The following is a 144,179-nucleotide window of genomic DNA, read 5'->3' as shown; positions in this document are numbered from 1 at the left end:
GCGGATTCCTCCAAACATTGCGAACCATTGAAAAATGTATATTCTTGACAAATTGGAACTGTATAGAAAAATCTATGCTGCAGAATTACCAATGGGATACCAAATCTGAAATATAATACCACCAGGATCCACAAGGGCCTTTATTTCAACTCAAGGAGTGAAGGGAGGGGGCTTGGTTAGCCTATCCATTCCAGAAAGCCTTTGTGCTTTAGGGCGTGGAATGTAGCGCCACATATGGGTAATGGTGGGACAGTTGTGGTTTGGTAATTACCCTTGGTCTATACTTTCAAAAAAGCTCGACCAGAGAATACCCCCCGCTCTCAGGGTACCGAGCTTCAGCTCAGTCATGATGCTGGGATGAATGTAGGCCTATATGTAGAGACCAGGGAGACAGACACACCGGCCAGCTGCCCTGATGGGTCCGTGGTAGATCATTAATGCGGGTTGTATCCTACAACGCTCGTGGCCTCCGAGTAGGACATACTGCTGCTGATAGATCAAGACGTTTGGTGGTGGACACATTGCTGGACGAGAGTGACATTGTCTGCCTTCAAGAAACCTGGATGACCAAGCAAGATCTGGACAAATTGAACTCCCTACACAAGAACTTTCATGGTGCTGGAGAGTCCACTACCGATCTCAGCATGAGAATGGTTTGTGGGAGGATAGCTGGTGGTGTAGCTATACTGTGGAACATAAAATATGACCCAACGGTAAAGGTGGTGTGGCTTAACGTTGACTGGGCTATTGGGTTGGAGTTTAATCACAATTAAAATAAATGTACTATTGTAAATGTGTACACACCATATGAATCCTATGACCATGAGGATGAATTTCAGAACAGGTTAGCTTTTATTCAGTCCTTCATAGAGGACAATAGTTCATGTTGTGTCTATGTCATGGGTGATTTTAATGCTGACATGTCAGATAAGCGTTTATTCGCACAACATCTGCAGCAGTTCTGTAATGAAACTAAATTAATTATATCAAGCGTTATTGCCTGATACAAGTTTTACCTATATAAGTGAAACGTGGCACACAACTTCCTGGCTAGACCATATTGTAACCACAGCCGATGCTCATGACTCACTGGAAAGTATAGAGATGTGTTATGGGCTGGCCACCACTGATCACATACCAGTTGCTATGCTGCTAAATGTTGAGAGTGTACCCTTGTTGCTGGCCCCCCAAGAAAACTGGACTGGTCAAAATTGACCAAAGAGGTTATGCACAGATATTCTCTATTAACTGACAGCTTACATAGTGATGTTGCATTTTCTAGGGATGCCCTAATGTGCACGGATATGAACTGCAAGGATAAACATCATGCTGAAAAGCTCTGTGCCATGTATGATGATATTGTCAAATGTCTTTATGCTTTCAGTGAAGGTTTTATTAATCACAAGAGTAAGGTCCCTAACGCACGGCCTGTCTGGAATGAGTTTGTGTCTGAGCAACATGCTGCTGCTAGAGAAGCCTTTAGAGTCTGGTCAGAGGCAGGCAGACCCAGACAGAGAGTGCTGCTTGATAACAAAAACCTCACAAATGCTAGATTTAAATATGCACTCGTTTCATTAAGAGAAATGAAAACACAATGAGAGCAGACTCGCTGGCCAGAAAGATGCAGAATAACAATCTTACTGACTTCTGGAAGGAGGTCAAGATCATAAATAATAACAGAACTCCCCTCCCTTCTGATATCAAAGGGGTTAGTTGTCCAGAGAAGATTGCTGATCTATGGCATGAGCACTACAGTAAACTATTTAATTGTGTTCAAAGTAACACAGTGAGAATTGATAATCAATATAAAGGTATCTCTGCAGACTTGATAGTTAGATCAGTAGATATTTATGATGCCATCCACATGCTAGACAACAACAAAGCTTGTGGTATGGATTCCATTTCTGCAGAGCATCTAAAAAATGCCAGTTATAGACTCAGTCCATTTCTAGCCATGTGTCTCACTGGAATTATGGTTCATGGTGTTCTACCGAACTCTATTATGTCAGTACTGTTAGTGCCTGTTGTTAAAGATAAGGCTGGTAAACTGAACAGCATAGACAACTGTAGCGCCTCTCTAGTTTGGTGGATTTGTAATGAGAGGTGGCTAACCTGAGTTCGTTAGTAATTGTTACTAACTTAAACCAATTTAACATATGAAAAAAACAATACAACCAACTGTTAAACAAAAACAGGAAAGATTTACTTCAGACAAAAAATCAGTTCTTCAGTTATTGGTTCAACATTTACATGACATCGTAATGCACATGGACACACAATACAAACTAGCCGGCAATGCTAACTACACGAATACCTTAATTCAGTACAGTTCTACGGTGCAGGCCTGAGTGTAGCTCGTGTGCGTTGTAGCCGTAAACAAAATGGCTGTTTCGCCAGGATGGCACAAAATAACAAGGAGCTGGTACCTCGGATCAGCAGTGCGGTAGCACACGCACTGCGGCAGAAGGGCGGCAGCAGGTGAAGGAGAGACCGACCAAATACTCTCGTGGATTTACGAGACGAACCAACTCAGGAAGAAGACTGAGGACGACGACAATCCCGACCTCCACCGGCTCCAACCTGGCACTCGCTGTCGCTAGTCTGGCGGCAAAGCCCGTGCTTAATCCAAAACCGCCAACAGCCAAACTCCTCTTTCTGGGTTATTGTTGTTGGTTGAGATATTCACCCAACAATATAAACATAACACCACTAATGATAATATAAAATCTTCACTCTTGGTATTTTACCGTACGCTACAATTTTCTTCTCCCTCCAACTCCTCCGCTCGCTCTGTCTTTTTCTACTCCAACCTCATCTACCCCAACTTCCCGTGTTACCCTGCCCTTTGACCTCAAACCGGATTGGCTTAACATCATAATCAAAATTAAAGCAACAACATAGATTCACAAAACATTCATCTTACTCTCTTCATATTTGTAACCGGTACATTTTAACATGCGTTTTTTAAACAACAGATATACATTTCCAAATGCTGTATTCAGTAAAACATGAACAATATGCATTTCTCATCAAATCAAAATCATAGTCTCAAACCTTAAAGTCTATTTATTAAACTATGAACTTAAGTATTATGTATTCAAACTTTTATATTTATGTAATAGGATTGTTTCAACAGAAATGTTTACCACCCGGGCTACACAACTATCGACCCATTGCATTGGCCAGTATCTTGTCTAAAGTGTTTGAGAGAATTATTTGATTGAAATTGGAAATGTATATTCTGACTGCAGAAAATCAGTTTGGTTTTAAAAGAAAACATGGTACTGATCTCTGTATCTATGCTCTGAAGGAGATTGTCTCAGGTACACAAGTCTTAATTCATCTGTATTTTTATGCTTTATTGATGCTTACAAAGCTTTCGATCGAATTTGTCATGAAAAACTGTTTATGAAGCTAATAGCGAGAGGTGTCCCTAAACCTCTTGTGAGGATTTTGGTGTTCTGGTATGCCAATCAAACTTTTCATGTTAAATGGGACAATGTTGTATCAGCTGCTTTCCATGTTGGTAACGGAGTTCGACAAGGAGGAATTTGATTTCCCTTTTTGTTTAATATGGATATGGACGACTTATCAAGCCAGCTGAATAAGACAAATACAGGCTGTCTTGTTGGTGAATCTATTGTCAATCATCTGATGTACGCAGATGATCTGGTTCCACTCAGCCTGTTGCAACAGATGCTATGGGTGTGCTCTCAGTATGGCTTAGATCATGATATAAAATATAATGCAAAGAAAAGCCACATAATGATAGTCAGAAGTAATCAGGACAGGAAATTAACCTTCCCTACCTTTTATTTATCTGGCAGTCCCCTTGGTGTTTGTGAGGAAATAAAATATCTGCCATGTCATTTCTGATGATTGGACAGATGACAACGATATGTATCAACAGCGCTGTCAAATATATTCTCAGGCCAGTATGTTATTAAGGACGTTTTCTATGTGCTCAGATTCAGTTAAATGTTCCCTGTTTAGAACCTACATAACACCATTGTACACTGCTCATTTGTGGTCTATGTACAGGTAAAGGAGTATACAGATACTGAAAGTAGCCTACAATGATGCTTTTAGATTGCTACTTAATGTGCCAAGGTGGCATAGTGCTAGTCAGTTGTTTGTGTCTAAGCACGTACCAACCTGTAAGGCAATCCTGAGACAACTGATGTATGGTTTCAATGATGCTTTTAGATTGCTACTTAATGTGCCTAGGTGGCATAGTGCTGGTCAGTTGTTTCTGTCTAAGCACGTACCAACCTGTAAGGCACTCCTGAGACAACTGATGTATGGTTTCATGTGTCGACTGGACAAGTCTGAGAACTGAATAGTAGAGGCCCTGGTCAACCCTCTAAAGAGCTGCTATCGATTACTTGGAACTTAAGACTACATTGGCACAAAAGTCTTCATACTTTTTATGCACTGTATTATCTATGTTTTATGTTTTCGTTTTACTCTCTTTTTTATAGCTCTATGTCTGTTATTTTATGTGGAACTTGGCGTCTGAAATAAAGATTTATATATATATAAATACATATATATATATCAATGTTTCAGGATTTGTATAACTTTTTACCATTGCATACAAAATCGGAAATGCAATACTAAAAAGATCAGCTTTTGTTAAGAGATCCAAGATTACAAGATCCACAAGGCCTTGGCTAGAAACCAAGGAATGAGTGGGGGCTTGGTCAGCCCACACTCTCCTGAAATGTTGCGTGTGCGTCTTGCCAAGCCCGCGCGTGTGTAAGTTAAGGCTGAGTGTGTGAGGATGTGGAGCACGCGCGGGCAGGAGGAGGGGAGACATTCATTGGAAATTTGGCTAGAAATTAGCCAAGCAAGCATGTTTCAAATATTCACCAAAAATCGACCTTTGATCTTACAGTCAACTTTTTCACAGATTTGTGTTATAAACATTCTCAAGAGTCTTCATATGAACTTGTGATTGAATCAGAGTATCAGTTTTTGACTGGCTGATGTGTAAAGCATTATTTTAGCGTTAGCGATAAGTTCAATTTGCTTTATATCAATCATTTTTGGAGATATGAAGTTGCCTTTGCACACGGTAACATGTTGTAGTGTCTTCCATCGATATACCAAGTTTCGTGTTGATATCTCAAAGATTTGCTGAGACAGGACTTCACATCCTGTTTGGCGGCTTTTCTGATGAATTTGATTGGCTGTACCGGACAAACGGTTGTGAGGATCAAAATTCTTTTCGATAACTTTTGTGACGCTTGGTCTGAAGATCATCTCTGGTAACTTTGAAGAAGATATGACAAAAATTGTAGGAGGAGTAGGCTTTCAAAGGTTTTTGATAAAACCGGAAGTAGCGGAAAATCTATATAACCGGAAATTGACGCCATGGGGTGCGTTGAACTCGGCTTGAACCAGGGAATCCAATGGTACCTCATTTTTGAAAATGGGTCATACGGTTCAAAAGTTGCGTGTGTAAACACAAGTCCAACTTTGACCCATTGGTGGCGCTGGAGTGGTCTAATGGGAGACATGAAACTTGGTGTAGGTATAGAATCAACTGTCCTTAATGAGTGTGCCAAATTTCACAAAAAGTTGTCGAAGTGTTCTAGGGGCTGCCATTGACTTCCATGGAACAAGAATAATAATAATAATAAAACTAACAATAACAATAGGTTTCCTCCTGACGGAGGAATCCTAATAATAATAAAACTAACAATAACAATAGGTTTCCTCCTGACGGAGGAATCCTAATAAAACTAACAATAACAATAGGTTTCCTCCTGACGGAGGAATCCTAATAACTGCAAGCAGTAATGGCGGATTCCTCCAAACATTGCGAACCATTGAAAAATGTATATTCTTGACAAATTGGAACTGTATAGAAAAATCTATGCTGCAGAATTACCAATGGGATACCAAATCTGAAATATAATACCATCAAGATCCACAAGGGCCTTTATTTCAACCCAAGGAGTGAAGGGCGGGGGCTTGGTTAGCCTATCCATTCCAGAAAGCCTTTGTGCTTTAGGGCGTGGAATGTAGCGCCACCTATGGGTAATGGTGGGACAGTTGTGGTGTGGTAATTACCCTTGGTCTATACTTTCAAAAAAGCTCGACCAGAGCATACCCCCCGCTCTCAGGTTACCGAGCTTCAGCTCAGTCATGATGCTGGGATGAATGTAGGCCTATATGTAGAGACCAGGGAGACAGACACACCGGCCAGCTGCCCTGATGGGTCCGTGGTAGATCATTAATGCGGATTGTATCCTACAACGCTCGTGGCCTCCGAGTAGGACATACTGCTGCTGATAGATCAAGACGTTTGGTGGTGGACACATTGCTGGACGAGAGTGACATTGTCTGCCTTCAAGAAACCTGGATGGCCAAGCAAGATCTGGACAAATTGAACTCCCTACACAAGAACTTTCATGGTGCTGGAGAGTCCACTACCGATCTCAGCATGAGAATGGTTTGTGGGAGGATAGCTGGTGGTGTAGCTATACTGTGGAACATAAAATATGACCCAACGGTAAAGGTGGTGTGGCTTAACGTTGACTGGGCTATTGGGTTGGAGTTTAATCACAATGAAAATAAATTGACTATTGTAAATGTGTACACACCATATGAATCCTCTGACCATGAGGATGAATTTCAGAACAGGTTAGCTTTTATTCAGTCCTTCATAGAGGACAATAGTTCATGTTGTGTCTATGTCATGGGTGATTTTAATGCTGACATGTCAGATAAGCGTTTATTCGCACAACATCTGCAGCAGTTCTGTAATGAAACTAAATTAATTATATCAAGCGTTATTGCCTGATACAAGTTTTACCTATATAAGTGAAACGTGGCACACAACTTCCTGGCTAGACCATATTGTAACCACAGCCGATGCTCATGACTCACTGGAAAGTATAGAGATGTGTTATGGGCCGGCCACCACTGATCACATACCAGTTGCTATGCTGCTAAATGTTGAGAGTGTACCCTTGTTGCTGGCCCCCCAAGAAAACTGGACTGGTCAAAATTGACCAAAGAGGTTATGCACAGATATTCTCTATTAACTGACAGCTTACATAGTGATGTTGCATTTTCTAGGGATGCCCTAATGTGCACGAATATGAACTGCAAGGATAAACATCATGCTGAAAAGCTCTGTGCCATGTATGATGATATTGTCAAATGTCTTTATGCTTCCAGTGAACCTTTTATTAATCACAAGAGTAAGGTCCCTAACGCACGGCCTGTCTGGAATGAGTTTGTGTCTGAGCAACATGCTGCTGCTAGAGAAGCCTTTAGAGTCTGGTCAGAGGCAGGCAGACCCAGACAGGGAGTGCTGCTTGATAACAAAAACCTCACAAATGCTAGATTTAAATATGCACTCGTTTCATTTAGAGAAATGAAAACACAATGAGAGCAGACTCGCTGGCCAGAAAGATGCAGAATAACAATCTTACTGACTTCTGGAAGGAGGTCAAGATCATAAATAATAACAGAACTCCCCTCCCTTCTGTTATCAAAGGGGTTAGTTGTCCAGAGAAGATTGCTGATATATGGCATGAGCACTACAGTAAACTATATAATTGTGTTCAAAGTAACACAGTGAGAATTGATAATCAATATAAAGGTATCTCTGCAGACTTGATAGTTAGACCAGTAGATATTTATGATGCCATCCACATGCTAGACAACAACAAAGCTTGTGGTATGGATTATATTTCTGCAGAGCATCTAAAAAATGCCAGTTATAGACTCAGTCCATTTCTAGCCATGTGTCTCACTGGAATTATGGTTCATGGTGTTCTACCGAACTCTATTATGTCAGTACTGTTAGTGCCTGTTGTTAAAGATAAGGCTGGTAAACTGAACAGCATAGACAACTATCGACCCATTGCATTGGCCAGTATCTTGTCTAAAGTGTTTGAGAGAATTATTTGATTGAAATTGGAAATGTATATTCTGACTGCAGAAAATCAGTTTGGTTTTAAAAGAAAACATGGTACTGATCTCTGTATCTATGCTCTGAAGGAGATTGTCTCAGGTACACAAGTCTTAATTTATCTGTATTTTTATGCTTTATTGATGCTTACAAAGCTTTCGATCGAATTTGTCATGAAAACCGTTTATGAAGCTAATAGCGAGAGGTGTCCCTAAACCTCTTGTGAGGATTTTGGTGTTCTCGTATGCCAATCAAACTTTTCATGTTAAATGGGACAATGTTGTATCAGCTCCTTTCCATGTTGGTAACGAAGTTCGACAAGGAGGAATTTGATTTCCCTTTTTGTTTAATATGGATATGGACGACTTATCAAGTCAGCTGAATAAGACAAATACAGGCTGTCTTGTTGGTGAATCTATTGTCAATCATCTGATGTACGCAGATTATCTGGTTCCACTCAGCCTGTTGCAACAGATGCTATGGGTGTGCTCTCAGTATGGCTTAGATCATGATATAAAATATAATGCAAAGAAAAGCCACATAATGATAGTCAGAAGTAATCAGGACAGGAAATTAACCTTCCCTACCTTTTATTTATCTGGCAGTCCCCTTGGTGTTTGTGAGGAAATAAAATATCTGCCATGTCATTTCTGATGATTGGACAGATGACAACGGTATGTATCAACAGCGCTGTCAAATATATTCTCAGGCCAGTATGTTATTAAGGACGTTTTCTATGTGCTCAGATTCAGTTAAATGTTCCCTGTTTAGAACCTACATAACACCATTGTACACTGCTCATTTGTGGTCTATGTACAGGAAAAGGAGTATACAGATACTGAAAGTAGCCTACAATGATGCTTTTAGATTGCTACTTAATGTGCCAAGGTGGCATAGTGCTAGTCAGTTGTTTGTGTCTAAGCACGTACCAACCTGTAAGGCAATCCTGAGACAACTGATGTATGGTTTCAATGATGCTTTTAGATTGCTACTTAATGTGCCTAGGTGGCATAGTGCTGGTCAGTTGTTTCTGTCTAAGCACGTACCAACCTGTAAGGCACTCCTGACACAACTGATGTATGGTTTCATGTGTCGACTGGACAAGTCTGAGAACTGAATAGTAGGGGCTCTGGTCAACCCTCTAAAGAGCTGCTATCGATTACTTGGAACTTAAGACTACATTGGCACAAAAGTCTTCATACTTTTTATGCACTGTATTATCTATGTTTTATGTTTTTGTTTTACTCCCTTTTTTATAGCTCTATGTCTGTTATTTTATGTGGAACTTGGCGTCTGAAATAAAGATTTATATATATATAAACACATATATATATATATATATATCAATGTTTCAGGATTTGTATAACTTTTTACCATTGCATACAAATTGGAAATGCAATACCAAAAAGATCAGCTTTTGTTAAGAGATCCAAGATTACAAGATCCACAAGGCCTTTGCTAGAGACTACGGAATGAGTGGGGGCTTGGTCAGCCCACACTCTCCTGAAATGTTGCGTGTGCGTCTTGCCAAGCCCGCGCGTGTGTAAGTTAAGGCTGAGTGTGTGAGGATGTGGAGCACGCGCGGGCAGGAGGAGGGGAGACATTCATTGGAAATTTGGCTAGAAATTAGCCAAGCAAGCATGTTTCAAATATTCACCAAAAATCGACCTTTGATCTTACAGTCAACTTTTTCACAGATTTGTGTTATAAACATTCTCAAGAGTCTTCATATGAACTTGTGATTGAATCAGAGTATCAGTTTTTGACTGGCTGATGTGTAAAGCATTATTTTAGCGTTAGCGATAAGTTCAATTTGCTTTATATCAATCATTTTTGGAGATATGAAGTTGCCTTTGCACACGGTAACATGTTGTAGTGTCTTCCATCGATATACCAAGTTTCGTGTTGATATCTCAAAGATTTGCTGAGACATGACTTCACATCCTGTTTGGCGGCTTTTCTGATGAATTTGATTGGCTGTACCGGACAAACGGTTGTGAGGATCAAAATTCTTTTCGATAACTTTTGTGAGGCTTGGTCTGAAGATCATCTCTGGTAACTTTGAAGAAGATATGACAAAAATTGTAGGAGGAGTAGGCTTTCAAAGGTTTTTTATAAAACCGGAAATAGCGGAAAATCTATATAACCGGAAATTGACGCCATGGGGTGCGTTGAACTCGGCTTGATCCAGGGAATCCAATGGTGCCTCATTTTTGAAAATCGGTCATACGGTTCAAAAGTTGTGTGTGTAAACACAAGTCCAACTTTGACCCGTTGGTGGCGCTGGAGTGGTCTAATGGGAGACATGAAACTTGGTGTAGGTATAGAATCAACTGTCCTTAATGAGTGTGCCAAATTTCACAAAAAGTTGTCGAAGGGTTCTAGGGGCTGCCATTGACTTCCATGGAACAAGAATAATAATAATAATAAAACTAACAATAACAATAGGTTTCCTCCTGACGGAGGAATCCTAATAAAACTAACAATAACAATAGGTTTCCTCCTGACGGAGGAATCCTAATAATAAAACTAACAATAACAATAGGTTTCCTCCTGACGGAGGAATCCTAAATATAACTGCAAGCAGTAATGGCGGATTCCTCCAAACATTGCGAACCATTGAAAAATGGATATTCTTGACAAATTGGAATCGTATAGAAAAATCTATGCTGCAGAATTACCAATGGGATACCAAATCTGAAATATAATACCATCAAGATCCACAAGGGCCTTTATTTCAACCCAAGGAGTGAAGGGAGGGGGTTTGGTTAGCCTATCCATTCCAGAAAGCCTTTGTGCTTTAGGGCGTGGAATGTAGCGCCACCTATGGGTTATGGTGGGACAGTTGTGGTGTGGTAATTACCCTTGGTCTATACTTTCAAAAAAGCTCGACCAGAGCATACCCCCGCTCTCAGGGTACCGAGCTTCAGCTCAGTCATGATGCTGGGATGAATGTAGGCCTATATGTAGAGACCAGGGAGACAGACACACTGGCCAGCTGCCCTGATGGGTCCGTGGTAAATCATTAATGCGGGTTGTATCCTACAACGCTCGTGGCCTCCGAGTAGGACATACTGCTGCTGATAGATCAAGATGTTTGGTGGTGGACACATTGCTGGACGAGAGTGACATTGTCTGCCTTCAAGAAACCTGGATGGCCAAGCAAGATCTGGACAAATTGAACTCCCTACACAAGATGTTTCATGGTGCTGGAGAGTCCACTACCAATCTCAGCATGAGAATGGTTTGTGGGAGGATAGCTGGTGGTGTAGCTATACTGTGGAACATAAAATATGACCCAACGGTAAAGGTGGTGTGGCTTAACGTTGACTGGGCTATTGGGTTGGAGTTTAATCACAATGAAAATAAATTTACTATTGTAAATGTGTACACACCATATGAATCCTATGACCATGAGGATGAATTTCAGAACAGGTTAGCTTTTATTCAGTCCTTCATAGAGGACAATAGTTCATGTTGTGTCTATGTCATGGGTGATTTTAATGCTGACATGTCAGATAAGCGTTTATTCGCACAACATCTGCAGCAGTTCTGTAATGAAACTAAATTAATGATATCAAGCGTTATTGCCTGATACAAGTTTTACCTATATAAGTGAAACGTGGCACACAACTTCCTGGCTAGACCATATTGTAACCACAGCCGATGCTCATGACTCACTGGAAAGTATAGAGATGTGTTATGGGCTGGCCACCACTGATCACATACCAGTTGCTATGCTGCTAAATGTTGAGAGTGTACCCTTGTTGCTGGCCCCCCAAGAAAACTGGACTGGTCAAAATTGACCAAAGAGGTTCGGCACAGATATTCTCTATTAACTGACAGCTTACATAGTGATGTTGCATTTTCTAGGGATGCCCTAATGTGCACGGATATGAACTGCAAGGATAAACATCATGCTGAAAAGCTCTGTGCCATGTATGATGATATTGTCAAATGTCTTTATGCTTCCAGTGAACCTTTTATTAATCACAAGAGTAAACGCACGGCCTGTCTGGAATGAGTTTGTGTCTGAGCAACATGCTGCTGCTAGAGAAGCCTTTAGAGTCTGGTCAGAGGCAGGCAGACCCAGACAGGGAGTGCTGCTTGATAACAAAAACCTCACAAATGCTAGATTTAAATATGCACTCATTTCATTAAGAGAAATGAAAACACAATGAGAGCAGACTCGCTGGCCAGAAAGATGCAGAATAACAATCTTACTGACTTCTGGAAGGAGGTCAAGATCATAAATAATAACAGAACTCCCCTCCCTTCTGATATCAAAGGGGTTAGTTGTCCAGAGAAGATTGCTGATCTATGGCATGAGCACTACAGTCAACTATTTAATTGTGTTAAAAGTAACACAGTGAGCATTGATAATGAATATAAAGTACTGTTAGTGCCTGTTGTTAAAGATAAGGCTGGTAAACTGAACAGCATAGACAACTATCGACCCATTGCATTGGCCAGTATCTTGTCTAAAGTGTTTGAGAGAATTATTTGATTGAAATTGGAAATGTATATTCTGACTGCAGAAAATCAGTTTGGTTTTACTGAAAGTAGCCTACAATGATGCTTTTAGATTGCTACTTAATGTGCCAAGGTGGCATAGTGCTAGTCAGTTGTTTGTGTCTAAGCACGTACCAACCTGTAAGGCAATCCTGAGACAACTGATGTATGGTTTCATGTGTCGACTGGACAAGTCTGAGAACTGAATAGTAGAGGCTCTGGTCAACCCTCTAAAGAGCTGCTATCGATTACTTGGAACTTAAGACTACATTGGCACAAAAGTCTTCATACTTTTTATGCACTGTATTATCTATGTTTTATGTTTTTTTTTTTTTTTTATAGCTCTATGTCTGTTATTTTATGTGGAACTTGGCGTCTTAAATAAAGATTTATAAATATATAAATACATATATATATATATATCAATGTTTCAGGATTTGTATAACTTTTTACCATTGCATACAAAATCAGAAATGCAATACCAAAAAGATCAGCTTTTGTTAAGAGATCCAAGATTACAAGATCCACAAGGCCTTTGCTAGAGACTAAGGAATGAGTGGGGGCTTGGTCAGCCCACACTCTCCTGAAATGTTGCGTGTGCGTCTTGCCAAGCCCGCGCGTGTGTAAGTTAAGGCTGAGTGTGTGAGGATGTGGAGCACGCGCGGGCAGGAGGAGGGGAGACATTCATTGGAAATTTGGCTAGAAATTAGCCAAGCAAGCATGTTTCAAATATTCACCAAAAATCGACCTTTGATCTTACAGTCAACTTTTTCACAGATTTGTGTTATAAACATTCTCAAGAGTCTTCATATGAACTTGTGATTGAATCAGAGTATCAGTTGTTGACTGGCTGATGTGTAAACCATTATTTTAGCGTTAGCGATAAGTTCAATTTGCTTTATATCAATCATTTTTGGAGATATGAAGTTGCCTTTGCACACGGTAACATGTTGTAGTGTCTTCCATCGATATACCAAGTTTCGTGTTGATATCTCAAAGATTTGCTGAGACATGACTTCACATCCTGTTTGGCGGCTTTTCTGATGAATTTGATTGGCTGTACCGGACAAACGGTTGTGAGGATCAAAATTCTTTTCGATAACTTTTGTGAGGCTTGGTCGGAAGATCATCTCTGGTAACTTTGAAGAAGATATGACAAAAATTGTAGGAGGAGTAGGCTTTCAAAGGTTTTTGATAAAACCAGAAATAGCGGAAAATCTATATAACCGGAAATTGACGCCATGGGGTGCGTTGAACTCGGCTTGATCCAGGGAATCCAATGGTACCTCATTTTTGAAAATGGGTCATACGGTTCAAAAGTTGCGTGTCTAAACACAAGTCCAACTTTGACACGTTGGTGGCGCTGGACTGGTCTAATGGGAGACATGAAACTTGGTGTAGGTATAGAATCAACTGTCCTTAATGAGTGTGCCAAATTTCACAAAAAGTTGTCGAAGGGTTCTAGGGGCTGCCATTGACTTCCATGGAACAAGAATAATAATAATAATAAAACTAACAATAACAATAGGTTTCCTCCTGACGGAGGAATCCTAATAAGAAAAGGTAGAATCACTTATGTGGCTTCGCCGCTTCGCGGCTTGGCCACCAAATATAGCTGCAAGCAGCAATGTGGTGACCAAGCAGTCAAATGACCCATAAAACACTTTAGAAATCCTCAGAACAGGGTTCCGAGTGCATGCGGCAAGTTTGGTGTGAATCCATCAAAGATTTGCTGAGATACGACCCAACTTCCTGTTTGATGGCTTAATTGCACATTTTGATTGCCTGTACCGGGCAAACGGTTGTGAAAATCAAACAATCATGTGATGGCCTTTGTGAAGCTTTGTCTGAAGATAATCTCTGCGAAATTTGGTGAAGATTGGACAACATGTGTAGGAGGAGTAGAGATTAAACGTTTTTCAATGAATTCAAAATGGCGGCCGCATCAATTCGGCTATTATCACAAATGATGATGGGTCACACACGGGACGTCCCAAGATATCATGAAACAAAGGAATCACTTAATAAAGGCAAACAAATCAACAGTTATTGGCCAAAACACATTTTTGCTTCCCGCGGCCACGCCCAGTAATGACATGACACCAAATTCATTGGACAGCCTCAGAAGAGGGTTCCGAGTCATCACACCAGGTTTGGGGTTGATTTCTTAAAGATTAGCCGAGATATGATCCAACTTCCTGTTTGGTTGCTTTGTTGCCAATTTTGATTGGCTGTACCGGACAAACGGTTTTGAAAATCAAATATCCTTTGATAACTTCTGTTAGGGTTGGTCTGATGATGATGTGTGCCAATTCTGGGGAAGATTTGACAAAAATTGAGGGAGGAGAAGCAAAAAAATTTTTTTTCACAAAATTCAAAATGGCAGAAAATCTATGTAACCGGAAATTGACGCCATGGTGTGCGTTGAACTCGTCTCGATCCAGGGAATCCAACGGTACCTCATTTTTGAAAATCGGTCATACGGTTCAAAAGTTACGTGTGTAAACACAAGTCCAAATTTGACCAGTTGGTGGCGCTAGAGTGCTCCAATGGGAGACATAAAACTTGGTGAATATAAAGAGGGGGCTGTGCTTAATGAGTGCGCCAAATTTCACAACTTTTTACCATACGGTTCTAGGGGCTGCCATAGACTCCAATGACAGAAGAAGTGTAATAATAATAATAAGAAGAAAAGGTAGAATCACTTATGTGGCTTCGCCGCTTCGCGGCTTGGCCGCCAATAAGAAAAGGTAGAATCACTTATGTGGCTTCGCCGCTTCGCGGCTTGGCCACCAAATATAGCTGCAAGCAGCAATGGAGGGGCCAAGCAGTCCAGAGCAGGACAAGGCCTCCATAGCACTTGCGCAACAATTAAGTCACAACAACCTGTTGCACTCATGCAACACGCCAAGTTTGGTTGAAATATCTGTTTGCGTTCCAAAGTAGTGATTGTTTACAGTGTTTTTTTCTGGTATAACACCGCAGGCCTCCTCTGCTCCTCGTGGGAACAATGGAACCCAAGTTTGGTGACAATCGCACAAATGGTTGCTGAGTTACGCTCTCACGTGTCTTTTGCGGCTTCGCCGCCGCCTTTGATCGTCTCTACCAAACAAACGGTTTTGAAAATGTAAAATCCATTCCGACACCTTTGTGAAGCTTGGTCTGAAGATCATCTGTGCCAAATTTTGTAAACATTGGACAACATTTGGGGCGTGTAAAAGGTTTTTACACTTTTCCATGAAATCCAAAATGGCGGCCGCATCAATTCGGTTATTATGAAAAGTTATCAATGGCCAGGCTTGATATCTCACAAGACATCACCAGACAAAGAAATTACTTTATTAAGTTAAACACTTCAACGGTTATTAGCCAAAACACGTTTATGCTTCCGGCCACGCCCCCTTTTAGTCACATGACACCATTTTTGGAGGACATCCTTAGAATAAGGTTCCGAGTAGGCGTACCAACTTTGGTGTCACTGCTTCAAAGAACTGCTGAGATATGGCTTCACTTCCTGTTTGGCGGCTTTTCTGCAGAATTTGATTGGCTGTACCGGACAAACGGTTTTGAAAATCAAATATCCTTCGATAACTTTTGTGAGGCTTGGTCTGAAGATCATATCTGGTAATTGTGAAGAACATTTGACAAAATTTGTAGGAGGAGTAGGCTTTTAAAGGTTTTTGATAAAACCGGAAATAGCGGAAAATCTATATAACCGGAAATTGACGCCATGGTGTGCATTGCACTCGGCTTGATCCAGGGAGTCCAATGGTACCTCACTTTTGAAAATGGGACATACGGTTCAAAAGTTGCGTGTGTAAACACAACTCCAACTTTGACCCGTTGGTGGCGCTAGAGTGCCAAAGTATGGGACATGAAACTTTGTGACTTGAACCAGGGGACTGTCCCTAATGAGTGTACCAAATTTCACAACTTTCGACCAAGCGCTTCTAGGGGCTGCCATAGACACCCAGTCTTAAGAATAATAATAATAATAATAATAATACTACCAATTACAATAGGTGCCTCGCAGCTTCGCTGCTTGGCCCCTAATGATAAATATAGCTGCAAGCAGCAATGTGGTGACCAAGCAGTCAAATGACCCATAAAACACTTTAGAAATCCTCAGAACAGGGTTCCGAGTGCATGCGGCAAGTTTGGTGTGAATCCATCAAAGATTTGCTGAGATACGACCCAACTTCCTGTTTGATGGCTTAATTGCACATTTTGATTGGCTGTACCGGGCAAACGGTTGTGAAAATCAAACAATCATGTGATGGCCTTTGTGAGGCTTGGTCTGAAGATAATCTCTGCGAAATTTCGTGAAGATTGGACAACATGTGTAGGAGGAGTAGAGATTAAACGTTTTTCAATGAATTAAAAATGGCGGCCGCATCAATTCGGCTATTATCACAAATGATGATGGGTCACACACGGGACGTCCCAAGATATCATGAAACAAAGGAATCACTTAATAAAGGCAAACAAATCAACAGTTATTGGCCAAAACACATTTTTGCTTCCCGCGGCCACGCCCAGTAATGACATGACACCAAATTCATTGGACAGCCTCAGAAGAGGGTTCCGAGTCATCACACCAGGTTTGGGGTTGATTTCTTAAAGATTAGCCGAGATATGATCCAACTTCCTGTTTGGTTGCTTTGTTGCCAATTTTGATTGGCTGTACCGGACAAACGGTTTTGAAAATCAAATATCCTTTGATAACTTCTGTGAGGGTTGGTCTGATGATGATGTGTGCCAATTCTGGGGAAGATTTGACAAAAATTGAGGGAGGAGAAGCAAACAAATTTTTTTTCACAAAATTCAAAATGGCAGAAAATCTATATAACCGGAAATTGACACCATGGTGTGCGTTGAATTGTCTCGATCCAGGGAATCCAACGGTACCTCATTTTTGAAAATGGGACATACGGTTCAAAAGTTGCGTGTGTAAACACAACTCCAACTTTGACCCGTTGGTGGCGCTAGAGTGCCAAAGTATGGGACATGAAACTTTGTGACTTGAACCAGGGGACTGTCCCTAATGAGTGTACCAAATTTCACAACTTTCGACCAAGCGCTTCTAGGGGCTGCCATAGACACCCAGTCTTAAGAATAATAATAATAATAATAATAATACTACCAATTACAATAGGTGCCTCGCAGCTTCGCTGCTTGGCCCCTAATGATAAATATAGCTGCAAGCAGCAATGTGGTGACCAAGCAGTCAAATGACCCATAAAACACTTTAGAAATCCTCAGAACAGGGTTCCGAGTGCATGCGGCAAGTTTGGTGTGAATCCATCAAAGATTTGCTGAGATACGACCCAACTTCCTGTTTGATGGCTTAATTGCACATTTTGATTGGCTGTACCGGGCAAACGGTTGTGAAAATCAAACAATCATGTGATGGCCTTTGTGAGGCTTGGTCTGAAGATAATCTCTGCGAAATTTCGTGAAGATTGGACAACATGTGTAGGAGGAGTAGAGATTAAACGTTTTTCAATGAATTAAAAATGGCGGCCGCATCAATTCGGCTATTATCACAAATGATGATGGGTCACACACGGGACGTCCCAAGATATCATGAAACAAAGGAATCACTTAATAAAGGCAAACAAATCAACAGTTATTGGCCAAAACACATTTTTGCTTCCCGCGGCCACGCCCAGTAATGACATGACACCAAATTCATTGGACAGCCTCAGAAGAGGGTTCCGAGTCATCACACCAGGTTTGGGGTTGATTTCTTAAAGATTAGCCGAGATATGATCCAACTTCCTGTTTGGTTGCTTTGTTGCCAATTTTGATTGGCTGTACCGGACAAACGGTTTTGAAAATCAAATATCCTTTGATAACTTCTGTGAGGGTTGGTCTGATGATGATGTGTGCCAATTCTGGGGAAGATTTGACAAAAATTGAGGGAGGAGAAGCAAAAAAAATTTTTTTCACAAAATTCAAAATGGCAGAAAATCTATGTAACCGGAAATTGACGCCATGGTGTGCGTTGAACTCGTCTCAATCCAGGGAATCCAACAGTACCTCATTTTTGAATATCGGTCATACGGTTCAAAAGTTACGTGGGTAAACACAAGTCCAACTTTGACCAGTTGGTGGCGCTAGAGTGCTCCAATGGGAGACATGAAACTTGGTGAATATAAAGAGGGGACTGTGCTTAATGAGTGTGCCAAATTTCACAACTTTTTACCATACGGTTCTAGGGGCTGCCATAGACTCCAATGACAGAAGAAGTGTAATAATAAATATAGCTGCAAGCAGCAATGTGGTGGCCAAGCAGTCAAATGACCCAAAAAACACTTTAGAAATCCTCAGAACAGGGTTCCGAGTTTATGCAGCAAGTTTGGTGTGAATCCATCAAAGATTTGCTGATATATGACCCAACTTCCTGTTTGATGGCTTAATTGCACATTTTGATTGCCTGTACCGGGCAAACGGTTGTGAAAATCAAACAATCATGTGATGGCCTTTGCGAGGCTTGGTCTGAAGATAATCTCTGCGAAATTTGGTGAAGATTGGACAACATGTGTAGGAGGAGTAGAGAAAAAACATTTTTCAATGAATTCAAAATGGCGGCCGCATCAATTCGGCTATTATCACAAATGATGATGGGTCACACACGGGACGTCCCAAGATATCATGAAACAAAGGAATCACTTAATAAAGGCAAACAAATCAACAGTTATTGGCCAAAACACATTTTTGCTTCCTGCGGCCACGCCCAGTAATGACATGACACCAAATTCATTGGACAGCCTCAGAAGAGGGTTCCGAGTCATCACACCAGGTTTGGGGTTGATTTCTTAAAGATTAGCTGAGATATGATCCAACTTCCTGTTTGGTTGCTTTGTTGCCAATTTTGATTGGCTGTACCGGACAAACGGTTTTGAAAATCAAATATCCTTTGATAACTTCTGTGAGGGTTGGTCTGATGATGATGTGTGCCAATTCTGGGGAAGATTTTACCAAAATTGAGGGAGGAGAAGCAAAAAAACGTTTTTTCACAAAATTCAAAATGGCAGAAAATCTATATAACCGGAAATTGACACCATGGTGTGCGTTGAACTCGTCTCGATCCAGGGAATCCAACGGTACCTCATTTTTGAAAATCGGTCATACGGTTCAAAAGTTGCGTGTGTAAACACAACTCCAACTTTGACCCGTTGGTGGCGCTAGAGTGCCAAAGTATGGGACATGAAACTTTGTGACTTGAACCAGGGGACTGTCCCTAATGAGTGTACCAAATTTCACAACTTTCGACCAAGCGCTTCTTGGGGCTGCCATAGACACCCAGTCTTAAGAATAATAATAATAATAATAATAATACTACCAATTACAATAGGTGCCTCGCAGCTTCGCTGCTTGGCCCCTAATAATAAATATAGCTGCAAGCAGCAATGTGGTGGCCAAGCAGTCAAATGACCCATAAAACACTTTAGAAATCCTCAGAACAGGGTTCCGAGTGCATGCGGCAAGTTTGGTGTGAATCCATCAAAGATTTGCTGAGATACGACCCAACTTCCTGTTTGATGGCTTAATTGCACATTTTGATTGGCTGTACCGGGCAAACGGTTGTGAAAATCAAACAATCATGTGATGGCCTTTGTGAGGCTTGGTCTGAAGATAATCTCTGCGAAATTTGGTGAAGATTGGACAACATGTGTAGGAGGAGTAGAGATTAAACGTTTTTCAATGAATTAAAAATGGCGGCCGCATCAATTCGGCTATTATCACAAATGATGATGGGTCACACACGGGACGTCCCAAGATATCATGAAACAAAGGAATCACTTAATAAAGGCAAACAAATCAACAGTTATTGGCCAAAACACATTTTTGCTTCCCGCGGCCACGCCCAGTAATGACATGACACCAAATTCATTGGACAGCCTCAGAAGAGGGTTCCGAGTCATCACACCAGGTTTGGGGTTGATTTCTTAAAGATTAGCCGAGATATGATCCAACTTCCTGTTTGGTTGCTTTGTTGCCAATTTTGATTGGCTGTACCGGACAAACGGTTTTGAAAATCAAATATCCTTTGATAACTTCTGTGAGGGTTGGTCTGATGATGATGTGTGCCAATTCTGGGGAAGATTTAACCAAAATTGAGGGAGGAGAAGCAAAAAAACGTTTTTTCACAAAATTCAAAATGGCAGAAAATCTATAAAACCGTAAATTGACGCCATGGTGTGCGTTGAACTCGTCTCGATCTGTATAGTTCTGAAGAAGAAGACCTTCTGTTTATTTTAACAGTAAAATTAGCTGTGGCCAAACTAACCACACAATGCCTACTAGTCTAAAATGGCTACTAGACTAAGGAGTGAAGGTGGGAGCTTGGTACTGTTGGGGCCATGTACTGTTATGGTTTTTGAGTCAAACAACTTGCTAAATGATTAAATGTCTGTTAAATGTCAAATCCAACTTTAAATGTATAAAAGAGATAATTAAACCTAGAGGTTTAAAAGGCTACGTTTGTTTAAACAAATTACAGATAGGATTTGGGGAAAAAGCATTAGAAATTAGCCAAGCATACATATTTTAAATATTCACAATGAATCTCATTTTCATCTTACATTGAACTATTTTTCAGATTTGTGTGGGTGCCGTTATAGGTTCTAGAGGCTTTTTGTTCCTCATGAGAAATAAAGCATATGTAATGAATTTCAGAATTTTGGGACAAATGGGATGCAAATGGCAGCACTTTGAAAATGGACAATTGGGGGGTGGCCATAGCGCCACCTATGGATAATGTTGGGCCATTTGTGGTGTGGTAGTTACTCTTGGTCTATACTATCAATGTTTCAGGATTTATATAACTTTTTACCATTGCATACAAAATCGGAAATGCAATACCAACAAGATCCACATGGGCTTTTGTTAAAGTGTTTCTTGGCCTATACTATCTATGTTTCAGGATTTTGAGACCTTTTTACCATTGCATACAAAATCGGAAATGCAATACCATCAAGATCCACATGGGCCTTTATTTCAAGCCAAAAAGTGAAGGGAGGGGGCTTGGTGAGCCTATCCATTCCAAAAAGCCTTGTATCTTGTGCTTTAGGGCGTAACCTGTAGCGCCACCTATGGGTAATGGTGGGCCATTTGTGGTGTGGTAGTTAGTCTTGGTCTCTACTATCAATGTTTCAGGATTTTTATAACTTTTTACCATTGCATACAAAATCGGAAATGCAATACCAACAAGATCCACATGGGCTTTTGTTAAAGTGTTTCTTGGCCTATACTATCAATGTTTCAGGATTTTGAGACCTTTTTACCATTGCATACAAAATCGGAAATGCAATACCATCAAGATCCACATGGGCCTTTATTTCAAGCCAAGAAGTGAAGGGAGGGGGCTTGGTGAGCCTATCCATTCCAGAAAGCCTTGTATCTTTGTGCTTTAGGGCGTGGCATGTAGCGCCACCTATGGGTAATGTTGGGCCATTTGTGGTGTGGTAGTTACTCTTGGTCTATACTATCAACGTTTCAGGATTTTTATAACTTTTTACCATTGCATACAAAATCGGAAATGCAATACCAACAAGATCCACATGGGCTTTTGTTAAAGTGTTTCTCGGCCTTTACTATTAATGTTTCAGGATTTGAGACCTTTTTACCATTGCATACAAAATCGGAAATACCAAACCATCAAGATCCACATGGGCCTTTATTTCAAGCCAAGAAGTGAAGTAAGGGGGCTTGGTGAGCCTATCCATTCCAGAAAGCCTTGTATCTTGTGCTTTAGGGCGTGACCTGTAGTGCCACCTATGGGTAATGTTAGGCCATTTGTGGTGTGGTAGTTACTCTTGGTCTCTACTATCAATGTTTCAGGATTTTTATAACTTTTTACCATTGCATACAAAATCGGAAATGCAATACCAACAAGATCCACATGGGCTTTTCTTAAAGTGTTTCTTGGCCTATACTATCTATGTTTCTGGATTTTGAGACCTTTTTACCATTGCATACAAAATCGGAAATGCAATACCATCAAGATCCACATGGGCCTTTATTTCAAGCCAAGAAGTGAAGGGAGGGGGCTTGGTGAGCCTATCCATTCCAGAAAGCCTTGTATCTTTGTGCTTTAGGGCGTGGCCTGTAGCGCCACCTATGGGTAATGTTGGGCCATTTGTGGTGTGGTAGTTACTCTTGGTCTATACTATCAATGTTTCAGGATTTATATAACTTTTTACCATTGCATACAAAATCGGAAATGCAATACCAAGAAGATCCACATGGGCTTTTGTTAAAGTGTTTCTCGGCCTTTACTATCAATGTTTCAGGATTTGAGACCTTTTTACCATTGCATACAAAATCGGAAATGCCAAACCATCAAGATCCACATGGGCCTTTGCTAAAGACCAAGGAATGAGTGGGGGCTTGGTCAGCCCACACTCTCCTGAAATGTTGCGTGTGCGTCTTTGCCGCGCGTGTGTCAAGGGAAGGCTGAGTGTGTGAGGATTTGGAGCACGCGCGGGCAGGAGGAGGGGAGAGAGGATTTAGCCCCAAAAACTCTGAAATTAGCCTAGCATGCATGTTTCAAATATTCACCAAAAATCGACTTTTCATCTTACATTCAACTTTTTTTCAGATTTGAATACTAAACATTCTCAAGAGTCTTCATATGAACTAGTGATAGTATCAGAGTATCCGCTTTAGACCGGTGGATGTGTAAAGCATTATTTTAGCGTTAGCGATAATTTTGATTTGCTTTATATCAGTCATTTTTTAAGATATTAAGTCAATTTTTCACATGGGAACATGTTGTAGTGTCTTCCACTGATATACCAAGTTTGGTCTTGATATCTCAAAGATTTTTTGAGATTTGACCCAACTTCCTGTTTTGATCCTTTGTTGATGATTTTGATTGGCTGTACCGGACAAACGGTTTTGAAAATCAAATATCCTTCGATAACTTTTGTGAGGCTTGGTCTGAAGATCATATCTGGTAATTGTGAAGAACATTTGACAAAATTTGTAGGAGGAGTAGGCTTTTAAAGGTTTTTGATAAAACCGGAAATAGCGGAAAATCTATATAACCGTAAATTGACACCATGGTGTGCGTTGAACTCGTCTCGATCCAGGGAATCCAACGGTACCTCATTTTTGAAAATCGGTCATACGGTTCAAAAGTTACGTGTGTAAACACAAGTCCAACTTTGACCAGTTAGTGGCGCTAGAGTGCTCCAATGGGAGACATGAAACTTGGTGAATATAAAGAGGGGACTGTGCTTAATGAGTGTGCCAAATTTCACAACTTTTTACCATACGGTTCTAGGGGCTGCCATAGACTCCAATGACAGAAGAAGTGTAATAATAATAAGAAGAAGAAAAGGTAGAATCACTTATGTGGCTTCGCCGCTTCGCGGCTTGGCCACCAAATATAGCTGCAAGCAGCAATGTGGTGGCCAAGCAGTCAAATAACCCAAAAAACACTTTAGAAATCCTCAGAACAGGGTTCCGAGTTTATGCAGCAAGTTTGGTGTGAATCCATCAAAGATTTGCTGAGATATGACCCAACTTCCTGTTTGATGGCTTAATTGCACATTTTGATTGCCTGTACCGGGCAAACGGTTGTGAAAATCAAACAATCATGTGATGGCCTTTGCGAGGCTTGGTCTGAAGATAATCTCTGCGAAATTTGGTGAAGATTGGACAACATGTGTAGGAGGAGTAGAGAAAAAACATTTTTCAATGAATTCAAAATGGCGGCCGCATCAATTCGGCTATTATCACAAATGATGATGGGTCACACACGGGACGTCCCAAGATATCATGAAACAAAGGAATCACTTAATAAAGGCAAACAAATCAACAGTTATTGGCCAAAACACATTTTTGCTTCCCGCGGCCACGCCCAGTAATGACATGACACCAAATTCATTGGACAGCCTCAGAAGAGGGTTCCGAGTCATCACACCAGGTTTGGGGTTGATTTCTTAAAGATTAGCTGAGATATGATCCAACTTCCTGTTTGGTTGCTTTGTTGCCAATTTTGATTGGCTGTACCGGACAAACGGTTTTGAAAATCAAATATCCTTTGATAACTTCTGTGAGGGTTGGTCTGATGATGATGTGTGCCAATTCTGGGGAAGATTTTACCAAAATTGAGGGAGGAGAAGCAAAAAAACGTTTTTTCACAAAATTCAAAATGGCAGAAAATCTATATAACCGGAAATTGACACCATGGTGTGCGTTGAACTCGTCTCGATCCAGGGAATCCAACGGTACCTCATTTTTGAAAATCGGTCATACGGTTCAAAAGTTGCGTGTGTAAACACAACTCCAACTTTGACCCGTTGGTGGCGCTAGAGTGCCAAAGTATGGGACATGAAACTTTGTGACTTGAACCAGGGGACTGTCCCTAATGAGTGTACCAAATTTCACAACTTTCGACCAAGCGCTTCTTGGGGCTGCCATAGACACCCAGTCTTAAGAATAATAATAATAATAATACTACCAATTACAATAGGTGCCTCGCAGCTTCGCTGCTTGGCCCCTAATAATAAATATAGCTGCAAGCAGCAATGTGGTGGCCAAGCAGTCAAATGACCCATAAAACACTTTAGAAATCCTCAGAACAGGGTTCCGAGTGCATGCGGCAAGTTTGGTGTGAATCCATCAAAGATTTGCTGAGATACGACCCAACTTCCTGTTTGATGGCTTAATTGCACATTTTGATTGGCTGTACCGGGCAAACGGTTGTGAAAATCAAACAATCATGTGATGGCCTTTGTGAGGCTTGGTCTGAAGATAATCTCTGCGAAATTTGGTGAAGATTGGACAACATGTGTAGGAGGAGTAGAGATTAAACGTTTTTCAATGAATTAAAAATGGCGGCCGCATCAATTCGGCTATTATCACAAATGATGATGGGTCACACACGGGACGTCCCAAGATATCATGAAACAAAGGAATCACTTAATAAAGGCAAACAAATCAACAGTTATTGGCCAAAACACATTTTTGCTTCCCGCGGCCACGCCCAGTAATGACATGACACCAAATTCATTGGACAGCCTCAGAAGAGGGTTCCGAGTCATCACACCAGGTTTGGGGTTGATTTCTTAAAGATTAGCCGAGATATGATCCAACTTCCTGTTTGGTTGCTTTGTTGCCAATTTTGATTGGCTGTACCGGACAAACGGTTTTGAAAATCAAATATCCTTTGATAACTTCTGTGAGGGTTGGTCTGATGATGATGTGTGCCAATTCTGGGGAAGATTTAACCAAAATTGAGGGAGGAGAAGCAAAAAAACGTTTTTTCACAAAATTCAAAATGGCAGAAAATCTATAAAACCGTAAATTGACGCCATGGTGTGCGTTGAACTCGTCTCGATCTGTATAGTTCTGAAGAAGAAGACCTTCTGTTTATTTTAACAGTAAAATTAGCTGTGGCCAAACTAACCACACAATGCCTACTAGTCTAAAATGGCTACTAGACTAAGGAGTGAAGGTGGGAGCTTGGTACTGTTGGGGCCATGTACTGTTATTGTTTTTGAGTCAAACAACTTGCTAAATGATTAAATGTCTGTTAAATGTCAAATCCAACTTTAAATGTATAAAAGAGATAATTAAACCTAGAGGTTTAAAAGGCTACGTTTGTTTAAACAAATTACAGATAGGATTTGGGGAAAAAGCATTAGAAATTAGCCAAGCATACATATTTTAAATATTCACAATGAATCTCATTTTCATCTTACATTGAACTATTTTTCAGATTTGTGTGGGTGCCGTTATAGGTTCTAGAGGCTTTTTGTTCCTCATGAGAAATAAAGCATATGTAATGAATTTCAGAATTTTGGGACAAATGGGATGCAAATGGCAGCACTTTGAAAATGGACAATTGGGGGGTGGCCATAGCGCCACCTATGGATAATGTTGGGCCATTTGTGGTGTGGTAGTTACTCTTGGTCTATACTATCAATGTTTCAGGATTTATATAACTTTTTACCATTGCATACAAAATCGGAAATGCAATACCAACAAGATCCACATGGGCTTTTGTTAAAGTGTTTCTTGGCCTATACTATCTATGTTTCAGGATTTTGAGACCTTTTTACCATTGCATACAAAATCGGAAATGCAATACCATCAAGATCCACATGGGCCTTTATTTCAAGCCAAAAAGTGAAGGGAGGGGGCTTGGTGAGCCTATCCATTCCAAAAAGCCTTGTATCTTGTGCTTTAGGGCGTAACCTGTAGCGCCACCTATGGGTAATGGTGGGCCATTTGTGGTGTGGTAGTTAGTCTTGGTCTCTACTATCAATGTTTCAGGATTTTTATAACTTTTTACCATTGCATACAAAATCGGAAATGCAATACCAACAAGATCCACATGGGCTTTTGTTAAAGTGTTTCTTGGCCTATACTATCTATGTTTCAGGATTTTGAGACCTTTTTACCATTGCATACAAAATCGGAAATGCAATACCATCAAGATCCACATGGGCCTTTATTTCAAGCCAAGAAGTGAAGGGAGGGGGCTTGGTGAGCCTATCCATTCCAGAAAGCCTTGTATCTTTGTGCTTTAGGGCGTGGCATGTAGCGCCACCTATGGGTAATGTTGGGCCATTTGTGGTGTGGTAGTTACTCTTGGTCTATACTATCAACGTTTCAGGATTTTTATAACTTTTTACCATTGCATACAAAATCGGAAATGCAATACCAACAAGATCCACATGGGCTTTTGTTAAAGTGTTTCTCGGCCTTTACTATTAATGTTTCAGGATTTGAGACCTTTTTACCATTGCATACAAAATCGGAAATACCAAACCATCAAGATCCACATGGGCCTTTATTTCAAGCCAAGAAGTGAAGGAAGGGGGCTTGGTGAGCCTATCCATTCCAGAAAGCCTTGTATCTTGTGCTTTAGGGCGTGACCTGTAGCGCCACCTATGGGTAATGTTAGGCCATTTGTGGTGTGGTAGTTACTCTTGGTCTCTACTATCAATGTTTCAGGATTTTTATAACTTTTTACCATTGCATACAAAATCGGAAATGCAATACCAACAAGATCCACATGGGCTTTTCTTAAAGTGTTTCTTGGCCTATACTATCTATGTTTCTGGATTTTGAGACCTTTTTACCATTGCATACAAAATCGGAAATGCAATACCATCAAGATCCACATGGGCCTTTATTTCAAGCCAAGAAGTGAAGGGAGGGGGCTTGGTGAGCCTATCCATTCCAGAAAGCCTTGTATCTTTGTGCTTTAGGGCGTGGCCTGTAGCGCCACCTATGGGTAATGTTGGGCCATTTGTGGTGTGGTAGTTACTCTTGGTCTATACTATCAATGTTTCAGGATTTATATAACTTTTTACCATTGCATACAAAATCGGAAATGCAATACCAAGAAGATCCACATGGGCTTTTGTTGAAGTGTTTCTCGGCCTTTACTATCAATGTTTCAGGATTTGAGACCTTTTTACCATTGCATACAAAATCGGAAATGCCAAACCATCAAGATCCACATGGGCCTTTGCTAAAGACCAAGGAATGAGTGGGGGCTTGGTCAGCCCACACTCTCCTGAAATGTTGCGTGTGCGTCTTTGCCGCGCGTGTGTCAAGGGAAGGCTGAGTGTGTGAGGATTTGGAGCACGCGCGGGCAGGAGGAGGGGAGAGAGGATTTAGCCCCAAAAACTCTGAAATTAGCCTAGCATGCATGTTTCAAATATTCACCAAAAATCGACTTTTCATCTTACATTCAACTTTTTTTCAGATTTGAATACTAAACATTCTCAAGAGTCTTCATATGAACTAGTGATAGTATCAGAGTATCCGCTTTAGACCGGTGGATGTGTAAAGCATTATTTTAGCGTTAGCGATAATTTTGATTTGCTTTATATCAGTCATTTTTTAAGATATTAAGTCAATTTTTCACATGGGAACATGTTGTAGTGTCTTCCACTGATATACCAAGTTTGGTCTTGATATCTCAAAGATTTTTTGAGATTTGACCCAACTTCCTGTTTTGATCCTTTGTTGATGATTTTGATTGGCTGTACCGGACAAACGGTTTTGAAAATCAAATATCCTTCGATAACTTTTGTGAGGCTTGGTCTGAAGATCATATCTGGTAATTGTGAAGAACATTTGACAAAATTTGTAGGAGGAGTAGGCTTTTAAAGGTTTTTGATAAAACCGGAAATAGCGGAAAATCTATATAACCGTAAATTGACACCATGGTGTGCGTTGAACTCGTCTCGATCCAGGGAATCCAACGGTACCTCATTTTTGAAAATCGGTCATACGGTTCAAAAGTTACGTGTGTAAACACAAGTCCAACTTTGACCAGTTGGTGGCGCTAGAGTGCTCCAATGGGAGACATGAAACTTGGTGAATATAAAGAGGGGACTGTGCTTAATGAGTGTGCCAAATTTCACAACTTTTTACCATACGGTTCTAGGGGCTGCCATAGACTCCAATGACAGAAGAAGTGTAATAATAATAATAAGAAGAAAAGGTAGAATCACTTATGTGGCTTCGCCGCTTCGCGGCTTGGCCACCAAATATAGCTGCAAGCAGCAATGTGGTGGCCAAGCAGTCAAATGACCCAAAAAACACTTTAGAAATCCTCAGAACAGGGTTCCGAGTTTATGCAGCAAGTTTGGTGTGAATCCATCAAAGATTTGCTGATATATGACCCAACTTCCTGTTTGATGGCTTAATTGCACATTTTGATTGCCTGTACCGGGCAAACGGTTGTGAAAATCAAACAATCATGTGATGGCCTTTGCGAGGCTTGGTCTGAAGATAATCTCTGCGAAATTTGGTGAAGATTGGACAACATGTGTAGGAGGAGTAGAGAAAAAACATTTTTCAATGAATTCAAAATGGCGGCCGCATCAATTCGGCTATTATCACAAATGATGATGGGTCACACACGGGACGTCCCAAGATATCATGAAACAAAGGAATCACTTAATAAAGGCAAACAAATCAACAGTTATTGGCCAAAACACATTTTTGCTTCCTGCGGCCACGCCCAGTAATGACATGACACCAAATTCATTGGACAGCCTCAGAAGAGGGTTCCGAGTCATCACACCAGGTTTGGGGTTGATTTCTTAAAGATTAGCTGAGATATGATCCAACTTCCTGTTTGGTTGCTTTGTTGCCAATTTTGATTGGCTGTACCGGACAAACGGTTTTGAAAATCAAATATCCTTTGATAACTTCTGTGAGGGTTGGTCTGATGATGATGTGTGCCAATTCTGGGGAAGATTTTACCAAAATTGAGGGAGGAGAAGCAAAAAAACGTTTTTTCACAAAATTCAAAATGGCAGAAAATCTATATAACCGGAAATTGACACCATGGTGTGCGTTGAACTCGTCTCGATCCAGGGAATCCAACGGTACCTCATTTTTGAAAATCGGTCATACGGTTCAAAAGTTACGTGTGTAAACACAAGTCCAACTTTGACCAGTTGGTGGCGCTAGAGTGCTCCAATGGGAGACATGAAACTTGGTGAATATAAAGAGGGGACTGTGCTTAATGAGTGTGCCAAATTTCACAACTTTTTACCATACGGTTCTAGGGGCTGCCATAGACTCCAATGACAGAAGAAGTGTAATAATAATAATAAGAAGAAAAGGTAGAATCACTTATGTGGCTTCGCCGCTTCGCGGCTTGGCCACCAAATATAGCTGCAAGCAGCAATGTGGTGGCCAAGCAGTCAAATAACCCAAAAAACACTTTAGAAATCCTCAGAACAGGGTTCCGAGTTTATGCAGCAAGTTTGGTGTGAATCCATCAAAGATTTGCTGAGATATGACCCAACTTCCTGTTTGATGGCTTAATTGCACATTTTGATTGCCTGTACCGGGCAAACGGTTGTGAAAATCAAACAATCATGTGATGGCCTTTGCGAGGCTTGGTCTGAAGATAATCTCTGCGAAATTTGGTGAAGATTGGACAACATGTGTAGGAGGAGTAGAGAAAAAACATTTTTCAATGAATTCAAAATGGCGGCCGCATCAATTCGGCTATTATCACAAATGATGATGGGTCACACACGGGACGTCCCAAGATATCATGAAACAAAGGAATCACTTAATAAAGGCAAACAAATCAACAGTTATTGGCCAAAACACATTTTTGCTTCCCGCGGCCACGCCCAGTAATGACATGACACCAAATTCATTGGACAGCCTCAGAAGAGGGTTCCGAGTCATCACACCAGGTTTGGGGTTGATTTCTTAAAGATTAGCTGAGATATGATCCAACTTCCTGTTTGGTTGCTTTGTTGCCAATTTTGATTGGCTGTACCGGACAAACGGTTTTGAAAATCAAATATCCTTTGATAACTTCTGTGAGGGTTGGTCTGATGATGATGTGTGCCAATTCTGGGGAAGATTTTACCAAAATTGAGGGAGGAGAAGCAAAAAAAAGTTTTTTCACAAAATTCAAAATGGCAGAAAATCTATATAACCGGAAATTGACACCATGGTGTGCGTTGAACTCGTCTCGATCCAGGGAATCCAACGGTACCTCATTTTTGAAAATCGGTCATACGGTTCAAAAGTTACGTGTGTAAACACAAGTCCAACTTTGACCAGTTGGTGGCGCTAGAGAGCTCCAATGGGAGACATGAATCTTGGTGAATATAAAGAGGGGACTGTGCTTAATGAGTGTGCCAAATTTCACAACTTTTTACCATACGGTTCTAGGGGCTGCCATAGACTCCAATGACAGAAGAAGTGTAATAATAATAAATATAACTGCAAGCAGTAATGGCGGATTCCTCCAAACATTGCGAACCATTGAAAAATGTATATTCTTGACAAATTGGAACTGTATAGAAAAATCTATGCTGCAGAATTACCAATGGGATACCAAATCTGAAATATAATACCATCAAGATCCACAAAGGCCTTTATTTCAACCCAAGGAGTGAAGGGAGGGGGCTTGGTTAGCCTATCCATTCCAGAAAGCCTTTGTGCTTTAGGGCGTGGAATGTAGCGCCACCTATGGGTAATGGTGGGACAGTTGTGGTTTGGTAATTACCCTTGGTCTATACTTTCAAAAAAGCTCGACCAGAGCATACCCCCCGCTCTCAGGGTACCGAGCTTCAGCTCAGTCATGATGCTGGGATGAATGTAGGCCTATATGTAGAGACCAGGGAGACAGACACACCGGCCAGCTGCCCTGATGGGTCCGTGGTAGATCATTAATGCGGGTTGTATCCTACAACGCTCGTGGCCTCCGAGTAGGACATACTGCTGCTGATAGATCAAGACGTTTGGTGGTGGACACATTGCTGGGCGAGAGTGACATTGTCTCTCTTCAAGAAACCTGGATGGCCAAGCAAGATCTGGACAAATTGAACTCCCTACACAAGAACTTTCATGGTGCTGGAGAGTCCACTACCAATCTCAGCATGAGAATGGTTTGTGGGAGGATAGCTGGTGGTGTAGCTATACTGTGGAACATTAAATATGACCCAACGGTAAAGGTGGTGTGGCTTAACGTTGACTGGGCTATTGGGTTGGAGTTTAATCACAATGAAAATAAATGTACTATTGTAAATGTGTACACACCATATGAATCCTATGACCATGAGGATGAATTTCAGAACAGGTTAGCTTTTATTCAGTCCTTCATAGAGGACAATAGTTCATGTTGTGTCTATGTCATGGGTGATTTTAATGCTGACATGTCAGATAAGCGTTTTTTTTCGCACAACATCTGCAGCAGTTCTGTAATGAAACTAAATTAATGATATCAAGCGTTATTGCCTGATACAAGTTTTACCTATATAAGTGAAACGTGGCACACAACTTCCTGGCTAGACCATATTGTAACCACAGCCGATGCTCATGACTCACTGGAAAGTATAGAGATGTGTTATGGGCTGGCCACCACTGATCACATACCAGTTGCTATGCTGCTAAATGTTGAGAGTGTACCCTTGTTGCTGGCCCCCCAAGAAAACTGGACTGGTCAAAATTGACCAAAGAGGTTATGCACAGATATTCTCTATTAACTGACAGCTTACATAGTGATGTTGCATTTTCTAGGGATGCCCTAATGTGCACGGATATGAACTGCAAGGATAAACATCATGCTGAAAAGCACTGTGCCATGTATGATGATATTGTCAAATGTCTTTATGCTTCCAGTGAACCTTTTATTAATCACAAGAGTAAGGTCCCTAACGCACGGCCTGTCTGGAATGAGTTTGTGTCTGAGCAACATGCTGCTGCTAGAGAAGCCTTTAGAGTCTGGTCAGAGGCAGGCAGACCCAGACAGGGAGTGCTGCTTGATAACAAAAACCTCACAAATGCTAGATTTAAATATGCACTCGTTTCATTAAGAGAAATGAAAACACAATGAGAGCAGACTCGCTGGCCAGAAAGATGCAGAATAACAATCTTACTGACTTCTGGAAGGAGGTCAAGATCATCAATAATAACAGAACTCCCCTCCCTTCTGATATCAAAGGGGTTAGTTGTCCAGAGAAGATTGCTGATCTATGGCATGAGCACTACAGTAAACTATTTAATTGTGTTAAAAGTAACACAGTGAGAATTGATAATGAATATAAAGGTATCTCTGCAGACTTGTTAGTTAGATCAGTGGATATTTATGATGCCATCCACATGCTAGACAACAACAAAGCTTGTGGTATGGATTGCATTTCTGCAGAGCATCTAAAAAATGCCAGTTATAGACTCAGTCCATTTCTAGCCATGTGTCTCACTGGAATTATGGTTCATGGTGTTCTACCGAACTCTATTATGTCAGTACTGTTAGTGCCTGTTGTTAAAGATAAGGCTGGTAAACTGAACATCTAAGACAACTATCGACCCATTGCATTGGCCAGTATCTTGTCTAAAGTGTTTGAGAGAATTATTTGATTGAAATTGGAAATGTATATTCTGACTGCAGAAAATCAGTTTGGTTTTAAAAGAAAACATGGTACTGATCTCTGTATCTATGCTCTGAAGGAGATTGTCTCAGGTACACAAGTCTTAATTTATCTGTATTTTTATGCTTTATTGATGCTTACAAAGCTTTCGATCGAATTTGTCATGAAAAACTGTTTATGAAGCTAATAGCGAGAGGTGTCCCTAAACCTCTTGTGAGGATTTTGGTGTTCTGGTATGCCAATCAAACTTTTCATGTTAAATGGGACAATGTTGTATCAGCTCCTTTCCATGTTGGTAACGGAGTTCGACAAGGAGGAATTTGTTTTCCCTTTTTGTTTAATATGGATATGGACGACTTATCAAGCCAGCTGAATAAGACAAATACAGGCTGTCTTGTTGGTGAATCTATTGTCAATCATCTGATGTACGCAGATGATCTGGTTCCACTCAGCCTGTTGCAACAGATGCTATGGGTGTGCTCTCAGTATGGCTTAGATCATGATATAAAATATAATGCAAAGAAAAGCCACATAATGATAGTCAGAAGTAATCAGGACAGGAAATTAACCTTCCCTACCTTTTATTTATCTGGCAGTCCCCTTGGTGTTTGTGAGGAAATAAAATATCTGCCATGTCATTTCTGATGATTGGACAGATGACAACGATATGTATCAACAGCGCTGTAAAATATATTCTCAGGCCAGTATGTTATTAAGGACGTTTTCTATGTGCTCAGATTCAGTTTAATGTTCCCTGTTTAGAACCTACATAACACCATTGTACACTGCTCATTTGTGGTCTATGTACAGGTAAAGGAGTATACAGATACTGAAAGTAGCCTACAATGGTGCTTTTAGATTGCTACTTAATGTGCCAAGGTGGCATAGTGCTAGTCAGTTGTTTGTGTCTAAGCACGTACCAACCTGTAAGGCAATCCTGAGACAACTGATGTATGGTTTCAATGATGCTTTTAGATTGCTACTTAATGTGCCTAGGTGGCATAGTGCTGGTCAGTTGTTTCTGTCTAAGCACGTACCAACCTGTAAGGCACTCCTGAGACAACTGATGTATGGTTTCATGTGTCGACTGGACAAGTCTGAGAACTGAATAGTAGAGGCTCTGGTCAACCCTCTAAAGAGCTGCTATCGATTACTTGGAACTTAAGACTACATTGGCACAAAAGTCTTCATACTTTTTATGCACTGTATTATCTATGTTTTATGTTTTCGTTTTACTCTCTTTTTTATAGCTCTATGTCTGTTATTTTATGTGGAACTTGGCGTCTGAAATAAAGATTTATATATATATAAATACATATATATATATATCAATGTTTCAGGATTTGTATAACTTTTTACCATTGCATACAAAATCGGAAATGCAATACTAAAAAGATCAGCTTTTGTTAAGAGATCCAAGATTACAAGATCCACAAGGCCTTTGCTAGAAACCAAGGAGTGAGTGGGGGCTTGGTCAGCCCACACTCTCCTGAAATGTTGCGTGTGCGTCTTGCCAAGCCCGCGCGTGTGTAAGTTAAGGCTGAGTGTGTGAGGATGTGGAGCACGCGCGGGCAGGAGGAGGGGAGACATTCATTGGAAATTTGGCTAGAAATTAGCCAAGCAAGCATGTTTCAAATATTCACCAAAAATCGACCTTTGATCTTACAGTCAACTTTTTCACAGATTTGTGTTATAAACATTCTCAAGAGTCTTCATATGAACTTGTGATTGAATCAGAGTATCAGTTTTTGACTGGCTGATGTGTAAAGCATTATTTTAGCGTTAGCGATAAGTTCAATTTGCTTTATATCAATCATTTTTGGAGATATGAAGTTGCCTTTGCACACGGTAACATGTTGTAGTGTCTTCCATCGATATACCAAGTTTCGTGTTGATATCTCAAAGATTTGCTGAGACATGACTTCACATCCTGTTTGGCGGCTTTTCTGATGAATTTGATTGGCTGTACCGGACAAACGGTTGTGAGGATCAAAATTCTTTTCGATAACTTTTGTGAGGCTTGGTCTGAAGATCATCTCTGGTAACTTTGAAGAAGATATGACAAAAATTGTAGGAGGAGTAGGCTTTCAAAGGTTTTTGATAAAACCGGAAATAGCGGAAAATCTATATAACCGGAAATTGACTCCATGGGGTGCGTTGAACTCGGCTTGATCCAGGGAATCCAATGGTGCCTCATTTTTGAAAATCGGTCATACGGTTCAAAAGTTGCGTGTGTAAACACAAGTCCAACTTTGACCCGTTGGTGGCGCTGGAGTGGTCTAATGGGAGACATGAAACTTGGTGTAGGTATAGAATCAACTGTCCTTAATGAGTGTGCCAAATTTCACAAAAAGTTGTCGAAGGGTTCTAGGGGCTGCCATTGACTTCCATGGAACAAGAATAATAATAATAAATATAACTGCAAGCAGTAATGGCGGATTCCTCCAAACATTGCGAACCATTGAAAAATGTATATTCTTGACAAATTGGAACTGTATAGAAAAATCTATGCTGCAGAATTACCAATGGGATACCAAATCTGAAATATAATACCATCAAGATCCACAAGGGCCTTTATTTCAACCCAAGGAGTGAAGGGAGGGGGCTTGGTTAGCCTATCCATTCCAGAAAGCCTTTGTGCTTTAGGGCGTGGAATGTAGCGCCACCTATGGGTAATGGTGGGACAGTTGTGGTGTGGTAATTACCCTTGGTCTATACTTTCAAAAAAGCTCGACCAGAGCATACCCCCCACTCTCAGGGTACCGAGCTTCAGCTCAGTCATGATGCTGGGATGAATGTAGGCCTATATGTAGAGACCAGGGAGACAGACACACCGGCCAGCTGCCCTGATGGGTCCGTGGTAGATCATTAATGCGGGTTGTATCCTACAACGCTCGTGGCCTCCGAGTAGGACATACTGCTGCTGATAGATCAAGACGTTTGGTGGTGGACACATTGCTGGACGAGAGTGACATTGTCTGCCTTCAAGAAACCTGGATGGCCAAGCAAGATCTGGACAAATTGAACTCCCTACACAAGATGTTTCATAGTGCTGGAGAGTCCACTACCAATCTCAGCATGAGAATGGTTTGTGGGAGGATAGCTGGTGGTGTAGCTATACTGTGGAACATAAAATATGACCCAACGGTAAAGGTGGTGTGGCTTAACGTTGACTGGGCTATTGGGTTGGAGTTTAATCACAATGAAAATAAATTTACTATTGTAAATGTGTACACACCATATGAATCCTATGACCATGAGGATGAATTTCAGAACAGGTTAGCTTTTATTCAGTCCTTCATAGAGGACAATAGTTCATGTTGTGTCTATGTCATGGGTGATTTTAATGCTGAAATGTCAGATAAGCGTTTATTCGCACAACATCTGCAGCAGTTCTGTAATGAAACTAAATTAATTATATCAAGCGTTATTGCCTGATACAAGTTTTACCTATATAAGTGAAACGTGGCACACAACTTCCTGGCTAGACCATATTGTAACCACAGCCGATGCTCATGACTCACTGGAAAGTATAGAGATGTGTTATGGGCTGGCCACCACTGATCACATACCAGTTGCTATGCTGCTAAATGTTGAGATTGTACCCTTGTTGCTGGCCCCCCAAGAAAACTGGACTGGTCAAAATTGACCAAAGAGGTTCGGCACAGATATTCTCTATTAACTGACAGCTTACATAGTGATGTTGCATTTTCTAGGGATGCCCTAATGTGCACGGATATGAACTGCAAGGATAAACATCATGCTGAAAAGCTCTGTGCCATGTATGATGATATTGTCAAATGTCTTTATGCTTCCAGTGAACCTTTTATTAATCACAAGAGTAAGGTCCCTAACGCACGGCCTGTCTGGAATGAGTTTGTGTCTGAGCAACATGCTGCTGCTAGAGAAGCCTTTAGAGTCTGGTCAGAGGCAGGCAGACCCAGACAGGGAGTGCTGCTTGATAACAAAAACCTCACAAATGCTAGATTTAAATATGCACTCGTTTCATTAAGAGAAATGAAAACACAATGAGAGTAGACTCGCTGGCCAGAAAGATGCAGAATAACAATCTTACTGACTTCTGGAAGGAGGTCAAGATCATAAATAATAACAGAACTCCCCTCCCTTCTGATATCAAAGGGGTTAGTTGTCCAGAGAAGATTGCTGATCTATGGCATGAGCACTACAGTAAACTATTTAATTGTGTTCAAAGTAACACAGTGAGAATTGATAATCAATATAAAGGTATCTCTGCAGACTTGATAGTTAGATCAGTAGATATTTATGATGCCATCCACATGCTAGACAACAACAAAGCTTGTGGTATGGATTCCATTTCTGCAGAGCATCTAAAAAATGCCAGTTATAGACTCAGTCCATTTCTAGCCATGTGTCTCACTGGAATTATGGTTCATGGTGTTCTACCGAACTCTATTATGTCAGTACTGTTAGTGCCTGTTGTTAAAGATAAGGCTGGTAAACTGAACAGCATAGACAACTGTAGCGCCTCTCTAGTTTGGTGGATTTGTAATGAGAGGTGGCTAACCTGAGTTCGTTAGTAATTGTTACTAACTTAAACCAATTTAACATATGAAAAAAACAATACAACCAACTGTTAAACAAAAACAGGAAAGATTTACTTCAGACAAAAAATCAGTTCTTCAGTTATTGGTTCAACATTTACATGACATCGTAATGCACATGGACACACAATACAAACTAGCCGGCAATGCTAACTACACGAATACCTTAATTCAGTACAGTTCTACGGTGCAGGCCTGAGTGTAGCTCGTGTGCGTTGTAGCCGTAAACAAAATGGCTGTTTCGCCAGGATGGCACAAAATAACAAGGAGCTGGTACCTCGGATCAGCAGTGCGGTAGCACACGCACTGCGGCAGAAGGGCGGCAGCAGGTGAAGGAGAGACCGACCAAATACTCTCGTGGATTTACGAGACGAACCAACTCAGGAAGAAGACTGAGGACGACGACAATCCCGACCTCCACCGGCTCCAACCTGGCACTCGCTGTCGCTAGTCTGGCGGCAAAGCCCGTGCTTTATCCAAAACCGCCAACAGCCAAACTCCTCTTTCTGGGTTATTGTTGTTGGTTGAGATATTCACCCAACAATATAAACATAACACCACTAATGATAATATAAAATCTTCACTCTTGGTATTTTACCGTACGCTACAATTTTCTTCTCCCTCCAACTCCTCCGCTCGCTCTGTCTTTTTCTACTCCAACCTCATCTACCCCAACTTCCCGTGTTACCCTGCCCTTTGACCTCAAACCGGATTGGCTTAACATCATAATCAAAATTAAAGCAACAACATAGATTCACAAAACATTCATCTTACTCTCTTCATATTTGTAACCGGTACATTTTAACATGCGTTTTTTAAACAACAGATATACATTTCCAAATGCTGTATTCAGTAAAACATGAACAATATGCATTTCTCATCAAATCAAAATCATACTCTCAAACCTTAAAGTCTATTTATTAAACTATGAACTTAAGTATTATGTATTCAAACTTTTATATTTATGTAATAGGATTGTTTCAACAGAAATGTTTACCACCCGGGCTACACAACTATCGACCCATTGCATTGGCCAGTATCTTGTCTAAAGTGTTTGAGAGAATTATTTGATTGAAATTGGAAATGTATATTCTGACTGCAGAAAATCAGTTTGGTTTTAAAAGAAAACATGGTACTGATCTCTGTATCTATGCTCTGAAGGAGATTGTCTCAGGTACACAAGTCTTAATTCATCTGTATTTTTATGCTTTATTGATGCTTACAAAGCTTTCGATCGAATTTGTCATGAAAAACTGTTTATGAAGCTAATAGCGAGAGGTTTCCCTAAACCTCTTGTGAGGATTTTGGTGTTCTGGTATGCAAATCAAACTTTTCATGTTAAATGGGACAATGTTGTATCAGCTGCTTTCCATGTTGGTAACGGAGTTCGACAAGGAGGAATTTGATTTCCCTTTTTGTTTAATATGGATATGGACGACTTATCAAGCCAGCTGAATAAGACAAATACAGGCTGTCTTGTTGGTGAATCTATTGTCAATCATCTGATGTACGCAGATTATCTGGTTCCACTCAGCCTGTTGCAACAGATGCTATGGGTGTGCTCTCAGTATGGCTTAGATCATGATATAAAATATAATGCAAAGAAAAGCCACATAATGATAGTCAGAAGTAATCAGGACAGGAAATTAACCTTCCCTACCTTTTATTTATCTGGCAGTCCCCTTGGTGTTTGTGAGGAAATAAAATATCTGCCATGTCATTTCTGATGATTGGACAGATGACAACGATATGTATCAACAGCGCTGTCAAATATATTCTCAGGCCAGTATGTTATTAAGGACGTTTTCTATGTGCTCAGATTCAGTTAAATGTTCCCTGTTTAGAACCTACATAACACCATTGTACACTGCTCATTTGTGGTCTATGTACAGGTAAAGGAGTATACAGATACTGAAAGTAGCCTACAATGATGCTTTTAGATTGCTACTTAATGTGCCAAGGTGGCATAGTGCTAGTCAGTTGTTTGTGTCTAAGCACGTACCAACCTGTAAGGCAATCCTGAGACAACTGATGTATGGTTTCAATGATGCTTTTAGATTGCTACTTAATGTGCCTAGGTGGCATAGTGCTGGTCAGTTGTTTCTGTCTAAGCACGTACCAACCTGTAAGGCACTCCTGAGACAACTGATGTATGGTTTCATGTGTCGACTGGACAAGTCTGAGAACTGAATAGTAGAGGCCCTGGTCAACCCTCTAAAGAGCTGCTATCGATTACTTGGAACTTAAGACTACATTGGCACAAAAGTCTTCATACTTTTTATGCACTGTATTATCTATGTTTTATGTTTTCGTTTTACTCTCTTTTTTATAGCTCTATGTCTGTTATTTTATGTGGAACTTGGCGTCTGAAATAAAGATTTATATATATATAAATACATATATATATATCAATGTTTCAGGATTTGTATAACTTTTTACCATTGCATACAAAATCGGAAATGCAATACTAAAAAGATCAGCTTTTGTTAAGAGATCCAAGATTACAAGATCCACAAGGCCTTGGCTAGAAACCAAGGAATGAGTGGGGGCTTGGTCAGCCCACACTCTCCTGAAATGTTGCGTGTGCGTCTTGCCAAGCCCGCGCGTGTGTAAGTTAAGGCTGAGTGTGTGAGGATGTGGAGCACGCGCGGGCAGGAGGAGGGGAGACATTCATTGGAAATTTGGCTAGAAATTAGCCAAGCAAGCATGTTTCAAATATTCACCAAAAATCGACCTTTGATCTTACAGTCAACTTTTTCACAGATTTGTGTTATAAACATTCTCAAGAGTCTTCATATGAACTTGTGATTGAATCAGAGTATCAGTTTTTGACTGGCTGATGTGTAAAGCATTATTTTAGCGTTAGCGATAAGTTCAATTTGCTTTATATCAATCATTTTTGGAGATATGAAGTTGCCTTTGCACACGGTAACATGTTGTAGTGTCTTCCATCGATATACCAAGTTTCGTGTTGATATCTCAAAGATTTGCTGAGACAGGACTTCACATCCTGTTTGGCGGCTTTTCTGATGAATTTGATTGGCTGTACCGGACAAACGGTTGTGAGGATCAAAATTCTTTTAGATAACTTTTGTGACGCTTGGTCTGAAGATCATCTCTGGTAACTTTGAAGAAGATATGACAAAAATTGTAGGAGGAGTAGGCTTTCAAAGGTTTTTGATAAAACCGGAAGTAGCGGAAAATCTATATAACCGGAAATTGACGCCATGGGGTGCGTTGAACTCGGCTTGAACCAGGGAATCCAATGGTACCTCATTTTTGAAAATGGGTCATACGGTTCAAAAGTTGCGTGTGTAAACACAAGTCCAACTTTGACCCATTGGTGGCGCTGGAGTGGTCTAATGGGAGACATGAAACTTGGTGTAGGTATAGAATCAACTGTCCTTAATGAGTGTGCCAAATTTCACAAAAAGTTGTCGAAGTGTTCTAGGGGCTGCCATTGACTTCCATGGAACAAGAATAATAATAATAATAAAACTAACAATAACAATAGGTTTCCTCCTGACGGAGGAATCCTAAATATAACTGCAAGCAGTAATGGCGGATTCCTCCAAACATTGCGAACCATTGAAAAATGTATATTCTTGACAAATTGGAACTGTATAGAAAAATCTATGCTGCAGAATTACCAATGGGATACCAAATCTGAAATATAATACCACCAGGATCCACAAGGGCCTTTATTTCAACTCAAGGAGTGAAGGGAGGGGGCTTGGTTAGCCTATCCATTCCAGAAAGCCTTTGTGCTTTAGGGCGTGGAATGTAGCGCCACATATGGGTAATGGTGGGACAGTTGTGGTTTGGTAATTACCCTTGGTCTATACTTTCAAAAAAGCTCGACCAGAGAATACCCCCAGCTCTCAGGGTACCGAGCTTCAGCTCAGTCATGATGCTGGGATTAATGTAGGCCTATATGTAGAGACCAGGGAGACAGACACACCGGCCAGCTGCCCTGATGGGTCCGTGGTAGATCATTAATGCGGGTTGTATCCTACAACGCTCGTGGCCACCGAGTAGGACATACTGCTGCTGATAGATCAAGACGTTTGGTGGTGGACACATTGCTGGACGAGAGTGACATTGTCTGCCTTCAAGAAACCTGGATGACCAAGCAAGATCTGGACAAATTGAACTCCCTACACAAGAACTTTCATGGTGCTGGAGAGTCCACTACCGATCTCAGCATGAGAATGGTTTGTGGGAGGATAGCTGGTGGTGTAGCTATACTGTGGAACATAAAATATGACCCAACGGTAAAGGTGGTGTGGCTTAACGTTGACTGGGCTATTGGGTTGGAGTTTAATCACAATGAAAATAAATGTACTATTGTAAATGTGTACACACCATATGAATCCTATGACCATGAGGATGAATTTCAGAACAGGTTAGCTTTTATTCAGTCCTTCATAGAGGACAATAGTTCATGTTGTGTCTATGTCATGGGTGATTTTAATGCTGACATGTCAGATAAGTGTTTATTCGCACAACATCTGCAGCAGTTCTGTAATGAAACTAAATTAATTATATCAAGCGTTATTGCCTGATACAAGTTTTACCTATATAAGTGAAACGTGGCACACAACTTCCTGGCTAGACCATATTGTAACCACAGCCGATGCTCATGACTCACTGGAAAGTATAGAGATGTGTTATGGGCTGGCCACCACTGATCACATACCAGTTGCTATGCTGCTAAATGTTGAGAGTGTACCCTTGTTGCTGGCCCCCCAAGAAAACTGGACTGGTCAAAATTGACCAAAGAGGTTATGCACAGATATTCTCTATTAACTGACAGCTTACATAGTGATGTTGCATTTTCTAGGGATGCCCTAATGTGCACGGATATGAACTGCAAGGATAAACATCATGCTGAAAAGCTCTGTGCCATGTATGATGATATTGTCAAATGTCTTTATGCTTTCAGTGAAGGTTTTATTAATCACAAGAGTAAGGTCCCTAACGCACGGCCTGTCTGGAATGAGTTTGTGTCTGAGCAACATGCTGCTGCTAGAGAAGCCTTTAGAGTCTGGTCAGAGGCAGGCAGACCCAGACAGAGAGTGCTGCTTGATAACAAAAACCTCACAAATGCTAGATTTAAATATGCACTCGTTTCATTAAGAGAAATGAAAACACAATGAGAGCAGACTCGCTGGCCAGAAAGATGCAGAATAACAATCTTACTGACTTCTGGAAGGAGGTCAAGATCATAAATAATAACAGAACTCCCCTCCCTTCTGATATCAAAGGGGTTAGTTGTCCAGAGAAGATTGCTGATCTATGGCATGAGCACTACAGTAAACTATTTAATTGTGTTAAAAGTAACACAGTGAGAATTGATAATCAATATAAAGGTATCTCTGCAGACTTGATAGTTAGATCAGTAGATATTTATGATGCCATCCACATGCTAGACAACAACAAAGCTTGTGGTATGGATTGCATTTCTGCAGAGCATCTAAAAAATGCCAGTTATAGACTCAGTCCATTTCTAGCCATGTGTCTCACTGGAATTATGGTTCATGGTGTTCTACCGAACTCTATTATGTCAGTACTGTTAGTGCCTGTTGTTAAAGATAAGGCTGGTAAACTGAACAGCATAGACAACTATCGACCCATTGCATTGGCCAGTATCTTGTCTAAAGTGTTTGAGAGAATTATTTGATTGAAATTGCAAATGTATATTCTGACTGCAGAAAATCAGTTTGGTTTTAAAAGAAAACATGGTACTGATCTCTGTATCTATGCTCTGAAGGAGATTGTCTCAGGTACACAAGTCTTAATTCATCTGTATTTTTATGCTTTATTGATGCTTACAAAGCTTTGGATCGAATTTGTCATGAAAAACTGTTTATGAAGCTAATAGCGAGAGGTTTCCCTAAACCTCTTGTGAGGATTTTGGTGTTCTGGTATGCCAATCAAACTTTTCATTTCAAATGGGACAATGTTGTATCAGCTCCTTTCCATGTTGGTAACGGAGTTCGACAAGGAGGAATTTGATTTCCCTTTTTGTTTAATATGGATATAGACGACTTATCAAGCCAGCTGAATAAGACAAATACAGGCTGTCTTGTTGGTGAATCTATTGTCAATCATCTGATGTACGCAGATAATCTGGTTCCACTCAGCCTGTTGCAACAGATGCTATGGGTGTGCTCTCAGTATGGCTTAGATCATGATATAAAATATAATGCAAAGAAAAGCCACATAATGATAGTCAGAAGTAATCAGGACAGGAAATTAACCTTCCCTACCTTTTATTTATCTGGCAGTCCCCTTGGTGTTTGTGAGGAAATAAAATATCTGGGACATGTCATTTGTGATGATTGGACAGATGACAACGATATGTATCAACAGCGCTGTCAAATATATTCTCAGGCCAGTATGTTATTAAGGACGTTTTCTATGTGCTCAGATTCAGTTAAATGTTCCCTGTTTAGAACCTACATAACACCATTGTACACTGCTCATTTGTGGTCTATGTACAGGTAAAGGAGTATACAGATACTGAAAGTAGCCTACAATGATGCTTTTAGATTGCTACTTAATGTGCCAAGGTGGCATAGTGCTAGTCAGTTGTTTGTGTCTAAGCACGTACCAACCTGTAAGGCAATCCTGAGACAACTGATGTATGGTTTCAATGATGCTTTTAGATTGCTACTTAATGTGCCTAGGTGGCATAGTGCTGGTCAGTTGTTTCTGTCTAAGCACGTACCAACCTGTAAGGCACTCCTGAGACAACTGATGTATGGTTTCATGTGTCGACTGGACAAGTCTGAGAACTGAATAGTAGAGGCCCTGGTCAACCCTCTAAAGAGCTGCTATCGATTACTTGGAACTTAAGACTACATTGGCACAAAAGTCTTCATACTTTTTATGCACTGTATTATCTATGTTTTATGTTTTCGTTTTACTCTCTTTTTTATAGCTCTATGTCTGTTATTTTATGTGGAACTTGGCGTCTGAAATAAAGATTTATATATATATAAATACATATATATATATCAATGTTTCAGGATTTGTATAACTTTTTACCATTGCATACAAAATCGGAAATGCAATACTAAAAAGATCAGCTTTTGTTAAGAGATCCAAGATTACAAGATCCACAAGGCCTTGGCTAGAAACCAAGGAATGAGTGGGGGCTTGGTCAGCCCACACTCTCCTGAAATGTTGCGTGTGCGTCTTGCCAAGCCCGCGCGTGTGTAAGTTAAGGCTGAGTGTGTGAGGATGTGGAGCACGCGCGGGCAGGAGGAGGGGAGACATTCATTGGAAATTTGGCTAGAAATTAGCCAAGCAAGCATGTTTCAAATATTCACCAAAAATCGACCTTTGATCTTACAGTCAACTTTTTCACAGATTTGTGTTATAAACATTCTCAAGAGTCTTCATATGAACTTGTGATTGAATCAGAGTATCAGTTTTTGACTGGCTGATGTGTAAAGCATTATTTTAGCGTTAGCGATAAGTTCAATTTGCTTTATATCAATCATCTTTGGAGATATGAAGTTGCCTTTACACACGGTAACATGTTGTAGTGTCTTCCATCGATATACCAAGTTTCGTGTTGATATCTCAAAGATTTGCTGAGACATGACTTCACATCCTGTTTGGCGGCTTTTCTGATGAATTTGATTGGCTGTACCGGACAAACGGTTGTGAGGATCAAAATTCTTTTCGATAACTTTTGTGACGCTTGGTCTGAAGATCATCTCTGGTAACTTTGAAGAAGATATGACAAAAATTGTAGGAGGAGTAGGCTTTCAAAGGTTTTTGATAAAACCGGAAGTAGCGGAAAATCTATATAACCGGAAATTGACGCCATGGGGTGCGTTGAACTCGGCTTGAACCAGGGAATCCAATGGTACCTCATTTTTGAAAATGGGTCATACGGTTCAAAAGTTGCGTGTGTAAACACAAGTCCAACTTTGACCCGTTGGTGGCGCTGGAGTGGTCTAATGGGAGACATGAAACTTGGTGTAGGTATAGAATCAACTGTCCTTAATGAGTGTGCCAAATTTCACAAAAAGTTGTCGAAGTGTTCTAGGGGCTGCCATTGACTTCCATGGAACAAGAATAATAATAATAATAAAACTAACAATAACAATAGGTTTCCTCCTGACGGAGGAATCCTAATAAAACTAACAATAACAATAGGTTTCCTCCTGACGGAGGAATCCTAATAAGAAGAAAAGGTAGAATCACTTATGTGGCTTCGCCGCTTCGCGGCTTGGCCACCAAATATAGCTGCAAGCAGCAATGGAGGGGCCAAGCAGTCCAGAGCAGGACAAGGCCTCCATAGCACTTGCGCAACAATTGAGTCACAACAACCTGTTGCACTCATGCAACACGCCAAGTTTGGTTGAAATATCTGTTTGCGTTCCAAAGTAGTGATTGTTTACAGTGTTTTTTTCTGGTATAACACCGCAGGCCTCCTCTGCTCCTCGTGGGAACAATGGAACCCAAGTTTGGTGACAATCGCACAAATGGTTGCTGAGTTACGCTCTCACGTGTCTTTTGCGGCTTCGCCGCCGCCTTTGATCGTCTCTACCAAACAAACGGTTTTTAAAATGTAAAATCCATCCCGACACCTTTGTGAAGCTTGGTCTGAAGATCATCTGTGCCAAATTTTGTAAACATTGGACAACATTTGGGGCGTGTAAAAGGTTTTTACACTTTTCCATGAAATCCAAAATGGCGGCCGCATCAATTCGGTTATTATGAAAAGTTATCAATGGCCAGGCTTGATATCTCACAAGACATCAACAGACAAAGAAATTACTTTATTAAGTTAAACACTTCAACGGTTATTAGCCAAAACACGTTTATGCTTCCGGCCACGCCCCCTTTTAGTCACATGACACCATTTTTGGAGGACATCCTTAGAGTAAGGTTCCGAGTAGGCGTACCAACTTTGGTGTCACTGCTTCAAAGAACTGCTGAGATATGGCTTCACTTCCTGTTTGGCGGCTTTTCTGCAGAATTTGATTGGCTGTACCGGACAAACGGTTTTGAAAATCAAATATCCTTCGATAACTTTTGTGAGGCTTGGTCTGAAGATCATATCTGGTAATTGTGAAGAACATTTGACAAAATTTGTAGGAGGAGTAGGCTTTTAAAGGTTTTTGATAAAACCGGAAATAGCGGAAAATCTATATAACCGGAAATTGACGCCATGGTGTGCATTGCACTCGGCTTGATCCAGGGAGTCCAATGGTACCTCACTTTTGAAAATGGGACATACGGTTCAAAAGTTGCGTGTGTAAACACAACTCCAACTTTGACCCGTTGGTGGCACTAGAGTGCCAAAGTATGGGACATGAAACTTTGTGACTTGAACCAGGGGACTGTCCCTAATGAGTGTACCAAATTTCACAACTTTCGACCAAGCGCTTCTAGGGGCTGCCATAGACACCCAGTCTTAAGAATAATAATAATAATAATAATAATACTACCAATTACAATAGGTGCCTCGCAGCTTCGCTGCTTGGCCCCTAATAATAAATATAGCTGCAAGCAGCAATGTGGTGGCCAAGCAGTCAAATGACCCATAAAACACTTTAGAAATCCTCAGAACAGGGTTCCGAGTGCATGCAGCAAGTTTGGTGTGAATCCATCAAAGATTTGCTGAGATACGACCCAACTTCCTGTTTGATGGCTTAATTGCACATTTTGATTGGCTGTACCGGGCAAACGGTTGTGAAAATCAAACAATCATGTGATGGCCTTTGTGAGGCTTGGTCTGAAGATAATCTCTGCGAAATTTCGTGAAGATTGGACAACATGTGTAGGAGGAGTAGAGATTAAACGTTTTTCAATGAATTAAAAATGGCGGCCGCATCAATTCGGCTATTATCACAAATGATGATGGGTCACACACGGGACGTCCCAAGATATCATGAAACAAAGGAATCACTTAATAAAGGCAAACAAATCAACAGTTATTGGCCAAAACACATTTTTGCTTCCCGCGGCCACGCCCAGTAATGACATGACACCAAATTCATTGGACAGCCTCAGAAGAGGGTTCCGAGTCATCACACCAGATTTGGGGTTGATTTCTTAAAGATTAGCCGAGATATGATCCAACTTCCTGTTTGGTTGCTTTGTTGCCAATTTTGATTGGCTGTACCGGACAAACGGTTTTGAAAATCAAATATCCTTTGATAACTTCTGTGAGGGTTGGTCTGATGATGATGTGTGCCAATTCTGGGGAAGATTTAACCAAAATTGAGGGAGGAGAAGCAAAAAAACGTTTTTTCACAAAATTCAAAATGGCAGAAAATCTATAAAACCGTAAATTGACGCCATGGTGTGCGTTGAACTCGTCTCGATCTGTATAGTTCTGAAGAAGAAGACCTTCTGTTTATTTTAACAGTAAAATTAGCTGTGGCCAAACTAACCACACAATGCCTACTAGTCTAAAATGGCTACTAGACTAAGGAGTGAAGGTGGGAGCTTGGTACTGTTGGGGCCATGTACTGTTATGGTTTTTGAGTCAAACAACTTGCTAAATGATTAAATGTCTGTTAAATGTCAAATCCAACTTTAAATGTATAAAAGAGATAATTAAACCTAGAGGTTTAAAAGGCTACGTTTGTTTAAACAAATTACAGATAGGATTTGGGGAAAAAGCATTAGAAATTAGCCAAGCATACATATTTTAAATATTCACAATGAATCTCATTTTCATCTTACATTGAACTATTTTTCAGATTTGTGTGGGTGCCGTTATAGGTTCTAGAGGCTTTTTGTTCCTCATGAGAAATAAAGCATATGTAATGAATTTCAGAATTTTGGGACAAATGGGATGCAAATGGCAGCACTTTGAAAATGGACAATTGGGGGATGGCCATAGCGCCACCTATGGATAATGTTGGGCCATTTGTGGTGTGGTAGTTACTCTTGGTCTATACTATCAATGTTTCAGGATTTATATAACTTTTTACCATTGCATACAAAATCGGAAATGCAATACCAACAAGATCCACATGGGCTTTTGTTAAAGTGTTTCTTGGCCTATACTATCTATGTTTCAGGATTTTGAGACCTTTTTACCATTGCATACAAAATCGGAAATGCAATACCATCAAGATCCACATGGGCCTTTATTTCAAGCCAAAAAGTGAAGGGAGGGGGCTTGGTGAGCCTATCCATTCCAAAAAGCCTTGTATCTTGTGCTTTAGGGCGTAACCTGTAGCGCCACCTATGGGTAATGGTGGGCCATTTGTGGTGTGGTAGTTAGTCTTGGTCTCTACTATCAATGTTTCAGGATTTTTATAACTTTTTACCATTGCATACAAAATCGGAAATGCAATACCATTTTTTTCAATGCAAGGCCCATGTGGATCTTGATGGTATTGCATTTCCGATTTTGTATGCAATGGTAAAAAGGTCTAAAAATCCTGAAACATAGATAGTATAGGCCAAGAAACACTTTAACAAAAGCCCATGTGGATCTTCTTGGTATTGCATTTCCGATTTTGTATGCAATGGTAAAAGGTTATATAAATCCTGAAACATTGATAGTATAGACCAAGAGTAACTACCACACAGCAAATGGACCAACATTACCCATAGGTGGCGCTACAGGCCACGCCCTAAAGCACAAAGATACAAGGCTTTCTGGAATGGATAGGCTCACCAAGCCCCCTCCCTTCACTTCTTGGCTTGAAATAAAGGCCCATGTGGATCTTGAAGGTATTGCATTTCCGATTTTGTATGCAATGGTAAAAAGGTCTCAAAATCCTGAAACATAGATAGTATAGGCCAAGAAACACTTTAACAAAAGCCCATGTGGATCTTGTTGGTATTGCATTTCCGATTTTGTATGCAATGGTAAAGAGTTATAAAAATCCTGAAACATTGATAGTATAGACCAAGAGTAACTACCACACCACAAATGGCCCACCATTACCCATAGGTGGCGCTACAGGTCACGCCCTAAAGCACAAGATACAAGGCTTTCTAGAATGGATAGGCTCACCAAGCCCCCTCCCTTCACTTCTTGGCTTGAAATAAAGGCCCATGTGGATCTTGATGGTATTGCATTTCCGATTTTGTATGCAATGGTAAAAAGGTCTCAAAATCCTGAAACATAGATAGTATAGGCCAAGAAACACTTTAACAAAAGCCCATGTGGATCTTGTTGGTATTGCATTTCCGATTTTGTATGCAATGGTAAAAAGTTATAGAAATCCTGAAACATTGATAGTAGAGACCAAGAGTAACTACCACACCACAAATGGCCCACCATTACCCATAGGTGGCGCTACAGGTTACGCCCCTAAAGCACAAGATACAAGGCTTTCTGGAATGGATAGGCTCACCAAGCCCCCTCCCTTCACTTCTTGGCTTGAAATAAAGGCCCATGTGGATCTTGATGGTATTGCATTTCCGATTTTGTATGCAATGGTAAAAAGGTCTCAAAATCCTGAAACATAGATAGTATAGGCCAAAAAACACTTTAACAAAAGCCCATGTGGATCTTGTTGGTATTGCATTTCCGATTTTGTATGCAATGGTAAACAGTTCTCCAAATCCTGAAACATTGATAGTATAGGCCATGAGTAACTACCACACCACAAAAGACCCACCATTATCCATAGGTGGCGCTATGGCCACCCCCCAATTGTCCATTTTCAAAGTGCTGCCATTTGCATCCCATTTGTCCCAAAATTCTGAAATTCATTACATATGCTTTATTTCTCATGAGGAACAAAAACGCCTCTAGAACCTATGACCCATCAAGGCAGCTGGCCGGTGTTTCTGTCTCCCTGGTCTCTACATATAGGCCAACATTCATCCCAGCATCATGACTGAGCTGAAGCTTGGTACCCTGAGAGCGGGGGTATGCTCTGGTCGAGCTTTTTTGAAAGTATAGACCAAGGGTAATTACCACACCACAACTGTCCCACCATTACCCATAGGTGGCGCTACATTCCACGCCCTAAAGCACAAAGGCTTTCTGGAATGGATAGGCTAACCAAGCCCCCTCCCTTCACTCCTTGGGTTGAAATAAAGGCCCTTGTGGATCTTGATGGTATTATATTTCAGATTTGGTATCCCATTGGTAATTCTGCAGCATTGATTTTTCTATACAGTTCCAATTTGTCAAGAATATACATTTTTCAATGGTTCGCAATGTTTGGAGGAATCCGCCATTACTGCTTGCAGTTATATTTATTATTATTATTATTATGTTTTACCCATGGGAGTCAATGGCAGCCCCTAGAGCACAACGGTAAAAAGTTGTGAAATTTGGTATGTTGAAACTGCAGACCATTAGTAACTACCATACCAAACATGGGCCATGTAATACAATAGGTGGCGCTACAGGCCATGCCCCAATATGTCAATTTTCAAAGCGATGCCATTTGCAGGCCATAAGTCCCAAAACTCTGAAATTCATTACATATTCCTTATTTCTGATGAGGAACAAAAAAGCCTCTAGAACCTATAACGGCCGCCATATTGGATTTTTCTGTACAATAAAGATTAAGGAAACACGTTTTTTCGCTACTCCTCCTACCTTTTTGGTCAAATCTTTTTCACAATTGCCAGACAGGATCTCCAGATTGAGCCTCACAAAAGTTATCACTGGAATTTTTATTTTCGAAATCGTTTGTCCGGTACAGCCAATCAAAATCATCAACAAAGGATCAAAACAGGAAGTTGGGTCAAATCTCAAAAAATCTTTGAGATATCAACACCAAACTTGGTATATCGGTGGAAGACATTACAACATGTTCCCATGTGAAAAATTGACTTAATATCTTAAAAAATGACTGATATAAAGCAAATCAAAATTATCGCTAACGCTAAAATAATGCTTTACACATCCACCGGTCTAAGGCGGATACTAAAGCACAAGATACAAGGCTTTCTGGAATGGATAGGCTCACCAAGCCCCCTCCCTTCACTTCTTGGCTTGAAATAAAGGCCCATGTGGATCTTGATGGTATTGCATTTCCGATTTTGTTTGCAATGGTAAACAGTTCTCCAAATCCTGAAACATTGATAGTATAGACCAAGAGTAACTACCACACCACAAATGGCCCAACATTACCCATAGGTGGCGCTACAGGCCACGCCCTAAAGCACAAAGATACAAGGCTTTCTGGAATGGATAGGCTCACCAAGCCCCCTCCCTTCACTTCTTGGCTTGAAATAAAGGCCCATGTGGATCTTGATGGTATTGCATTTCCGATTTTGTTTGCAATGGTAAACAGTTCTCCAAATCCTGAAACATTGATAGTATAGACCAAGAGTAACTACCACACCACAAATGGCCCAACATTACCCATAGGTGGCGCTACAGGCCACGCCCTAAAGCACAAGATACAAGGCTTTCTGGAATGGATAGGCTCACCAAGCCCCCTCCCTTCACTTCTTGGCTTGAAATAAAGGCCCATGTGGATCTTGATGGTATTGCATTTCCGATTTTGTTTGCAATGGTAAACAGTTCTCCAAATCCTGAAACATTGATAGTATAGACCAAGAGTAACTACCACACCACAAATGGCCCAACATTACCCATAGGTGGCGCTACAGGCCACGCCCTAAAGCACAAAGATACAAGGCTTTCTGGAATGGATAGGCTCACCAAGCCCCCTCCCTTCACTTCTTGGCTTGAAATAAAGGCCCATGTGGATCTTGATGGTATTGCATTTCCGATTTTGTATGCAATGGTAAAAAGGTCTCAAAATCCTGAAACATAGATAGTATAGGCCAAGAAACACTTTAACAAAAGCCCATGTGGATCTTGTTGGTATTGCATTTCCGATTTTGTATGCAATGGTAAAAAGTTATAAAAATCCTGAAACATTGATAGTATAGACCAAGAGTAACTACCACACCACAAATGGCCCACCATTACCCATAGGTGGCGCTACAGGTCACGCCCTAAAGCACAAGATACAAGGCTTTCTGGAATGGATAGGCTCACCAAGCCCCCTCCCTTCACTTCTTGGCTTGAAATAAAGGCCCATGTGGATCTTGATGGTATTGCATTTCCGATTTTGTATGCAATGGTAAAAAGGTCTCAAAATCCTGAAACATAGATAGTATAGGCCAAGAAACACTTTAACAAAAGCCCATGTGGATCTTGTTGGTATTGCATTTCCGATTTTGTATGCAATGGTAAAAAGTTATAAAAATCCTGAAACATTGATAGTATAGGCCATGAGTAACTACCACACCACAAAAGACCCACCATTATCCATAGGTGGCGCTATGGCCACCCCCCAATTGTCCATTTTCAAAGTGCTGCCATTTGCATCCCATTTGTCCCAAAATTCTGAAATTCATTACATATGCTTTATTTCTCATGAGGAACAAAAACGCCTCTAGAACCTATGACCCATCAGGGCAGCTGGCCGGTGTTTCTGTCTCCCTGGTCTCTACATATAGGCCAACATTCATCCCAGCATCATGACTGAGCTGAAGCTCGGTACCCTGAGAGCGGGGGTATGCTCTGGTCGAGCTTTTTTGAAAGTATAGACCAAGGGTAATTACCACACCACAACTGTCCCACCATTACCCATAGGTGGCGCTACATTCCACGCCCTAAAGCACAAAGGCTTTCTGGAATGGATAGGCTAACCAAGCCCCCTCCCTTCACTCCTTGGGTTGAAATAAAGGCCCTTGTGGATCTTGATGGTATTATATTTCAGATTTGGTATCCCATTGGTAATTCTGCAGCATTGATTTTTCTATACAGTTCCAATTTGTCAAGAATATACATTTTTCAATGGTTCGCAATGTTTGGAGGAATCCGCCATTACTGCTTGCAGTTATATTTATTATTATTATTATTATGTTTTACCCATGGGAGTCAATGGCAGCCCCTAGAGCACAACGGTAAAAAGTTGTGAAATTTGGTATGTTGAAACTGCAGACCATTAGTAACTACCATACCAAACATGGGCCATGTAATACAATAGGTGGCGCTACAGGCCATGCCCCAATATGTCAATTTTCAAAGCGATGCCATTTGCAGGCCATAAGTCCCAAAACTCTGAAATTCATTACATATGCCTTATTTCTGATGAGGAACAAAAAAGCCTCTAGAACCTATAACGGCCGCCATATTGGATTTTTCTGTACAATAAAGATTAAGGAAACACGTTTTTTCGCTACTCCTCCTACATTTTTGGTCAAATCTTTTTCACAATTGCCAGACAGGATCTCCAGATTGAGCCTCACAAAAGTTATCACTGGAATTTTTATTTTCGAAATCGTTTGTCCGGTACAGCCAATCAAAATCATCAACAAAGGATCAAAACAGGAAGTTGGGTCAAATCTCAAAAAATCTTTGAGATATCAACACCAAACTTGGTATATCGGTGGAAGACATTACAACATGTTCCCATGTGAAAAATTGACTTAATATCTTAAAAAATGACTGATATAAAGCAAATCAAAATTATCGCTAACGCTAAAATAATGCTTTACACATCCACCGGTCTAAGGCGGATACTCTGATACTATCACTAGTTCATATGAAGACTCTTGAGAATGTTAAGTATTCAAATCTGAAAAAAAGTTGAATGTAAGATGAAAAGTCGATTTTTGGTGAATATTTGAAACATGCATGCTTGGCTAATTTCAGAGTTTTTGGGGCTAAATCCTCTCTCCCTCCTCCTGCCCGCGCGTGCTCCAAATCCTCACACACTCAGCCTTCCCTTGACACACGCGCGGCAAAGACGCACACGCAACATTTCAGGAGAGTGTGGGCTGACCAAGCCCCCACTCATTCCTTGGTCTTTAGCAAAGGCCCATGTGGATCTTGATGGTTTGGCATTTCCGATTTTGTATGCAATGGTAAAAAGGTGTCAAATCCTGAAACATTGATAGTAAAGGCCGAGAAACACTTTAACAAAAGCCCATGTGGATCTTCTTGGTATTGCATTTCCGATTTTGTATGCAATGGTAAAAAGTTATATAAATCCTGAAACATTGATAGTATAGACCAAGAGTAACTACCACACCACAAATGGCCCAACATTACCCTTAGGTGGCGCTACAGGTTACGCCCTAAAGCACAAGATACAAGGCTTTCTGGAATGGATAGGCTCACCAAGCCCCCTCCCTTCACTTCTTGGCTTGAAATAAAGGCCCATGTGGATCTTGATGGTATTGCATTTCCGATTTTGTTTGCAAAGGTAAACAGTTCTCCAAATCCTGAAACATTGATAGTATAGACCAAGAGTAACTACCACACCACAAATGGCCCAACATTACCCATAGGTGGCGCTACAGGCCACGCCCTAAAGCACAAAGATACAAGGCTTTCTGGAATGGATAGGCTCACCAAGCCCCCTCCCTTCACTTCTTGGCTTGAAATAAAGGCCCATGTGGATCTTGATGGTATTGCATTTCCGATTTTGTTTGCAATGGTAAACAGTTCTCCAAATCCTGAAACATTGATAGTATAGACCAAGAGTAACTACCACACCACAAATGGCCCAACATTACCCATAGGTGGCGCTACAGGCCACGCCCTAAAGCACAAGATACAAGGCTTTCTGGAATGGATAGGCTCACCAAGCACCCTCCCTTCACTTCTTGGCTTGAAATAAAGGCCCATGTGGATCTTGATGGTATTGCATTTCCGATTTTGTTTGCAATGGTAAACAGTTCTCCAAATCCTGAAACATTGATAGTATAGACCAAGAGTAACTACCACACCACAAATGGCCCAACATTACCCATAGGTGGCGCTACAGGCCACGCCCTAAAGCACAAAGATACAAGGCTTTCTGGAATGGATAGGCTCACCAAGCCCCCTCCCTTCACTTCTTGGCTTGAAATAAAGGCCCATGTGGATCTTGAAGGTATTGCATTTCCGATTTTGTATGCAATGGTAAAAAGGTCTCAAAATCCTGAAACATAGATAGTATAGGCCAAGAAACACTTTAACAAAAGCCCATGTGGATCTTGTTGGTATTGCATTTCCGATTTTGTATGCAATGGTAAAGAGTTATAAAAATCCTGAAACATTGATAGTATAGACCAAGAGTAACTACCACACCACAAATGGCCCACCATTACCCATAGGTGGCGCTACAGGTCACGCCCTAAAGCACAAGATACAAGGCTTTCTAGAATGGATAGGCTCACCAAGCCCCCTCCCTTCACTTCTTGGCTTGAAATAAAGGCCCATGTGGATCTTGATGGTATTGCATTTCCGATTTTGTATGCAATGGTAAAAAGGTCTCAAAATCCTGAAACATAGATAGTATAGGCCAAGAAACACTTTAACAAAAGCCCATGTGGATCTTGTTGGTATTGCATTTCCGATTTTGTATGCAATGGTAAAAAGTTATAGAAATCCTGAAACATTGATAGTAGAGACCAAGAGTAACTACCACACCACAAATGGCCCACCATTACCCATAGGTGGCGCTACAGGTTACGCCCCTAAAGCACAAGATACAAGGCTTTCTGGAATGGATAGGCTCACCAAGCCCCCTCCCTTCACTTCTTGGCTTGAAATAAAGGCCCATGTGGATCTTGATGGTATTGCATTTCCGATTTTGTATGCAATGGTAAAAAGGTCTCAAAATCCTGAAACATAGATAGTATAGGCCAAAAAACACTTTAACAAAAGCCCATGTGGATCTTGTTGGTATTGCATTTCCGATTTTGTATGCAATGGTAAACAGTTCTCCAAATCCTGAAACATTGATAGTATAGGCCATGAGTAACTACCACACCACAAAAGACCCACCATTATCCATAGGTGGCGCTATGGCCACCCCCCAATTGTCCATTTTCAAAGTGCTGCCATTTGCATCCCATTTGTCCCAAAATTCTGAAATTCATTACATATGCTTTATTTCTCATGAGGAACAAAAACGCCTCTAGAACCTATGACCCATCAAGGCAGCTGGCCGGTGTTTCTGTCTCCCTGGTCTCTACATATAGGCCAACATTCATCCCAGCATCATGACTGAGCTGAAGCTTGGTACCCTGAGAGCGGGGGTATGCTCTGGTCGAGCTTTTTTGAAAGTATAGACCAAGGGTAATTACCACACCACAACTGTCCCACCATTACCCATAGGTGGCGCTACATTCCACGCCCTAAAGCACAAAGGCTTTCTGGAATGGATAGGCTAACCAAGCCCCCTCCCTTCACTCCTTGGGTTGAAATAAAGGCCCTTGTGGATCTTGATGGTATTATATTTCAGATTTGGTATCCCATTGGTAATTCTGCAGCATTGATTTTTCTATACAGTTCCAATTTGTCAAGAATATACATTTTTCAATGGTTCGCAATGTTTGGAGGAATCCGCCATTACTGCTTGCAGTTATATTTATTATTATTATTATTATGTTTTACCCATGGGAGTCAATGGCAGCCCCTAGAGCACAACGGTAAAAAGTTGTGAAATTTGGTATGTTGAAACTGCAGACCATTAGTAACTACCATACCAAACATGGGCCATGTAATACAATAGGTGGCGCTACAGGCCATGCCCCAATATGTCAATTTTCAAAGCGATGCCATTTGCAGGCCATAAGTCCCAAAACTCTGAAATTCATTACATATTCCTTATTTCTGATGAGGAACAAAAAAGCCTCTAGAACCTATAACGGCCGCCATATTGGATTTTTCTGTACAATAAAGATTAAGGAAACACGTTTTTTCGCTACTCCTCCTACCTTTTTGGTCAAATCTTTTTCACAATTGCCAGACAGGATCTCCAGATTGAGCCTCACAAAAGTTATCACTGGAATTTTTATTTTCGAAATCGTTTGTCCGGTACAGCCAATCAAAATCATCAACAAAGGATCAAAACAGGAAGTTGGGTCAAATCTCAAAAAATCTTTGAGATATCAACACCAAACTTGGTATATCGGTGGAAGACATTACAACATGTTCCCATGTGAAAAATTGACTTAATATCTTAAAAAATGACTGATATAAAGCAAATCAAAATTATCGCTAACGCTAAAATAATGCTTTACACATCCACCGGTCTAAGGCGGATACTAAAGCACAAGATACAAGGCTTTCTGGAATGGATAGGCTCACCAAGCCCCCTCCCTTCACTTCTTGGCTTGAAATAAAGGCCCATGTGGATCTTGATGGTATTGCATTTCCGATTTTGTTTGCAATGGTAAACAGTTCTCCAAATCCTGAAACATTGATAGTATAGACCAAGAGTAACTACCACACCACAAATGGCCCAACATTACCCATAGGTGGCGCTACAGGCCACGCCCTAAAGCACAAAGATACAAGGCTTTCTGGAATGGATAGGCTCACCAAGCCCCCTCCCTTCACTTCTTGGCTTGAAATAAAGGCCCATGTGGATCTTGATGGTATTGCATTTCCGATTTTGTTTGCAATGGTAAACAGTTCTCCAAATCCTGAAACATTGATAGTATAGACCAAGAGTAACTACCACACCACAAATGGCCCAACATTACCCATAGGTGGCGCTACAGGCCACGCCCTAAAGCACAAGATACAAGGCTTTCTGGAATGGATAGGCTCACCAAGCCCCCTCCCTTCACTTCTTGGCTTGAAATAAAGGCCCATGTGGATCTTGATGGTATTGCATTTCCGATTTTGTTTGCAATGGTAAACAGTTCTCCAAATCCTGAAACATTGATAGTATAGACCAAGAGTAACTACCACACCACAAATGGCCCAACATTACCCATAGGTGGCGCTACAGGCCACGCCCTAAAGCACAAAGATACAAGGCTTTCTGGAATGGATAGGCTCACCAAGCCCCCTCCCTTCACTTCTTGGCTTGAAATAAAGGCCCATGTGGATCTTGATGGTATTGCATTTCCGATTTTGTATGCAATGGTAAAAAGGTCTCAAAATCCTGAAACATAGATAGTATAGGCCAAGAAACACTTTAACAAAAGCCCATGTGGATCTTGTTGGTATTGCATTTCCGATTTTGTATGCAATGGTAAAAAGTTATAAAAATCCTGAAACATTGATAGTATAGACCAAGAGTAACTACCACACCACAAATGGCCCACCATTACCCATAGGTGGCGCTACAGGTCACGCCCTAAAGCACAAGATACAAGGCTTTCTGGAATGGATAGGCTCACCAAGCCCCCTCCCTTCACTTCTTGGCTTGAAATAAAGGCCCATGTGGATCTTGATGGTATTGCATTTCCGATTTTGTATGCAATGGTAAAAAGGTCTCAAAATCCTGAAACATAGATAGTATAGGCCAAGAAACACTTTAACAAAAGCCCATGTGGATCTTGTTGGTATTGCATTTCCGATTTTGTATGCAATGGTAAAAAGTTATAAAAATCCTGAAACATTGATAGTATAGGCCATGAGTAACTACCACACCACAAAAGACCCACCATTATCCATAGGTGGCGCTATGGCCACCCCCCAATTGTCCATTTTCAAAGTGCTGCCATTTGCATCCCATTTGTCCCAAAATTCTGAAATTCATTACATATGCTTTATTTCTCATGAGGAACAAAAACGCCTCTAGAACCTATGACCCATCAGGGCAGCTGGCCGGTGTTTCTGTCTCCCTGGTCTCTACATATAGGCCAACATTCATCCCAGCATCATGACTGAGCTGAAGCTCGGTACCCTGAGAGCGGGGGTATGCTCTGGTCGAGCTTTTTTGAAAGTATAGACCAAGGGTAATTACCACACCACAACTGTCCCACCATTACCCATAGGTGGCGCTACATTCCACGCCCTAAAGCACAAAGGCTTTCTGGAATGGATAGGCTAACCAAGCCCCCTCCCTTCACTCCTTGGGTTGAAATAAAGGCCCTTGTGGATCTTGATGGTATTATATTTCAGATTTGGTATCCCATTGGTAATTCTGCAGCATTGATTTTTCTATACAGTTCCAATTTGTCAAGAATATACATTTTTCAATGGTTCGCAATGTTTGGAGGAATCCGCCATTACTGCTTGCAGTTATATTTATTATTATTATTATTATGTTTTACCCATGGGAGTCAATGGCAGCCCCTAGAGCACAACGGTAAAAAGTTGTGAAATTTGGTATGTTGAAACTGCAGACCATTAGTAACTACCATACCAAACATGGGCCATGTAATACAATAGGTGGCGCTACAGGCCATGCCCCAATATGTCAATTTTCAAAGCGATGCCATTTGCAGGCCATAAGTCCCAAAACTCTGAAATTCATTACATATGCCTTATTTCTGATGAGGAACAAAAAAGCCTCTAGAACCTATAACGGCCGCCATATTGGATTTTTCTGTACAATAAAGATTAAGGAAACACGTTTTTTCGCTACTCCTCCTACATTTTTGGTCAAATCTTTTTCACAATTGCCAGACAGGATCTCCAGATTGAGCCTCACAAAAGTTATCACTGGAATTTTTATTTTCGAAATCGTTTGTCCGGTACAGCCAATCAAAATCATCAACAAAGGATCAAAACAGGAAGTTGGGTCAAATCTCAAAAAATCTTTGAGATATCAACACCAAACTTGGTATATCGGTGGAAGACATTACAACATGTTCCCATGTGAAAAATTGACTTAATATCTTAAAAAATGACTGATATAAAGCAAATCAAAATTATCGCTAACGCTAAAATAATGCTTTACACATCCACCGGTCTAAGGCGGATACTCTGATACTATCACTAGTTCATATGAAGACTCTTGAGAATGTTAAGTATTCAAATCTGAAAAAAAGTTGAATGTAAGATGAAAAGTCGATTTTTGGTGAATATTTGAAACATGCATGCTTGGCTAATTTCAGAGTTTTTGGGGCTAAATCCTCTCTCCCTCCTCCTGCCCGCGCGTGCTCCAAATCCTCACACACTCAGCCTTCCCTTGACACACGCGCGGCAAAGACGCACACGCAACATTTCAGGAGAGTGTGGGCTGACCAAGCCCCCACTCATTCCTTGGTCTTTAGCAAAGGCCCATGTGGATCTTGATGGTTTGGCATTTCCGATTTTGTATGCAATGGTAAAAAGGTGTCAAATCCTGAAACATTGATAGTAAAGGCCGAGAAACACTTTAACAAAAGCCCATGTGGATCTTCTTGGTATTGCATTTCCGATTTTGTATGCAATGGTAAAAAGTTATATAAATCCTGAAACATTGATAGTATAGACCAAGAGTAACTACCACACCACAAATGGCCCAACATTACCCTTAGGTGGCGCTACAGGTTACGCCCTAAAGCACAAGATACAAGGCTTTCTGGAATGGATAGGCTCACCAAGCCCCCTCCCTTCACTTCTTGGCTTGAAATAAAGGCCCATGTGGATCTTGATGGTATTGCATTTCCGATTTTGTTTGCAAAGGTAAACAGTTCTCCAAATCCTGAAACATTGATAGTATAGACCAAGAGTAACTACCACACCACAAATGGCCCAACATTACCCATAGGTGGCGCTACAGGCCACGCCCTAAAGCACAAAGATACAAGGCTTTCTGGAATGGATAGGCTCACCAAGCCCCCTCCCTTCACTTCTTGGCTTGAAATAAAGGCCCATGTGGATCTTGATGGTATTGCATTTCCGATTTTGTTTGCAATGGTAAACAGTTCTCCAAATCCTGAAACATTGATAGTATAGACCAAGAGTAACTACCACACCACAAATGGCCCAACATTACCCATAGGTGGCGCTACAGGCCACGCCCTAAAGCACAAGATACAAGGCTTTCTGGAATGGATAGGCTCACCAAGCACCCTCCCTTCACTTCTTGGCTTGAAATAAAGGCCCATGTGGATCTTGATGGTATTGCATTTCCGATTTTGTTTGCAATGGTAAACAGTTCTCCAAATCCTGAAACATTGATAGTATAGACCAAGAGTAACTACCACACCACAAATGGCCCAACATTACCCATAGGTGGCGCTACAGGCCACGCCCTAAAGCACAAAGATACAAGGCTTTCTGGAATGGATAGGCTCACCAAGCCCCCTCCCTTCACTTCTTGGCTTGAAATAAAGGCCCATGTGGATCTTGAAGGTATTGCATTTCCGATTTTGTATGCAATGGTAAAAAGGTCTCAAAATCCTGAAACATAGATAGTATAGGCCAAGAAACACTTTAACAAAAGCCCATGTGGATCTTGTTGGTATTGCATTTCCGATTTTGTATGCAATGGTAAAGAGTTATAAAAATCCTGAAACATTGATAGTATAGACCAAGAGTAACTACCACACCACAAATGGCCCACCATTACCCATAGGTGGCGCTACAGGTCACGCCCTAAAGCACAAGATACAAGGCTTTCTAGAATGGATAGGCTCACCAAGCCCCCTCCCTTCACTTCTTGGCTTGAAATAAAGGCCCATGTGGATCTTGATGGTATTGCATTTCCGATTTTGTATGCAATGGTAAAAAGGTCTCAAAATCCTGAAACATAGATAGTATAGGCCAAGAAACACTTTAACAAAAGCCCATGTGGATCTTGTTGGTATTGCATTTCCGATTTTGTATGCAATGGTAAAAAGTTATAGAAATCCTGAAACATTGATAGTAGAGACCAAGAGTAACTACCACACCACAAATGGCCCACCATTACCCATAGGTGGCGCTACAGGTTACGCCCCTAAAGCACAAGATACAAGGCTTTCTGGAATGGATAGGCTCACCAAGCCCCCTCCCTTCACTTCTTGGCTTGAAATAAAGGCCCATGTGGATCTTGATGGTATTGCATTTCCGATTTTGTATGCAATGGTAAAAAGGTCTCAAAATCCTGAAACATAGATAGTATAGGCCAAAAAACACTTTAACAAAAGCCCATGTGGATCTTGTTGGTATTGCATTTCCGATTTTGTATGCAATGGTAAACAGTTCTCCAAATCCTGAAACATTGATAGTATAGGCCATGAGTAACTACCACACCACAAAAGACCCACCATTATCCATAGGTGGCGCTATGGCCACCCCCCAATTGTCCATTTTCAAAGTGCTGCCATTTGCATCCCATTTGTCCCAAAATTCTGAAATTCATTACATATGCTTTATTTCTCATGAGGAACAAAAACGCCTCTAGAACCTATGACCCATCAAGGCAGCTGGCCGGTGTTTCTGTCTCCCTGGTCTCTACATATAGGCCAACATTCATCCCAGCATCATGACTGAGCTGAAGCTTGGTACCCTGAGAGCGGGGGTATGCTCTGGTCGAGCTTTTTTGAAAGTATAGACCAAGGGTAATTACCACACCACAACTGTCCCACCATTACCCATAGGTGGCGCTACATTCCACGCCCTAAAGCACAAAGGCTTTCTGGAATGGATAGGCTAACCAAGCCCCCTCCCTTCACTCCTTGGGTTGAAATAAAGGCCCTTGTGGATCTTGATGGTATTATATTTCAGATTTGGTATCCCATTGGTAATTCTGCAGCATTGATTTTTCTATACAGTTCCAATTTGTCAAGAATATACATTTTTCAATGGTTCGCAATGTTTGGAGGAATCCGCCATTACTGCTTGCAGTTATATTTATTATTATTATTATTATGTTTTACCCATGGGAGTCAATGGCAGCCCCTAGAGCACAACGGTAAAAAGTTGTGAAATTTGGTATGTTGAAACTGCAGACCATTAGTAACTACCATACCAAACATGGGCCATGTAATACAATAGGTGGCGCTACAGGCCATGCCCCAATATGTCAATTTTCAAAGCGATGCCATTTGCAGGCCATAAGTCCCAAAACTCTGAAATTCATTACATATTCCTTATTTCTGATGAGGAACAAAAAAGCCTCTAGAACCTATAACGGCCGCCATATTGGATTTTTCTGTACAATAAAGATTAAGGAAACACGTTTTTTCGCTACTCCTCCTACCTTTTTGGTCAAATCTTTTTCACAATTGCCAGACAGGATCTCCAGATTGAGCCTCACAAAAGTTATCACTGGAATTTTTATTTTCGAAATCGTTTGTCCGGTACAGCCAATCAAAATCATCAACAAAGGATCAAAACAGGAAGTTGGGTCAAATCTCAAAAAATCTTTGAGATATCAACACCAAACTTGGTATATCGGTGGAAGACATTACAACATGTTCCCATGTGAAAAATTGACTTAATATCTTAAAAAATGACTGATATAAAGCAAATCAAAATTATCGCTAACGCTAAAATAATGCTTTACACATCCACCGGTCTAAGGCGGATACTAAAGCACAAGATACAAGGCTTTCTGGAATGGATAGGCTCACCAAGCCCCCTCCCTTCACTTCTTGGCTTGAAATAAAGGCCCATGTGGATCTTGATGGTATTGCATTTCCGATTTTGTTTGCAATGGTAAACAGTTCTCCAAATCCTGAAACATTGATAGTATAGACCAAGAGTAACTACCACACCACAAATGGCCCAACATTACCCATAGGTGGCGCTACAGGCCACGCCCTAAAGCACAAAGATACAAGGCTTTCTGGAATGGATAGGCTCACCAAGCCCCCTCCCTTCACTTCTTGGCTTGAAATAAAGGCCCATGTGGATCTTGATGGTATTGCATTTCCGATTTTGTTTGCAATGGTAAACAGTTCTCCAAATCCTGAAACATTGATAGTATAGACCAAGAGTAACTACCACACCACAAATGGCCCAACATTACCCATAGGTGGCGCTACAGGCCACGCCCTAAAGCACAAGATACAAGGCTTTCTGGAATGGATAGGCTCACCAAGCCCCCTCCCTTCACTTCTTGGCTTGAAATAAAGGCCCATGTGGATCTTGATGGTATTGCATTTCCGATTTTGTTTGCAATGGTAAACAGTTCTCCAAATCCTGAAACATTGATAGTATAGACCAAGAGTAACTACCACACCACAAATGGCCCAACATTACCCATAGGTGGCGCTACAGGCCACGCCCTAAAGCACAAAGATACAAGGCTTTCTGGAATGGATAGGCTCACCAAGCCCCCTCCCTTCACTTCTTGGCTTGAAATAAAGGCCCATGTGGATCTTGATGGTATTGCATTTCCGATTTTGTATGCAATGGTAAAAAGGTCTCAAAATCCTGAAACATAGATAGTATAGGCCAAGAAACACTTTAACAAAAGCCCATGTGGATCTTGTTGGTATTGCATTTCCGATTTTGTATGCAATGGTAAAAAGTTATAAAAATCCTGAAACATTGATAGTATAGACCAAGAGTAACTACCACACCACAAATGGCCCACCATTACCCATAGGTGGCGCTACAGGTCACGCCCTAAAGCACAAGATACAAGGCTTTCTGGAATGGATAGGCTCACCAAGCCCCCTCCCTTCACTTCTTGGCTTGAAATAAAGGCCCATGTGGATCTTGATGGTATTGCATTTCCGATTTTGTATGCAATGGTAAAAAGGTCTCAAAATCCTGAAACATAGATAGTATAGGCCAAGAAACACTTTAACAAAAGCCCATGTGGATCTTGTTGGTATTGCATTTCCGATTTTGTATGCAATGGTAAAAAGTTATAAAAATCCTGAAACATTGATAGTATAGGCCATGAGTAACTACCACACCACAAAAGACCCACCATTATCCATAGGTGGCGCTATGGCCACCCCCCAATTGTCCATTTTCAAAGTGCTGCCATTTGCATCCCATTTGTCCCAAAATTCTGAAATTCATTACATATGCTTTATTTCTCATGAGGAACAAAAACGCCTCTAGAACCTATGACCCATCAGGGCAGCTGGCCGGTGTTTCTGTCTCCCTGGTCTCTACATATAGGCCAACATTCATCCCAGCATCATGACTGAGCTGAAGCTCGGTACCCTGAGAGCGGGGGTATGCTCTGGTCGAGCTTTTTTGAAAGTATAGACCAAGGGTAATTACCACACCACAACTGTCCCACCATTACCCATAGGTGGCGCTACATTCCACGCCCTAAAGCACAAAGGCTTTCTGGAATGGATAGGCTAACCAAGCCCCCTCCCTTCACTCCTTGGGTTGAAATAAAGGCCCTTGTGGATCTTGATGGTATTATATTTCAGATTTGGTATCCCATTGGTAATTCTGCAGCATTGATTTTTCTATACAGTTCCAATTTGTCAAGAATATACATTTTTCAATGGTTCGCAATGTTTGGAGGAATCCGCCATTACTGCTTGCAGTTATATTTATTATTATTATTATTATGTTTTACCCATGGGAGTCAATGGCAGCCCCTAGAGCACAACGGTAAAAAGTTGTGAAATTTGGTATGTTGAAACTGCAGACCATTAGTAACTACCATACCAAACATGGGCCATGTAATACAATAGGTGGCGCTACAGGCCATGCCCCAATATGTCAATTTTCAAAGCGATGCCATTTGCAGGCCATAAGTCCCAAAACTCTGAAATTCATTACATATGCCTTATTTCTGATGAGGAACAAAAAAGCCTCTAGAACCTATAACGGCCGCCATATTGGATTTTTCTGTACAATAAAGATTAAGGAAACACGTTTTTTCGCTACTCCTCCTACATTTTTGGTCAAATCTTTTTCACAATTGCCAGACAGGATCTCCAGATTGAGCCTCACAAAAGTTATCACTGGAATTTTTATTTTCGAAATCGTTTGTCCGGTACAGCCAATCAAAATCATCAACAAAGGATCAAAACAGGAAGTTGGGTCAAATCTCAAAAAATCTTTGAGATATCAACACCAAACTTGGTATATCGGTGGAAGACATTACAACATGTTCCCATGTGAAAAATTGACTTAATATCTTAAAAAATGACTGATATAAAGCAAATCAAAATTATCGCTAACGCTAAAATAATGCTTTACACATCCACCGGTCTAAGGCGGATACTCTGATACTATCACTAGTTCATATGAAGACTCTTGAGAATGTTAAGTATTCAAATCTGAAAAAAAGTTGAATGTAAGATGAAAAGTCGATTTTTGGTGAATATTTGAAACATGCATGCTTGGCTAATTTCAGAGTTTTTGGGGCTAAATCCTCTCTCCCTCCTCCTGCCCGCGCGTGCTCCAAATCCTCACACACTCAGCCTTCCCTTGACACACGCGCGGCAAAGACGCACACGCAACATTTCAGGAGAGTGTGGGCTGACCAAGCCCCCACTCATTCCTTGGTCTTTAGCAAAGGCCCATGTGGATCTTGATGGTTTGGCATTTCCGATTTTGTATGCAATGGTAAAAAGGTGTCAAATCCTGAAACATTGATAGTAAAGGCCGAGAAACACTTTAACAAAAGCCCATGTGGATCTTCTTGGTATTGCATTTCCGATTTTGTATGCAATGGTAAAAAGTTATATAAATCCTGAAACATTGATAGTATAGACCAAGAGTAACTACCACACCACAAATGGCCCAACATTACCCTTAGGTGGCGCTACAGGTTACGCCCTAAAGCACAAGATACAAGGCTTTCTGGAATGGATAGGCTCACCAAGCCCCCTCCCTTCACTTCTTGGCTTGAAATAAAGGCCCATGTGGATCTTGATGGTATTGCATTTCCGATTTTGTTTGCAAAGGTAAACAGTTCTCCAAATCCTGAAACATTGATAGTATAGACCAAGAGTAACTACCACACCACAAATGGCCCAACATTACCCATAGGTGGCGCTACAGGCCACGCCCTAAAGCACAAAGATACAAGGCTTTCTGGAATGGATAGGCTCACCAAGCCCCCTCCCTTCACTTCTTGGCTTGAAATAAAGGCCCATGTGGATCTTGATGGTATTGCATTTCCGATTTTGTTTGCAATGGTAAACAGTTCTCCAAATCCTGAAACATTGATAGTATAGACCAAGAGTAACTACCACACCACAAATGGCCCAACATTACCCATAGGTGGCGCTACAGGCCACGCCCTAAAGCACAAGATACAAGGCTTTCTGGAATGGATAGGCTCACCAAGCACCCTCCCTTCACTTCTTGGCTTGAAATAAAGGCCCATGTGGATCTTGATGGTATTGCATTTCCGATTTTGTTTGCAATGGTAAACAGTTCTCCAAATCCTGAAACATTGATAGTATAGACCAAGAGTAACTACCACACCACAAATGGCCCAACATTACCCATAGGTGGCGCTACAGGCCACGCCCTAAAGCACAAAGATACAAGGCTTTCTGGAATGGATAGGCTCACCAAGCCCCCTCCCTTCACTTCTTGGCTTGAAATAAAGGCCCATGTGGATCTTGATGGTATTGCATTTCCGATTTTGTATGCAATGTTAAAAAGGTCTCAAAATCCTGAAACATAGATAGTATAGGCCAAGAAACACTTTAACAAAAGCCCATGTGGATCTTGTTGGTATTGCATTTCCGATTTTGTATGCAATGGTAAAAAGTTATAAAAATCCTGAAACATTGATAGTATAGACCAAGAGTAACTACCACACCACAAATGGCCCAACATTACCCATAGGTGGCGCTACAGGCCACGCCCTAAAGCACAAAGATACAAGGCTTTCTGGAATGGATAGGCTCACCAAGCCCCCTCCCTTCACTTCTTGGCTTGAAATAAAGGCCCATGTGGATCTTGATGGTATTGCATTTCCGATTTTGTATGCAATGGTAAAAAGGTCTCAAAATCCTGAAACATAGATAGTATAGGCCAAGAAACACTTTAACAAAAGCCCATGTGGATCTTGTTGGTATTGCATTTCCGATTTTGTATGCAATGGTAAAAAGTTATAAAAATCCTGAAACATTGATAGTATAGGCCATGAGTAACTACCACACCACAAAAGACCCACCATTACCCATAGGTGGCGCTACAGGTCACGCCCTAAAGCACAAGATACAAGGCTTTCTGGAATGGATAGGCTCACCAAGCCCCCTCCCTTCACTTCTTGGCTTGAAATAAAGGCCCATGTGGATCTTGATGGTATTGCATTTCCGATTTTGTTTGCAATGGTAAACAGTTCTCCAAATCCTGAAACATTGATAGTATAGACCAAGAGTAACTACCACACCACAAATGGCCCAACATTACCCATAGGTGGCACTACAGGCCACGCCCTAAAGCACAAAGATACAAGGCTTTCTGGAATGGATAGGCTCACCAAGCCCCCTCCCTTCACTTCTTGGCTTGAAATAAAGGCCCATGTGGATCTTGATGGTATTGCATTTCCGATTTTGTATGCAATGGTAAAAAGGTCTCAAAATCCTGAAACATAGATAGTATAGGCCAAGAAACACTTTAACAAAAGCCCATGTGGATCTTGTTGGTATTGCATTTCCGATTTTGTATGCAATGGTAAACAGTTCTCCAAATCCTGAAACATTGATAGTATAGGCCATGAGTAACTACCACACCACAAAAGACCCACCATTATCCATAGGTGGCGCTATGGCCACCCCCCAATTGTCCATTTTCAAAGTGCTGCCATTTGCATCCCATTTGTCCCAAAATTCTGAAATTCATTACATATGCTTTATTTCTCATGAGGAACAAAAAAGCCTCTAGAACCTATAATGGCACCCACACAAATCTGAAAAATAGTTCAATGTAAGATGAAAAGTGGATTCATTGTGAATATTTAAAATATGTATGCTTGGCTAATTTCTAATACTTTTTCCCCAAATCCTATCTGTAATTTGTTTAAACGAACGTAGCCTTTTAAACCTCTAGGTTTAATTCTCTCTTTTATACATTTAAAGTTGGATTTTACATTTAACAGACATTTAATCATTTAGCAAGTTGTTTGACTCAAAAACCATAACAGTACATGGCCCCAACAGTACCAAGCTCCCACCTTCACTCCTTAGTCTAGTAGCCATTTTAGACTAGTAGGCATTGTATGGTTAGTTTGGCCACAGCTAATTTTACTGTTAAAATAAACAGAAGGTCTTCTTCTTCAGAACTATACAGTTGAATCAACCAAACACAGCTTGGTCATGTTATCACCTTCTTTGGCACATCTAAACTAAGGACTAGACTTTTAAGAAAGCATGACCAAAGCAATTTGGTGAGGGCGATTTCCTACATAAACAGTTGCTGACAAAGAATTTCAGACAATAACTTAAACATAGTCTTGCATTAAGAGTAGAGTCAACAAACTGAATAACTGTACTAATGGTTGTTGAAACTCATTGCTCTGAGTTGGTGCATGTCAATTTAGGCAGAAGTCCATGTCTGGTGATATTTGACAACCTCAAACAGCATGAGTCTGCCACTGGGCCTATTGAAAAGGCTCTTGTTTTGATTTGCAATGCAACTATGGGGTGCCAAGCTGGGCCCAGTTGTACTGTTAGAAAGGCCAGTTACATTAAACATTATTGTTGTCACATAGTTTTCTTCCCAGCATTGCAGGCACTAATAAAAGCAGTGGTGTCCAGAAATGTTTCGTAGGAGTGGCGAAAAAGAGAAGCAGAACAGTGGAACACCATCCCACTACCATTATCTCTTATTCACTCTCATCTGTGTTTTATATCTGTAACTTTTATAGTATGGGACTACATGAATGTTTCAAAGTCAAAGTGTAGTAGCGTAGAATAGAGGAACTGGGTGTACAAGCTTCTGCTTGCGGAAGGAATGCTCCGTGACATGTTTTATAAAACTTGAGAAGGCTCCCTTTATTCGTGGTGTGTGTCCAGTATATAACGTCTCGCCCTGCTTTATCCTACCGCCCTGCTCCCCGGCCCCTTGTAGTAGCCTTATCTCCATGCCCATAACATTACGCCATTAACTAGATCCAGTTACATGACACTGGGAAATGGGTGCTGATGTGGAAAGTCCCCAAAAACAGCAGAAAACAAGGAAAATATTAATCCACCAGTCATTTTTACATTTTAAATATGGAGGCATCTATTGGAACTAGTGGTAACTCTTTGTTGTACACCCAACAAATATTGGGCTACTTTACATATAATACATATATAACTATACTTATAGGCCTTAATGTAGTTGTCGTCCTACCATTACATTCATGTCCTTTACTAAAGTGTATCTTCCCTTTCATAAAGTTATTGTTGTAATCAAAGCTTTTAAAGAATGGATCTCTGCATGGTGGGCCTAACCAGAGCACGAGTGGCCTGACAGAACACGCTTCAAAGTTGTCACTTTCAAAAGGGTGGCATTTTAATCCTGTTTGTCCAAAATGTCTAAAAGTTGGTATGCATGCCTTATATTGCTCATGGGGAAAAAAAGAGTGTCAAGAATCCATAACGTCGGCAGCATGGATATTTCTCTAGAGTGACAATTTGTGAAGAATATCAGAAAATGACTTAAAATCAGCCATTGATCCAGTTGTCTTGAAATGTTGTGTACATGTATGAAATACATGTCTGTGTCATGTCAATTTGGTAATGGTTTGAAATGTTATGGAGGAACCCGCCATTGCTGCCTGCAGCTATATTTGGTGGTATTATTATTATTTTTTACCCATGGGTGTCAATGGCAGCCCCTAGAGCAGGGGTCGGCAACAGGCGGCCCGCGGGCCAATTGTGGCCCGCCAGCGATTTTATTTGGCCCGTCAAAATATTTCCAATTATATATTTTTTATAACGTTTTTTTCCCCGTCGACTTTTATTTTGAAACCGGAAACTGGGTATGGTGTCATTAGATGTTGTCGACTTCATGCAGCGCCGGCGTCGCCTGCAGCCCGGTTGACTTGAAGTAACCAATGGCATTCTCAGCTTCAAGGCAGCCGGCTGTCGGCGCTGCCGTCGCTGCATGAAGTCGAATACACTTATTGACTTTTCTGAAGTATTTTTTCGCCATGTCATCGCTACCATATGATCGCTACACCTCACGGCTGACAGATCGCCTGAGGTGAAAGCACAGTTATGGTTAGTAATCATGGGCAGCGCTCTCTATGGCAGCGCTAGGAAGGGGCTAGCAGGTGCTTCAGCACCCCCAAGAAAGACCAAAGCACCCCGATAGCACCCCCCACGACATTGCTTATTAATTTATAGTTTCAGGCCCGGAATGGCCATCGGGAGAATAGGGAGAATTCACGGTGGGCCGCTTTGCCCGCTTATAAATTGGGCCAGAAGATCGCCTGCTTTCTCTTTGTTTTTTTCACACACCGAATAACAGGATATATCATCAGGCATATATCAGGCATATATGCCTTAAGTTTGTTAAGTTACTGTGTGACTGAAAAGTAAGCTAATAGGCTACATTATGTTTTAATCTAATTAAGCGCATGATCAGACCGTGCATTAAAAAGTGCAGTTCAGTTGTCGCGCATGTTTCTCAAACATAAACCATAATTTATTGTTGTGGAGGGAGTTAGCTAGATTAAGCTGAAGCGAAAAAAATAAAATGGAAGGGATAAGATCCCAGGAGGAACTGAAAAAGCCAGGTAAAAAATTAAATTTTTGCTCGCATTAATGTGAAGTTCCGATTTCACCTCACATTAAAACCTTGACTAGGTCCTAGTAATCCTATTCTCACTTGATGACAGTATTTATGTGCACCAACGATGACGACCCACCACGTTGGGATGACAGTGACGACCATGTTGATACAGTTCGTTAACAGACCACCAATGGGCTCATGCACATGGTTTATTATCGTTAGCTATTTGTAGAAGACCTACCCATTCTCCATATAGGCCTAGTTGTTGCGAGTGCACGTATCGCAAGGGCACCTATCGCAGCGTCTAAATAGGCAGTAACCCAGACTCTGGCCCGCCGTCTAGTGGCGAGGAAAAATACTGGCCCGTGGCCCAAGTTACTTGCCGACCCCTGCCCTAGAGCACAATGGTAAAAAGTTGTGAAATATGGCATGTTGAAACTGCAGACCATTAGTAACTACCATACCAAACATGGGCCTTTAGAGACAATATGTGGGGCTACAGGCCACGCCCCAATATGTCAATTTTTTAAGTGATGCCATTTGCAGGCCATAAGTCCCAAAATTCTGAAATTCATTACATATGCCTTATTTCTCATGAGGAACAAAAAAGCCTCAAGAACCTATAACGGCCGCCATATTGGATTTTTCTGTTCAATAAAGATTGAGGAAACAAGTTTTTTCGCTACTCCTCCTACATTTTTGGTCAAATTTTCTTCAAAGTTGCCAGGGAGGATGTCCGGACTGAGCCTCACAAAAGTTATCAATAGGATTTTTGATTTTCAAAGCCGTTTGTCCGGTACAGCCAATCAAAATCATCAACAAAGGAACCAAACAGGAAGTTGGGTCAAATCTCAGCAAATTTTTGAGATATCAACACCAAACTTGGTATATCGGTGGAAGACACTACAACATGTTCCCATCTGAAAAATTGACTTAATATCTTAAAAAATGACTGATGTAAAGCAAATCTAATTTATCACTAACGCTAAAATAATGCTTTACACATCCACCGGTCTAAAACGGATACTCTGATACTATCACTAGTTCATATGAAGACTCTTGAGAATGTTTAGTATTCAAATCTGAAAAAAAGTTGAATGTAATATGAAAAGTAGATTTTTGGTGAATATTTGAAACATGCATGCTTGGCTAATTTCAGAGCTTTTGGGGCTAAATCCTCTCTCCCCTCCTCCTGCCCGCGCGGGGCTTGGCAAGACGCACACGCAACATTTCAGGAGAGTGTGGGCTGACCAAGCCCCCACTCATTCCTTAGTCTCTAGCAAAGGCCTTGTGGATCTTGATGGTATTGCATTTCCGATTTTGTATGCAATGGTAAAAAGTTCTCCAAATCCTGAAACATTGATAGTATAGGCCATGAGTAACTACCAAACCACAAATGACCCCCATAGACCACCATAGGTGGCGCTATGGCCACCCACCAATTGTCAATTTTCAAAGTGATGCCATTTGCATCCCAACTGTCCCAAAATTCTGAAATTCATTACATATGCCTTCCCAGCTAACACATGACGTTGCGGCAACGTTGCCAGTAAGTGCTCAGTTGGTAACCCGCGACGTTACCTTCTGCCACGACGTCGTACCTTGGTCGGATGGTTACGTTATTTTTAGACCCGTGGGCAACGTTGCCGCGACGTCGTACCTTGGTCGGCTGGTAACGTCATTTTTAGGTCCGTGGGCAACGTTGCCGCGACGTTGTACCTTGGTCGGCTGGTTACGTAATTTTTTGGTCCCATGGACAACGTTGCCGCGACGTTGTACCTTGGTCGGCTGGTTACGTTATTTTTTGGTCCCATGGACAACGTTGCCGCGACGTTGTACCTTGGTCGGCTGGTTACGTTAATTTTGGTCCCGTGGACAACATTGCCGCGACGTTGTAACTTGGTCGGCTGGTTACCTTATTTTTAGACCCGTGGACAACGTTGCTGCAACGTCGTCCCTTGGTCGGCTGGTTACGTTATTTTTGTCCCAGGACAACGGATCTTGAGTGCAATATAGTGGTTTATATATATAAATGTAGACAATTCATGTAATTCATGTGCTGCTCAGCCCCAGCATGTCATTGGTCATCAATTTTCTCATATGCAGACACATAGCTTTAATTTAAAAAAAGACAGAATGTGGAATATAATTTAGTCTTTCATTCTTTACTATAAACATGTACAAAAGCAATCAATGTGTGATGAGTAACATGATTAAGCAAACATTATTTGTATAGCACACCAAAGCTGTATGACACACAATGCAAATTTGTGCTCCAATAGTTTTGTAATACAAAATTGTTAAATGTGACCAAAAGGTAAGCGACTCTTAAGAGTTTCATTTTCAAAGACAAGTCATCACAGAATATTACAATTCTTCCTTAGCAAACCTGCCCCTCAGTTTGCCCCTGAGCAACAACTTTGCGCATGCCCATTTCAACGCATAGCTGAAACTGGGCTTCCTAAATAGATTTTGCCGGGGCCCCACCGTCTTTCACACAATGGATTTTACCTGGAAATAAGTTACTTCAAAGGTGAGTTTTTTTACAGACATACTTTTAAATATATAAACATATTTTCAGAAATTGGATGGGGCATATAGGTTTGAAATTGAGTTGTTTATAGCGTTATATCAGATTCACATTGTTTACGTTAGGATTTCGCTAGCTAGGTTAAACCCTCCAGAAACCCTCCAGAAAGAAATTTTCAGTGTTTTGAAATACTGAAAATGCATACAGGTTATCAAAGTTTAGAGTCTCACAAATCACCCTCAAAAGAATCAGTGAAAATAAACGTTCAGAACTGTTAGAAAACCTTGTCCCAAAATAGTTTATTTAACGTCACTGTGTCCAATCCCGACCGGTTATTAGCTAACATTCTGAGAAAATGCCACTTCAAATATTGATAAAAATGATTGTATCACGTTTTCAGCTGATTTACTGATTTCACGTTAAGCTTTAACTTCCTACCTTTCGAGCTAAATATTGTAAAAAAAAAAAAGAGTTAGCTTATCCTTTACTAGAGCCGGTAGAAAGACGCTGGCGCCGGTAAATTAGCCGTGTGCTACCCTTGTCCAAACCCGACCGCACTTATACTTGTAGTAAACACTCGCTGCTGCTGTTTTTACGGGGATATTAACTTGATCCAGGGTCACCAAACTGACTATGATGCTGTCAATATATCCGGGGACAATAAGATATCACGCTTCAACATCTCAAAACTATGCGATAAAATCTCAATTTGACTGTTTACCACCACCTGCTGGATGTTTTGTTGAACTCTTCTCATGTCAGAGTAGAGAACGTCGCCCGAGCGTCGCCTGAGTGGTCTTTCGGCTTTCTCTCATCAATGTAACTTTCCTAAATGATTTAGATATGTAAACGTCCATATATGTTTATGAAATTTGACACGTAGATTGTTTGGTATGCCTAAAATAATATTACTTACACTTTGTTAGCGATTGCAAAAGAAAATGGTGGCAAAAAGACCGGACACTGGGTGTCCAAACCCCGTTCGGGTTTGGACAATAGTAGTTTACAGCGGTCGGGAATGGACACAGTGACGCTAGCTAGCTAGCCCTGAATTTTCAAAGACGCTAGCGCGTGGCTGATCACGTTCACAGTCGGTCATGGCATGCACAGCAATGGCGTCTGTAAAAGTATCATGTCACTAATTCTTCCAATTTGTACATGACATCTGTTTTTGGATAAGTGTAGTCGTTTTAACCTTTAGATGCGTGAGTTCTAAATATTTCAGACACTTTCACCAGAGTACGTGAGTTATTTTTCCAAAACGGAAGCTATGTAGCTTTAATTAGCTTCCGTTACCTAGCAACCTAAGATAATACTCGTACCAATGCTACTACTTGCTAGTGTTACTTGTTAGCCTACTAATTGTACATTTTGAAGCCATACTGTAGTGTTTATCATATAGTTTTTGCCCATCGGAAAATAGTTGGTTGGAATGTTCAGAATCACACATGTGCGACGCTACGCTGTGGGGCCCTGCTTTCGAACAATCACATATGTGCGATGCTACTCCAATATCAATATACTAATACTATGTACATTCCACTTTCATTTCTGTACAGGTGATCCGACCACCATCACAAGCACTGTGTCTCTTGGAAATTATGGTAAAGTAATGAATGACCGTTTATAACAGTGACAATAATTGTATGAGCCATGCAACCCTAAAGGCTATGCTTTGAAGCAAAAGTATGATTTAAAACGTTTGCATCACCAGATGCCATACCTCTAAGTGTCTGGTCTGGTGGAGGAGAACCCATAGGGGGCCCCGGAAAACAGCTGGCAGCCAGGCAGGTGCAAATATAAGACACTCAAAAAAATACTCTAACCATTGCCATTGTAAGGCATACTTAATTGTAAGGCATACTTAAGTTGTTCTGATCGTGGGGGGAAACATATTTGTCAAAACAACAAATGTTGTCTTACTAATGCTTTGTATACCCCATTCAGCTGTACCATCTTGGGAAAAGACCAATCAAGGTAACATTTGTTATGTACATCAATGTTGCAGCAAATCTAGAAAGACCACAGTGTATGCCAATCATGCAAACTCTTGTAAACTTGTTTTACTTGTCTTTAATTTCAGACACATTACAGGTTATGCTCTGGAAGATGGAGACATTGGAAGAGAACCAGCGAGAGGCTCTCCTGTTCAGGCGACCACAGGGCAGACACACTGAAGAGGTGCCAGTGATGGACCTACAGGTAGCCCAAACACAGGCTGAACTCCAAGACCTTGAGGAGCGCCTTAAGGTGCTGGAGTTGCGAAAGAGAGTGGTAAGTGTTTGGAGATCCCATAAACTATGGCTTACACGCATTCAACGTTCACATTGGTGCTGACAATAAGTTCATGACTTCTAATTCCAGATGCTGTGATGAAGTAGAAGACGGGACTGGGAGAGAAAGCTGTGGAGCTCCGCATAGAGGAAACACTCAAACACACCCCGGCAGCCCATTCAAAACAAGCCAGGTGAATGAATCATGATTGCAGCTTCCATATCCAATCTTTCACATGGCTATGACACAAATCTAGAATCAAATAGTATTTTAATTGATGATGTATATTATTTTAGATGTGATTTTTTTAATGACTTGTATAGCCCCTTTTCACACGTGCGATTATGTTAATCGAACACTAACTTATTTTGTGCTTCCTTGTCAGGGCCAACAGACAGGACTTGTAGCGGGGACTGGAAGAAGATTTTAATTCATTTTTTGCACTTTGTTTGTTTGGCACTTTTGTTTTGCAGTGTTTGTTTTGCAGTGTTTTTTTCTTTGCAGTGTTTGTTTTGCAGTGGCACTTTTTATCACGTATGTATATATTTTGGCCATAGTTTTTATGTTAAATGTTACATGCATACTTTGTGCATTGTCATTTTAGCAGACGCTCTTATCCAGAGCAACTTACAGTAAGTACAGGGAGATTCCCTGGAGCAAAGTAAGGTGAAGTGCCTTGCCCAAGGACACATCATTTGGCAACCTTCTGATTTAATAGCCTGATTCCCTAACCGATCAGCCATCTGACTCCCCTTTAGTATAGGTAGACCACATATTTAGGATTCCTATATGTTGAATGTATATACCTTCCTGCCAAAGTAAATTCCTTGTCTGTGTAAACTTTCATGGCGATTAAAACACTTTCTGATTCTGAAATGCTGCCTTGTTTATGATTTAGCTTGAGTCAGGCTACACATCACACAAACATATTCCTCCTAACGTTGGTTATCTATTATACCAAAACAAGTAGCCTTCTGGGAAAATGCATAATTAAGTAAATTATTAACGTCGCAGTTACGGACTAGCAACGTCACAACATTACGTTGCTAGGAGGTCGCGGTTACGGACTGGCAATGTCACAAAACAACGTTGCTAGGAGGTCGCGGTTACCGACTGGCAACGTCGGATAATAACGTTGCGACGATGTCGCGGTTACGGACTGGCAACGTCAGAAAATTACGTTGCTAGGAGGTTGCGGTTGCGGACTGGCAACGTCGGAAAATAACGTTGCCACGACGTTGCGGTTACGGACTGGCAACGTCGGAAAATTAACGTTGCCACGACGTCGCGGTTACGGACTGGCAACGTCACAAGATGACGTTGCGGCAACCTACTGGCGCCCCACAGATGCACGGTCCCGCAACGTCGCCAAAGACGTTGCGGCAACGTATGTTTGGTCAACGATTGACGTTGCGGCACCGTAAGGGCAACGTAACTGTGTTAGCTGGGTTATTTCTCATGAGGAACAAAAAAGACTCTAGAACCTATAACGGCACCCCCACAAATCTGAAAAATAGTTCAATGTAAGATGAAAAGTAGATTAATTGTGAATATTTAAAATATGTATATTTGGCTAATTTCTAGAGCTTTTTCCCCAAATCCTGTCTGTAATTTGTATAAACAAACGTAGCCTTTTACACCTCTAGGTTTAATTCTCTCTTTTATACATTTAAAGTTGGATTTGACATTTAACAGACATTTAATCATTTAGCAAGTTGTTTAACTCTAAAACCATAACAGTACATGGCCCCAACAGTACCAAGCTCCCACCTTCACTCCTTAGTCTAGTAGCCATTTTAGACTAGTAGGGCATTCTCTGATTAGTTTGGCCACAGCTAATTCTACTGTTAAAAGAAACAGAAGGTCTTCTTCAGAACTATATAGTTGAATCAACCAAACACAGCTTGGTCATGTTATCTTCTTTGGCACATCTAAACTAAGGACTAGACTTTTAAGAAAGCATGACCAAAGGAGGGAGTGAGGGAGGGTTCCTCCATAAACAGTTGCCAACAAAGAATTTCAGACAATAACTTAAACATAGTCTTGCATTAAGAGTAGAGTCAACAAATTGAATAACTGTGCTAATGGTTGTTGAAACTCATTGCTCTGAGTTGGTGCATGTCAATTTAGGCAGAAGTCCATGTCTGGTGATATTTGACAACCTCAAACAGCATGAGTCTGCTCAACATACGTTCTTTTACTTATCTTTATTTTACTTATACATTTGCCTTTAACTTGTATTTTTTGTTCATTGCTAATAAAGTATTTGTTTATTCTAAAACTGCTATCTATCCTAACACCTCACAGAATATTTACCTTGCTTACATCTCACACAGATCATACAATAAGAAATAGTCAACCACCCAGCATTCACATACATTTCCAACACAACAATGACATGGACATATTACCACATGTAACACTGACTACAATTGATTTAAAATTCAGTATGTATGTTTATGTAACACACATATGTAGTTATTCTACTTTGACATCACAAAAGCTATGCAATAAGAGGGAATGCAATTAGGAAGCAACTTTGTCCATGTACAATTTGTCTTGATATTTGTTTATAACTGGAATATAAATAAGTGCACAACAATTAGTTCCATTCAAGTAAGTCTATTTTATTGGACAAGAAGCAGTCCATGAGTGGTGACATTTGACAACCTCAGACAGTCTGCCACTGGGCCAAATGAAAAGGCTCTATTCTTGATTTGCAATTCAGCTAAGGGAAGTCCTAGACCATTAGGGTCAAAGCTGCGGCCACTTGTGATGTTAGAAAGGTGTGTTACATAAAAATATATCGCTGTCATATACCATATTCCTTTGATTAAATGCTGCAGACAATCAACTAGACAAGAAGGTCAAACAAACGCTGTAAAATTGAAGCTGCGCGTGTATCTACTTTGTGTAGAAATGTGAAGTAGCATTGCCAAAACATTCTTATACTTTAGCTTTCAAACAGAAAGCTGTGCAGAAAGCACTCACAAGCAGCAACAGACCTGTAGCACGCAAACTTGGGGTTGATGAAAGGCACATTCAGGAGTGGTGAAGTCAGCTAGCTCGCTATATTGTATAAAATATATATATATAACTATACATAAAATATATATATAACTATACATATAGGCCTTAATGTAATTGTCGTCCTTACATTACATACACGTCCTTTACTAAAGTGTATCTTCCCATTCATAAAGTTATTGTTGTAATCAAAGCTTTTAAAGAATGGATCTCTGCATGATGGGCCTGCCCAGAGCACAGGTGGCCTGACAGAACATGCTTCTTAGAGAGGAAGAGATGATGTTTAGGGATTTATGACTGCTTCAAACAGAAAAATTACTATGGGGGGTTTTATGACTCTAACTTTAGCAGTTTGACTTTGTGGTAGGACCGTGAGGGTTTGATATAATACTGCTGAGTTGAAAATGTTGGACTGTATTTAACCCAGATTGAGAATTTTGTTTTTGTTTGAGTATGTTTTACAAGAATTACAGAATGCTGCAGACAGATGGAGAAAGGAATGGTGGAATGGAGATTTGAATTTGGACAAAACCACAAGAAAATACGTTTTGGAAAAAGGAAGGATATGAGAATAAAATGGAGGTTGTTTGGTCTGCATAAAACATTTATCTTGAGATTTTGCTCAGTTAACACATGGAAAGATCATACCTCTACCGTTTGTGTAATTTTAACATACAAGGGGATTTGTAATGATTGCATAGTCATTTTGTCTTTTTTGTTTTTAGGTTATTCTTCGATGGGATTTTCCTTTGCGGATATGATTATGTTTCACACTTTGTTAAGGAAGTTTTTTAAGTTAAGAAGTTATTTTGGTGTTGATAGGAGTCAACATTGTGTTAATTGCTTCAGTTGAATGAGAAAACAGAATCTTGAAGACTAAATCAGACGACAAAAGTCAATTACCTATTAACTGACCTCTGTGAGAATGTGCTTGTTTATCACTGTGCAACCCTTTGTAGTCTACTTTGTGTGAGATTCACAGGCAGGTAAAGGAGGCTATTCCTCATCCGGTTACTGGACCGCTGCATAATTTGATACCAGGGGACTGGATCGTGGTGAAGGACCTGAAACACAAGTCCTGGTAAAACCCAAGGTGGACGGGGCCACACCAGATTCTCCTGACGACTAATTCAGCGGTTAAGATTGGAGGGAAGAGCAATTTGGATGCACGCTAACCATTGTAAGCGTGCGCCCTGCCTGGAGACGGAAGGAGAGGATACACGTTCTGCATAGAACCAAGGAAATTTCCGAGCTTACGCAAAGTGCGGTGTTGTTGAAAGTTGCTTTGAGCAATTTGATCGTTGTTTGCAATTGATTCGACTAGAGTACACTGCCTGAAAGAAGATTGCCTATAGCCAACTGAAGATGGAAGAAGAGGTTAATGTGAATGATAGTATGAAATCAGATTTACAGATGAAGATATTAATGTGTTTGCTTCTGATGTTCTAAATATAATGGTATGTTTAGATTGATAGGAATACATTTGCTTTGTGTATGTTTGTATTTGGTATAGATGCTTTTTACTGAGTTGTATTGCATACTTATGTTGAGGTTTGAGTCTTATTTTTCTTAAAGGACTGTTCGGATTTATGTTGTTTAAAAAAAAAGAGTGGAATGTGGTCGAAATTTTTGTCATATGCATAGATGTATGTGTATGAAATCTATAAGCTTCTATGTTCATTGGTAATAGACAGGAACGGAAGATAATTAAGTTGAGTTCAAAGGAATCTGAGGTGCTGATGGCTCTGTGGGCAGCTTGCCCTGGGGGATGGGTGAAACATCTTATATGGCCTTCTGTCCTCTAGTCATTGTAAGGGGCTATTGAGGGTGTTGCTCTGAACTTTAGTTAGAGAAGGACTGTGTCCTGTTTCATTGTTTGTGTTAATTAAAAGTATTGTTTGAAGATGACCGCACAAAAGGCAGTTGATTATTTGACTGGTCAACTCCTGTGGCTTTATCTACTGCTCTGGGGAGAGATGCCACATCAAATAACTGTGAGACAATTGGTATGGAGATGTATTGTTTCAAACTGTCACTGACTTGAGTGAGCCGATCTCAGAGTTTGCTACATTGATTGATTGACCTTATAGAATGCTACTTGATCTACAGTTTATATAAGTTAAGTGTTTTTGGATGTTCGGTATCACTCTTGCGAATGATTTGTGACTAGCATACCCTTCGTAAAGACTGATCACAAAGTGCTTTGTTTAATCTTAAATTTGTACAAGCTAAATAAATTATTTTGAAACCGCCATTTTGACTATGTTCAAATCTACACAGTCCAGCTTGAATCGTCTTTCACACCACTGACGGTGGTGAGGTGGTGCAGCTGTTGGTGAGCTGACCTCTGCAGAGTGGTTCCCGGGTAGCCTGGCTGCCAGCCCAACTTAGCCCCGCCCACAAAAAAAGTTTTGGGAAGTTGGGTCTGGGGAACCTCGGTTGGGGAAAAACCTCCATGAGAAGGATACCTATTGTTAGGATTCCTCCGTGATATATAGATTTTCCACCATTTCCGGTTTTATCAAAAACCTTTGAAAGCCTACTCCTCCTACAATTTTTTTCTTCCCCAGAATTGGCACACATCATCAGAGCAACCCTCACAAAAAAATGACTTTTATATTGGATTTTCAGAACAGGTTGTCCGGTACAGCCAATCAAAATCTGCAACAAAGCGACCAAACAGGAAATTGGATCAAATCTCTGCAAATCTTTGAGATGTCAACACCAAACTTGGTAAGATTACTCGGAACCCTCTTCTGAGGATGTCCAAACTATTTGGTGTCGTGATCACTGGGCGTGGCCGCAGGAAGCAAAAATGTGTTTTGGCCAATAACTATTGATTTGTTTGCCTTTATTAAGTGATTCCCCAGTTAACACAGTAACGTTGCCCTTACGTTGCCGCAACGTCACTCGAGGACCAAACATACGTTGCCGCAACGTCTTTGGCGACGTTGCGGGGCCGTGCATCTGTGGGACGCCAGAAGATAATCGCAACGTAATCTTGTGACGTTGCCAGTCCATAACCGCGATGTTGTGGCAACGTTATTTTCCGATGTTGCCAGTCTGTAACCGCGACCTCCTAACAACGTTGTTTTGTGACGTTGCCAGTCCGTAACCGCGACCTCCTAGCAACGTAATTTTGTGATGTTGCCAGTTCGTAACTGCAACGTCGATGAAGTGACTTATATTTCTAAATTCTACTGCTTATATTGGGGCGGTTTACATGCAGACCTCATTTGCCCAAAATGCTACTTGTTCTTGTATAATAGGCTACATATAGCCAACTTCAGGAGGACTATGTTTGTGTGGTGTGTAGCCTAGCTCAAGCTAATCATAAACAAGGCAACATTTTCATGTAACATTCAGTCATTTTATTTCAAACAAAGTGCCAAACAGTGTATTAAAATCTTCTGCCAGTCCCCGATACAGTCCTGTCTGTTGGCCCTGACAATGAAGCACAAAATAAGTTAGTGTCCTATCAACATTTTCGCACGTGCGAAAGGGGCTATACAAGTCATTAAAAAATCACATTTATAATAATATTTATCATCAAAAATAAGATTATGGGATTCTAGTTTTTTGTCACATATGAAAGGTTGGATATGGAAGCTGCATTCATGATTCATTCACCTGGCTTGTTTTGAATGGGCTGCTGGGGCGTGTTTGAGTGTCTCCGCTATGATGAGCTCCACAGCCTTCTCTCCCAGTCCCGTCTTCCACTTTATCACAGCATCTGCAATTAGAAGTCATGAACTTATTGTGCACCAATTTGAGCGTTGAACGCTGCGTATAAGCCAAAGTTCATGGCATATCAAAACACCTACCACTCTCTTTCGGAACTCCAGCACCTTAAGGCGCTCCTCAAGGTCTTGGAGTTCAGTCTGTGTTTAGGCTGCCTGTAGGTCCATCACTGGCACCTCTTCAGTGTCTGCCCTGTAGTCGCCTGAATAGAAGAACCTCTCGCTGGTTCTCCTCCAATATCTCCATCTTCCGGAGCATAACCTGTAATGTGTCTGTCATTAAAGACAAGTAAAACAAGTTTACAAGAGTTAAAGCTGCGTGAAGCATGATTGGCATACACTGTGGAGCTGAACGCCTGTAAAACAGTAGAGATGGTAGCAGACTTCAGGAGGAGCCCAGCCTCAACCATCCCCCTCATCATGTGTGACTCACCAGTTAACACTGTGGAGTCTTTCAGATTCCTGGGAACAATTATGGCACAGGACCTAAGTTGGGTGGAGTACATCACCTCAACAATCAAGAAGGCCCAGCAAAGGATGTTTTTCCTTCGGCAGCTAAAAAAATTCAACATGCCGCAGAAAGTGATGGTCGAGTTCTACACAGCCATCATTGAGTCAATCCTCACCTCATCAATTACCATCTACCTTCCCATCCCGGTCACCACCTATTTCAGAGACTCCCATCTGGCAGACGGTTCCAGGCTATAAAGACCAAAACCTTGCGCCACCTGAATAGTTTTTTCCCCACGGCAGTGATGCTTACAAACATGCCTCCTACATCACACTGACTCTGGGTTTGCCATTTCAAATTCACTGCATCTTAGCCCTGCATATGCCCAAATTATTTTGTATTATTTAATATTCTATCTTGCTAATCATGTCTTTTATTCTTGTTTTTGCTATTTTGTTAGTATGTTATGTGTTTTATGACCTATGCACCAATCACCAAGATCATTTCCTGTATATGTAAATATACTTGGCCATTAAAAATAATTCAGATTCTGATTTGTAGATCGTGGTACGCATTTGTGGATCGTGCTGTGCATTCGTGAATCTTGCTGTGCATTTGTGTATCGTGCTCAGTGTTGCCAGGTTCGCGGTTTTCCCGCGGAATTGGGCTACTTTTGAAGTGTTGCCGCGGGTTTAATTTTTGTCCGCTGGTTTGGGTAGACGTATTTTGCTTGCAAATTACATAAATATATTTATATAAAAATCCATATCTTAAATGAAATAATTTATTTGTACCCAAATCCTACCAAACTGACTCCAGATCAGCTAGGGCTGCCACTAACGACTATTTTTCTATTGATTAATCTGTAGACTATTTTATCGATTAGTCGATTAATCTAAACCAGCGGTTCCCAAACTTTTTAGGCCATGCACCCCCTTCTACATCCCGACCGGGTTCACGTACTCCCCCCCCCCCCCCCACAAACACACACACGTAAAAAAGAGAGTTTGTTTAAAATATTTAATCAGCGGTTAAATGTTGCAGTGTAAACACAAACCGAACAAAGGGGCAACTGCAACATTTTATCAAAGGAACTACAGGTGTGAAAAAGCACTGAAACATTGCAACAAAGTTACAATACATTTCAGTTACACAAGGTAAAAAAAAAAAAACTTTTAAAGAGCAATACGGATGGCGAGGACACACGCACAGGCTCAGAGGCAGATTGCAACACATGTAATTTACAATGAATAACAGCGGTAACATTCATCCGAAGGAGGTGTCCATTTGAGGATTTTCACATGTTCACATCAGGTGGCTCAGCCTGCAACAAGAGAGGGAGGGGGAGAGAGTGAAAGATGTGAGTATTCCCAGTAACCTAGTAGCAATGATAACAATAACATTTGGCCACATACTTACATATATTAATGCGACGGATGGGCTTGCATCTCTGCACAAAGCTCTGCGATGTTTGGCGCGATTGAAGATAGTTTAAGCCGCAGATCTTTCTCAACAGCATCCAGTCTTTGTCGATATTTTGTCTTCACTGCTGTCAGAGCAGAGAAACCAGTCTCGCACAGATAAGTTGTGGCGAAGGGCATCAAAACCCTCAAGGCTTGCTTTGCCAGGACTGGGTATGCTGGCATTGCCTTGGTCCAAAAATCCACAAGTGGCTTTCTTTTAAACTGCACCTGCAGTGCTCCATCGGATGACAGCTCAATCAGCTGCTCCTGCTCCTGAAATTACAGATGTGGGACAGGGAGGGAAACTTCAAATGGGTTGCGAATCCACGTCTGAGATGTGTCCATGGGGGGGAAGTATTTCCGTAGCTGCTCGGCAAGTTGTTTGAGGTGTTCAATTATAAGGCTTTTAACAGGTTCCCCCATGATCACGTTGTTTGCCTCCAAGAACGCGTGAAGCGTAGGGAAACACAGGAGCGTATTCCCACTCACACAGCTTGTCCAGAACCGTAGCTTCTTGATCATCGCTTCTATTTTGTCTTGTGTTAAACACAGTGACACTGACTCAATGTAGACTTAAATTAAGTTCATTCAGAACTGAAAAGATGTCGGCCAGATAGGCGAGCTTTTGAAGGAAGTCCTCGTCATGTAGATTGGAGGCCAAATGAAACTGGTTGTCCTCAAAAAACTGCTGCAGTTCGTGCCGCAGTTCAAACAGCCTTGTCAGTACCCTGCCGCGGGACAACCAACGCACTTCCGTATGCAGCAGCAGTGCTTTGTGTTCGCTGCCCATCTCGTTGCACAACAGCGTGAACAGTCTTGAATTAAGCGGGCGTGCTTTAATAAAGTTGACCAGTTTCACAGCATCATTTAGGACTGCAAGCAGATCTGCCGGCATGTTTTTGGCTGCAAGGGCCTCTCTGTGGACACTACAATGCAACCAGAGAATGGTTGGACAGACTTGCCTTATGTGCGCTATAAGCCCGGTGTGCTTCCCCGTCATGGATTTTGCCCCGTCAGTGCAGATTCCCACCCAGCGTGTCCAGTCAATCCCATTGGTGCTTATAAAATAGTCAATTAAATTAAATATTTCTTGGCCTGTTGATCGGGTAGCAAGGGGCCGACAAAACAAAAAATCTTCCATCACCGTGCCTTCAAAAAGGTAACAGACGTATACATTTACATTTAGTCATTTAGCAGGCGCTCTTATCCAGAGCGACTTACAGTGAGTACAGGGACATTCCCCGAGGCAAGTAGGGTGAAGTGCCTTGCCCAAGGACACAACGTCATTTGGCACGGCGGGGAATTGATCCGGTAACCTTCTGATTACCAGCCCGACTCCCTCACCGCTCAGCCACCTGACTCCTCTATACCAGAAGATTGGCCACATCTGTAGACTCGTCTACTTGGAGAGTAAAACTCACTCGTCTGCACGCGACCGACTAATGTAGCCAAGACATCTCCCGACAAAGCATCAATGCGGCGCGACAGTGTTGTTTGACACCGGGATCATGTCCAATTTATTTGCTTCTCTTTCTCCAATCATAGATTCCACCATCTTTTTGGCAGCTGGCAAGCACACGTCTTCAACGATTGTGTCAGGTAGCCCCTTTTTTGCTACGATGTAACTGACCTGATATGAAGCCCGTAGTGCGTTTTTTGTTGACCCAACACATGAATGAGACTGCATCTGTTTTTGGCTGTTTTGTAACTCCTCCAATTTTGATTAAAAAAATGTAAGGGGCTTTTGACTTTCACTGGCATGCTTGGTGTTCAGGTGGCGACGTAAATAAGAGGGCTTCAGACAGCTGTTAGCCAGAACGTCGCTGCACACAACGCACTGTGGCTTTGGGCAATCTGCATTGCCAATCCAAGTGAAGCCCAGACCCAGATAATTTTCATTGTATATCTTCTTTTTTTTTCCCAGTCTGATGCTCATTCTCGTTTCCTCTTTTTTCACCTTGACTCCGCGATTGGACTATGTGCTCCCGATTTGTCTTTGCTATCCCCTTCTCCTTTTCGGTCTGTCTAATTTTTCTCTGACTCCCGCTCGATCTCTTCTCCCGGTCTCTCCACAACACATCTCTCCGTTTCTCTCGCCTCCGATTCTTCACTCTCTCTCTGTCCGTCTCCTCTTTTATTACTGATGGGTTCAGATAGCTTCTGACAGTTTCCCCGATTTAAGCAGTTTAGCAAAATTGCATTAATGTTACTGTATTAATGTTAATGAATTTCATTCATTACTGAATGAAATTAGCTGCTAGCTTACGTTAGGTGCACAAGCTCGGCTAGTTGTCATGGAGACATAACACTAGAGTGTACGTAAAAGACAGTTTGGCGGCAGAAGCTGAAGTGCATTTATTTATTAAATTGTAAGTTTTTAATTTAGTCTTACAACGGGAATTTTTGTAATTCATGTTTTTGTATTGTGAAAAATCCCACTTCAATTATTACACCAGTAGACCACCATTACATTTTTACTCTCGCGCACCCCCTAGAGGCACCACACTTTGGGAAACCCTGATCTAAACGATTAATTTTCCTTAAAGAAATAACATTATAATAATATAATAATATATATTTTTTTTTACCATTTCAGTTCATTTTATTTTGAAAACAAAAAACTGTATATGTCATTGACAAACAAACAAAGGCTTACAAATTAAAGTGCAAAACTGTAGGTTTAAACTATCAACTCCAACGTTAATAAAAATATTTAGATAAGGTACATAACATATCCCAATATACACGAACAACCACCCCTTTTAAAACAAAATTTCCAAGGTGCTGGTTCTGGGCTGGTGCTTATGCCAGTTCGGTACTGTAATGATTCGATAGCAATAGTCGCCAATTATCTAAGAACCAGGTCGCAGGCCTCCAGACTGCGACCTGTTTTTGAGACATTGCAAGCATTTTTTACAAACACTCGCGCATGTGCGACCGACAAATTTTGAATTTATTGAGTGTGCACAATGTCAGCACATGTTAGCAACGACACAGATAAGACGTTCTAGTATGACAACGATATCAGTGTTCCTTCTGCATTAGTACCGTAGCTAAAAGTCTAGGAAAGTTGAGGCTATTTTTCGCTAGGTACCTATAAACCTAGCTAAAAGTCTTGGAAAGTTTAGGCTATTTTTCACTAGGTTCCTACGAACGTCTTAATCTGCCAGACAAATGGGTTCGCTTTCGTTCTTTTGATGAGCAGTTTCACGAGCCCTTCTTACCCGGCGTCATGGAGCCAAGCAGCTAAATACTTATTTAGCACTAGCGTTGCAACTCTATCCCTGCCTGTGTTTGAGCTGTTGCGCTGTTATACTCAGCAAGTATTGTGTTGTAGTGTCGGAGGACTGATCGAAAAGTGCATCATACATTTAAGTCATTTAGCTAAAACTTGCATGCAGACATACCAAGTCTCCCGGAAGTTCCGGGAGTCTCCCACATTTCTCCCGGATTTTGCGGATTTTGTATTTAGAGCGAGGCGAGCGCGAGACTGTGCAATGGCCATTTATAGTCGAAACAAGTGCATATCGCGCGTCCTGATTGCGTCCCGGGGGGGGGGGGGGGGGGGGGGGGGGGTGTACGAGCTGGTTGGAGAAGGGTCCAAATGCAGTGCTCCCTCCTCAGGCCCCTCTAAACCGGAACTCTCTCCTTTTTTCATGTGTATCCGAGGTATTTGCGCCACCGCTGGTCGGAGGATACTGTAGGCTATTTATATTAATAGACTAACTTACATTGAACTTCGGTTTTAGCATAAGTCAATAGTGTTTAACATAGCGGAAATTAGCATTGCGGCTAGCGTTACGTGCATGGTTCTAAATTAACACCCGCCGACCCGCCAAATGCGGGCTAAATTTCATTTTCAAAATAAAAACTCCCTAACCAGTTTGGCCGGTGATACATGAGGCATTTCATGAACGATACATAAGGCCATTTTCTCGGCATGGTTATTGTTAATTTATCCCCCTGCAGTAGCCTAAGTTTCCCATGAACACTGTGCCCTAATCCTACGTTATTGGAATGTGGAATATACGTGTAGTACTATTATTACACATCTTGATTGAGGTGGTAATTGATGAAGCAACATTTAACATAAATACAAGGATAGATATTGATTTCAGATTAAGAGAGTAGTGTTGTTTGTATTATCAACGTTAAAAAATGAATTATTTCAGAGCCGGCTCTTGTTGCCCTGGAAACAATAAACAATAACACGAGCCAGATGTAGCTGCTGCAAATGACCAACGGAAAAAATGTGATATTATATAATGACCACTAGATGGCGCTAAACTGCCAAACCTATTTTCTATGCTTGCCAGGGGCAGAACAGTGATCATGTTCGTAATGTTAGCAATACGTAACGCTAGCCGCAATGCAAATTTCGGCTATGTTAAACACTATTGATTTATGCTAAAACCGAAGTTCAATGTAAGTTAGCCTATAGAGGGTTTTCACGGACGTCACATTCTGGGCAGTAACCAGGATGCGCGGCCATCTTGGAGGCACTCGATGTAAACAACTCAACGGAGTACAACGAAAATAACGTAAATTCTACACTCTTTGGTACAACTGTAGCCATGTCTAAAAGACCGAAAAGGTCACCAAAACGTGTCCAAGATCCAAAGGCATACAGGGAAGGCCTTGGACTGCAAGAAAACCGTCGATATGTTGAGAAAATTGGATTTATTGGCAGTGCAGATCCCTACCAGTTAACTAGCTCCCTCTTCTTGGATCTGTGATGACCCTGTGATTCTGCCTTCAGTTGGATATCCAGATATTGTGAACTACATGGTTTTCTCGCCAAGCCCATATACCGAAGACCTTAAAGCTTACAAAGGTTTGGAGGCCTACAATCAGATGGTGTGTGGATGGGTGAGGGGGATGCAGTACCAAGTCCTCAACGACCGTTTTGTTGTGAAGGCCAAAGTAAGTAATGCAATAGCGTCTTAAATCAACCTAACCATAACTGTATGATATCATTGCAATACTCAAGGTGTACTAGTAGCCAAGTGACACTCAATCGTGTTTTTCTTTTCATTTCAAACACCCCCAGTTTGCTATGTACACTGTACACTATCTGAGTTAGTTTCATAAGATAAGATAAGCCTACATGTTATTATCTTGGACATGTTTTGGTGACCTTTTCGGTCGTTTAGACATGGCTACAGTTGTACCAAAGAGTGTAGAATTTACATTAATTTCGTTGTACTCCGTTGAGTTGTTTACATCGAGTGCCTCCAAGATGGCCGCGCATCCGGGTTAATACCCAGAATGTGACGTCCGTGAAAACCCTTTATTAATAAAGGGTTTTCAAGATAAGCCTACATGTTATTATCTTGGACATGTTTTGGTGACCTTTTCGGTCGTTTAGACATGGCTACAGTTGTACCAAAGAGTGAAGAATTTACATTAATTTCGTTGTACTCCGTTGAGTTGTTTACATCGAGTGCCTCCAAGATGGCCGCGCATCCGGGTTAATACCCAGAATGTGACGTCCGTGAAAACCCTTTATTAATATAAATAGCCTACAGTATCCTCCGACCAGCGGTGGCGCTAATACCTCGGATACACATGAAAAAAGGGGCCTGAGGAGAGAGTTTCGGCTTCAGGGGCCTGAGGAGAGAGTTCCGGTTTAGAGGGGCCTGAGGAGGGAGCAAGCCCCCACCCCTCGCCCTAAAGCAACGGCCCCGGTGGATGTAGGTGGTATTGCATGTAAGGTTAGGTTTCCGACTCTTCCGGTGGTTTTTATTCTATTAACTCCATTCAACATTTACCAAACTATCTCCTGATCTAGCATTGCGAATCTATCTCTCTTGATTCTCGAACCTGGCTCATACTACTAGCTTTTTCATAGAATCATTTTTCCCGATTTTTGCTAAGTTTGAAACCAATCCGAAATGGGTAAACTAGCAACCCATTTATTTGCTTAGTCAATGAAAGTTGCCTGCAATGGTGCTGGCGGATACTAACAGGGCACGAGCACAAAAGTTCACATTGGCCGATAGCCGATTTACATGAGCTCTCGGAGCTAGGGAAAAAAAGAGCCACTGTTTAAAGCTAGACAGGAAGACACGGAAGTGGAAAGATGGCCGCGTCCAGTCTCACGATCTCGCTTGCCTCACTGCGCCACTGAGCACTTTTCATAGAAATGAATGGGGACGCCATCTTGGAAGACAAAAGTAGCTTACTCTAGTTATATTAACTCTATGGGAGGGAGCACTGCAATTGGACCCTATTGGCTGGTTGAGGGAGTACATCATGCGTGCGGAATGATTTTCTCCCGGAAATGAGTCTCTGCAAGTTGGGATGTCTGTCCATGTACAGTACGTAATGTCACATTAAATAATGTATTTAAACTCAAGCTTATATGATGCGTCGCTTTATATCAGTTATAAAAATGACAGTAAAAAAATAGACCCATCTGTAACCGACACAGGCACACCCCACGATTTCCCCAGAAATTGTCCCATGGGCGATTCTACGATCAGACCTTTAGGGGTGCTCAGCCCCCAATGAGAATGTGACATGAATACAGTGCCTTGCAAAAGTGCTAAACGTAAACCCCCTTGCTAATATAAATCCCTAATTTAAAAACTAAGGATGTCCCGTTCTTCATGAACTACCAGCATCAAATGCTAATAAACAATATATTTCATAATTATTATTTTTAGGGGTGCTGAGAATAAATGTAGGGGTGCTTGAGCACTCCTAAAAAGGGTCTAAAATTGCCACTGAATTGTACCCTCTCTAGTTACATTAATATATGCATTGCAGGTCAATATAAGGTGTGCCCCTTAGTTTTCTGCTTGCGCTCCTAAAATTTTCAGTCAGGGGCTACTGTGCTCTTAGTAAAAAAAGTTAGTCTGGAGCCCGGTAGTCTACATTTACCACACACTAGAGCCGGAGTAGGGCTAACGTCTTTAAATCACTTCATACGCCTCCATTGTCCTAGCAACGCGTCATGGTTACAGTTAACAAGTTAGCTAAATAGCAAGAGCTAACCTAGAGAGCCATCCTATCAACCAACGTAGAATAAACCCAGATTCTAACCTATTTATTCAATGGAAACTCTAAGGTAGCAGGCAGACGAGTTTATAGCTTTAATAATGCGTGTATTTAGCAGCTACAATGACAACATATATAAAAAGGCTCTCCCTAATAAACAACACCAGACAACGGTGGTTTTGCCTTTTCTGGCAGTCAATCATCCAGTTTAGCGCCTGTATGTTTTCTTTTCAGGTGCTCGTGCATAGCGCAAGTGCTGCTGTGGTATGCCATTGCAACTTTGCACAGTGTAAAAACCACCTTATTGTTTGGTGATAGCGTTAAGTCGGAGTATTCCCATACTTTTGAAGCCTCGGGTATTTGGGGACTTGGGTTTCGGAATCCAGTCGGACTGTGCTGCAGCTGCCATGATATTTGAGCGTTGACTGGAGCCGACCAATGACTTGAGCCAACAACGACTGACGTCATGCAAGCACCAATTACGTTGTGATATTGAAGAACAACATTTGTTATAATGAATTGTGTCTTTTTTGTGTGTTTTTATAATAAAAAAATTAAAAAAGATGCGTCGATTTAAAATATTAATGTCGACGCATTTTCAGCGACGACGTCGACGAATCGCGGCAGCCCTAAGATCAGCATGTACACACATCGACATGGGACACGCCCACATACACACACGCACTATGCGTGTACACATGTGCCTAATGCTCTCAGTGAGAAAACCTCCTGAAAACTGCTTTAATGCTGGCATACTAAACAATTGGTGTTACTTTGTAGATATTACAATACATTTGGCAATGATAACAATGCTGTTGGACTTTAAAAGCAGTGTATATGGTTTGGCAGGGGCATATTTTGAGTTCTGATATTGGGCAGGTTTTATTGGCATTTGGGCTGGTTTTGATTGGTCATGGGGCTGGTTTTGTCATGCAGACCTGGCAACCCTGATCGTGCTATGCATTTGCAACTAGTTTTGCTAATAGCCCCATTGGTGCCGACATGCGGGGGTAAGTTACAATGAAAAAAACTACCTTTTTCTCAATAGAACGTTCATATTTCTATGCATTCCTATGGGATTTTCATCAACATGTCTTCAACTGTTTTTTTCTCAAAATGTATATGTTTTAAAATTGACTAAATATACCTTATTTTGAAGAAAACAACCTATTCTTTCGTTTAAAATGTCTCCCGGTGGTGCCAGCCTTCTATGAAAGGTAGCCAAACCAACAAAAACTATAAACAGTATTTTCATACACTTTCTGAATGTTTATAGACCAATTATCACCCTACGTCACACAACTGTCAAGCAGGCTCAACTGCGCATGTCAGTTGCAAAAGACAAACTTCTTCCCGATCTATTACACTTGGAGTGTCGATCAGGTCATCATATGTCTCTGGCCACTGGATTGCAGGGCTTGATATTAACTTTTTGAGACTCTTGGCCTTTGGACAAATATATTTACGTTTTACTTTTCTATGCACTAAAGTCACTTGACCCTGATACCCTTAAATAGCCTGACCAAGTGATGGGGCAAAACTAGCCTGGCTAACAGAGGTCGCTTTCTCAGGCAAATGACGAATGAAACAGGCTCGGTTAAAGAAATCCGAGATACTGGCTATCTTCATCAGGCTCGTATCTACATTAGGCAGTCCTCCCTGACGTTTCTGGTGTATAATGGCGTGAAATACAACATTGTGCACACTGCCAGTGAACGAGTCTGACTTAATGTCAAAACAGTGTAACGGGGACGCATTCTCACTCAGATTGCTAGTTTAAACAAATCAAAAAAATAATCGGACCAGCTGGCTAAAAGCAGAATTCGCATATCTCTTGAAAGGTGCCCTGCTTGACTTTATAGATGTAAAATTGACTGTAAAACTGTAAAATTATGAACTTTGTGACATTACATGAAAACATGGCTGCCGCTCGACTATGCGGTCTGTACCGGGCGACATTCTCACTCAAATTTCAGACTTTCGTGACCCTAATCAAAATTCTGATGCGACAGATCAATGGGTAATGGCTTTCTCTCTTAAAACCCTTTCAAACGTAAGTTCTAAATTTCTTGACTGTCCCCCCAGCGTGAGTTCTTTTTGCGCGTGAGTTTGGATCAATCTCAACATTCCAGAAATTGATTATGACATATTAAAATCGAATTGTTGTACAATTTCCGCATTTCTAGGTTTGCATTTTCCATTGACCTAGTTGGCACCCACTAGTGACGACTACTCCATTCATTGGTTGTTTTGTTTATCCCGCCTTCTCGTTACGTATTTCTTCCGCTTCAGGGAACTGGCGGAAACCTTCAAAGTAAATATTTTGGCTATGATTCTGGTGACTGAAGTATTTGTATGACTCAAATTATACCACCCATATATATTGCACGATACTGAGATAGAAGATGTATTTCACGAGGTGATATTTCTGCCAAACTAGCTAGCTCGTAGCGTATCAAAGAGTCAAATCAACAAGTTAGCGGTCGCTAATTTACTAGAATATGTTACGTTGTTTGTGTGGTCGGATTATAACGAACACACAATAATTCAGATATATCCAGTCAGTCTAACTTGATTGTTATGTATCGTTTTGTTTTCTCTAGCTGGCTTCCATCTCGTAAACCTACTGAGTTGGCAGCACATCCCGTGTTCACAAAATAAGTAAGGAAAATAAAACGATGCATTACAATCCTAGCAAGTTAGTCTGTCTGGATGCACCTGCATTATTTCGTTTTAAACTGACCACACAAACAATGTAACATAGCCTTGTAAATTATCAACAATGTCAATTGAGCCATACAGGCGAGGCTGGAAAATGACTTCCAGACCCCTCGACCAAAGGCGATCAAGCAAGCTCATGCTGCTTGGATACTTCCAAACCTTTATGGTTGGAAGTACTTTTCTAGGAAAACCTTTCTGGTGAGTAGATTATTTATGCAAGTTATACACATACCTGTGGCATGATATTGAGATGAAAGCATGACCTGTTGTTGATTTCCACAATCTGATGTTTTTGCTAGCTAGCTCGTAGTAACTTGCTATAGTCCAATTAGAGCAAACACAATAATGCAGACATCCTAAACATTCTAAATTGATGGCTATGTTTTGTTTTCTCTTGCTACCATCTACTGCCATTCATTTCCTTGTTGATGGAACATTTATTATTCCTCAGGCCACAGTTCAAGTATTGCAAAAATTAGGCAAATGTAATTCGTTAAGAAAATCTAGGTTAGAGCTACCTGATGGACGACATAGAATAAACCAGACTTTATGCTTATTCAATACAACAACCTATTGAAATGACAAGACAGTAATGTATGACTGTAATGTTTCATAGGGTTATGAACACACCTCTTGTCATACCACTTGACTGCCTGCTGTTGACCATTTTCTATCTATTGAACATCTCCCTTTCTAATTTTACAGGTGAATGTGAATGTTGGCCCGCACAGGCCCCGTTCCAAGAGACAGAAAATGTTGAAAGAGGGTTGCACTGCTGTACAAATTGTCCATGTATAGTACTAAATTGCCTTCTCTCAGGTGTGCAGAGCAAGTAAGGTCAGCACAAAGCGACCCATCTCTGCTGAACATCAACTAAACCGTTGCCATCCCACATCTTCACCACATTACATAGAGGGACTATAGAGAGCATCCCGAGGAGCTGCATCACGGCCTGGTTTGGGAACTGCACCGCTTCAAACCGCAACTCTGCAGAGGATAGTCAGGACAGCCAAGAATATAGTTGGGGTCTCTCTTCCCTCCCTCACAAACATACCTAACGCTGCATCCGCAAAGCCACACGCATTGTTGACAAACCCATGCACCCCACAGACCCACTCAATGTTTTAGCATATGGATGCTACCTCAATAACTGATGTTCACAAATGGTGTAAGTATGTTATGTTTACATTCACATATTGTATATTTAGGATGTTCCCTATATTTTTGCTTATCATACATGTAATCTATGTTCTGTGTACTTATATGTTATCTTATGCCAGGTTGCCTTGCGTTGTCTTGTCCTAAGAATTTCAGTGCCCAGTCTGACCTTGTGGTGTTCTGTACACCTGACAATAAAAGACTTGAACTTGAAGTATCCCCACCTCTTTGTGTCTTGGGGAATTTGTCACAAATTGAATCTCGTCTTGTTGGACCAATTTTATTTACCTAAATCTATTTAGTTGTAGTTCTGGAAGAATGTTGTTTCGTTTCATTGTGTAATGTAAGGGTATGATGATAATAAATGCCAGTTGACTTGCCAAGACAACAGACCCAGATATCCCAAGCCCATCATGATCCTGGATGTCCATAGTGGATCCTGTGTAAAGGTCCTATATATAGCCAGCACATCACACAACTCAAACATGCTGTACATGTTTGAGTTGTGATATGATATTCCTTGATATGTAACGTGAGAGTGACGTGGTTATACCCTTTCCTGGACATGTACCTGAAACGAATTCAAGGATGCTGTGGTAAAAATTAAGAAACGTGTTTCTGTGGGTTGTTTATAGGTTGTTGCGAATTAAGGGTATAAGTTATTACTGTCATTACTGTTCCGAATTTGAAATATTCATATAAGTGAATCCACAGTGATCGAATATGGTATAGGATCGTTTGTAGCTGTCGACAAGCTAACTTGGCTATAACCGATCATGTGGGCTGCCATGTTTTTTGTTTTGATCAGTACTCAATGCATTGTGGGTGTCAAAGGGTCAACGAGATAACCTACTCTTCTCACGAGAAAATAGTGAGGTGTACGGGGTCAAGTGGTACATCATCAAAGTTCATCTTTGTTGCCGGAACACAATAACATCCAAGATGGCCGCAAGTAAATACGAGACGAAAGACAGACGAATGTCGGATGTTTTAGATGCATATTTGTGAATGTATATCTATTATTTTCCATCTATGGTTGGTTATACAATAGTAACATATGTTCTAAGTGATAGCCAAGTCAAGGAATACGATAATATTATGGTTTACTAGGTGGCGTGAGTCAAAGCGTGAGTTATTTTTGGTTAGCTGTTAGCTAACATTAGCCAAACTACATTGTCTGAGCGTTTACATATAGATAATAAAGGTAAACTTTCTCAAAATATACAGTAAATTGAGTCTTATAATCTCATAATATACACTTATAGTCTCATAATATACACGTAGGATAATGTTGAACGTGTATTAAAAAAAGTATTAATTACGTGTTCATTTATTTACATTGCCATTTATGTATTTATTTTTGTATTCATTTCTTTCCTCATTTATTTCTGTATGTATTTATTTATTTCTGTGTTTATTTATTTCTGTATTTCCTTGTCCTTAAGCTAATGAGGTAAGCTGTCAATCAATGTATGTCACGGTGTCACCTTAACCCCATTGGTTGATCGGTATCAGAGTGCGAAGATGGACTTTCCATGCCTGGGGTTGCTATGACTACCTTAGTAAACAAAAGACTGCACACACGCAAAAGAGAGATTTGAGAGTTTTGGCTAGCTGACCTTTCTGAAGAAGTGCTAGTCAAGATGTTTAACTTTTTCGCGTTCAGGCTTTGGAAACCAATTTGTACCATTTAGCTGCATGCAGGTCGTAAAGAGAAAGAGTTGCGTCATTTGATTGCCTTCTATCATGGGAGGACAATAGAACCCGTAATTTTTGGCCAAGGCTAACCAACTGTCAAATACCGTGGAACGCCAGTAGCAAACGCATTGAATCGAATGGTAAGTTAGCCTGAAGTTGCTAAGAACGCCACTGAGAAATCTGGCACTGGAATTTTAAGGTCCACATCCTTTTCTTAGCTCTATAACTAGCGACTTCTAGCGAGATATTAAAAACAAATATGCCAGTTAACATGTAGACACTTACACCATAATGCTATCACTTGTTGGTTGCAATAGACCAATTATTTGTTTGTAAACATTCGGGATGCGCGCGCAACGTGGTTGCAGAAACCCGGAAAAGGATAGCATTTTACATGGCAAAAGGACCACACGGATAATACAAACAGTTAGATTTTAAAAGACCAAAAAGGTCGAGGAGGACAGCCTTTAACCCTTTGACGCGTACGATCACACCTGTGTGATCAGTTCTGGCTGGGCCCAGGAGCGTACGATCACACAGGTGTGATTAGAACGCGTCCTTAGAACGTCCAGTTTTGCTTAAAAACGTCATAATAGAGAGTTCTTCCAATGTCTCCATCTTCCAGAGCATAACCTGTAATGTGTCTGTAATTAAAGACAAGTAAAACAAGTTTACAAGAGTTTGCATGATTGGCATACACTGTGGTTATTCTAGATTAGCTGTAACATTGATGTACATAACAAATGTTACCTTGATTGGTCTTTGCCCAAGATGGTACAGCTGAATGGGGTATACAAAGCATTAGTAAGACAACATTTGTTGTTTGGACAAATATGTTTCCCCCCACGATCAGAACAACTTAAGTATACCTTACAATTAGGTATGCCTTACAATGGCAATGGTTTTAGTATTTTTGTGTCTTATATTTGCACTTGCCTGGCTGCCAGCTGTTTTCCGGGGCCCCCTATGGGTTCTCCTCCACCAGACCAGAGTTGACACCTAGAGGTATGGCATCTGGTGATGCAAATGTTTTAAGTCATACTTTTGCTTCAAAGCATAGCCTTTAGGGTTACCATGGCTCATACCATTATTGTCACTGTTATAAACGGTCATTCATTACTTTACCATAATTTCCAAGGGACACAGTGCTTGTGATGGTGGTCGGATCACCTGTACAGAAATGAAAGTGGAATGTAGTTTACGTACATAGTATTAGTATATTGGAGTAGCATCGCACATATGTGATCGTTCGAAAGCAGGGCCCCACAGCGTCGTGTCGCACATGTGTGATTCTGAACATTCCAACCAACTATTTTCCGATGGGCAAAAACTATATGATAAACACTACAGTATGGCTTCAAAATGTACAATTAGTAGGCTAACAAGTAACACTAGCAAGTAGTAGCACTGGTATGAGTATTATCTTAGGTTGCTAGGTAAAACTGTTTAGGAAGCCCAGTTTCAGCTATGCGTTGAAATGGGCATGCGCAAAGTTGTTGCTCAGGGGCAGACTGAGGGGCAGGTTTGCTAAGGAAGAATTGTAATATTCTGTGATGACTTATCTGAAAATGAAACTCTTAAGAGTCGCTTACCTTTTGGTCACATTTAACAATTTTGTATTACAAAACTATTGGAGCACAAATTTGCATTGTGTGTCATACAGCTTTGGTGTGCTATACAAATAATGTTTGCTTAATCATGTTACTCATCACACATTGATTGCTTTTGTACATGTTTATAGTAAAGAATGAAAGACTAAATTATATTCCACATTCTGTCTTTTTTTTAATTTACGCTATGTGTCTGCATATGAGAACATTGATGACCAATGACATGCTGGGGCTGAGCAGCACATGAATTACATGCAGTGTCTACATTTATATATATATAAACCACTATATTGCACTCAAGATCCGTTGTCCTGCGACAAAAATAACGTGACCAAGGGACGACGTCGCGGCAACGTTGTCCACGGGTCTAAAAATAAGGTAACCAGCCGATCAAGGTACAACGTTGTCAGGGTTTTTCCTGGGTCAAAATGGGTCTTCGGTGCTCCAAAAAAAACATATATATATATATATATATTATTTTTTGTCTTATTTTTTTCTAATCAATGTATTTATTCCCAGGTGTTTTGCATCTCCCCCTACCCCCCCCCCCCCCCGTTAATGTAATAATCTAATAGCTAATGTAATATCGCACATATTTTCGTCCTATTTCCCCTAAAGCAATAGTTAGGTTGCTTAAAGACAACTTACACTCATAAAGTATGTTCTAAATGGCATAAATGCTGCCAATTAATAATTGACATAACAACTTATTGTAAATGGTCAGTAGCCTAGCCTATGATTAAGGTAGGCCACTCTGAAGCATGTACACTGCTTGCTTCATTTGATTTTGTTAGGGTAAGGATTTTGTAGGAAATACTAAAAATAAACTCACTTTTTATTAATTAAAACTACTTCAGCATAATAATGCACCTAAAGTACAAACCTGAGAAAGAGCAGCAATCGCTATCGAATCAACAGACGTGCAATTTAGCTAGCAGGGGAAGAATACAAACAACGAAAATCACCAGTTAACTTGATTTAAATTTGCAAGAACTATAGACTTATACAATAACAGGCTTAAATGAACTAACAACATAAGTTATACGACTTACAGTTCTCAAGGACTCACACACGCTATCTCAACTGCGGTGTAAAGCACGTGTCCATGCAATTCTCCGACATGCACTCTAACAATCACTGCTGATAGACGGCCTAACATTTTGTACAGCCTGATTTCTGATACCGTGGCGGCATAAATTTAGCCACGGAGGAAACACTGCACTATATATTATCCTTCCAGGTTAAGAATACCAATGGAGACTGCGTTGGAAATCGTAAATAAAACTTTTTTCAGCATTTTGAGTGAAAATTTCATTTGCATTTGTACAGGTGTATTCGTGCGCGTCGGGCTGGCCCTCGCAGCGGTAGTGGCCACTCTGTCCATTCGCGCATCTCACAGTTGCGTATTGATCAGACAAGAAGACATGCTTTTCAACTAGGCCTACTATTGATCAAAACAGAACGAGGGTTCGGCTGTAGCCTACTTGAAACATACTATTGAGAACATATGCGCTGACATGCATTGCATGCGTGATGAACACAGCTTTTTTTTTTTTATCGCAGACTTTTTTTGCCTTTGGCGCTCGGGATTTCTCATTGGCGCTTAGAAAAACGGCTTTGGTGTGCGCCAACATTTTCTCTATGCAGGAAAAACCCTGGTTGTCCACAGGACCAAAATTAACGTAACCAGCCGACCAAGGTACAACGTCGCGGCAACGTTGTCCATGGGACCAAAAAATAACGTAACCAGCCGACCAAGGTCCGACGTCGCGGCAACGTTGTCCATGGGACCAAAAAATAACGTAACCAGCAGACCAAGGTACAACGTCGCGGCAACGTTGTCCATGGGACCAAAAAATAACGTAACCAGCAGACCAAGGTACAACGTCGCGGCAACGTTGCCCACGGACCAAAAGATGACGTTACCAGCCGACCAAGGTACGACGTCGCGGCAACGTTGCCCACGGACCTAAAAATGACGTTACTAGCCGACCAAGGTACGACATCGCGGCAACGTTGCCCACGGGTCTAAAAATAACGTAACCAGCCGACCAAGGTACAACGTCGTGGCAACGTTGCCCACAGGTCTAAAAATAACGTAACCAGCCGACCAAGGTACGACGTCGTGGCAACATTGCCCATGGGACCAACTGGCAACATTCCCTTTATAACGTTGCTACGACGTTGCCACGATGTTGCCAGAAGGTAACGTCGCAGGTTACCAACTGAGCACTTACTGGCAACGTTGCCGCAACGTCATGTGTTAGCTGGGGCGGAGCTGTGCCACGGTGGTGGATTTTTAAGTCATATCATTTTAAATTCTTGTGATGTCAGGGGGGGCTGCAGCACCCTCAGCACCCCTAGTTCCCGCGGCCATGCACGGCTGTTTGCGCGTGAATTGTGCTTCACTCGGTTAACCTGCGCGTCGTCCGTTAATGTTTACAACGTTAGCTTGGCTACTTGTTTGGCGTTGCCTTTTCAGTGTGAGATATACAAGGTGTGGCGTGAGAACGTGAGAAATGGGTGAAATGCGTGTGTCACACGGCGAAACCGTGAGAGTTGGCAGCTCTGAGATGTGTCCAGGAGAAATTAGCTTTCGAGGACGCTACTGCGCTACTTGATCAATAAAAGAGCTCAGCTACTGAAAAGTTACTTAGTTTTGTAAATAGCAACGTTACAGCCAAGCTACTGACATATGAATTTAAGCTAGTGGCGTCGCTACAAGTAGCGAAGCTACTGCCCATCACTGTATATACTATATATATACTATAAACTATATTTGATACTATATACTACACAATACTTATCCTCTTAAGATGGTGCTATATTAATCACTAGTCTCATTTTAAACATTGCAGTCTAGGCCGTACATTTAGTGGGCAACTCTTACTTGATAGACTAAGGTTAGCATTATGTGAAATTGCTTGCAATAGCCATGCATAACCAGTATGTAAGAGGAGAAACGTATTACTCACACAAACACACACTCTCAGAGCGTGAGAATGAGGAAGGAGTCGGCGTACGAAAACAATGCACTTTATTTTCTGATGTCTTGTTTAAAGGTAAAGATTTAAATAGATGTACATCAATCATTAGGTCTACTTAAGTTAGTGTGGCAACAATTCACATATAGTGCTCACACAAGCTAGCCTGACGTTGTCATACTCATAATTCTAGTCAGAATATGAGTCTGATAACTCTCCGTTGGGCTGTGACTATGGAGCGTGTTTCAACCGAACTCGTAAAACAAATGCCTCTTCGCTCAATTGGATAGACCTACAACCACAGCAACATAATATGTTGTTTGTTGAAAACAAATTCAACCCAAGCGCTCTTTCGTGACGTTGTTGATTACGTTACTGTTGATCATCTGTCCATCATCGTATAAAGCCCGCCCTGACAATTTCATTGGTCCGACAAGCTCCTTGTTCGGACATAGTTCGTCCCCAATACGAGCCCCTCCAGACCCAACTTCTCGACCAAATCTTTTTGTGGACGGGGCCAAGTTCGGCTGGCAGCCAGGCTACACACAAGCCACTAAGCAGCTCCAAAGCTGCGGTTCGGCTACTATGCCTGCTACAACCGTACCACCAATTAACACACCATACCGTACCACAGCTTTGCCTCCTGCCCATCCTGAACAGGTACAGTAATATAATAGGCCTATATCACAACACAGTATCACATCGAAATAAAAAGGCATCTTTACCTGTTGGTGTTCTAGCATTTGTTTTTACAGTATGAATTTCATTACGCTTCTTTGGTGAGACCTCTAGGTACCCTGTTAGCGCGTTAGCCATCAATACATTAACTTTCCAACATGAAATGTACAGTTTTACTTTTTTGTTTGGTTACAGTTTTTGGTTTGTGTGTACAATTAAAGTTTAAACTCAGTACATTCTTGAAAGCAAATTTAGATTATTAAATTAGGCTGCCTGTTTGACTGTGGGTAACATTGAGAATGATTTTTGACATTCTTACAAACGTTGTTAGTGTAAGGAAGATCTCAAAGCGTTTAGTCAACCTTTGTGTGTCCATATCTGCTGCGGTCGGTGATCAGCATTCTGAGTGGCTACTCAACAAGCAACGTGCTGATAGGACACCTTTTTGACCCTATTTTGACACGGCAAGAGATTAGCAGGAGCAGAAAACGATTAGCAGGAGCAGAAAACAATTTGCAGGAGCAGAACAAGATTAGCAGGAGCAGAAAAGATTAGCAGGAGCAGAACAAGATTAGCAGGAGCAGAAAACGATTAGCAGGAGCAGAAAACGATAAGCAGGAGTAGAACAAGATTAGCAAGAGCAGAAAACAATTAGCAGGAGCAGAAAACGATTAGCAGGAAACGATTAGCAGGAGCAGAAAACGATTAGCAGTAACAGAAAACGATTTGCAGGAGCAGAAAAAGATTTGCATCCGTAAAAAAATGTTTGTCAAAAAGAATTCGCATAATAGCCTACAACACTTTTTTTACGGATGCAAAACAATTTCTGCTCCTGCAAATCGTTTTCTGCTCCTGCTAATTGTTTTCTGCTACTGCAAATTATTATTGACCCTAATTTGACTCCATACAAACTCCGCGGGCATCTGGAGACCAAGCACCAAAGTTTGGTGTTTAAGCCGCTAGAGTTTTTTAGTACAAAGCTAAAGGAACTAAAGACACAGAAGAAGGTAGTCGAAAGATTCAGCACTACAAACTGCAAGGCAACTGAAGCATCATATCTTGTAGTATTAACCTAAATACTAATTAACCATCAGCCATATTATTGATTTTTATTAAAATGAGAGATTGTATTAGGACTTGTGTTAAAAATAAACTTTTCAATCCCTTTATGGTTGCAACTATTAATTTTTAACACAGTGTTCTTGTTATTATTAATGAAATTAATATAATGTATTTTATTAAAATGGAGGAGGCCCCGGTGACTTGATTTTCTCTGAAGGGAGGCTCACTGTGACACTTTGAAAACCCCTGCTATAGCCATACACACGATAAGTCTGTCATACTGTTCTGTCATATAACAGATAGAGAGTTATCATTTCGATAAAAAATGTTTTAATGCAAATTTGTTTTATGTACCAACACGATATGTAGGCTATGGAGCCTTGCGAGGAGGTATTTCTTTACGTTTACATTGTGCTTGTGACGTTATGTTTTTGGGGTACTTCAGTTCTTTGTGATTTTCTGTGTGTAACCCACCCAAAATCTGAGGTTTGTGTTCAGAACTTAAACAATAGTTAAACACAAAGTATGAGTTTTCAATTATTTATTTTTTTGTCATTTATCAGACACAGAGAGCTCAAGTTATGTGACTTTACCTTAATTGAGTTATTTTACTTTTGCAACACTTTTCAACAGTGTCAAACACTTTGCAGTAGTGGCAGCTGCGCAAGACAGGTGTCTTTCTTTTCTGAACGTGCTGCAGAGAGAGAAGCGGCGAGCATTTAGCTCTCAGAGAAAACTAAAGACTAAATATCCTGAAGTGTTTGATTTTGTATTTTTTTTTGATTTTGTGGTGTCACAAAACCATCCGTTGCTATAGGTAAGCTTATATACTATGTTGAGTTGTAACAGTTTTTGTACAAATTTGAAACCACTATGTTAGCGTAGGCTGCAGTTGAAATGAGTGAGACACGCTAGCTAGTTCTGGAGGAAATGTGGCCTTGTTTTCAATGGCAATGTAATTGCTAAATTGTTATCAATGTTATGCATATTACTCGTTAGACTAATGTGGTCACTTATAAATTTCATCTGTTGTGCTGGGTTTTGATTTTTTAGCTCATAATGTGCCTGTGTCTGTTGCCGTAAGTTTGATCTTAACGTAATTAAGATCCTTTTAAGTTCCTTTTCTGAACGTGCTGCAGAGAGAGAAGCGGCGAGCATTTAGCTCTCAGAGAAAACTAAAGACTAAATATCCTGAAGTGTTTGATTTTGTATTTTCTTTTGATTTTGTGGTGTCACAAAACCATCTGTTGCTATAGAGGGTTTTCACCGACGCGTCATCAGACCGGAAGTGGCCATCTTGGAGGCACTCCGCATCACAACAAAGCATTGGCACTGAAGTATATCCCGAACGTCGTCAAGGAAAATGGTGAATTATTACCGTGTTTCAGGTTATACAAATAAGACAGATCGTGAAAAACATTTGGTATATTATCGACTTCCAAAAGTTTTTAAAAACCAGAGAAAGGAATGCCAGAGATTGTCAGAGGAAAGGAGGCGCTTGTGGTTGGCAAAGCTCAACCAAGATCTACGAGGGAAAAATCTGGACAACATACGGATTTGTTTGGCACATTTCTTGTCAGGTATTGTGAAATGTTTATTTCAGTGGCTCAAAACAAATTTTCTATTGTAATGATAATATTTTAAATAGTAAAAACAATTACTGATTTTATTGTTCTTACTGTGCGCTTATTTTACTGTAAAGCTGACATTGACATAATATAATTCATATCAAACTACTGCATGTGTATGGATTCGGCAAGAAAACCAGGTAGTTAACAATATCGGGATATCTAACTGAAGGCAGAATCACCGGGTCGTCACGGATCCAAGTAGAGGGAGCTAACTGATAGGGATCTGCACCGCCAATAAATCCTAATTTATCAAAATATCGACCCTTTTCTTGTGGTCCAAGTCCTTCCCTATATGCCTTTGGATCTTGGACGCGTTTTGATGACCATTTCGGTCGTTTAAACATGGCTACAGTTGTACCAAAGAGTGTAGAATATACGTTATTTGGTTGTACTCCGTTCAGTTGTTTACACCGAGTGCCTCCAATATGGCCGCGCATCCGGGTTACCACCCAGAACGTGACGTTGGTGTAAACCCTCTATTAGTGATGGGAAGTTCGGTTCTTTTTACTGATTCGGTTCTTTGAATCTCGTTCAGTAAAATGAACGAATCTTTTTTCGAGTCATTTGTTCATTTCAGGGGGGGGGGGGGGGGGGGGGGGGGCTATACGTCCACTGCAAAGGACGTATAGCCCCTATACGTCCACTGTAGGTTAGTGCATGACATGTGCACCAGCAAATACTATTTCAAAATAAATTCCTGCATTAAAATAATGTATCATGAGTTTGTATGATTTGGTCATGTATTATCACACTAGCATTTAATTATCACGTCAAACAATTACACTGCACTAAACTGTACGTGTAAATGTAAAGTGAAAATAACAAAACCAGTCAGTATGATGACTTGAGCGAATATCATTCATTCACGTCTTACTAAAACAGTGGCCACGCGAAAGGGAATAAGGAAACTGTTTCCTCTACTAAAAAATACAATGCGGGTCACGTGAAAAAAGGATCCAAAGACTCGTAGAAAGACCGAGTCGGGGAAGGAACTAATCATTCGTTTCCTCTAGCTACAGAGCCTATGCAGGTCACGTGAAAAATGATCCAAAGACTTGTAGAAAGACCGAGTCGGAAAGGAACAAATCGTTCGTTTCCTCTTGCTACAGCCAATACAGGTCTTGTGAAAAATGATTCAAAGACTCGTAGAAAGACCGAGTCGGGAAAGGAACGAATCGTTCGTTTCCTCTAGCTACAGAGCCTATGCAGGTCACGTGAAAAATGATCCAAAGACTCGTAGAAAGACCGAGTCGGGAAATGAACGAATCACTCGTTGAGAGGACTCGTTACTCCCGAGTCCTTATAAGGATTCGTTCAAAATGAACGAATCGTTCACGAACGACACATCACTACCCTCTATAGTTTGCCTGTGTGGTGGACAGTGTTGCCACATTGGGCGGGTTCCCGCCCAATTGGGCTGCTTTTGATAATGCTGGGCGGGGCAAAATAGCCTTGGGCGGGTTGATCAAATTTGGGCGGGTTTCGTTACAATTGGGCGCTTTTTTTAAAGACTGAAAACATTCAAACAAACTATTTGATTGGCATGTGTTACATCCGCTACTTTCAAACCTCCCCGGCAAATGTTGGGGAGATTTGATTCTTCCATCTATTAGCCAGTAAGCTAATTGGCTTGTTCAGTGACTGTAGGGACAATCATTTGGAGTGGGGCTTTGGAATCCATGGATACTGCGATATCAACAATACTGTAAATTCTAGCAATTCATTTTTGTGTTTGTGTATAAGGGATAGAGAGGAACAATCGCGAAGGGGAGAGAACAATCGGAACAAATACAGGAGGCCTAGTAGTGTTTCTGTGCTTGTTGAAAAAAAAAATAGAGAGCTATATACATTTTAAATAGGTTGGATTTTGGAGTTTAATTGTGGCTTAATCTAGCGTTACATGTCATGGCAGAATGTCATTACTTTATTGTGTTGAGCTAAAAACTTCAGGTGTAATGTTTTTTCTCATTCTGCTCTTAGTGATCTGTAAATTTAATCTCCGTTTTTGCAGATTAAAGCTTTGAATGTTTGTGGCGTATTTTCTATTGAACATGTCATGGTTTTACACGGCTTTCTGGAAAAGTAAGGATTTTGGCGGTTTTTTATAGAAGTGGGCGGGTTTTAAATTGTTATTGGGCGGAAAACTGTCAATCTAATCTGGCAACACTGGTGGTGGACTGTGAGAGAGAGAGACTGTGGGTGCGACGGAGGAGCGGTGTGTTCTAGTCGGCCAGCGCTGTGAGGAGAGTGTGGTGGACAGCGGACTGGATTCTGAACTTAAGGCCCGAGTTCGGATTTCCATTTCATTGTGTCACCAGTAAGATCTTTTCTTTCTGTGGATTCGGAGGATCGTCGGTTACCTGTTTATTATTTTTTTATAGACTGAGCTCAAAACAGGTACTGGATTGTGCACAACTAAAATCAAATTGACTATTGCTGCAGCAAAACTTAAGGTAGTTTTCTGGCCAGAATATATGTTATTTCTTTGTGTTTTGATATGTAAAATGTGACATGCATTGTTGAACAACATTTAAATAATAAAATGTTCTCTTGAAGAGTTACCATATGTTTGTGTTTTCATTCTCTGTGTGAAATCATTTATCTACAGCCAAAGACAAATTTGTTATTAAATATATTTTATATTTCTCTCAAACCAGGACATTACTACAGGACAGGTATTTAAGTAGTGATCCCAGACCTTGAGATATTTTTGCAAGTAATTTATGGAGGCTGATTAGAACCTGGTTACATGTGAACGAAGCAAAGTTGAACGTTAGCTAGCGAACTAAGATAGAAAGACGAATTAGCCAAATGTCGTCTCTGCTATCTTAAGGCACACACCCACGACCGTTCTGGCGGTACATCGGCCTAATGTCGATGCTGCTGTTGAGGTTTGTGGAACGATAATGCGGCTATTTGTTAGAGCTACCCAATACTAGCTAATTTCTTCCTTCTTTGACCTTATTCGTTCGTTTTATCGTCAACTAAAACACAACACGGTCGATAAGTAATCTGAAGAAAATCTAAGGTTTAGCTACCTAGCTAATTAGGCTATTTCAGTGCTGTTAAATTATATCTTAGATTGCCATGATAGCTGGCTACTACTGCACTACTAGTATTAGCTAGCTAGCCCTTAAGTTAATACATTTGTTGTATCTTTCGCATGCATGCAATTAAAGATTATAATGCATTGTCAATCTAGCCCTTACTTTTCCAGAATCCTATTCTTCCCCTGAAACACCGACATAGTTGTGCCTCCTTTAAAATAATTGTTCCGTGCTTTGCTGTTGATTCACTAATTAACAACATCCAGTTATTCTTTGGTGTCCGACTCTTGCCCTGGGCCTTGTAGGACACGGCCCTGAGTTTGATTGATAGGGATTGGAAAAATTAGATTTTGAGTGACAGTTTACCTGAGAGCCAATCTTCGTCATACTGACACGCGGCTGCAGCAATCGGGACCCACAGCTGTTGCATTGCGTCATCGCGTAAGCACACGCATGGCATTTGGCTCATGCATATTTATAATATGGGAGATGAGTTTAGGTGTCTAGCCACCGTACTGGGATGCCTAACTAATCTGAGACCGCTGTTCTAATATAAGAGCTGAAACAAAAACTCTGTAATAAGATATAATCTTATTTATACCATTATCAATGAATATTGATAATTGAGGATCATTATAACCAACACTGTTCAAAGCTTCTATTCAAATGTTGGGAACAATTTGATGTGCGTCAACATCACTGAATCCAGTTGATATGATTTCTGTTCAAATGAACCCATTGGACAAAACAAAAAAGCCATAATCTTTCTGCTATCAAAAATGACAATGTCTATTAAGCAGAAAAATAGCTAGCTGTATTTTAATAGTTTGTGATAGTGAAAGACACTAACTACACAATCATAAGCATTTCTCAAGCACAGCAGAATAGAGGGAACATCCTTCAAAAAGACAGATGGTCCTGACTGGTAAGTGCATCTTAATGTCTAGGAGAAGGTCTGCCGGAGGAGGGCTGTGGTAGACGGTACTTGAACATCTCCAAATCCAGGTCTGCAAATGTGTAGGGGTTGTAACTGTGGTGTTGGTAATTCTTATAGGTGCTGATGTCAAATGACTCTGGCTCAGCCTGTGGAGGTGCTGTTGCTGCTTCTGAAAGGGAAGAGGCAAACACACACTGAGTAAGACATCTAGAACGAGCATCTTTTGTTGTTGCTTTTGTGTCTGGTTTTACCAACATGTTCTTACAGATTTTCTTTTTTTCTTTTTTCAGACAAAAGTGAATAATTGTGAGTTAGACTAAAAGGACATCTACTTTAAATTCCAACAGTAACATTGTATCACTTCCTTATTTTAAACTATAAACTGGATTTAAAAAAAAACTGTACTCCAATACAAATTAGGTAATTCACATAATCCAAACAGACAGATTAATAAACCCATTCCCGTACAAAATCATGAGTACATTTACATTGAGCAATTTTCAAGTGAGAGATAGTGAAAGGAAAACAATGAATGGAGACATTATCTCAATCACATCCAGCTTCTTGTGGAATTAGTGTCAAAAGGTGTGAGGCTTTCAGACTGGAGCTCCATTGTGGTTCACTGTGTAAATACTGTTACCATGTACTCTACAATTTACATGCATCTTGTAGATGTACTGTTCATTTGTATACAGTGCACAACAAATTCTTAGCAAATAATATTAATCAGATATGAAACGGAAATTAATTAATGCAACAATGCAAAACACTGGATGTAAAATAAATAGTATAATAATAGTAGAAATAAATGCAAGTCTGAGTCAGAAAGAGGGGGAGTCAAGCGCAAGTAAGATTCAATTTTTGTAGAGATGCACCAATAAGAAAATTGGCCAATACTGATAGACGATATTCATTGGCCAATACCGATGTTCACATTTTTGTAACCTTATTCCCTGTCATAAATGTTATTAAAATGTTGCTTCTGATAGGTTATTTCTCTATATATTTTAATAAGAATCCTTATTCATTTTAAAGTAGTTAGCAGATAGAGGAATACTAATGATGTCAAAGGATTCAGATATTAAATCGCGATTAATCGCATTAATGTCAGTTAACTCGCGATAAATCACAATTAAATCGCACATTTTTATCCATTTTAAAATGTCAATTGATTTCTTATCAACATGGAAAAGCGGGTCGGATTGCTTAGTGCAAAAGTTTTTTTTATGAAAAAAACATTGCCATCGCCTGGCTTTGACGAGGGGGCGGATAATTCTTATCAGCTGTGTGCTTGGTGGTATTTCAGACGTGCTGCGATGATAGCTCAGTTCACAACGACAAAATACATAGATCACTTTGGTCTTTTCAATGGAACCATTTGGCAAATTCCATTCAGAATTTTGTTGGCATCCATTTCGGCATCTCGTGCTTGCCATCCACTCAAAACGTAACATTAGCCTACTACTTACTCTTTAGCCGGCTCGCAAGCACAAACAAGTGTGTGCGGCATGTCTGTTGTTTTGTTTCCGGTCTAGCTAGATCCGATTGTTGTCAGTAGTTGCTGCAACAGCATGTGAAAAAAACAGCATGTGTGTTTGCTTGGCCAAAAAGAACGTTAATCGTGCGTTAAAAAAATGGACGCCGTTAAAATGGGTTTGCGTTAAAGCCGTTAATAGCGCGTTAAACTGACAGCACTAAGGAATACGTTTTCTGCCTGTGCTACCCCGTGTAAAGGAGGTGGATTAATTGGTCCCCAGATTTGTGCTATTTCTTGTGTTACAAGAATCCAAAATGTGCCTGTCAAATACTAAATTATAGCCCCCCCTCCTCCCAATAATTTACATGCTCTAATGTGATGGTCTGGGTAGATTTTAGAAGGGAATATTTGTTAGACAAGGACCATTGACAGGCAAGCCTGAAAACACCAAAAGAAAACATCAAAACTCAAGCTTCCTGGAACTACTGGAAACTACAGTTGAGTGAAGTTCAAAAGTACAGAAGAGAGAAGTTCAAAAGCAAGAAAACTGAGCTGTGTAAATATTCATGCAAGTGGCTGTTAGCCAAACTGCTGTTACATAAAATGCTATTTTTACTTGAAGTTTCTAATGTGAATCTTGAAAAAGGAAACATTGGTTACACTGTCTGAAAATATTGCTCAAGCAATCGTGAATTTTACATATTTCTACCATTTAACAGTATGCGTTCAGAAAGAAATTGGAAGCATGAACATTTGTGGTTGAAAAAGGTCCACAGAGAAGACAAAAGGGTTTAGGGGGGTGTGGTGTGTACCCTCAGACGCCTCAACTGGTTCAGGTTCCGCCTGGGCCTCTGTCTGCAGCTCCTCTCCTGCAGCTTCAACCACAACTGGGGCAGGGTCTACTAGCTCCTCTGTGCTCTCCACTGGTGGAGCTTCAGATAGATTTTCAGCAGCAGCCTCAGCAGCAGGGGCAGCCTCAGCAGCAAGGGCAGCCTCAGCAGCAAGGGCAGATTCATCTGTAACTTCATCAGCAGACTCAACAGGGATTGCTTTAGCTGCAGGTTCAGCTGGTATGGCTTCTGCAGCGGCTTTTGCAAGAGCTTCAACTGAGATAACCTCCACTGGAGCCTCAGCCACCCATTTAACTTTACCTACAGCTTCTGCAGGGACTGATTCAGATGCATCTTCTGCTGCTGCTTGGACCGTATGCACAGCTTCAGCTATGCTTTCTATAGTGGTCACCTCAACTCCTAGAGCCGCTTCTGCCATCAACTCTTTAGGGTCAGCAGCAATCTCTAGTACAGCCTCCATCAACTCTTCAGAGCCTCCAGTTAGGGCACCATCTCCAGCGACTTCCAAGGTAAGCTTGGCTAAAGTTTCTGGAGTGATAGTGGGAACTTCTTTAACTGCAGTTACTTCTGGTGCAGCATGTGCTTCCACAACTCTGTAGCCTGCCTCTGTAGTCACAGGTGGTGTGACCACAGGCACAGCTGACAAAATAGCTTCAGCCGGCATTGCTGATACAGGCCCTGTCTCACCGTCATGGTCCTTAACTTTCTGTGTAGCCAAGTCAGCTTCCTTTGATTGACCATTTGTTTTCACTTCAGACTTCTCATCGTCAGACTTTTCATCGTCAGAGTCAGAGTCACTAGATGAGGAAGAGGATACATCAACAGGTGGGGCTCCAGGCTCAGAGGAGGCAGCAGCAGCAACAACTGGATCAGCTGTAGAAAAGGCTACAACTGGAATGTCTTCATGGAGAGCTTCAGCACTTGGAGCAACTGCAGGTTTAGCCACTACAGGAGCTGCATGAGTAGAAAAATCGGAGACTGTGGCAGCTTCAAAAACCATAGCTACTTGGGTGGCAGGAAGCTCTGATCCCATTACTTCAATGGCAACTAATTCTCTTGCAGTTACCTCTAGAGGCTCAGCATATGGAAAAGCCTCAACGACAGGAGCTGAATCCATGACGGGAGCAGCAGAGGCAGAGGACTCTTTCCTGGCTACAGTCTCAACGACTGGAGTAGTTGCTTCTGTGGCTGTTTCTAGAGCAAATGCTGATGTTCTGGAGTCCTCAGCCACTAGGGTTGTGGTGGCAACTGTAACACTTTCTGACAAGGGTACGGTGTCTTCCACTGCGGCAACTGGAGGGGCAACATCTACCACAGGACTAGCAGCACACTCAAGTGATTCCTCTGTGGTTGCTTGCTCTTCAACCACAGCAGATGTAGCTTTGGCAATGGCAGGTGCTGCTCCTGTTGTATCTACTAAAGGTTCAACAGTAACTGGGCTTGTCAGCGATTCAATCTCACTTAAGGCCGGGGTTTGGAGAATTCCAGATGCAAAAAGCTTCACTGGGAAGCCAACAACAGTCTTGTAGGCTAGTAGTGAAGCCCTCCCGTCTGGAGCCTCAATAACTGAGGAAATGGCAAATGGGACAGAGAGAGACTTTCAATGAAAAGCACATAGTTAATGGTATACTTTATTTCGATTGGAAAGCTTATATCCTAACAGACCTACCAAAAAAGAAAAAGAAAAACTTACCTTTCAATATCCCCTACTATAGTATACCAACCTTTAGCGAGATATAAGTGTACAGGTGTGTGTGTACTGACTATCAATAATAAATTATATCCATGTGGCTTTTTCCCACATCATGTACTGGATTCTATGGCGGAGGGGGGGGGGGGTGTTTAATATGGGTGGTGCGCACGTGTGTGTGTACAAATTAGAATGGCTTTAGTTTCCCACGATCAGAGAAAGAACCGGGCACTCTGCAAAGTTCATAATACCAGGGATATGGTTGTGTGCCACCAATTTTATCACAGGCACTATGCACTAGTGCAACACACTTGAACAGCCTGGGTCTCTTTTTTTCCTCTCCTCCTTCACTCTCCTCATCTCTTTCTTGACTCTTCTGCTCCAAAAAGAGAAAATATTATAACAAACTAATTTGAAAATCAGATCAATAATATTTTAATACATTGCTTAAATAAAGTCAGAAAAACATTCTCGGTAGCTAGCTTAAGGCTGAATCCCAATACTCTGTCTTACCCCTACGCCTTACCCCTACCCCTTAGTTTTGAGCGTTTCCTTGAGAGTAAGTGGTAACCCAATACTCTTTTTGAGCTAGGGGTAGGGCTAAGACGAAGGGGTATACACCCCTTAAAAGTAAGGTCGGGAGCTTACTTGAAACCTAGGGGTATATGAATACTGCGATACCTCTAACAATGGCGGACAGATCATCCAGAGTCCCATAAATGTAATATTTTCCGCTTAAATAATTGATGAAAAAATTATGACAGTCTTGTTTTGTGCTCTACACGGTCCTGTACATATATTTGCAACCATGTTCTTAATTGAAACGTTTTTTTAAATTGCTATTTTGCTGTGCTAACGTTACATTGCTGATTTGCACAACAGTCCCGAATTTCTGATTAGCCTTGAATGGACTCCATGCATGTCTACAGTTTTAATTAAACTCCATTAGCGGCGAATTTCAAACAAATTTCGTTTGATATCAGTGCATAACACTACTTGCTTTGGAGACATCAATATACTTAACCGTAACCAAGTGGCGTCTCATTTCATAGGGCTATGTAGCCCTTACCCCTCAGTTGAGACATAAGGGGTAGGGGTAAACTAAGGGCTAGGGGTAGGGGTTAGACAGAGTATTGGGATTCGGCCTAAGTTAGTGCTACCTGGAACATTATTTCAGAATTTATGAAATGTATAATTAGTAGGCCATGATCAATAAATTATACATTGCGAATGTTAATTTAAACTTTTAAGTATATCTCAACGTTAGCCAGTTAAATCTAACTTTTTTCTAGTTCTCTGTAATGCTGTTGTGTAATGCTATCCTCTGCCCTGTTTGTCACTGCCTGACTGAGCAGAGGAGAAAATGTGTTGCTGTATGTGCAATGATATTTATTAAGTCATGACTGTGAGAGATTGACGTCCTGTCTGTTCTAATTGCTCATCCTTCTTACGGCGCACGGACGACCGTTCATTTGAGTTCCATGGAGCTAATAGCGCCGCAGTTGTAAAATTGCGATTTTGTGACATTTCATAGAATTCCAAAACAGCGGCAGCAATGGTTCTGTAGAGGCGGGCCGCCACTGCATAATGCATGTAGCCAAAACACTGCATGGTTTAAATTTTCCTTAGTCTACATGCCCATGACTTACTGCAACTACTTAAAATAAAGATGCAAAGATAGATATGATAAGTGACGCAAAAGAATGCAAAATAAGATCCATAAAAAGCACCAATTGGTTAATACAAACAATTCACCTTATGAAATGATTTCACACATTGATGCCATTAACTTTGACACCTTATAAACACAACAAAATGACATCACAAAACAATTTAGTGTATTTTTGTAAGTAACTGCAGTGTTTCCCACACAGACTAATTTGTGGCGGTGCGCCACAGAATCAACACCGGCCGCCACACATAGCGTTTCGGACAACTTTTTTTTTTATCGCTATTTAGGTTAAAACACGCAGCGTATTCGTTCAGCTGCATTTCCTTTCCCCTGCTCTCCCTCCGTCTCTCTGTCACTCATGCGTCTTTCCCACATGCACAGTCACAACGTCAGCACACGTTAGCAATAATGTATACATATGCCGTTCTAGTAAGACCGACAGCTATATCAGCGAGCCTTCAGCATTAGTGCCGTAGCTAAAAGTCGAGGAAAGTTGAGGCTACTTTTCGCTAGGTACCTTACTCACATTTACATTTAGTCATTTAGCAGACGCTCTTATCCAGAGCGACTTACAGTAGCCTACTCGAAGTTTCCCCTTCGTTCTTTTGGTGAGAAGTCTCAAGAGCTAGCTACTTACTCGGCGTCATGGAGCCGACCAGTTAAATAGTTGTTTAGCACTAGCGTTGCTACATGCATAATGCAGAAATGATATGTTAGTTGTTGTTTGTGAAGGTGTGAATCATTTTGGATTAATATTTAATGTAACAAATTATTAACAAATTAACTGTGTAACGAATTATTAAAGAAGGAATTATTACACCCCCCCCCCCCCCCCCCCGGTCTGACAACCCCCACCCCTCCCCGCCACAATTAGATTTCTAATCTGTGGGAAACACTGAACTGAATTGGCTTTGTAAGAAAATAACATGGTAGTACACACTTGGTCTAAGTCCAACTTTGATCAGGTAAGAAAACTGTTAAAGCATTGAAAGATTAACCAAAACGAAAAAGGTGATGAAAAGGAATAAATGGCCTTACTCTTAGTTTTCGCTTTTTTAGCTGGTTTCATCGGCTCCTCCACCTGGGTGCAGAATGATGGGGTCCCCAAAATGCCCCAGCTCTCGAGCTGTAGACACTATTTAAAAGCAAATCAATTCATACTAAAGATATGGAAAAACTAAACCAACATGATATCCATTATGGGTCAACTGACTGAAAACAATATATACAATTTACTGTGCAAATCAGCCCAATAATCAATATTTCAAATTCTGTAGCAATGGTTGGTGGAGAATTGTACTTCAGTGAGGTGACTGTTCATTGAATAATTACAACAAAACAATGTCAATATGTTCTTAGCAAGCGTGAGTAGAGTAGATAGGCAATAGCTCTGTTGCCACTGCAGTGTGTCCTTTAGGATTTTGTTTTAGCAGTGGGGGCAGGTCTGCCCAAACAACTGTCTGCTTAATAATTAAGCTAAGCATTCTGTAACAAATAACAACAGTAAACCCACTATTAATTACATTATCTTAATGCAGTGTATAGGGCTGTCCCCACTCAGTCGACTAGTCGATTTTCTGGTCCATATGCTCTTGGTCGATTAAGATTGTTTTAGTCGAGCTGCCATATGGCAGTGTTAGATATGATTCCCGCTTGGGTCATATTTGCTGATTTAACTAAATGCTCTACAGAAATTGTAGATTATATAATTTAAGACAAATAAAGCAACTCTAAAAATATATAATTTAAAAGAAAAGGTATTACTATTTTCCATTTTGTTAATCTGTTTTTGTTTTTGTTTGGTATTTTGCACACGGCACGAGCACAATTGGCTGCAGAACTACAAACTCTGCCATAGCCTACTTTGTCGGTGTTATTAGTCAAAATGGCAAAGAAATCTGTGGTATGGTATCATTTCATTAAAGTACATTTACATTTAAAAAGTACCGGGTGACTCGAAAAACGTTGAATGCAAATTTTGCCAAGAACGGTTTCTTTTTCATAGTTCGACGTCGAATATGATGTAGCCTACCACCTGAAAAACGTAAGTTGGCCTAGCCCTACCTACTTCGCTCATGCTAACGCGCTGGGTTGAAAAATGAATATGCCTATTATAGGAATCACATCCAAATCGAATTAAATTATTTTCTCTGGCCAAGACAACTAAATATTTCTCTGTTGCACTGTTCCCCACTCAGCTTCTACGCAAGTTCGCATGCTGCAAATTCAGGCAGTGATAAGCGGGCTCTGATGATTTGCATGTTAAACAAACAATATTTTTTTTTTGTAGTACATTGTAAGAGATACTAAATACCATTGGCATTCGGTTACAACAGGACTGGTGATACAAGTCTTATTATTAGTAGGCTATTAGCGGCTGAATTTGCAATGTCCAGCAGCCATTGAGTCAGATCGTGAAAATGTTGGTAAAGCGTTTCAAATTTCCATTAGTTGATTTTCAGACATTTCAGTCGAGTCTTGGTCGACCAAAGAAAATCTTAGTCGGGGACAGCCCTTGCAGTGTAACTACTTAAGCACATGAAATACAAACGTGAGCAAGGGCGTTCAGCAATCGCTATCGAATCAACAGCCACGTGCAATTTAGCTAGCAGGTGAAGAATAGAAACAACGAAAATCACCAGTTAACTTTGCAAGACTAATACAATAACAGGCTTAAATGAACTGACAACATTAGTTATACGACTTAATGTTCAAGGACGCACACACGCGATCTCAACTGGCTAGTTATCCTCCGGATAGCGGCAGTCTCTTTTTCTTTCTCTCCCTTTAACGCTGAGTGGCACACGTGCCCGCTCGCGTGTCCGTGCTATTCTCCGACATGCACTCAGCCACAGCTGATCGACGGCCTTTTGTGCAGCCCTATTTCTGATACCGTGGCGGCAGAAATGTTGCCGTGGCAAACACTGCACTGCTGGGACCAGTGTTGCATGGTATACCGGTACTGATACCGTACCAAGGTACTGGCTTTTTAGGAACGATACAATACTGGCATTGTGAAAAAACAGAACTTTTATGCGATGAAACAAGCAATTGAACCGCAGTGATAAAAGCTGTAAGCTAATTTGTCTTCAAGAAAAGCGGACCTGTGTGTGATGTCACACTAGTGCCCTGTTACATGCTGCTGGTATTTGGAGAATTCAGTTCCTGTTTCCCCCTTCCGTGCGGGTGCACAAAACAATGGCATTTTCTCCTGTTGCTTGGTTGAGCTGTATGCAGGGTATCTGCAGATTTAGGACAGTTGGATTTTAGACTATTATAACACGCAGAATGACCAGTTTAATTTTAACAATTTTGTGAAGCGCACACAATACTACCAATAACTGATGAAGAAAATTATGTCACCCTGCTGAAATGATGGAGATGGGTTACACTTATGGAACTAGTTAATTGAAAAGTGAATGTCTCAGTTATTCCTTATATTATACTCTAAGTCAGAGGTCGCCAACCTGTCGATCGCGATCGACGTGTCGATCTCGGAGACTTTCCCTGTCGATCTCCAAAATAATTTCAGAAATACTGATCTCCGACTAATTCATGAACGCGGAGGATTCTTAAACTGAACGCATGTTCTCTTGTACCTGGATTTGCATATTGGCCTGTGCGTGTTGCAAAGCAATTCACCGACAGAATAAATGGGCGTTTTTCCCCGAAGACGACCTTTGAGAGACCTGCTATCCCAGGATACCTGTGGGCGTGGTTGCCGTTGGTTTGTTTATTTACCCGGCCGTGTTGTCCACATAGTGTTAGCAAGCATGGCAGAGGCACCACGAAAGAGGGCGAAAAACTACAGTTTCCATCATGAATGGGAGGAGGAATTCATCTTTACCTTGGTAAAAGACAAGAGTGTGTGTATGTTGTGCCACCAGCCACAGGCACTGTCTAAGCGAGGGAATTTGGAGCGGCACCACAACACTAACCATCCGAAATTCAAAGACTGCTATCCACCAAAGAGCGCAATCCGCGCCAAAAAAGTTCAGGAGCTGAAAGTGGAGTTGAAGGCTCAACAGTCGCTTTTCTCACAACCTACGTCTCAAAGTAAGGCTGCAACTGAGGCGTCATTTCGTATTAGCCACATTTTGGCTAAACACAAGAGACCTTTTACAGATGGGGATTTGTTTAAGGAACTATTGACCGTCACCGCAGAGACTGTTTGCAGCACCTTCAAAAACAAAGAGGACATAAAAGCTGCATTCCGTGCTGTGCCTCTTGGTCCTACAACAGTGACACGAAGGATCGAGTTACTGTCGGATAACATTGGTCAACAGGTGTTGGAGGACTTGTCACTCTGTGAATATTTTTCACTGCAGTTTGATGAATCGCTGGATGTAATGGACACGGCTCAGCTTGTTGTATTTGTCAGAATGGCTTTCCAGGACTTTACAACAAAGGAGGACTTCCTCACTCTTCTCCAATTAAAAGAGAGAACGAGAGGTGAGGATATTTACAACGTTTTTAAAAGCTATGTCCGTGAAAAGAACATCCCCATTCAGAAACTGGTGGCAATCACTACTGATGGGGCACCGGCAATGTGCGGTGTGCACGCTGGTTTTATAGCACTGTGCCGTAATGATCCGGATTTCCCCGACTTGATGAAGTATCACTGTGTGATTCATCAGCAAGCCTTGGCTGGGAAAGTTGTGGACTTTTCTCATGTCATGTCACTGGTGGTCAAAGTGGTAAACTCGATTCGAGCAAAAGCGCTTCAGCATCGCTTATTCAAGGCGTTATTGGATGAGCTCGATTCGGCGTATGGAGACCTGCTTCTGCATGCTGATGTCAGGTGGTTGAGTCGCGGAAAAGTGCTGCAGCGATTTGTTGACTTGCTGCCTGAGATTAAGACGTTTCTGTCGAAAAGGAACGAGGAGCACGAGGAACTTTCAACGGATGCGTGGCTACTGGACCTGGGGTTTCTGACGGACCTAACCGGAAAACTGAACTCGCTCAACCACGAACTCCAGGGAAAAGACCGGCACCTCCTCCACATGATCAGCGCAGTGAATGCGTTCAAGGCCAAACTCTGTGTCTGGACCACGAATCTGAGGAAAGGGACGCTGACACACTTTACAAACCTGGAAAAAAATGTCACAGTCCATCAAAGACTCTTCTGACTTTCACCCTGAGCAGTACTGTGTGCACCTGGACAAACTGGCAGCGGAGTTCAGTCGACGTTTTGGTGAGTTAGAAATCATGAAGGATATTGCTGCATTTCTTTCAAACCCATTCCTGCCTATTAATACAGAGGAGGTTGCAGACCAATTCGAGAAAGCATTTGCTTTGCCAAGTGGAGTGGACATGGAGATGCTTGATTTGCAAAATGACATTGAGCTGAAAGCCAGGTCAAGGGACAGTGACTTTTGGGGACTTGTCAGCCGAGAGAAGTTTCCTCTCCTCAGTGCATGTGCACTAAAAGTGAGTGCCTACTTTGGATCGACCTACCTCTGTGAAATGGCATTTTCACAGATGAAAATCACCAAATCCAAGTACAGGAGCCGGCTTACTGACAGACACCTCACAGACTGCCTCAGACTGGCTGTCTCTGCTTATGAGCCAAACTACAAGGCACTCACAGACAGTGTTCAGTCACAGCCATCACACTGACTTGTCACATGAGAAATTTGTCAGTGTTGTGTTGTAACTTCAGTTTATAAATAAAACCGTTCATATCCAGCCTGCTCATTGCAAAAGTGTTTTTTCTTGTTCATATTGTTCACAAAGTGTTTGATTTCATTCAATTACAATAAGGCCAAATATAAAGTTAAGTTGTAAGTTCAGTCTGGAGTCTGTTCTGTCTCTCAACGCCTCAATAGGTAGATCTTTGGGTCACCAAGGCAAAGGTCGGTGATCTTTGGCCTAAAAAGGTTGGTGACCACTGCTCTAAGTTGTATTATGGGAAATATGATTCTAAGCTGTGACTGAGGAAAAACAATAGAAGTGCGAGACATTGGTTTTAGCAAAGGAGGACGGGGAAGTACCACTCAAAGGAATGCAGAGGCCTAGCCGTAAATTAGAACGTACATTTATGGCCGAGCTTCAGGAACTCTTGCAAACCAAGTCTGAAGCTGTCACCCAGGTCAGGCCTAGGTCTGTGTCTAGGGGTTTCCTATGTTTATAAAGCACGAGCATCCCATACCAACTAGAAGAAAGTCTAAGATGTGTGCACCCAACACGAGCCTGGACATGGTCAGATTTATGTAAGGCATAAATCTGACAGCACTCACTAAAACATCGAAGGTGGAGACTTAAATAAAAACGTACAAATAAATATATTGTGTCTACATAACACTGTTTTCAACAGATTGACTAGATATGCACAGGACCTCTTTTCACCAACAGCATCATTGTCCCATGTTTTCAAAACTGTCCTCAGTGAAATGGTTCGAGCAAACGTGTAATTGAGGGTTAAACTGCACTGGGATCTTCTCATAGACAAACATCACAGCCCGTCGAGTGTTTGGTTGTTTGGGAAGACTCTGAAAAGTGTCAGCATTCCCTGTACAGCCTGGAACACTGCATTTACCACCACAGTCCATTTTCAATATGCTAGCAAAACTTTCTTTGTAATTCTGTAGAAGTACACCCAGGTGAAAAAAAAGTATCCTTAAGAGTATTTCAAGCATATTCACATTTTCATTAGTACATTTTAAATATACTAAGAAAAAGTGTACTATCTGTGAATATATAAAAAGTAAACTACCATCATGCTTTTACAAATTTTAACGTTTATACTTTGAACACACTTTTACTTCAGTACACTTTTAGTAAATATATTATACAATTTTTTATTTTAGGTAAAACGTATATGTAATTTCTAAAATGTACAACTGGAACTTGAAACATATTATTTGTATATTTAAAAATGCATGCAAAAAAAATTATTTGTAACAATGCACTTAAAGCTTACTTTAAAATAAACATTTTAGAAAACATCAGTTCAGCCTTCAGTGTACTGGTACATTTGCTGTACTGTAGTGTGTAGTAGAGTAAAGTACCTCTTTTTTTCTATTTTTTACAGTTTTCTTGTGCTTGTACGGCTTCTATTTCGAAGCGGCTTATAAGTCTGGTTTTAGAACAAAAAAGTGGCTTCTTTCAAGATCTCTATTTAATGCTCAACACTTAAGGGTTGTACACGATTAACTTAAAATAATTTTGTAGACATAAAAATGGATTCTACCACTAAATGAGTGACTTGACTTTATTTCTGGAGATACTATCCACAACCGACGTGTGTTACCCAGTGGTTTTCAAACTTTTTTCGGCGACCCACATTTTCAAAATGACAAACAATATCATTATTACCTAAATGATATGAAAAGGGGTGTTTACAAATGTACAATTTCCCTACCGTTATTATTTATTTGTTCAAATTTTTACATAATAATTAGTTCTAAAGTATCTACGACACCACGGCTGCCCTGCTAATGCTGTCTGTCTGATGTGATGCTAGTTCGGAAAGAAAGATAGGTACTTCCACATTCCACATAGCGTGCGAGCCACAATTTTGGGCCTTAATTTGAGCGCAAAATCATTTTTGAGCTATATATTAAAGAAACACAACCGTTTTTTCATTGGTAAAACCTTGTCTAGTGAAGGTGATGTCTATTTGCCTCAATTTTTCAGCCCCACCCTTACGTTTCTTAGCCTGGTTTTCCATCGTTATTCTTCTCCCGGTGCTCCCGATGGCCAATACTGCGGGGCTGTGCCGCGGCGCGGTGGTGGATTTTCAAGTCATATCATTTTTAATTCTCGTGCTGTCAGGGGGTGCTGCAGCACCCTCAGCACCCCTAGTTCCCGCGGCCATGCATATGTATGTATTTGTTTGAAGCTCATGATCCGATGATCATGAGCTTCACCTTTTACCATTGGCGTATAGCAAATTACAAACATAAATATTAACAACTTAAACATATTACATATTACATAAACAAACCTTGTTCCCTCATCAAACAGTTGCTAAGTATCCTTATATTTTGTACTGCTAATTAATTAATCTTTATCTTATCTCCGTATTTATTCTGTGAGCTACACGTGAGTGCGCTATCCTTCCAAACTTCTTCTGCAGGTATGCTACGTCCGATTACAGCACCTAGCACCAGCTTGTTGCGCAATCATTTCAAAAAGTTAATACCATATAAAACGGGAAATAAACAAGAAACAAAGCACTACTAGAAAATGGTTGTGAAGTCATTTACAAAAACCTATGACAAAATAATTATGAAAACATATTTGCCAACCCAATTTTCGCCACCCAGACTTTGAAAAACACTGTTACACAATGCTGTAAGATCGCCTATACTCGTGTATTGCTCTTGGTACCCAGAATGCCCTGCGGCAAGCTGAAAAGCTACTAAGTTAAAGGGCATTAGCTTAGTTAAATAAGCATTGTTTGGAGTTCTATTGTTGTGTTCGTTTTGTTTTGATATGTGTATGCTATGGTCTATAGTTTAGATCATTTGAGTGTTCACCCTGATTGGGAATGTTGTCTACGCAGGTCAAAAAAAAGTATACTTAAGAATATTTCAAGCTTATTCACATTTTCATTAGTACATTTCAAATATACTAAGAAAAAGTGTACTATCTGTGAATATATAAAAAGTAAACTACCATCATGCTTTTACAAATTTTAACGTTTATACTTTGAACACACTTTTATTTATTTTTTACTACAGTACACTTTTAGTAAATATATTATAATTTTTTTTATTTTAGGTAAAACGTGTGCTTACGAATTATACCATGATAAACATTTTAGGCCATACCGCCTAATACATTACATACAATTACATACCATACATTCGCAATATTTGGTTCGCGCACCTAGCGACCCCCCCAATCATCTAACAGTTGTTGGTTCCTCCTGTTTTTTTAATAAACAGGAGAACACGATTAAAAACATAAATGAAAACTTCCTGTGACGTCATGGACGCGCTTGCAGCACTGTAGCTTGGCTCCGCTGGACATTATTAAAAATAAGAGTGACAACCAAAATAATTTGACGCTGAAACATAAAAAATACACTCACAAAATATGACTTCCTCCGCTGGGCAAATGAGACAAGAGAAACTTGATCCCTCACGAGGGAAAGATGATAATAAGCTAAATCCACCGAGCCCAACTAGCAAGAACACGGCTAGTAGCAATACGTGTCAGTCGGACTCAACGGTACTGGAAGAACTGAGAAAACTCAGAAAAGACAATAAAGACGGTTATAACCATACTAAACGGCCCTTGGCCGTGTGGAACAATCTATTTCGGACATAAAAGACCAGCTGGTGAAACACGAAGACAGAATGGGAAGAATGGAGGAGAGAATCAGCACAGCTGAGGATACGCAGATGCACCATCGTAGGGCATTGAGGTACCTACTGCACCGTGATATTGAGATCTCGACTCGGTGTGATGACCACCAAAACAGGCTGAGAAGAAATAATATCAGGATCTTTCAAATCCCAGAAGACAGTGAGAAACTGAAGGACCACTTCACAGTTCAGGAAGGAGACTCTCTCTGTCTGGCATTAAAGAAGGTTTGGACTGACCTCTCTGGACGTTACCAGGAGGACACCATCCAGGAGTTCCTGGAAGAGGTGACTGCGATGGACCCCAGGTTCAAAACCAAGAGTGACAGACTCCACCTGGAACCGTTTGCAGGAGGCAGCTAAAGCAGCCAATGCTACAGAAGCGGAAGAGGTCCCACTCCCAGACCTCAAGGACAGTGACGCAACCCCGGAGGAGCCCGAGTATGATGATGATGACACACTGATCTCAGAGGAAGAAGAAGATAATTTTCCAGTTAGTCACTCCACTACAGCCTAAGACCGCTTGGAGGAGCTGTTTGCTGAGGAGGAGAGAGAAGTATTGATCATCCAGCCAAACAACTTGACCAGCACTCAGAGTCCGTCGAAAGATCCAGCTCTACAGAGGCCTGCCTCCGATCCCTAAGGCGGAAGACCCTGTCCTCTGGTGGTGGGGATAGAGACACCCTGCCCCTGCTAGCTGAACTCTCTCACAGCTACCTTTGTGCTCAAACCTCTTCCACCCCTTCAGAGAGGGTGTTTTCCATTGCTGGGGACACCATCAGTCAGGAGCGATCCAGGATCATGCCTGACAAGGCAGACATGCTACTTTTTCTGCAGAAAAAAAACACTTAATTATTTTTGTTGTGAAAAGCATAATATTTATTTTATTGGGTGTGCAACCATTGTTCGCTCACATATTATTATTGTGAGAATGCTGTTAAGCATTCTCACTATTGCTTTTCAACTTCTCAGTTCTTTCGCCGTTTTTTGGCCTTTAACTAGTCCTGCATACTTTCACCGATTCCTACAATTTTTCTATCAAAATGTTTAGCTCCTTCAGGAGATGATGGCTATGACTTCTGGTATTTCTCACTTTTATACTTTTTGATGAATTAAGGTTTTTGTGCAAATTATTCTCCCATTGAAAGTAATGGTAAATCCTTTCAAATCATTAAAAAGCTTCCTCCTCTTTCAAACTTAACTACTTCAGCATACTTTCAGCTAGAGACACCATTCAGCCTTTAAAATGTTTACAAGACATTCAGCTATTCCCAAATGATTCAGCTCTTTAAAATATATTCTGCCAATTTTGAATTGTGACAGTTTGAAAATGCATGAAAAATTTAGCTCCTTCTTGATTTTTATGATTGAGCAGCCAGCAGAGTGGCACACTCTGGCTGCTCTTTTTCTGATATTCAACTAAATTGTCAAACAAATTCCTCTGACGTTCATATAGTTTAACTTACAGAAACAAGTTTTACCTTAAAATGTAGGAAAACTTGTCCTCTTTCAGCCAATTTAACTACTAAAGAGCTCACATTTATAGTTTTCAGCTTTGAGCCTTGAAGCGAGAGCAGCCTTTCAAATTCTCTCACTAACTTCAATGGAGAGGTGGGTAAAATTCGTCAGAGAATTTCGAAAGTAGACGTGTTTTTAAACTGCCGGTAGAGTCGTATTTCTGACCGCACAGACATATAAAGGACATCTCTGGTTTCGGCAGAGTCTTGGGTCTCGAAAAATATCCTCATTTTTTGGATTGGACGTATAGTTTTGCGTCTAGGTTAACTTGTTTGAGGTGTGGATTCCAGCTAAATGTGTTTTTTCTCTCTGCCCAGCTCGTTAGCGATCACAGCTGCGCCATCACCGTGGCAACCAAACAGACACGCACCATGAAAGCAGAATTGGGTGACGTTTTGAAAACTGCCAAAAGAGTTGTACTTCTGACCGCACAGACACAAAGGATATCAATGGTTTCGGCAGAGTCTTGGGTCTCGGAAAATATCCTTATTTTTGGGATTGGATGTACAGTTTCGCGTCTGGGTTAACTTGTTTGAGGTGTGGATTCTAGCTACATTTCTCATAATCGAGCTAGCGTGATGGCTCTCCATAACTAAAAATGTTTCGACTTTTTTTCCACAATCGACCAAATTGGCCAAACAAGGTATGTACATTGAGCTTAAAGTGTACATAATCTAGCTAGGATCGTTATTATTTTAGCAAGTTTTACAGAAATCTGCCAAAATCGAGGCTCGACTGTCATAGCTGACCGTCACGAACAGCCAAACCAGGGCTGGGGCAAGTGTTGCAGCTGGAAAGTTTTAACTTTTAATTAACGATATTGAACACAGATGTATCTTCTCCGTTTTCAATTTGAAGTAGTAGATCTACTTATGTAGGAAATCTTCCATTGCATCCTCTCTCTAGCTTCACGCCTCCGGTTATTATTCAAGAGTACGGTGTTAATACACACCCCTTTGACACACTTGCAAGAAATGATCCGCTGGTTAGATGTAGCATCATCTTGTTATTTACTATGAAAACTCACCAGGGACAACGACAACATCGGCAACCCTGCACTATGAATTATTATTTTGATTGTCATCTTAAATTAAGTGTCTAAACAGGACTGGGTGTGCAGGCACGCATGATTAGTTTCTCCTCCGTCTTGAACCTGATACCTAGATTCTAGGTTAGAAATGTTGCCAATGACCAACGGTTGCTACGTTTTTCCAGCAAGTTCAAGTCATTCCAGTGTTGTCCTTTTACCTTCAAATTCGTTCAACCCCGACTTCAGCAACTGGTTTTCTGCTACATTTTCTAATTTTCCTGTAGCTCATCTTTCTGAAATGTTCCCCTTTTTGTTTTGCATTGCTCCAGGTCCTTTCAAAATACCTTTCACAGCAGTATCTTCCAACTGCCAGTACTTTTGAATTTTTTTCTCTTTTTTTGTACTTTTCTGCCTTCATCTTGCTGTTGGTCCTTTCTAACATACATTGCAGGCCTTTTAAAACTCCAGCAAATTATTTTCTCCTAAATTCTCAAATTTGTATGCATTGTTTCTCTTCTTTCAGATTTTTTCACTTTTTGTTTTGCATTTTTCTTCTCTTTTAGTTTTATGCCGTCGTCCAGCTCCAGCCCCTATTTAAAATACCTTTCCGGCGCCTTAAAGCTTCAGCTTATAACTTTCAATTTGTTTTCAAAATTGTCAGCTTTTTTAGCATGATCAGCTATCCCCATTCAGGTTCAGCATTCTCACTGCTGTTTCGCAGGAACAGCCTTTTCTAGTTATTATTCTTTTTATTATTTTCCCACCCTTAAGGATCCCTCAATATTTGGACTACATAGACAACGCCGGTGTCAAAAGGTTAGTCTTGTTAGCGATTGTGTTGCTTCTATTGGGATTTACGTTCCGTTGCACGGTTTAGGCTTGAATTACGTTTTTGTGGCAAAAAATGCCTTGTGTGGCACAAGGGAACTCAGTGCTAGCCTGATGTCACAACACCATCACAAGTTAGCAACAACACATAGATATGACGTTCTAGTAAGACAGAAAGCGATATCAGTGAGCCCTGAGCATTAGTAGCGTAGCTAAAAGTCTAGGAAAGTTGATGCTACTTTATGATAGGTACCTAGGAACATGTGTTAATCTGCTAGACAAGTGGGTTCCCCTTCGTTCTTTTGGTGAGCATTCTCATGAGCCCTATGATACCCGGCGTCATGGGGCCAGCCAGCTAAATAGTGGTTTATAATGCTGGCAGCTGTGCTCCGTTTTGCTCCTAGATTCAGACCTACCCCCAGAAAATTGTAGAGCTAGCTAACTACTAGACTTCTGCTGTGTGGGAATTGCAGGAGCTAACTAGTCGAAGGGGGCGGACAAAAATACAGGAGCACACCCCACAATTTACCCAGAAATGTTACCCTCTCTAGTTGATGTATATTATTTATTAGGATTCCTCCGTCAGGATTAATTAAGTAATTGTTGGCTCATGGGTAAAACGTTTAGATATTTGGCACATTGATACAACATGCCACAACTAACGCCCATGCAAAGACTGACCCACATCAGACCATAGGGGGCGCCACAGCCCATGCCCACATGTCCACTTTTGAAAGTGATGGCCTTTCCACCCCATTGCTCCAATTCTACTGAAACTCGGTGTACATGCCTCATTTTTCATGAGGAACAAAAAAGCCTCAAGGACCCATAAGGTCCGCCATGATGGATTTTCCTGTACAGTGATAATTTGGGAAAACCTTCAAAATTCTTCTTCTCTTGAACCAATTGACTTGAAATTGTGTACAGATATGTATAATTTATGCATTTCAAAATGTTACTTGGGACAATTCAATACAAAATTGCTGAAAGGTGTGTATTTATGTAAATGTCCACATTGCCTCAATACGTTTGTGTCACTAAATCAAATTGTTGTAAAACATAGCAATGAGTGTTTATTTTAGCCCATCACAACACTTCAATCACCTGTTTAGCAAGACTGTGTAAACCACTAGGGATGGGCGATACCAATCATTTTCTTTTCGATCCGATACCAAGTACTTTCAAGACCAGTATCGTCAATATCGATACTTCTATAGTGATTTAATAATGCATTCAGAAAACCATCGTTATCAATATAAAACAAACTGCAGTAGACATTACTCCTTTTTTGTTAAATGTATTTTTTTTGTTATTTAAATAACTGAACATTATTAATAAAATAAACATTCAACAATTTAAATAACAAAAATATAACACTTCACACAAACCAATTTCGATGATGGTCAAATAACATTTCAACATTTTTTCCCCTATAAAAAGTTGTTTTTATGGTGGAACAAGAGAATGATGACATTTTTCCCCTTGAGCTTGTTTCTTTTTAAACTGATCAACTTTCTTGCTTTTGAAAAGAAAAAAAAAAGTTACAAATTTAATGTCTGTGATATGCACTGAGATCCAAACCAGGGATATATGTGAAGCTGAACACACTTCAAATGATTTAAATGTCAAATTAACTGAACATAAGTTTGAATCTTACATTTAAGTTTGAATCTTTATTTGTGCTTCACAGCCAGCGATTTAATCCATAAAACCGACACAGATTTATAGGTTTTTGTTAAGGAACAAGAGCATGTCAACATTTTTCCCCTTTAACCTGTTCCTTCTTTGACTGATCAACTCCCCTGCTTTTGAAAAAATTCTCTCGGAAGGGACAGATGATGCAGTGATCCCAAGATATCTTTTTGCTAGTTTGCTGAGAGATGGGAAGGTTTGTTCATGATCTTTCCACCAAGCTAATGGGTCTTGGTTTCGGGGATCACCTTTTCCTCCGCATAGCGGCGCATTTCAATTATAGAACCACTCCTTCTTGATTGTTGTTCTTGTGCTGACAGAACTTAGTCGGGTTTCCCAGATTCATTAAGAAGCTCTTAACGCTCAGAGCTTCTTAACGAATCTGGGAAACCCGGCCCTTGAAAGTCAAAATCCTCCCATATGCCTCCAGTTGTAGCTGATGCCGTACACGGGGTCATTGGAGGAGTCACTGATGAGGCACAACTTGTTTTAGGTACTGAGACAGACCGCTGTGCAGTGCCGCTAATGAACCCATGACGAGCACAAACACAGTGGAAGAAAAAATGGTTCCCGTTGACTTTCTTATCCAAGTACATTTCTATACTATACGGCAGGGGTCGGCAAGTAACTTGGGCCACGGGCCAGTATTTTTCCTCGCCACTAGACGGCGGGCCAGAGTCTGGGTTACTGCCTATTTAGACGCTGCGATAGGTGCCCTTGCGATACGTGCACTCGCAACAACTAGGCCTATATGGAGAATGGGTAGGTCTACTACAAATGAGCCCATTGGTGGTCTGTTAACGAACTGTATCAACATGGTCGTCACTGTCATCCCAACGTGGTGGGTCGTCATCGTTGGTGCACATAAATACTGTCATCAAGTGAGAATAGGATTACTAGGACCTAGTCAAGGTTTTAATGTGAGGTGAAATCGGAACTTCACATTAATGCGAGCAAAAATTTAATTTTTTACCTGGCTTTTTCAGTTCCTCCTGGGATCTTATCCCTTCCATTTTATTTTTTTCGCTTCAGCTTAATCTAGCTAACTCCCTCCACAACAATAAATTATGGTTTGTGTTTGAGAAACATGCGCGACAACTGAACTGCACTTTTTAATGCACGGTCTGATCATGCGCTTAATTAGATTAAAACATAATGTAGCCTATTAGCTTACTTTTCAGTCACACAGTAACTTAACAAACTTAAGGCATATCCTGTTATTCGGTGTGTGAAAAAAACAAAGAGAAAGCAGGCGATCTTCTGGCCCAATTTATAAGCGGGCAAAGCGGCCCACCGTGAATTCTCCCTATTCTCCCGATGGCCATTCCGGGCCTGAAACTATAAATTAATAAGCAATGTCGTGGGGGGTGCTATCGGGGTGCTTTGGTCTTTCTTGGGGGTGCTGAAGCACCTGCTAGCCCCTTCCTAGCGCTGCCATAGAGAGCGCTGCCCATGATTACTAACCATAACTGTGCTTTCACCTCAGGCGATCTGTCAGCCGTGAGGTGTAGCGATCATATGGTAGCGATGACATGGCGAAAAAATACTTCAGAAAAGTCAATAAGTGTATTCGACTTCATGCAGCGACGGCAGCGCCGACAGCCGGCTGCCTTGAAGCTGAGAATGCCATTGGTTACTTCAAGTCAACCGGGCTGCAGGCGACGCCGGCGCTGCATGAAGTCGACAACATCTAATGACACCATACCCAGTTTCCGGTTTCAAAATAAAAGTCGACGGGGAAAAAAACGTTATAAAAAATATATCATTGGAAATATTTTGACGGGCCAAATAAAATCGCTGGCGGGCCACAATTGGCCCGCGGGCCGCCTGTTGCCGACCCCTGCTATACGGCCTACTATTAGAGCTGCTGCGACTACGACGTTGACGCGAAAAAAATAAAGATTTTTTTTTTTTCGCGTCGACGTCGTCGATGACGTCGATGAATTGCAGCAGCCCTAATAGTAGGCCCTAATCTTATTTTTTTTAAATAAAAAAAAATACAAAAAACGCTTCCAATTCATTATAACAAATGTTCTTCTTCAATATCACAACGTAATTGGTGCTTGCATGACTCATCCTGACACGTAACTGTATCACTGACTTAACCCCGGTAACCCCACCGCACATTTCTGATCACTACTTTATCCAATTCTATATCTCCCTCCCTCCAACCCCTCTTACCTCCCCTCCCCTTGTAACTTTCCGGCGTAACCTCCGCTCTCATTTCTCCTCTATTGTAACATCCTCCCTCCCATTGACGAGTTCTCCTCCCACCCCACTAACACTGCTACCGACACCTTGTAAACCACTTTAACTGCATCACTTGACTCTCTCTGTCCCGTCAACCAGGCCTGCGCGATCTTCTCCATCCTGCCAGTGGCTTATGGATGTTATTCGTGAAGAACGGTCCACCCTTCGGGAAGCTGAGAGGAGATGGCGCAAGTCCAAAGACGGTCTGGACCCTTCTTAACCCACCACCCCCTCGCTCCACCCTGACAGCAGACAACTTCTCCTCCTTCTTTGAGAAAAAAGTCGCTGACATTAGCAGTCAGTTCCCTAAATCCACCTTTCCTACCCTCTCACCCTCAATGACTGTCCCAACAAAATGTCTAAACTCTTTCTCTCCGATGTCCGAGGCATAGATCTCTGACCTCATTCTCTCTCATCGCCCCACCTCCTATCCCCTTGATCCTATCCCCTCCCCTCTCTTTCAAACCATCTCCCCCCCCGTCATAACTTTTCTTCTCCATGTCCTAAACTCCTCTCTTACCTCCGGCACCTTTCCCTCTGCCTTCAAACAGGCCAGAGTTACCCCTCTACTCAAAAAACCTTCCCTTAAGGCCATTGCACACTTGAGTCCGAAATTCGTATCCGAAATGTTCGCACGTCAAAAAATAAAAACAACCTCACGTGATGTAAATCGCGCTTGCACACTGGCTCCGAAACTTTCGTCCGTCAAAAAAAAGTGTGGATCGGGTTCAATTTTCTGCGTTTTTCGCATCCGTAGCCAGCATTTTGATAGGTTATTTGGCAATTCAGAGCCACCGTACAAGCGAACGACAAAATCCAGAATGGCGTCTGACAAGTTGATACACCTGGTAGCGACAGTCCATAAACTGCAGCCAAATTTGGTCACAGGTCTCCCTCACAATCTTCCCTACAGTGCTTTTGCCCAACCGAAAACTGCTGGCGATGGTGGTGAATGAGTCTCTAGTGCTCAGATACCTAAAATGATACATGTAGCCTATTATTATAGCACCCAAAATAATTGTGTTTCTGGCAAATCATCAAACTGATCCACTAACATTCTGAGGTAAAGTTAAAAATTCTCCGGATAATTTCCTTGATAAGGAGATGAAACTCTCCTTCCTATCTGCGCAACTTCAGGATTGGATGGACCCAATACTTCCTATTTCTCCTAATTGTTCTTTTTCTAATGAGAAAGAGGGCAACAAAACCATCCTCACTGCTTGACGAATTCATTTAGTATTTTTTCAGTTTTTTCCCCGCAAACGTTTAATAAATACGCATCGGACTCAGTGTGCAAGGTGTCTGTCCGTGACGAATTTTAGGCTGACGAATACGAAAAAAACGCATACGAAAATTTCGGACTCAGTGTGCAATGGCCTTTAACCCTGCCGTCCTCCAGAACTACAGACCGGTATCACTGTTACCCTTCTTTTAAAAAAAACAATTGAACGTGCTGTATCTAACCAACTGTCAAACTTTCTCTCTCAGAACAACCTGCTGGATCCCAACCAATCGAGCTTCAAGACTGGCCACTCCACAGAGACTGCCCTCCTGTCAGTCACCACTGCCCTCCAGTCTGCCAGGGCGGCTTCCAGGTCATCTGTCATCATTCTGCAGCATTTGATACGGGTTAACCACCAGATCCTGCTCTCCAGACTTTATGAGATGGGCATCACTGGCACTGCACTCCAGTGGATCTCATCCTACCTGTCGGGAAGATCCTACCAGGTCTCCTGGGGAGGCAAACTGTCAGGCCCTCGCCAGCTCTCCACTGGTGTCCCACAGGGCTCCGTCCTTGGACCCCTTCTCTTCTCTCTGTACACCACCTCGCTTGGACCAATCATCACCTCCCATAGCTTCTCCTACCACTGCAACGCTGACGACACGCAGCTATACCTGTCGTTCCCCCCGACTGATCTGGGGATCTAAAGAATTTATAATACATTAAAGTACAACTCTAGAACTATAATCATTAGCTGTATCACGGAAATGGCACTATCTATAATTCCAGTCATTAATAATCATTAGCTGTATCACGGGCATTGCACTATCTATAATTACCAGTTATTAATATTTCTGGCAACTTAATCACCAAATACATCACAGGCACTGTGCACTATATAGCAATGGGAACAATGCTCGTAAGACTTTATTAAGAATGCATGTATTAAAGTTATGTATTGTGCTTATTAAATGTATGTTTAATGAACTTAGAAGTGTGCTCAGACTCAAACATTGTGTCTCACACAGGGTGTGGGAAACAGGCTGTATTTTGTGTGTTATCTCTCCATTTCAGAAGCAACCTTGAATCCAGGCTGAGACAGCACCCGAGCAGAAGGGATGCGTAGGGAAGAACAAACTCCTTGATACACGAGAGAACAAGCTCAACCCTTTTTGATATTTCTGTTTCAATTGCACTGTATAATATATGCTGGGGCAGGGACAGATAGCCAGTTGGACTTCGTGAACCAACCCAAACTCTGTTGCGGGTAGGGAAACGTAGACAACCCCAGAGCTCTGTACTTGTTGATTTCCAACTGCAGCATTAAAGCTGATATTATCGGACCTCTGCGACTCCAGATCACTCTTTCTAGAACACATATTTTTGTCATTGGATATCATCATTACATATTGGATTAGACACAAAGATTTTCAATCCTTCAAATGGTGACCCCGACGCTGAAAAGAGGGAGTCCAGAGGGTTCCGGCCCGACCGACAGATCGGGAGAGAGACCCATACACCGGTACGAGGAGGCAAAAATAATCGTCAGGCGCGCCTCAACATAAAAAAAAGGTAAGCAGACACCTGTTAATTCAAAGTACTGCTATTCGGATCTCAGAACCAAATTTAGACGATTACTATGTCTCATCGTACCTAGACAAACCATCAGTAGTGGGAAATCAACCGTTTTATAATTCAAAATAGTTAGTGCTTGAGGTTAAGTGTCCCTCAAAATAGTTAATGCTTAAGGTTAAGTGTCCCTCAAAATAGTTAATGCTTGAGGTTAAGTGTCCCTCAAAATAGTTAGTGCTTGAGGTTAAGTGTCCCTCAAAATAGTTAGTGCTTGATGTTAAGTGTCCCTCAAAATAGTTAGTGCTTGAGATTAAGTGTCCCTCAAAATAGTTAATGCTTGAGGTTAAGTGTCCCTCAAAATAGTTAGTGCTTGAGGTTAAGTGTCCCTCAAAATAGTTAGTGCTTGAGGTTAAGTGTCCCTCAAAATAGTTAGTGCTTGAGGTTAAGTGTCCCTCAAAATAGTTAGTGCTTGAGGTTAAGTGTCCCTCAAAATAGTTAATGCTTGAGGTTAAGTGTCCCTCAAAATAGTTAGTGCTTGAGGTTAAGTGTCCCTCAAAATAGTTAGTGCTTGAGGTTAAGTGTCCCTCAAAATAGTTAGTGCTTGAGGTTAAATGTCCCTCAAAATAGTTAATGCTTGAGGTTAAGTGTCCCTCAAAATAGTTAGTGCTTGAGGTTAAGTGTCCCTCAAAATAGTTAGTGCTTGAGGTTAAGTGTCCCTCAAAATAGTTAGTGCTTGAGGTTAAGTGTCCCTCAAAATAGTTAGTGCTTGAGGTTAAGTGTCCCTCAAAATAGTTAGTGCTTGAGGTTAAGTGTCCCTCAAAATAGTTAATGCTTGAGGTTAAGTGTCCCTCAAAATAGTTAATGCTTGATGTTAAGTGTCCCTCAAAATAGTTAGTGCTTGAGGTTAAGTGTCCCTCAAAATAGTTAGTGCTTGAGGTTAACTGTCCCTCAAAATAGTTAGTGCTTGAGGTTAAATGTCCCTCAAAATAGTTAATGCTTGAGGTTGTGTCCCTCAAAATAGTTAGTGCTTGAGGTTAAGTGTCCCTCAAAATAGTTAGTGCTTGAGGTTAAGTGTCCCTCAAAATAGTTAATGCTTGAGGTCAAGTGTCCCTCAAAATAGTTAGTGCTTGAGGTTAAGTGTCCATCAAAATAGTTAATGCTTGAGGTTAAGTGTCCCTCAAAATAGTTAGTGCTTGAGGTTAAGTGTCCCTCAAAATAGTTAATGCTTGAGGTTAAGTGTCCCTCAAAATAGTTAATGCTTGAGATTAAGTGTCCCTCAAAATAGTTAGTGCTTGAGGTTAAGTGTCCCTTAAAATAGTTAATGCTTGAGGTTAAGTGTCCTCACAATAGTCAGTGCTTGAGGTTAAGTGTCCTCAAAATAGTCAGTGCTTGAGGTTAAGTGTCCTCAAAATAGTTAGTGCTTCAGGTTGTGTCCTCAAAATTGTTAGAGTCCCTAAACAATATTTGTGTGGAGTCAGATTGTGTTGAATAAAAATAGAGAAGAGTGTGATGGTTTTTTCTTTGACCAAGAAGTTAAAGAAATCCCGAGGAGAGATGGAGAAAGGTGGGGGCTAAAAGAGTCCTGTTACTTGAGATCTTACAAAAGTGATCCCAGAGGGTATGGTTCTGCATAATTATGTGAGTATTAATGCTGTGTGTTTGTTTAGATGAATTCCAAGTTTGGTGGTTAACAAATGCGTGATCAACATTTGTTATAATTCCTAGCCAAACAGGGAGGAGTAAAAACTAATTGTCATTGAGAAAGTGAAAAGAGTATTACATTCAATCATATACAACAAAATACGAAAATGAAATATTTTCATAAGCGATCTATGGGTCCGCAAATGTCAATTCGAGATCCGTGCATTACGCATGCTGAGGGCAAAGGAGTATTCTATATTACATGCTTTGATAAGACTGTTGAGAAGTTAAGGAGTAAGGTTTTGTGTCTCACGGGTTACTTTGTTAAATTGCGGGTTTGAAAAAGACAAAGGGAGCATTTTGAGTTATATTTTCTTTTTGTCTTAAGGGCATTGTTTGGCTGACATGATTACAGAGCGTAATACTGACATGAGGGACGTAGGTCTAGGAGCAGTTTTAACCTATCTAAACATGGATTTCATGACACAAAATTATGATATAGTGTAAAGTAAAAAAAAAAAATGTAGTTAACATTATTTTATTTTGGTTTGAGGAAATGTGAAAGATTGAGGAAGTGATTAGATGGTTACATAAAAGATTGGTTTAGAGTGGATCATGGAAGGTATGATATGAAACGTGAGAATGTTTTGTGGATGTGAACAGATGATTGGTTTAAACGCTGATGTTTTGAAGAGGAAACTATGCATATACTTTGAAAGTATAGGGGCAAACATTTTAAGTCAAAATAGTCAAATCTAGAGTTTTTAAGAGTTTTGATAAAGGTATTAGATGTCATTTGGTTAAAAATGAGCCAGAGAAAAAACTAAATGTATTTTTTTTTTTATTGTAATTTGGTTTTAAGTTTTATCAGAGCCTGGCATAATGTTTGGGATAAACAGTTAGGCTGTGATAATGTTGTATTAATAAATGGTATTTGTGCATTAAGAGGGTTATTATAACATTCAGTTCAGAAATAATTTGGGAAGACTCATGAAGTCTGAATTGTGGTTATGATGGTTTGAGCTAAATGACTCGTTTTGAACTGCAGCAAAGCGAGTTATGAAGGTCTACCTATCTGACCTTTGTAGAAAATACTTGGGAAAAATGTTAGGTTAATAGCTACATTAAGAACATTAATTGGTCTATATTTCATTTAAGAAGCATACAGATTCTGGTTTGGCATAATGAAAATTGCTTTTATCATATCTTTGATGAAAAAAGGTGTGATTTGGTAAAATGAAGAATCTGAAACAATATAGGTCTTAAACTTAACTTTTAAAAGAAAGAAAACCTTTTTTGAAGTGAAAGAAACAAGATTAACAGTTGATTTTGTTTAAATAAGGAAACAAAGAAACAGATTGTAAATTCTGGTAGGTTATGTAAATTCGCAGGAGGAACTTATGGAACTAAGGAATCTGTTTCGTTATGTGCTGATTTGAGCCATGGGATGAATCATGTCTCAAACAGGAGGGGTGGAGATAACGAAAGAGTGTTTATAGCATATGGATTTAAAAACTATTCAAGAAAACATAGGTGCATTATTATGCTTAAGTAGCCTAGTTTTAATGAATAAATAGTGGGTATATTGTTATTATTTGCTACAGAATGCTTAGCCTAGAACATACTGTAAGGTGTCTTTAAGTATGCTAATTTTATTTATTTAGGGGAAATAGGACGAAAATGTGTGCAATATTACATTAGCTATTAGACTATTAGGTTAAGATGCTCCGAAATATAGGGTTAGCACTTTGTTTTGGCCGGGGGGGGGGGGGGGGGGTGTGTGTTAGGCCTGACCTGCCCCCACTGCTAAAATTAAATCCTAGGGGAAACACTGAGCTCCTGCATAAAAAGAACAAAAAATGGAATGGGAAATTTAAATTAACAAATTACTTAACCTATGGGAAGAAGTTAGCGTTAACCGAACGTTATCAGTATTGAGCAAGAAAGACAAGAACGGTCTTAAAACTGATTTTACGCTAGCTGAAATAATTGAACATTGGCGAACTGTAGGAGTCCATAAAAAGAAAGCAGAAAAGAAACAAATATAGAAGATTACTGTACATCTAATTGGCAAATGTCTTCTAAACTCTGTCCTCAAAGCAGCGACCCCTTTTTGTGCCACAAGGCAACACACCGCTAAGAAAAGCAGTGAAGAGACCAGCCATGCTGGCTCACATTCTACTGATGAGTGTTCAGACACAGACAGTGGAATTGGTGCGCAAATTCCCAAACCGCGTTCTACAAAGAAACGTCGTGCTCCTGATCCACCATGCATTGCTGCCATAAAAATGGCGACCGAGGTCAAACCCAAGCCCCAGCAGCCCCCTCATATACAGGGTTCATACACATTTTGACTAACGGATTTCCATGACTTTTCCATGCCTTTAAACCAAATTTCCATGACCAAACTTTTTGTGAAATCTTGGTGTATACGTTAAAAAGTTGTATTACACGGCTGTTCGTAATACTGTAGAATGCTCCATTCACCTAAATGGGGCTTCCCAACGTTCTTCGGTGAAAAAATGTTTTACATTTGAACTTTGCTATGCATATTTGACCGCTGTCAATGGAAGTGGCCTTTTTGCCTCAGATTCACATCTTTTGTAGCACTCCGCAAGCAGTCCGGTAACTTTTCAACCCCAGCGTACTCCGTTGCTTAGCGACATCAGCTGCTTTGAAGCCTAAAGAATGTCGTTGTCAACGTCTATGAAGTTCAACGTCAAACTATTTTTCTGCTGGTCAACACTACGAACGGTACAAATAAATTGTAAAAAGACACACTATGTTAAGTTGTTTTTTTGGCAAGTAGCCGTCAGTGTTTCCCACACATAGACTAAAGTGTGGCGGTGCGCCACACAATCAACACCGGCCGCCACATATTGCGCTTCGTAAAACATTTTTTTTTATCGCTATTTAGGTTAAAACAGGCAGCGTATTCGTTCAGATGCATCTCCTTTCCCCTGCTCTCCCTCCGTCTCTCTCACTCATGCGTCTTTCTCACATATGCACACAGTCACAAAGTCAACACACGTTAGCAACAATGCGTACATACGCCGTTCTAGTAAGACCGACAGCTATATCAGCGAGCCTTCAGCATTAGTGCCGTAGCTAAAAGTCGAGGAAAGTTGAGGCTACTTTTCGCTAGGTACCTTACTCGAAGGTTCCCCTTCGTTCTTTTGGTGAGAAGTCTCAGGAGCTAGCTACTTACCCGGCGTCATGGAGCCGACCAGTTAAATAGCTGTTTAGCACTAGCGTTGCTACATGCATAATGCAGAAATTATATGTTAGTTGTTGTTAATTTTGTGACGGTGTGAATCATTTTGGATTAATATCTAATGTAAGAAATTATTAACAAATTAACTGTGTAACGAATTATTAACGAAGGAATTATTACGACTCCCCCCCCCCCCGGCCTGACGACCCCCACCCCCCTCCCCGCCACAACTAGATTTCTAATCTGTGGGAAACACTGAGCCGTGTAATAAGCGGCATAATGTATAGAACGCCGGTCATAGTCGGGAAAATAAGCCCCTTCAGCCCACATTACCTCCGCAGTTAGGACTTCATTTTTTGTCACGGCATCGGTTATCGACCCCTGCTGCTAGTAGGCGTAGCAGTGGACCTCGCTGTGGTGAGAAAGCCGGTGATGGGTGCTGCTGTAGCTTTGCTAGCAGCACCCATCACCGGGCTGCTGTAGCTTTGCTAGCAGCAGCGCTCTGATGTTTGCTACCTTTGGAATGGCTAGTTAATGCCGCCTCTCCCATGTTTGAAATGTCGAATGATTTTCCACCACACAACCGACATTTTGCTCGTCCCGGGTCTTTGTCTGTTTAATGTATCTTTCCATTTGTAGCCAAGCATCGTTAAAGCTACACTTTCCTGGCATTTTGAATTATCCCTCGCGCTTCTCTGAGTTACTGTTGCTATGGCCATCTAACTTTTCAGTTAGTATGAGAGCGTATGCCTGCTTATATTTTGAGCGTAAATAAACAACATGAAAATATGATTATGACAACTTTCCATGACTTTTCCAAAACTTTTGGGATTACATTTTTTTCAAGCACTTTTCCAGGCCTGGAAATAAGCATTTAAAAATTCCATGACTTTTCCAGGTTTTCCATGACCGTATGAACCCTGAGTGTAACTTCTGTAAAAGACAAGGACACACCGAAATGCGATGTTGGGATCTTGGCAGAAATATGCCTATTCCACCCACACGCTTGTTTTATGCTAACAACAAAGTTAGAGTTTGTAGTGCTTGTCTAAGAAGTGGCCACACTGAGTCCAAATGTTGGGATCTGGGAAAGGGTAGGCCTCTTCCATTTCTCATGCAGCATAAGCTGAGCCAATTTATCAAGACAAACAAACCTTAAACTTTTTAACGTGATTACATGCAGTTCCAACTATATTTTACATTTGCTTAATTCTATATTTTACATTTGCTTTAGTCTTTGTTGTAATTCAAAGATTCGTTGGGGACAGTTTATTTGTTGTTGCTCCAGTTCCTTTAGCTGCATATGCATAGTGCATATGGTTTGTCCATCCATGAGTTCCTATGTTGGTTTGTGTGGATGAGTATTGGGTATTGTGGATCAGTATGTACCTTTGTGTGTTTTATAGAGTTGGTGGTAAATGTTCTAGGTTCTAGCTAAACTCACAATGGTTCCTGACCTGTAAATGTAGATTGGTATAACTTGTATTTTATTTTATTATTGCTGTATAATTTCTGTTTTATTTATTTTGGACCCAAGAAAACAGTTCTGCTTTGTTTGCCATTTTCATCTATGCTGGATGATATGTTTGTGTACCTCTCATCAAAAGGGAGGACTGTTGTTCACCTATTTTTTCCATTTGAGTTTTAGGACACTGTCTCACTAATTTCCATTTGTATCCAATCCGACTCAGACCCCAGACCACTCCAAACGTCACTCCAAACTTCACCATTTTCATTGTTAACCAAGTGCTGTGCTCCAACTGTGTTCTGCTGTAACAGGACAAGAACTTAAGTAGCAGGAATATGCTAACCAAGGGCACGTCTGCATGCCTATACAAAGGTTCTTCCAAGTGATCCTCTGAGCAATAGCCATGATCCAAAACTGGTCCTCTGACCACTAGCCATGATCCAAAAGTGATCCTCTGAGCAATAGCCATGACCATTAGAATCTCAATGCTGACCTGTCTGCAATCAAGTTCCTTTTCCTATGGGTGCAGGTTATCACACGATGAACACTCCAGCGTTTGCTGTGCTTTTGTGTCCAAGAGGGAGGATTGTAAGGCTGGGTGTCAAACCTGCCCCCACCTCTCATATGCTAAAGTCTGGAGTTTCTGGACGGTCTCAACTTGATGGCCCTCACACCCCATTCAAGATGTGGTCTGATTGGTTGTTCTTGTGTATAAAGGGAATTGTAATGCATTGTTCTTTGGATTCTGCATCTCCTGAGACCTTCTCCTCAGTTCTCCCTTGTCCTACTCCTTGCTCACCTCTTGCTTTCTCTCTGATTTACAATGATCATGGTAGAGTGGGTAAGATTTAAAGCCTTCATTTCGTAACATGTTTGCCTTGTAATTGATTTCATTCATTTGCAATGTTATTAAATGCGTATTTCATTTAACCGTACTTTGACCATTCTTGCTCTGCTTTAACCTATATTGTCAAATATCTGGAATTCTATTGGTATTGGCATTATTGGTTCGTGCTAATACACTGTTCAGTTTCCCATCCTTCTTTAAACCAACCTTCGTTTTGGTTGCTTGGCCAATATTTAACCCCCTACATGTGCAACCCGCCCTCTTCAGAGGATTCAGAACGCAGCGGCCCGCCTGGTCTACAATCTACCCAGACGCTCACATGTTACCCCGCTCCTCATCTCTCTCCACTGGCTACCCATCACGGCCCGTATTAGATTCAAGACCCTGGTACTGACCTTCCGGGCAGTGAACGGGACTGCACCCAACTACATCAAGTCTCTCCTGCAGCCTTACACCCCCACCCGTCACCTACGTTCTTCTTCAGACAAACGCCTGGTGGTCCCACCGCTCAAGACCGCCCGATCCCAACAAGCTCTTCTCCTGCCTGGCCTCAATGGCGGAACCAGCACCCCACCTCCATCAAGGACACTGACCGTCTCCCCACCTTCAAGAAAAGGCTCAAGACACACTTGTTCCGGGAGTACAACGGCACTTAGGAATGCTTGGCTGGACCTGATGTAAGTTTCCTTCAGGATCACAATGACTCTTATTGAGACTTGTTGCTCTTGTAGGTTAGTTATAACGAAGTTAACTCTTGTACTCGCTGTGAAATATTTTACTGTTGATTGTTTTTCTACAGGTACAGTCATGCACTTTTTGAGGTTCATGTTGTTTTAATTTGTAACTTGTATAACTGCATACTCTTATGGGTCTTCCCTTTGGCACTTGTTTAGTTTTTCACAATGTATGCTTCATGTTTTGGCTAGTTTTGGTATTGCCGACTGCAAGCCATTTGCCTTCATATTTAATTGAGCAGTGTGGGAAAACTGCAAGTGGCAACCCTACAATAGCCTACTAGTTGGCTTCTGCACCACCGCAAAAAAAAAAATTATATAGCTTACAGGCTACTAGCAGATAGCTAGTTAGCTAGCAAGCTATAGGTCAGGAAGGACATTACAGATTTTTGGCAAATAATAGCTTTGATTCTTTTTACAACCACGCGTTAAAGTTCTTAACATTATTATCTCAGAATGATAACAATTCTGCGCACATTTGATTGATTGATAGCATTACCTTGAGAGACGTCAGTCGTCCTACTCGAAGTATTGAGGTCGCCATTTCTGTGCTCCCAAAATCATCTTCCGAAAGGATACAAGTCGCCTAAATAGAGGACTGGTCCTCAGCCTTATGAATCAATCCGAAGAAGCTGAGAACGCAAGTACATTCTTTTGAAGAACGTGAATGGTCTTGCAAGGACGCAAGGACGGAGAATGAATCGAGATGGTTAGGGTTTTCCTGGACTCGCAGCATCATGATAACACTGACTAACTACAAAAACTAGATAACAAAGCAAAAAAATTGTCCGTCTACCTGTAATTTTACGTTTTCTGTAGCCCTTGCTAACTTACAGTACCATGTCTGCACTGCACTGAGATGATAGCTAGGTTATCGACAAGTCGAAGCAAATTTACAAATTAGCCATTTCATCAATAAAATAAGAAAATTTTCAGCGACTGAACTGCCTATTTCTCGTCACATTTCAATTCAGATGCTGATTTACACGTACAGTT

The 144,179-nt window shown here is 41.0% G+C and overlaps 1 protein-coding gene and 1 long non-coding RNA gene across 2 annotated transcripts; both read right to left on the bottom strand.

Annotated features, from left to right (window-relative positions):
• Positions 1-83,333: 83,333 nt before the first annotated feature.
• On the bottom strand, positions 83,334-98,994 carry LOC124489148. Its single transcript, XR_006958762.1, has 4 exons — positions 98,965-98,994; positions 83,806-83,994; positions 83,612-83,714; positions 83,334-83,425 (listed from the first exon to the last, which is right to left on the bottom strand). It is a non-coding gene; the product is annotated as an uncharacterized LOC124489148 (long non-coding RNA).
• Positions 98,995-110,018: 11,024 nt separating this feature from the next.
• ndufv3 (NADH:ubiquinone oxidoreductase subunit V3) lies at positions 110,019-143,784 on the bottom strand. Its single transcript, XM_047051816.1, has 4 exons — positions 143,683-143,784; positions 116,892-116,988; positions 112,453-114,057; positions 110,019-110,332 (listed from the first exon to the last, which is right to left on the bottom strand). The coding sequence occupies exons 1-4, from the start codon at positions 143,725-143,727 to the stop codon at positions 110,163-110,165; spliced, it is 1,917 nt and encodes a 638-aa protein (XP_046907772.1). The 5' UTR covers positions 143,728-143,784; the 3' UTR covers positions 110,019-110,162.
• Between the last annotated feature and the right edge of the window lie 395 nt (positions 143,785-144,179).

This window comes from Hypomesus transpacificus, unplaced genomic scaffold, assembly GCF_021917145.1.
Source record: "Hypomesus transpacificus isolate Combined female unplaced genomic scaffold, fHypTra1 scaffold_180, whole genome shotgun sequence".
Lineage (NCBI taxonomy): Eukaryota > Metazoa > Chordata > Actinopteri > Osmeriformes > Osmeridae > Hypomesus > Hypomesus transpacificus.
The sequence above is the reverse complement of the archived record's forward strand: the minus strand, read 5'-3'. Positions and strand labels throughout refer to the sequence as shown.

Bases quoted from the DNA above. Each gene is read 5' to 3' on its own strand.
- ndufv3 (XM_047051816.1), bottom strand. From the start codon at position 143,727: ATGGCGACCTCAATACTTCGAGTAGGACGACTGACGTCTCTCAAG. The intron at 116,989-143,682 runs GTAATGCTATCA...GCTTTTAAATAG, and splicing joins GACGACTGACGTCTCTCAAG to TGTCTACAGCTCGAGAGCTG. The intron at 114,058-116,891 runs GTAAGGCCATTT...CCATTTCCTCAG, and splicing joins TAAAAAAGCGAAAACTAAGA to TTATTGAGGCTCCAGACGGG.